This window comes from Haemaphysalis longicornis, unplaced genomic scaffold, assembly GCF_048455015.1.
Source record: "Haemaphysalis longicornis isolate Haplotype H1 unplaced genomic scaffold, Haemaphysalis longicornis Haplotype H1 scaffold_2, whole genome shotgun sequence".
Classification (NCBI taxonomy): domain Eukaryota; kingdom Metazoa; phylum Arthropoda; class Arachnida; order Ixodida; family Ixodidae; genus Haemaphysalis; species Haemaphysalis longicornis.
Window position 1 is genome coordinate 195,506,214 of NW_027526295.1, and position 105,225 is coordinate 195,611,438.

Here is a 105,225-nt window from a genome sequence, read left to right on the forward strand (position 1 = left end):
GCGAAATGGGCCTTCTGAAAAACGTGCTGTCAACATATCTGTTTTTGTTATCATCTGTGTATGTGTACGATCCTTCCTTCGCGCCCTGCCTTTTCCTAGGGAATATAAGCACATGCGTAGCCGAATAAAGTAGATAGAAGTTAGCGCCTGTCTCGTCTACTCTATTTCTTCTTCCGTGTTTTTGTTGCGCTTCAAATTATGGCAAGCCTTCTGACTTTCCATGAAATTCCTGACCACTACCACCTGTCTCGCCGGCCCTACCCTCCACCCCATTGGTCGCTTTATATCATGGAAGTACGATACCGGCGCCTTCTCCAAACCAATCCGCCCTCTTGTCGCGCCAGACTACGCGCAATTTATCCATCTATATTTCCCTCTCCCCAATGCCCCCACAGTGGAGTCCATGAAGCAGTTGCTCATATCATTTGGCAATGCCCCCACAACTCATCCCCTCTCATCGCTTTTGCGGAGCACTGGGAGGCGGCGTTAGGCCACTCGTCTCCTCGGGTCCTGCAAGGACTCGCTGAACGAGCAGCGCAGGTCACCGACGCCGTCCAAGCGCTGGTCACCACTCGTCGTTGACCCAACTGAGGCAGAATAGAATTAGTTCTCTCTCTCTCCCTGGTATACGTGGTGCACTATCGAATTGCGAGATGAAGGGATGAAGTTGCAACATTTCGCCTGGATGAACGGTCCAGCTTGAAGATGACTTTCCACGACCACTACCCCGGTAACCAGCGGGTCCACGAGCTGGCGAGCGAGGCACAACTTAACCACCGCTCCCAACCCACGGGCTCAACCCCGGGCGTCCTACAACAGAGCTCAGAAAACGAAAGGCGGCAATTGAAACAACGTCGCCGATACAACCTTCTAGCTACGATCCCCCAGCCGACGACCCGTTACCCAACGTACTGTCTCTGGAAGCCCAAGTGTTCGTCAATAAAGCCCGGTGTGGCTACGCCACGACAGATGACCTGATCGAGTTGCGGCAGTGGCGAAGGAAAAGAACCGACCGCGACAGCCCGCCATCACCACTGCCAATAAAGTGCTACGGTTGGGCAAATGAAGTGACTGCGGACGTGCGTCACCTCGTTTGGGAGTGTGAGAGTCTCAAGTCGATTCGCGACAAGAATCGGCCCGTGCTACTGGATACGGCCTTGAACTGACGCCAAAGAGACACTTAGCTCACGATGGAGTTTCGCCTGCGCGGCTTCCATAGTGAGCCACACTTAACCCCTCCCAAGGTTCCGTTCCCCCAACTAGGCCTCGCACCATCTCATTTAATATGTTATTCTACTCTGCTCTACTCTTAACAAGGACATGTGGTGCTGAGCACGAGAGACGCCACAGTGTCCGTTTTTCTGGGGAGGCAAAAAACAAAAACACCCGTGTGTCGAGCTTCGGGAGGTGTGAAAGGAGTACTGACAGAAAATTTTCGTGTTACGCTTTTTTCTCCTCTGCAATGGGTGCCTATTAGCCCACTAATGATAGAATGGCACATTAGACGGTCGATCGCACCGTAAACAGTCGTTTATGGCGTCGTTTATTCGTGTCAGTTTCGGTTTCGACAAAACGAACCCCGAGCGGCCGCCATGACAGGAGGTACCACCTGACGTCACTATTCTTGTCGCACCGCTGCCGTCCTGGACGCGCGATGCTAGCAAGCGCACGCGCTCGCCCAGACCGGCCGCGGTCTTCACCATTCCCGCGCGCCCGGGCAGCATGACGTGTACACATGGTGTAGTAGCGCCCGCCAACCGCATGCAGCGCGTCGGCTACGTCACGGGAGCCACGACGTCGGCAGTTTTGGGCAAGTAGCAGATGACGTCATGCTGGCCCGCTCAGGGATTTATTATTCGGGCAGAGATGAAAATTGGTTTAAAATATGTTATACTGAACGGCTACTGTTGAAACTTGCTTGGAGATATCTCCTGATAAAAGGGAAGCATTTTACACAGTTATATCAGCTTTGAAAGTTCGTGTCACGAACTCTTTCAATGATCTCAGGTTTTTTAGATGCGACGCATCTCTTGCTCTGAGGCATGTCCCTCCTGCGTCGTCGTCGCGCCGTTCGTCCGCATCCCTCCTCCGTTCTTCTCTCCCACAGCTGTGTGCAACACTCTCACTCCGGCTCATTAGCATACCACAGCTGGCGCGCTTGTTTGGGCGCGCTTCGCTGCGTAACGCTGCATTAACAACTGCTCCGGCGCGCACAAGTGCGCGCATGCGCGACTCTCCTCCATTGTCTCCTCTCCTTCAAGCGCTGTGAATATAAAGCGGGTATCGCTCTGCGGCGGTTCAGTCAAGCGCTCGCTCTCGCACTTGACGTGACCTTGCTTGACTACTTCGTGCTTGACTTGATTCTTCCGATGAAGACGTGATGGAAGCGACGGTCCCTTCAGTGAGTGATGTGACACAACAATTACGCCCATCGTCCCGCGTATAGGAACACCCGCATGTGATGAAAATGCATCATACGCGTTCACAACACGTTTCACGCGATTTAGAGAATCAACGTAACGGAACACCAATTGAACCCCCCGATGCGTCGCATCACACCAGGGTTCCCTCGCGGGAAGATGGGCGTAATTTTTTAACCTGATCCGTAGAGACATCCACTACGGCGCGTCTCATGGCCCATGCAGGTGTAGCTTTGAAGCGTAAAAGCCAAATTTGAAATATTGCGTACTTGTTAAAAAAAACGCGCTTTTCTTATAATATATTTCTAGTGTCATTTCCCGAAGCGCTAAACGTGATTCAGAGTTTTAAACACCTTTTGTTTCTCCAGAATACTCTAGCCAGTTTTCTTTTTTTGCTTGTGAAAAGGCAACAAATAAAGCACAGCAAGTACATCGGTTAAGTTTCCTTGTTTTCTTTTTTTTTCTGCGGAAGCGGCGAATGCATTGCTTGTAAAGAGGTAACAAATGAAGCACAACAAATGAATAAGTTAATTGCTTTGTTTTATCGCGAAATGGCTAACGCATTCTACGGTGAAAAGGTAAGAAATAAAGCGCAAGAAATGCATCGGGTCGGTTATCTTTTTTTTTTTTTTCAGGATCCGCCGAATGCTGGTTTTATCCAGTACCCTACGTATCGTTCACATGGGGAGCACACAGCTTTCCGAACCATTAACAAGTCATTAACCAGATAGGTAGGGGGAAAGTGGCACACGTGCTCCGTCACTGAAGCATTAACAATGAATACCCGCTCACATAAAAAGGTTGTGACCGTTACTAACAGAACACTAACCGTTACTTGTCAGAGTATCCACTAGGTACTTAGGGCTTTTACTAACTGGCCATGCATAACCTAGTAAACAGCTACGCGTGACAATTTGGGTCGGCTGAGCGCTCAGCACGACATAGAAACATTCAACGCGCGCATATCTCACTTAAGCAACAAATAGCAACAACTTAGCAACAACTTACGCAACTTCTCTCAATTCTCTTCAGGAAGGGCGGTAATTTTTTTGTTTGAGCACTTAAATATTCCCCAGCTGTGCTTGTTCAACCAGCGCAAAAAAAGTGTTTCCTGCTGCCTAGTTTTACGCCCTACGGTAAAAGTTCGAGCTGATTTTATTTTCTTAGTACCTATATTGACTTCGCTGACTCTTCTCCCGCCTTCAAGTGGCTTTAGATTTTCCTACTAGCGTACCAGTCAGCGAAGCGTCGCATGTGCGTTTGTGCCGCGCTTGTGTGGAGCGACCTGGACTTGGAGCTTGATACAGTGTACAAACTAACAAAGTAAAGAAAGGCATATTCTTCCATTCACGAACGTGTCGTGGCTTCGTTTCGACTGAGCGAACGAATTGCGACGACACGTCGGTGGTCGGCGATCTAAACACTGGGCCGACTGACTCTGTCGGAAAGTCGGTGAGCCGTGTAGTAGCGCAGTCAAGCCAAGACATCTCCTCCTGACGTCACACGAAAACGCCACAGAAAATGGGCGAGGATGCAGAGAGGAGGACAGGTTTTTCGAATTGATTTTTCTACTAAATAAATTCGCTTCGGCCGCTTTGCAACCCAGAGATCGAAGAGAGCACTGAAGACAGCGAGCGGAAAAGTATAGGATGAAAGTATGGCCAAAGTTTAAGGGGGAGGAAGGAATGCCGAGACCGCGCGACATATGTTCCCCGGCGGTAACGCGCTACGAAATAACGACTGAGTATAGCGCGCTGTCATGCGTTCGCTGATGACGCGATCACTTCCGGAGACGCAGCAGCTATGCGTCGTCGCCCGGGAGACTGCAGTTCCCGCTGCACTCAAATTTGGCATTAGCGAGTATCGCAGTCGTCAGCCATTTTTTTTTTGTATCTACAAGAAAACACCTGCGGGGTATGAAGTTGCGGGTTTATGAGCCAGGAGTTAAAGTAAATTAAGGCATGAACGAAATTAAATCAATACAAATAAACATGCGGTCATACAGAGTAATGCTTTCACATGTACACACATACGAAGCCGTAAGTGTCCAAACGAACCTTTTATTTCGCTTCAGTTAGTGTTGCAATCGTTAACGTACCATAGAAAACATTTGGTGGTGGATTGCAAGTTAAAGGGACTCTTCAACATTTTCTTAAACGTTTCCCTCTTTTCGTCGCTTCTGCAAGCACTGCGAAAGGTTATTGCCAGCACGGAGCGGCGTTGCGTGATTTGCTCGTCGCAGCGTATGTGCCTTCGTTTCTGCTTTGATTTTGTGACTTTCTTTTTAAAGTGGCTATCAAATGTGTTCTTTTCTGGAACTTAAGGAAAGCCGGCAAATAGCCGCTACACCACTTGAATGACATAAGGACGCAATATTAGACGTCCCTAAAGGAACAAGTTCAAGACTCGCTGCTCACGATGTGGGCTTTCGCCAATGGGGCTCACCTTGGGGAAAGGACCAAGGACGTAAAAGTCAAAATTGGGACCATGTATTACCTTCTTTCACCCTCCCTTCCCCCTGAGGCCACAGTGCCGCCCTTATGATATTTTTGTTTGGTTTATTCAATCAATGCATTCATATGCTTTAGTAGGTACTTTTCGCCGTCTGGAAATAATAATTTCGCCTGCCTCAACGGCACTATTTTTAGTACGGCTAAAACGTTGTGCCAGCCAAGTTCGCCTGCCACGTGATTCATACATGTATCCGTTGCGAAGTTGTGACTCAAACCCACACTCTCGCGATATTGCCCAATTGCGCCATATCGCGAGAGTGTCCAACTTGGCGCAACGTGGCGCAAATGCGCAACGGTGGACACGCACGCCGCAGACAGGTAATGGCTCATCATCGTTCAAAGGTTACGCAGAGCGTGTGATTACTATTTTCTTAGCGTTCACGCCCCCAACAAAATATGAAGAGAGCCGCTGCGGGTAGCGCATTGGCATCACCTAAAATTTCTTTGCCCTACACGGCATTTAGTGGTATTTCGCTGTTCTTTTTGTTCGCGTATTTTTTTCTGGTCACAGCAACCACACCTCGCGTACACACCATTGTAGTTGTGGTCGCTTGTGAGGTCATTCCGTTTCGCAAACAAGGCGGGGCGCCGACATTAACTACGGCGCCAGTTCGTCGCGGATGCAATGTATTAAGCGTGCAAAGTCTTTATCTCCTGCTACCTTCGCTGCTTTTGGCATATTGGCTCATATCCTTTCCCAATCGAGGTCATGGCCGCGGAAAGGGAAGCACCCGTCTGCGGCCACTTCGTGCCGTGCAGGACATATGAACTTGCAGACGACAGAGAGAGGAAGAAAGTCGCGACCGGTGAGGTGCTCCGCCGTTCGGCCAACCGAGGCGGCTTGCCGTGCCAGCGCCTCATGTACGTGTGACGGCGATATTATTTTTCCCTGGTACCACCTTTGTGGTGAGGTTCTTCGCGGTATACAACTCCTCAGACACGCTCCGGGGGATCAGGTGGACGTTCGTTCGGATTTATACAGGCTTCTGTTGATCCCCACGCATCCGATCGAGAGGCATCCACTCCGACGGATCGTCCGTTTGGAGCAGTCTTCGGCGCCGACGTTCAGGTAATGTTGACACCGGTTATTGATCTATAGGCGAATGGGAATTGATATTCCGCTTTCTTCTCCATCGAAGCTGTTTCGAACCTTATGCTTCTCGTAATTTTGAAGCGCGGCACTCATCACCGGAAATTGTCAACTTCCATTAGTATTTTTTTTTTTTTGCTGTAGTATGCGAATTTAAAGAGCCCGGCTTTTTTTCTGCGACTGACACTTCAGTTCGTTCGCAACGTGTTAAACGCGAGGTGCGTATGGCAGTCGTGCAATGTAATCGTACGCTTTCTACGGGCGACGATTTTGAACTCCAGACTCTAGACTGAAAACCTTCAGGGGCAATCACTGAATTTTTACGTTTAGTGCTTCAGCGCTGGGCATACCTGTCTGCTCCAACTTTTCTCCATTCTTTCCTTTATCTTTTTTGCTTATGTTCCCTTTCCCACCTGCAGGATAGCCAACTAGGCTCTAGGCAGGTTAACTTTCCTTCCTTCCGTAAACGTGCATAAAACCAAGCGCACCCACCTGCGTGTTTGCGGGTTAACGATGTTATAAGTTTCCACACGTTGCGGTGGCTTAGTGGGTAAGGCCAAGCGCTTCTGAGCCCGATGTCCCTAGTTTTTCCCCGGCTCTCACAGTTGCTTTTTTGATGGAGGCAGGTAAAAAAAAGTCAGATGTGTCGAGATTTCAGTGTATGTTAAGGATTACCAGGTGGTATAAATTAATCCATGGCCCTAAATTACGGCGCTCCTCATGGCACAGGTGTTCACCCGGCACGGGTGGGCCGCGAGTGTTATTTTTATTTTCGTTCCTGGAGATTAATTTTGAACCACATGTACAAAACGATACGCACGACAGCTTACTAAAATATTGGGACTTAAAACGCAATGCGCTGCGTCATAACAAGAATTATGGCAAGTGTTTAACCAACGCTGGTAAGCAGGTTGGAAATCATTTTGATAATGTACACGCACCCTTCAGATGAATTATCACGTCACCAAAGATCGATTTTTGGGATACCGTCTATTCAACGGGCCAGTCTAACATGCGCGTTTTCCATACTTTATGCGGGGCCAGATTAAAAATAGAGTTCACGCGCCAGACATATCGTCATTCCAAACTGCTACAAGATTTCGCATAGGATCGGCAGTCTACGAAATGTTTGTTGGCCTGTTGCTGCTGGAAGCGCGAGCGTACCGAACGGGTTCGCGAGCCGGTTCGGTACGTAATTTCGTCAAACCGTAACTGTAACAGGGTATTTCTTTCGGTTCGACACACTTATATATATATATATATATATATATATATATATATATATATATATATATATATATATATATATATATTGTAATGCAGAAGATTGGCAACGTTCACCGGAATAATCAAGACCGTCACCAATCCCCTGCGGGAGATGTGCGCCACTTTATCGTCGTCGGTAGCAGAAGCCGAATATGGAAGCCGCACCGCCATCGCCTGGAGCGACGGGGTTCTCTCTCGCTCTGCTTCCTCCAAGCGTCGACTGTGCTCGGACTGTGCTCGGCCTGTGCCCTCCTCGTCTTTCGCCTACACAGCAACCCTTGCCAATAAACCGCATTTCAAGTGGTGGAGAATGTCACGGGACATGTACGTGGACAATACCCCACATCGCCCATGAAGACGACGACGAAGAAAGTGCTGGTGGACCCTGCGTTGGCTCTTTAATGGCCGCCATGTATATACTGTACATAGATCCTTCTACCGTTTAATACACCGCTTCATCTTCAACCATGGTTCGAGTCATTTGCTCTGCTGCCTGCCACGTTACATTTGGTGGAGAGTGCGGGTTCGTCATCCCCGTCCTGGCCCCAGCTTCGCACCTCATCAGCATCGGCGGAATCATCGAGGGTGTGTGAACCGCGTCGGGCAGCCCCAGCCCCGCCGCTAGAAGCACTCGACGACATCCCCCCGCCCCGTGTCCCCAGCCCGTGACGAGCCGACCCAGACCCGCCAAGCCCCGACGACATGTGACGACACGACGATGACGTGCCCCCAGCCTTGTGGTCTGACGTGGTTCCAAGCCCTCACCGGTTCATCGTCGCTTTGCAGACGTTGCTGCTGCGGGACTTTGCTCACCAACCCTTCACTTACATCTGTATTGGCAAGAGCTTCTTCCCTGTATACTCTCATCACATCGTTCATCTTCACTGAGCTCATCGTGCTACTGCGTACTCGACCGCGGCACTCGCCTTCGAGGAGGAGGTATGTTGCGCAATCAAATACGAATAATACGACAGCGGCGTGTAGTGTCACGCGCGAGCACCTGCGACGACGACGAAGGTGGGTGGGACACGCTGCCCGACATGTGTTTTCCCAAATTGCTCATCTGCTTCACCATTATCACCGCGATGCAGCTTCGACCGGGACGGTCGCCCTCGACCGGGGGGTAATGTCACGGGACATGTACGTGGACAATACCCCACATCGCCCATGAAGACGACGACGAAGAAAGTGCTGGTGGACCCTGCGTTGGCTCTTTAATGGCCGCCATGTATATACTGTACATAGATCCTTCTACCGTTTAATACACCGCTTCATCTTCAACCATGGTTCGAGTCATTTGCTCTGCTGCCTGCCACGTTACAATATATATATATATATATATATATATATATATATATATATATATATATATATATATATATATATATATATATATATATTGCATTTCGCAGTCAAACAAATAATGGAAGACACCACGGAAATATTTTAACCACGCGACCCTGTCTCAATGCTTAATATCTTAATGAGCGGCTTAATGCTCGTGCGGCCAACGGGGCAGGGCAGCTGGTGCACTGTGGGATTCACAGACCAGGAGAGAGAGAGAAAGAGAATATTCTTTAATGATACCGGTGAGGTTAGCCTGAAAGGCGCTTAGCTTGCTACACCAGATGTCGGAAAAAAATGAAATCGATGGAGTAATGATTATGATGGCTATGATGACGATGATGCGCTCATTAATAGAGTCCCGTTTAGAGAGTCTGATCCTGTCCTGTGCTTCGCAGGAAAGACAATAAAGCTTTTGTCACTCGAGATGCTCGTTTAGAGTTAGACCAAGGGCGTAACACGTCACTTAGAGTTAAACTGGGAGTGCCCCTCGTCGGGTCGCCTCGAACCCCGATCTCCTTCGAGCCTTCTCCTCGCCTTCCTCCCATTTCTCCAGCCTTCGGCTTTGATGATGACAATGATTGTGGTGGGGATGATGATGTTTTTTTTAGCTTTTCCCGCCTGACTTCGTCTGTTTCATATTTTCGTCTTCCTCTTCAAGCCCCGCGAAATTCTTGGTTTTTACGTCCTTCAATTTTCTCTGCTCGATCACACTGCGCTTTCCCCCGTCATTCTTGACAGAAGTGTTTTAATACGCAGTTTGAAAAATACAGCTTCTTCTAACCGGGGACATATGTCGCGCGGGGCTTTGAAAGATGAAGGACAGAGATAAGGTTTAATAGTTGTAAACTCGCGTAAACTAGAAGCTGCAGCCCAGAGTCTGTGGTGCTAAGCGCCGCTTTCTGTTTCTTCTTTGTTTCTATCTATCCGTCCCTGTTTCTTATCTGTTCTCTTAGCTGCTCCCGGTTACCGCCCTTTACCTAGCGTCCTCGTGTTTTTGATGCCCGGTGGTGAAATGGCGCGATAAAAAAACTTACCCGAGAGTTCTCTTTTTTTTTTTTTGTTGGCTTGATGCTGCTGATGGCAGTGGCAATATGAAGTTCGAAGAGTACATCTTGTTGTAACTGGGGGGGAGGGGGGGGGGGGGGGAGAGGCATTTAACGAAGTCGCGCACGGACGTGTGGCGGGGTATAGGCCAATTGAACCGCCCACAACAAAGGCCTGAGGGCGTTATGCAATCTGTTGTGCTGGAGGACTGACGTTCGCATACTGTTATGCGACGGTTACTGTCTCTTTCTCGTTTTTTACGAGGTTTAACTCATTCTGTTGTTGGAAATTTTTTGGAACATGAAGTTTGCTGACGCCTTTCCTAATATTATAATGTCTTAATATCGTACAGCTTGAGTGGTATATAACTAGGATTCCAGCATTTTTCGTGTCCGTGAACAGAAACCTGCACGTGAACGCGCACATGTGCGGGACATTTCTTTTGTACTCTATTGATGTTATGGGAAGGTCACGTGTAGTTAGGACTCCCGAAGAGCGGCGTGCCTATGAACAGCGATAAAGTGAACGGAGGAGGCAATGAGATCGACCGGATACCGTCTGAGAAGCGACCAGAGAATAGAGCAACAACTGCGACACACTCCGGTGATAGTCTTCAGTGAGCGCATTGCGGATGTCCGCAAACCAGACAAAAAGTGGTTTAATTCGTTCGTTTTGGAACAATGATAATTCACATAAATTAACGAATGCACACCCCTTGTCAAAACTTTTTGGGCCAATCTTAAGACTGCTCGACCACAAAGAATTCAAAGAGTCGGCTTCACCTTTAAATGTAACAGAAATATTTTACGGCAGTAAGAAAGAAAGATGTTTTCTCTATCTTTCCTGCATAAAACGTTTCCCCCTCGCTCGGGACGTAAGCTTTTACAGTGAATTTTTCGCAGGCTGCACGTTTCCGGCTTGGCCGACAAAATGTTGACAAAGACTGTGCATAGGTGATGTATAGTGTAAACGTTCGTGAAGAAGCGTCTTTTTGAAACGCTTTGGTAACGTCTGTTATTGGAACCTTTCCTGCAGATAACTTTAACTCGTTCGCGAGTGTTCGCTAATAACAAGGTATAATCGCGAATTTTTCGCTAAGGCTCTGTTGCCTGTGTAATGGTCCGAAAGTCCCACGAAAAATATTATCATGGCTCGTACATTTCGCTGCTCCCGAAATCAGCGACTTCAGATTACGTCCTGCTATCCCTGTATACCCGTGTTCAGAGGGACATGACGCGTGTTTATACCGGGAATTTACCAGATATTTCAATGTCATATTTGTGCTAGATATACAGTAAAAGCTCGTTAATTCGAACTCGGTTAATTCGAACATCCGGTTAATTCGAACTCACGCCCTTGTCCAGACACCGCCCTGTATATTTAAATGGGGGAAAACTCCCGATAAATCGAACGTGTCGGTATCCAGAACGGTTAATTCGAACTATAATACCCTGGTTTTCGTCGCTCCTCGCAGAAGAAGTCGGCCTGAAGTGATTACAATTTGCTGCAAATCCAAAGCCAACCAAATTTACTAGCGATGCAAAACAACGAAACAGAAAAACAGCAGCATTGCGCGCGCGCTGCGCTCCTGCAACAGTTTATTTCGTTTCTACAGGGGCCGCCGAGCCACCGGCGGAAGTGCTCCGACGCATGCCATTTATATTTACGAAACATTATTTAAGAAGTCACCTGCCACAAACGTGTAGTAGCGCCTCATTCGCGATAACGAGTCGAGAGGTGGCTTCTTTGTGTTCTGCCCGCGCAGTTTGGCGCGATGTCCATTCATTCTAGTGCCCACCCGCTAATTCGAACTCCGCTTAATTCGAACAATTTTATGCTACCCTTTGATTTTCGAATTAACGAGCTTTTACTGTAGATGAAAAATACCCTATCGCAGGCCCATATCTACATATGCACACATGGCGCGTGTCTTATATGCGTACGTGATTGTTTCTCGCACTATATTAAAGGTAACAACATTACATCGTGTCGTATGGAATGTAAGGAATATCGCCCTTGGAGAATACCCACAATCGCGTCGCCACACTTATTATGCTTCCTCTATAAGTCGCTTCACTATGGGACGATCGCGTATGGATTTTTATAAGCAGGCGGCGAGCGTCTTGTACTAACTTCCCAAGACGTTCTTAGCTGGCTGTGCGGCATTTACTTTCCCTGTCTTTTTTAATGTAACACAGGTGCGTGGGGTGCTCCCTTGAAAAGGCCGGGGCCAATATTCTTCTTGCGAGTCGGATTACGTGGCGGCACGATAAAGCTGTTCGTCTTTTTAAAATACATATAGGTGAAGGGCGTTGTGCTGCTATCCATTTTATATTTTCGTTTATTTTTCTCTCGCAAACCTTTCGAACAGGGGAAACAGGTTTCGGAAAGAGGTCGATGCTCCTGGCAACCTGCTGGCGTCGCTAACACGCTGCGGCCAGATCGTATACACCGCAGAACCACATTGCGAGGACTGATAAAAACAAATATCCGTCCTGTTTAAAAAAAAACGAATTGAAACTGCGCAGCGCTGAAAATGTAGAGGGCATTCACATTTGCCTTGAGTAACGAGAGAAGGAGGAAAAGACCCAAACGAAAAAGGATGATGGACGCTTTCACGCCCATATCTTAAGCCCCACAGGATGTCCTCTGGAATCAAGCTCGCCGACGAGGCACATACGCGGAGAATATACAGTAGACCCTCGATAAACGGAAATCGCTTAAACGGAATTGCCGCTTAAATGGAACAGTAGCCTGTAATGGTTGGTTTTGTATTCAGATAACGTAAAAAAACTCTCGGTAATCGCAACTAAAATTTCCGCGTTCCCGTGTAAACGGAACCAGAAATAGAACTTCTTGTGAAATCCATTGGCATGAGCTTTTTACGGTTCCGTCTGTTTCGTTTTTTTCTTCTTTTTTCTTCCTCCGTGTTTTTAAAGCCACGTTGGCTTCTTAAGCCTCGTCTCGTTAGTGGTCAGCCGTGTTAGCTCAACGAATGCAACATCGCAGTTCTTGTTCCACTCATTCGGTCTCGATTCAAGACGCCGTGGTTATGCAGGGCGCACCTCCTTCCCCCTGGTTCGTGCCATCGTGGTGCTATTCGCGCTTCATTACCGCGTTGCCGTCTTCTAAATTCGGTGGCTCGTATGCATTGGCGAAGTTGAGGCCTCTAGCCTCCGTGAAGATGCAGTTGCAAAGACGCAAACAAAAATATTTGATGCATTTTGTAGTGCACAGCGACTCATTGTTGCCAAATAAACTGTGAATGCTCACGCTTAAATATCTTGTAGTTTTCTTGCTTTCTGAAAAAAATATCAGCTACATTCACCTTCTAGTGCTCATAGTTTCATGAAATGGTATTAAGAGTGTGTACGCACATAAATTTGCACTTTTACACATTTGTCTCAGTAAACGGAACTCCTGTTAAACGAAACTAATTTTTTGGGTCCCTTGAAGTTTTCCGTTTATCGAGAGACTACTGTATTAGAGAGCGCTTTAAAAGACGACCGAATGACCATCTGACAAATCTGGCCAATCAAGTACTAGAATGATCCACCTTAACACATCTGTGCGTGTACTCGGAATCATGTGTGCGTACTCTGAAGCCTGTACAGCTTTGCACAGTCACAGAGTACGGTCGCGGCGGTAGCTTTTCTGATCGAGGCGAAAAGCAAAAACGCCCGTGTGTACGAGATTTCGGCGCACGGTAAAGATCCCCAGGTGTTCAAAATTAATCCGGAGCCCTCCACTACGGCGCGCCTCATCGCCTCCGTTGCGTCGGCGCGTTAAACCCTACAATCAATCAATCAGTCACAGAGTAGCAGCTCACCCACAGTGCGGCATTGGACAAGGATTAACAAGCAGACATGGACGCTATTGTCGCATGATATTCCATGGTTGGCTTAGTCAAATTGTCTGTAATTTTTTGCAACTCCAACAATATATCTTTGACCCTTGAGTTGACAGAATCGGTTTTTACGGATAGATTCCCAATACGCATACGCATAAGCGGATTCCGAGGCTTTATAAATTCCGACATCAACAAGGTTAAATTGGCCTGTGGGAGCTGTTAAAAAACAGACAGACATTTTTTAGCAGCTCTCACAACATCTACCAGTCCAGCAAAGGTCCATGAGAGGCTTTTATTTTACTATCAGAAGTTCTACACATGAAACTTCTGACCGGTTATTGCGATTTCGCATCCCAGCAGTTGTAAGCCGCTCAACCACTAGAAAAAATCTGTAGCTGTAACTCCCGCGTCCAGTCGAAATCTACATATTGATGGCAATATACGGAAAAAATGGCATCATTTACCTCTCTTTCACTGACTGCTCCTATTCATCGGGTTTTTGCCAATGCTCACCGTTCCTCTGTGGCCGTCCATATACACCAGCATTTATTAAAGGAATGTAAGCATCCATCTTGATTGCAATAAAAATGTCACACAGTAGTTACTTTATTGAATAACACACGGGGTTGCCTTAAATAGTTTGTTTCTGAAGAAACTTACCATGTACTGGTCTGTTATGACCTCTTGTATTGTTATTGTGCCATAACCGTAACTTTCTTCCGAGAACCCCGCCGAGTGTAAAAGTTCTTCAGCGGCTTCCTTACAAGCAGACTAGCAAAAGCGGTAGCAAAAATATTTTTTCAATGCCTTACGACAAATTCAGGCTAGAAGAGTTTAAACATTTTCAAGACAGTTGGAACGCATTTATTTTGAGGTCAAATTAACATCCCTTGACAGAAACCTCCCTCCATTTCTCCCACAATCTTCCTTAAGAAAGCAGAATCATTCAAGGAGTTTGTCCATAGAAAAATCTGTCATACAGGCCTTTACGAACACATTTCGCAGTTTTCGAAGTTTTTCCACTAAGATGTAAATGAGCGTAACTGCAAATTAAACTCTGAAGTGGGTTTTGAAACCTCTAGATCGCCATCGAGTTCATTGCTTCTGAAGCCTTCCTTCCGGCACACGCCTGTTCAGCCCTTAGCGCCCTATGAGTAGCCCCTCGCTTAAACATAGCCGCAAGCACCAAAATCTCAGCTGACTTTGGCAGTCACTTCTTCTGTCTCAACCAACCGATTTTAAAATATTCAGGCTTAGTACGCTGTCCTGAAAGATTCCGAGGGTCACGTATACGGGATATCTCACCATTTGCCATGTACATGTCGATGCACTTGTAGGAAAGGTACGCAGATATCTAGTAGATGTTTGGGCGCACGTTAATGGTCCCCATTACCATGGCCCACGTCCCCATTAACGCACGTTAGTGGTCCCCATTAACGTGCGTTAATGGCCCCCATTAACGTGGTCCCCGTAGAGATTTGGGCGCACGTTAATGGTCCCCATGTTGTCTAAATTAATTCGTAGCGCTTTGCTACGCTGCGTCCCACAGCCACTGAGTAGCTTCGGTTTTAAAGCCACAAGTTCAAGACAGCTGGCCTCCCAAGAGCGGCTACCCTGACATAAGCCAATGCTTGGATATACATTGACACCGATGGATAAATGGCTAATGGCGCCTGGACGTATAGTGAACGCTTTGTGAACTGAGCAGCTTCGAGCTCTGCCACGGGAATGGTTTGTCCATGCAAGCTGTGTTCGGCGACAGAAAGTTCACTGCTGTTGAAGTGATAGCAGTATAGGTAACGCCGTGGCGGCACTAATTTGTCGCGAAGCATGTAGTCGAGGTCTCTGCTCCGTATAATTCGGCTCTATTGCAATCGCGATCGAACAAGCGAACTGCCACCGGAGGACGGGTATCGTACGTCGATATCGCACTTTTTTTGCGGGCCGCTTTCGACCACCTTCTGACGTTTATACCTCCCGTTCGGAGGCCAAGGAGACGCTGGCATCATTTGTGCCTATCTTGTCAATGCTGTATAAAAGCGGTGGCGTATGTTCCGTCCTGTCTTTTTTCAGGTTATAGGCGGCGTATGTGGAGGTCCTTTCTGTTAATGTGGTGGTGGCGGTTGTTGTGTGGTATTAGGCGGGGTTATCCTGGCTGGATATGCCGGCAATTGCCCCGCCAAAGCTCCTCCTAATTAGTCAATGATGGGTCCCTTCACCACTAGTTTACCAGTTCCGCCTCCTGAAGGAAGCTTAGTAGAAATTTCCGAGCCTTGACTTTTATCTGAAAAGGAAGTATGAGAGCCGGTGCGAATTTGCCCTGTGCCTTTCTCAAGGGTATTTTTGGTGTGTGTGCGTGTGTGTGCGTGTGCGTGTGCGCGTGCTTGTGCGAGGGCGCGCGTGTGGGGTGTGGGAGGGGGAAATAAACCCCAGAAAGAAAATAAACCCCATTGAGGATCGGGTGGTGGTGATCCGGAGAGCCCTAGACGAGGCTCTTTTCTTAAACGCAGAGATCTAGCGCCTGAAGGAGCTGGTCAGGAATGACGGTAGCCTGAGTAGGCCGGGTTGGACTCAAAAGGCTGCGCTGCTTTGTTTGTACCTAAACAACCCATATTACGGACATAATTCTGGAGCATTTTCGAAGCTCGTAGCTAGCATCGGGGTAGCCTTCGCAATGGTTTCAAAGTGGTGGTTAGGCTCCATGAAAGTTAAGGATGTGCCGTTTGGAAGGCGTGACGGAGCCTTGAGAGGGCTGCCGGAAGTTTCTCTGCCAGAGCAAACCCTTTTCAAAACTATTCACGGTGCACCACCAATAGCCACCAAGGATTGTGTCCTTTAGAGCAGGAGCGAGGAGCGAGATTCTAAGCCGAGGAGTCAAATGTTCATTAAAATGCATTATGTCCTCCAAAGACGAGCCCAGGTATGGTACCATGCTTCGAAGCTCTTCAAACAGCTGACACGTGCATCACATGATATGGACAGCCTCCGATGAAATGCTACTCGACACCATGAATACCATACCTTGTACACAGCGGCGATGAGGCATGTTCAGCTTAGAAAGCCACGTCAGTGTTCCTACCAAATTCATCCAGAATGCGGAACAGCAGTGCGGCCTCCAAATGCTTATGGTTCCAGATGACGAAGCCTAGAGGTCTGTGCTCGACCCCGGAAGTTTCGAGGAGTAATAAACATTATTTGAGCAAGAGCTTTTTGGGACGGGGTGGGGTCAGCTTCCTGCGTCCAGGAGGCCGCGAGCCTGCACCGAGTCCAGGGCTTGTTTCACCAGGACTTGCTGGTCTGCGCACTGTCCCACTGCCCAGGGGATGGTTGTTAATCGAGCTGAGGTTACGGTACAAGAGAATACGAGATGGTTCGTCGTAAGGGGTGAGTTGCAATGCGGTCAGTCAGGTGAGAAGGGGGATGGTGAGATCTTTGAGAAGATTATGTGCTTGTAAAATGTTTGTGTTTGCAGTCTACGGAGTATGTATGCTTGGTCGTTGGATAGCGAGGTGTGTGGAGGAGGATATGCTCTTCTCATGTGTGTGTAGTGTGAGAGTATTGTGTTTTAAGTGGGGTCAATAGGTGCTGGACTGTTGGTTGAGTGTTCCGTGCGACTCTAGGTGTCCTGCCCAGAAGTTGGAATGCTCGGATGTGAATGTCGCGGTCGGTAGCTTGTGCGGCCACGTTCCCAGCAAAACCTGAGTGGCCTTGGGCCCAGACAATGGTTATTTTTATGTTGTCCAGAGGCTTTTGTAGATACTTTGGTGGGAATAGTCCGGCTTGCTATAGGCGATAGGCGTGTTGAAAGTCTTTTATTATTGTGAGGTATGGTTATTCGCGGTGGCATGAGCAACGTCCAGTGCCTCTGCGGCGCCAAAGGATAGGTGGCGGGGTATGAGGCCGTGTTTATGGCACGTTTTGGGATGAGCGCCAGAGGAGTTGTTCTTGGCGTTTTATTAGTCTGGGCGATGTCGGTTTACCTTGTGTGTTAATCCTCCCGTCGCAAGTGTTCGACACCTCATTTGAATTTCTAAGAAAAAAACCACTCTGTTTCGCATATTTGCTGGGTAGCACATGCCGACAACGGATACAAGGGCACTGACATTCTGCCTAAAAGTTCGAACTGTACATTGGGAAGCTGCGACTGCAAATGTTGACGTGCATGAAGTGCCTCACGGATGCTTGTTTAAATGCAAGAAGCGCGCGGCTGTTTCTTTTTTGTTTTTGTTTGCAGGCAGTGTGGTCGCTGAATGTTCCGCATAATGAGCCCGCCTTGAGTTAGGTTCGGCTACGCAAAAAACGTAAACGAATCAAATTGGTCACCCTTGAGATGTTCCGTAAGAGGAGGGTGTAGTACTTTTTACCCCGCTGTTATGTCTTTGCCGTGCGCATCCTGTAGTGTAGACCACCATTTTTGCATTCGCCTTCAGTTACACCACTGTGAATGGGCCTTGAAAAAAATCTGAAATTTGAATTGACTTCGGTTATTGTGTTCGCAAGGCGCAATATTTATAGGCAAGGGTCATTCAAGAAATAAACCGGCAGCGCCCTACGAAGACGTTTTATTACCGAATACACCTTCATTAAATCCTTCCCCAATTACATTTGGGCACAAAGATTCAAGAGGGGTTGGTGGACGCATTTCTCTACGCCTCAAATCAGTTGGGCGTCTATTCTGGTTCACTTGCCGCATGAGTAATTGGTTTCGGCTGCACTGTTGTGGTGATGTTTTAGGATGCGAATAAATACATCGAAATATGATCCTATCAAAATGCATTTTTTAACATCTTTGGAACATTTTTTGGTATTGAATATTTATAGTTCAAATATTTATCGTATAGTCTTTCCATTACTTATTGTAACTAAGAAATCTACCACCGAGAAATACGCAAAGTGGAGTCGTAACTGTGAGTTCGTAGAAGAATTAACGTGGCTCCTGAGGAAACTAAGAGATAATTCACGTTCAACCAATCAATGTGAAATCTGTAATGCGAAACAACACTTATTTGCATAAATTAAAATCCTAACCCCGACCTGAGTGCAGCAAAATGCCACCCGGAAACTGGCTCGGCTTATCATGTCTTTCGCAGCTTGAGGAAAATTCTTTGGTAATGAAAACGCAATATTTACGACTTCTCAGACAAGACTAAAAGAGTTTTCCTCCCGGCATACCCTGACCTTAAAAGATAACGAGCTCAACTCGTGACATGAGCACAAACCTACGCGATTCTTACTCAAGCGCGACCCTACCCAATAGATATGTGCACCGATCCCCTACCCGCGCGCCCCGCGACGAGTATTCACATCACGTTAGCAAATCTGATAAGCACGATTGCAGCATTTTTCATAAGGAAGCAGAAGCGTTGCGTGTTGCGTATGCGATGCTGACTGCAAGAATGAGATACCACCTTTTAAACCTCACGTGTTTTATATAGGAGAAAAAATAGACTGGAGAACACTAGCTGGAAATTTAATTTGCATACTGATTAGTGCCAGCAATGAGGCGTTAGCAAGAACAGCCACGTGCACACCATAGACAGAATACCCCCAATTCATGTTGCAAACCAGCTTCAATGTCTACGCGCAGCCCTCGGAGGGCAGGTAGACTCTAGAAGGCATTAATTACTAGTCCAAGCCTTGCCCCGACCCACCCATGGCCACAGGAACGTCTAGAGATCTTAGGGGAACTCAGCTGACTACTATAGGACATGGAGAAAACCTGAGAGTTGCGCCTTTGCATGGAAACATTGACCCTCAAAAAACGATGAGAGGAGTATGCAAAGAGCAAGCTCCCATAGGAAGTGATGTGAGCGAGCAGACCTTACAAAGGCAACGCTAGTGTGGGAGACAACAGGCAGTGAATCGTCGAGAACGCTATACTGGGCGCTTAAGCATCGTCGAAACCCAGTCATGCAGTATGCTAGTTTTTTATAATGATCTAGCCACCAGGTTAGTCTCGCACAAACCAGTTTTTCCATCAACTTCGCCACACAAGATGTGAGGTAAACAAGCCGGTATGAAGACACCGCCGCTAGGTCCTTTCCAGGTTTAAGAACCGGCACCACCCAGGCGAGTTTCCAGGAAGAAGAAATGGCACCAGTCTCCCAAATGTGGTTGAAGTACCGGAGAAGATCGTTTTTCGCGTTCTGCAGGCACATTAACCAGCATTTGATCGGTGATTTTGTCAGGCCCTGGTAAAAATCGCCTGCGTAAGGAACTTATCGCTCTGTCGAACTCACGAAGAGTGAATGGGACATCCAACGCTGAGGAAGACATGGAGGCTAACGGGAAAGGAAGTCCCGCATACATAGTATAAGTGTACGCGTCCGCAAATTTCTCCGCCAGTTGGGAGATCATCACATCCTTCCCTAATGCCAAGGCCACAAATGACCTTATCGAACGTGACTGTACAGACAACGAGTTCACGATGCTCCAAATTCGAGGCACTGGTGTGAATAGGCTTAAGGAAGCGCAAAATGCAGCCCATTTGGAGCGCCTTAATCTGATTGTATAGCGCCGGATAGCGGAGTTTAGTCTGTTTAAGGTGGTCTTCAGTGTTGGACGTCTTTATGAGCCATGTCGAACATAACCGAGTGAAAGAACTTTCAACTATAGCTCTTTTTTTAACGTTTTGAAGGGTTATGACTGTGTCTTGAGACAAGCAATACATGCAACGGGGGTGCCAGGAAACCTGCTTCGTTTCTTTCATGGCTTTCTCACAGATCGGTACGTGCAAGTACGGTTGGGGAGTGTGCTAAGCGAAAAAAGAAGCGTCTCGAGGGGAGTTCCGCAGGGTAGTGTTTTGTCCCCTATTCTTTTTAATGTGGCTATGGCTGGGCTACCTGCAGCACTAAAATAAGTTCGACAACGAGCTCAAGTATCCGTGTACGCTGACGAGGTTTGCATCTGGTTGTCCGTATATCAACCTAAGCGACTGGCAGTGATGGCTCAACGGAGTGTTCACACCATGCAGAAATATTTGTCCTCTGTCGGAATGACGCTCTCGGCCGAGAAGTCCTGCTTTGTTCTTTTCCCTGGGAACCAGCGACGGTCCACCGGTGTTGTGTTAACATTAGGCAGCCTGTCTATCCGTCAAGCCACTCACGTGCGGTTCCTTGGTGTCACCCTGGACATCAGACTTCATTGGTGATGGGCAATCGACATGACTGTTTCGGCTCTACTACCCCGTGTGAACATTTTGAGGAGGATTGCTGGAGCTAAGTGGGGGAATCACCCGGCGTCCATAATTAAGCTGCACTGAGCTCTGATTGTTTGTCGCATTCTTTACCACTTGCCTCTTATCTCCCCTTCAGAATACCAGTACTAGCGCTCCGAAGCGTTGCATAGGGAAGGGCTGAGGATAGCAATTGGAGTCTCTCAGGGAGCGGAAGCCGAGAAGGTTATACTGGAGACCCAGTCTTCTACAGTCCGCTTTATGGCGTCACAGAGGTTACTGACGCAGGTAATGCATCTAGGGGAAACCAGTGCTGGAAGAGCAATAATAAGGCGGCTTCAAACAAGGACGGCCTCTCATGCGCACACTGTTCTTAACACTCTGAGAATATTGTGCCATCAGTGGCCGGGGAAACTTCCCATCTCAATGCCGCCATGGTCTTACGAGCGCCTTCAGTGTCAGCTACATGTTCCTCACATGAGAGCCAAGCGAAACACGCCAGTGGAAGCAGCCAGATTTTTGGTTCTTGAACGTTTGGAGAGAACTCTTATCCCAATCACCTTCAAATTTTTACAGATGGCTCAGTCAATCCGCACAGAGGGGTTAGTGCAGCGGCATATGTCATTCCTAATGCCCAGGTTGCCTGGGCAGCACGCCTGGATCATGTGGTGTCTTCCACCGAATCCGAGTCCATTGCTATCGCGGCTGCTTTGAGAAAACGTAAGTCACATAAGCCGCAGGAAGTTGTAATTCTGACTAACTCAAAAGCAGCAACACAACTTTTGCAGCATGGGATCCCCACGAAAAGGGACTGTCAGTGTTCATTACGGCTTGTGCAAGAACTCAGCCGCTAGGGTTTTCATGTGCTGTTTTAATGGATTCCATCCCATGTTGGCGTCAAGGGCAATGAGACCACTGATCAGATGACACGGAATGCGCTGCAATTTGCACCGACAGTTAAATTTCCCGCCAATCACTTGAGCGACTTCAAGCGAAAAGTCGTCGAACATTTCAAGCTCTTGGGAAATCTTTATCACCAGCCTTGCGTCACAAAGGTACTTACTGGATCAGAGGTAACATTGCTATACCGCATCCGAACGGGCTCAGCCAAGACCACAGCATGGCTATTCAAGGTGGGCCTCATGCGATCGCCTCTGTGTTCGTCTTGTGCAGTGATAGGGGATGTACACCACTACGTAATGTGTTGCCCAGAGCATGATGTCGAGCGGACTGCAATTCTCTCAGCGATTCGAAAGCTGGCAGCCCCACATAGCACTCTGGACCACATCGCTTTTCCAAGGGGACATTGGATGCTGCGCCGAGACGTGTCGGGCTTTCTCCTAAGCTTCCTGCAGGAGACGGAACCTGCAAACTTCTGGTGAAATGAAACTACCAGTGGCTAATTAGGAGGAGCTTGGGCGGAGCAATTGCCGGCATATCCAGCCAGGATAACCCCGCCTGATGCCACACAACCACCACCATCACCACCACCAGTGAAGCGCCGTATAGGCCTGAATTGGAATTTCCAGCCAGCGGTTCACCGTTAATAGGGACAGCTCCTCCACAGTAGCAGGCACGGAGGCTGAGTACATATCCAGGGCCTTCAGGTACAACAACGAGAACTCTCCACAAAATTGAAGCACACAAACGGCGCCAGGGATCTCCTATTGACCCCTTGCCATGACGAACTCTTATTGACACCTTGTCATGACGGAATGCTTGAAAATGAAAAAGCAGACTCGCTTTTTCGCGAGATCGGACTGCGGGCAGCATGCATACCACACGCGGAGGGTTACCATAGTCCGAAAATACTTGAACCTTTAAAACTGAATAGAGGAGAGTTTCCCGCCCAGCACCGCAGCCTAACTACACAACAAGGCGCGCTACAGCGTGCCTTGTTGCAGTCTCACGCAGTCTCACCTGTCCCGGTGGCTTAGTGGCTAAGGAATTCGGCTGCTGAGCCTATAAACGTGGGTTCGATCCCGGCCATGCTGTCTACTTTTTTAATGGAGACGAAAAGCGAACTTAAAACAAACAAAATATTTTTAATTGCTGGATTTCGTCTACTTCTTATTCATTCAAATTTATAGATGGCATATTCACATGTCACGTGCTATGTTCCTCACTTGCTAAACATGGTTAAGTGTGACTATGGCATTGATACCCCTGCTAAACTAGCGTCTGAATGTCATTTGAGCTAAATGTCATTTGACCCAAATGCGAAGTTGTGCTGCTCCACTGGGTTTTGAAATGCCATTTGGCTCAAATGACATTCGAGCCAAATGAGCTGCAGAGAGACATTTGAGGCTCTCAAGTGCCATTTCTATCACTCTCATGCACAGCGTTCCAAGTCAGCATAAACAAATACATTACTGGCGTAATTAAATGAAACAAAATATTCTTAATTGCTGGATTTCGTCTACTTCTTATTCATTTAAATCATGATATCAAGATGTAATAATTCCATACTCTCAGCAGCAGTGCGAGCAAGCGACAAACCAGTGTGGCTAGACAGCACAAAATGGTGTAAAAACCTTGATTGCAATCTAGAATTAATAACATGGTGTCAAAGCTGGCATTTTCTATAATTTGATATCATTTTACTGCCAAAAACTGCTGCTGAATTTGAAGTCCAAAAGGGTCATGGTTTGGGCCTGTTGGTGATGCATAATGGAAACTGAAAGCGCAAAATAGACACGGACAAAGAAAGGGGACAACAGGACGAGCGCTAACTACCAACAAAATGTATTTGGAAAAAACCACAATATATACATGCCACGCTTTCCACTTGCATACTACCACACATGCGCAGAGACACTTATAATCGCCTGAGATAACAGAGTTCTTTTTGAGAAAGGGATACAGAGGGTGTGCTCACGCAGTGAGACTGCAACCTATCTATTTTTTCAGCTTCTATAATTTCTCTTGTTAATCTGTCTTTATTCTTGCCGATTATGATACCTTTGTCGAAGAGCGGTTCGCAGTGCGGTTTGTGGTGACACGTGGAACAGTGATGCGCTAACCATCCGCCACTCCCGTTTTTGACATTGCTAGAGTGCTCGCGAAGCCGGTCATTAACACAGCGACCAGTCTGCCCAATGTAACGTTTGCCGCAAGAAAGAGGAATTTCATATACCACTTGCATTGGAATTTCATATACCACTTGCAGAGGAATTTCATATACCACTTGATTCTTGCATTATTATGTAAAAACAGAACTGACGGCAGCAGCGCCACGCAGCACTGCGAGCGATTGTTACAGCTTTAAAATGCCATCGAAATTGTAGTGGAGCAGGACGGATTGTGAATGGCATTTAAAGCCCCTCATTTGAGACAAATGATTTTCCGTTAGAATGACATTCGGACGTCAGTGTAGCAGTAGTATTGTGATTTCTCTTTACAAGTGCTTTGGACGACATGCTGATCATGCTAATCCTCACCGTGAGCTTTCGGGGCAACATGGAATGCGCTTCCACGAAGCGACGCCTTCACGGGATGCTCTTGCGGCCCAATGCATTATCGAACTTTGCGCTGCCGCGAGCTGCTTCCATGAGGAACTAAGTTGTGGTTGCCACTAGCTGCTAGATGGCTTTTGCATAAGCTTAACAACGCACTGGTTCTGTACGCTGCTTCTGTGTTTTATTTTGTGTTCGTTTTTTTGCAAACCTGCTCCAGTTATTTCACGGGCAGAAAAGTCTATTCTCGTTATATGCTCCTCTTCGACGTCTTTTTCGCCTATCGGTCACGTAAATATCAGTAGTGGGTTCATTTTTTTATTTTATTCTTTTGCCTTTCGAGTTCACCTTGCTGAGTGCTTCTTCTGCTACAGATCGCGAGCAGTGTTTAGTGCCCGCTGCTGCATATAAGTTTCATTTATAAGATCCCTGTTGTCTGCTACTTGATGAGGGCCTGACTTGTTGCACCCCTTGTGGACATAATACTTATCCCCTACCTCGGTGCTTGCAGTAGGCTGCTAATTATCATCCGACAAGCTATGCGGAGGGGGGAATCGGCTCGGAGGGGTATCGAGCCTCTCCGTTTATTACCGACACCGCGAGCGCCCCGCATCCAGGAATGGCTTCTGGTCGGAAGGCGAGAGACTCAGCTCTCCCAAATATACGCGGTTGCAAACAAGCATCCACAGTACCCGAGGTCTTTAATTCGAAGGAGCTTGCCCGACTCGCCTCCTTCACCGCAAGGACCGACCCCTTTCGCCCATAAGTAAAGATGCGCGATGTTTGTCCCGGATGTAGCAGATATACGAACAGGGCGCTAAACGGACGAAGACGAAGGAAGGCACGAAAGGCATGAACGACGCCTGGTTTTGTCTTTCTTCACGTATTCCTTCGTCTTCGTCTGTTTAGCGCCCTATTCGTCTATCTGCTACAACCATGAACGAACTATCTCATCAAGTTTTGTTATGTACCGGACACGAGCGCAACTAGCCTACGAATCGACGGCCTTCCCACCTATGCGTAGCTCTCAGTCCCCTTTTAACAGTGCCCGGACGGAAATAGATCATCCGCTGTGGCCTAGTGCCGTTGTTGTGTGTTTATGCGTGTAGCACGTGAACAACAAAGCCCCGGCTCATTTGAAAAACCCGTGCCTGTACCCTCTGGCCCCAGCCGGCCGTCCGAACTACTCCGCGCTCGACGGGTTGGGGTCACAGCTGTCACTGCCAGGTGTGAGCTGCGCGGAAGCGGGCCGACGACAGCGAGCCGGCGTATACTCCTCAGTTAGGGACAAGTAAGTGGCCCCCCAATAACTTTCAGAAGGCGCGTGGGGCCAACGTCATTCATTAAATAATGGTCGCAATCCCGCTCTGCGAAAGTTGATGTCCAGTGAAGCTGTTGTAAACCACCACAAATGCTAATGGGGAAGGCTATGAAATGTGGCTTGCCGTCTCGGCGGGCTTGTCGCTTGCGCTCGGCTTCTCTGGCGGCACATGCTTGGTCCTGCCTAGCCTGATGCATGCGATCAGTGTCTTGGGTGAGAACATCTTTAGTTAGTGACACTATACTCGGTGACAACTTAAGAACGGCACCGGAAGTTGCCGCTGTGCCTTATCAGCGTAGCCGGAAGTTTCTCCGCGCGGCGCAAGTAGGGCGTTACTGGGAATATTTTGAAGATGGCGTGAGCTGTTCCCGTGATTTTTTGGACTTAATATGCTTATAAACGACTCCAGTGACGACAAACAAACTGCGTGAGACAAGGCAGACGATATCACGCATTCATAGCAAACCCCTTTCAAAACGCGCGCGCACTGACGTCGCGGGTCCGGCGCTTTGGCGGAGTGATACACTACATGAGGTGGTGCCGTTCTTGAGTTGTAACCGAGTATAGTCCTGCCTAGCCTTCAAACATAGACTTCCAACATAATCTTTACCGGGAACACATGGTGGGGGAGTCTCGTTGTTTACAGGCGCCTTATCACCGATAATGCGGTTTCCATGCTTGTTTTGTAGGTTTTTTTAACGAATACTGAGCTCTATGTTATACGCCTGATTAGCTTGACGCATGCGCTTGGTGTTTTAGGCGAGAACTGCTGGGTTCTGGCAGGGACTTGGTTTACGACAAGAAATTTTCAGACCAACTAGAAGCTAACAGCTTCGCTGTAAAACTTGATATTGCTTCAGTCATACCATAGGAATAATTTAAATATTCTGGTCAAGCACGTAGACCTAAATGCACGGAAATTTTTCATTGTGCTGTGCATCTAGATGTTAGAGGACTCCATTGACAGGCACCTCAAAAAAGAATTCAGCACCAGCAGGCGCGCCTCCAAATACTCGTGGAACGCCTTCGCGAACTTCACGCCCGCTCGCTTAAAAATGCACATCAAACTAGTATCGTACAGCGAAGACGCACCTTTGCACCTAGTTTTTTTAGAGACTCGTCAAGCTTGTGATCAGCATCGGCTAACAGTGAATCGCACAGAACTGGACAGGGATTGGGAATCCAGTACTCATTCTACCCTTTGTACATACTCGGCACCAATTGTGCAGGTAAATGGCTGCAGTACAACGCATCTACGAACTCAGTAGCATACAGGCCGCTTCTAACTGATAACTTTGCACAATCACAGAAAAAGGAAACTCCAAAAAGCGACCTCGAAACTCAGAAAGAAGACAAAAGAAAAAATGGGCAGCATATCAGCTCGCTTCTTCGAAAATGTCGTCCAAATACTATAGATTTTCCGGCGCTGCCACGTAGTGCCCCTATTTTTAAAAATTCAATCATCAATTTCGTGCTTGACCGACCGTCCAAGGGTTCCAATTTAGTTTCAGTTTGTTGCTTGGTCTCCATACGGTCAGCAAGAAAACTTTCTGGAACGAGCAAGTGGTTCTTTTGTATGATTGTACGGTACTGAGAGGAATGGCAAATAAACAACATAAAATTTTAAATTTGAAGCTCTGTGGGAGATATGCCCGAAATCAATTACCATTACTTGTGCCCTTCTGAGCCCTTACACCTTTTAAGGCGAACGCCTTAAATCTCTGTTTCAAGCACGCGCGTTGCGAGGTTCAGAAAATAAGGGGTCAAAAAAAAAAAAGCTGAAGTTGCGCGAGCCGGGGAGCGTGAGCCCGGCACCACACGCCAGGAAATGGAGACAGCAGTTCGGGAGGAGGACTCTGAGAAAGGGCGACGCAGCGGACACCGGCAAATGGCGATGTCTAGCAAGGCGTACAATCTTGGGGAAGGGGCTGCCCCAGATGTTGGTAAGTGATGACGGATGTGGTCGCTAAGTTCAACAAAATGTTCTACATCAGATCAAGGGAAGGCTTCAACTAGCCTTTTCTCTTCCCATTCTTTGAAACCTCTAAGGTTGCACTGCTTTTCTCACTTCTGTCCCGTTTATATGAAAGTGTTCAAGAATTCAGTTGAGCGCTTGTTAGCAGTGTGAACATGTTCCCCGGCCCACCAAACTTTGTAAAAGCTTTCCCGCGTGCCGAACTGTTCCGAAATAAAAAAATGTTGAGCTTCTCTGCACGCGTCCCTGTGAACTACTGGCGGAAAGGGGATGGCATATATGGGTCATCCTCTTTTTTCTTTTATCTATCTTTCCACGATCCCGACCTTCCGCTGCGCGCTGGTTCAGGGGTTATTTGGCACGACGGTGCAACCATGCGTCGGTTCGGCTTGAACTGTTCTACATAAGATCAAGGGAAGGTTTCAACAAGCCTTTCCCCTCCTCATTCTTAGAAGCCTCTAAGGTTGCCCCATTTGTCTCACTTCTGTCCCCTTTATAATTCAGTTCAAGTTCAAGTTCAGTTCAAGTTTGAAGAAGACCAGGCGTGAAGCCCCTGGGCTTCCTCACATCGTGTTCTCGAGAGAGAGAGAGAGAGAGAGAGAGAGAGAGAGAGAGAGAGAGAGAGAGAGAGAGAGAGAGAGAGAGAGAGAGATAGCAACACATTTATTCGACGTATTTATGCCTAGAAGGTGCTTCTCAGTCCAGAAGTCCAAACACTGTCTTCGCTCATTCTGCCCTCTCCGTCAGCGTGACCTACCTGGTTGGCGATGTGTGCCCTGGACAGCGCGGTCTCCCACTGCTCAAGGTTGGAACTAGGGAGGGTGGGGTGGTAAATTTCGGTTTGAAAGTTTAAGGTTTATTACCACAATATGTACAGGAATGACTGTACAGTTGTCGATGGGAACGGTCAAAAATGCTACAAAAGCCTGACAAGGTGGCGTCCCCTCCTCCCCCGTTTCGGCACGACTCTGCGTTAAATGGCCCGTTCTATTTTACCATACAAAATAACAGGAAATGTCCGCAATTATACGTATGTTTTTAAATATTATATGCATGTTTATATGTTCACGTTTATATGCAATGTAATTATATGTACGTTTTTGACTACATGCCCATCTAAGGGGTACAGGGAGCCTGAATTCCCGCAGGACTACCTGCACTACGGTGAATGATGGTTGGGGAACTACATCTGAAGTGGAACCGAGTGAGGAAACGTGTGGGTTTGTAGTGATCGAAGCGTGGATCCTTGATTTTTATTTAATTTTGAGTGTGGGGTTGAATAGATTCCTCCTTCTAGCCTATAATGCTGGGCAATGTCCCGGTAGGACAAAAGAGGGGTGGAATCAGGTTCTCCTCCCATGGCCTGGTTGGCGAGTGCGCAGGCCGCCGCATGGGCGAACTGGTTGCCAACGTCGTGCTGCCGGGGCCCAAAGTATCATGACCTTCTGTTTTGTAGGGTTCGCGCTCAGGAGGCGCTGCGCTGCGGGAGTCACCGTTGCCGCAGTGAATCTCCTGCAGGCCTGCGGCGAGTGGAGATTATCGTCGCTGCCGCTTCCTGACTAGTAGTTTTGGGAATGGTAGCACTGGTGCGGCATTTGTCTCTCGTCAGCACCACCGCCACCATTGCTCTTTTCTGTTTGCAGCTTTCTGCGTGCGTACAGCGTCTCGTTGTTGCCGTAAATTTTGTCTACGACTTGGCTCTGGCCTGTCGTCTTCCTGCATGCTGTTCAGGATGCAAATTCCGAGGGATGGGCCTGATTTGCATGCACTGCCTCGTATTCGACGCAAGATATTAGGGTAGCAGCTTCTCCTGGGAAGTCCACTGAAGTTCGTTCCCCCATGAGCTTTCTGCCCGCAGGTGTTAGTTAAAGCCTTAATCTGTAGCTTGAGAGACGACCTTCGATTAGTTCGGTTGTAGAGTTGTGAAGGCCTAACTTTAGCATGCTTATCGCCTGGTCTCGGCGTGGCGGAAATTACAGCTGTATTGCTGCCTTTTCACAAATCGCACTCTACCGTAGAATCCAGTGGGGCCAAGATTTGTTACCTGCGTGTTTTGTCAAATGTAGTAAAGCATAGCCTCAAACAACAAGGGGTTTCTGGGAAGGAGCTCGACCTGTGGAAGCGCTCATGGGTCTTCCCAGTGCCAGTTTACGTAAGACGACGTCGAGCTACTCTTCCGCTCACTGGTTAGAACTACGTACGGGGCCTTCTAGGTAATGCGCAAGATGACGAAGGCCTGAACCTATTTTGTGGTGTCCTGCTCTTTCAGTCCTCTCTGTCTGTTGGCCGCCCTGCGTATCATCTGAGTGACTTTTTCTGTGGTCGTCTTCGGTCTTCCAATCAGGCCGGCGTTTTCGAGTCTGCCTGAATGTTTAATCTAAGTATTCGAATTGTCTTTGTAGGCCTGATGTGATGACCTTCCAGCATTAGATGGATATTGTCCGGGACCCGCTTTTGTGCGACTGAATCGGCAACATTGTCACCTCCTGCATGACATCAAACGCAGATTCACCAACTTTTTGCAGAGAATTCCACAGACAGACAGACAGACAGACAGACAGACAGACAGACAGACAGACAGACAGACAGACAGACAGACACAAATGTACAGAGGGACGGATAGAAATGGGCGGACGGAAGTAATAAAACCGACAGACACATACACTGACACGCCATTACTGCAGCCTTTATTAAGCCCAATAAGAGCATCGCCTTTAGAGGACCGACACAATCGTTTTCCTGCGTTCTGGAGGGGGCGCGTAGTCTAAAGAAAGGCTGGTAAAAAGCGTGGAACGGAAATGGCTTTTAGTTCTAAGAAATAAAAATATGCATCTTTTGCAAATAACGAACGGTATTCCACACAGCAGTCGTCTATAAAACGCCAGGGTAGTTATGTCGTTTGTCCTTCATCGGCCATACATGCAGGCACGTTTGTGGATATAAAACTACATGAGCAAAGTAGCTACAGTAAATAGTGCAATAATTTGAGAAGCAGCTTTCACTACGACTTGCCTCAATGCCAGGGGTAGCTTAGGTGCGTTGAACCCCGCAAATAAAAAATTTGAGGAGCAACTTAGCTGCCAATTGTGCAGCTTTCGGCTGGACTGTGCAACTCGAAAACGCACTGATTTTGGTCCGTGATAATCCCGAATACGTGAAATCATAGAAGCGAGTACTACATGTTTGACGAGAAGTTCGGAACGGGCCTCCGTTCTCGTCAATAACTATCCCAGAAAAAAAAATCTCTAAGCTTCCACTTAGTCGCGCACGGCTTGAACCACAGGATTTCTTTCTACAAAAGCACTGAAGCACACGCCACCACACATTGCATTAGGTTTGGAATTGGTTATTTACATATTCCGTCGTCGGTCTTCACTGTGGTAGTAGTAGTCATCGTCCCATCCATCCATATCTTCGTCTTCCTCATGCATGACAGGTGGGCCCGGATCGTTTTGTCCGCAGGCTTTCACATTTTTCCCAAAGTGGAACGCGTCAGCACGCGCTACAACCGGCGGTTACCGGCTTCGGGAACTGGGCGTCTCTAGCGCGAGCTGTCTTGTGCTCCCCTCTTGAGGAGCGGACGCACGTGAACTGTTTCCTTTGTATTTCTTTTTGCGAGCGCTACGCGTAAGTCTGGACAACTCCGAACGCTCCTCGTAAGGCGCGTGCTCACGTGCGCGCGGTAAACGGCGGGACTAACCATGCCCCGGGGTTTACTGATGACGCCGCACACATTACGGCCAGCAACAACAGCTCCGCTTTAAAAAAATCTTGGTGCCCTGCAGTGTCAAACTACATGCATGTCAAACTACAATTTTGGCATACCAATCATGGGCTGGTTGCGCATAGCCCATCATACATACCCCATCATAGGCTTAACGCAGTACGAGATGGCTGTTTGAGTTTTACATCTGTATATTTCATAGTTATTTTTTATTTACACACATCGGGCTTGGAAACCAACGCATATTTCCCGAGTTCCGCGTAGAAAGCGGATTCCGCCTGACCAAATTGACCTGCCCTTTGCGACTCCACGCGGTCAATTTTATTTCGAACATTTCAAACTCATGGTCACGTCAGCGCATGAATGTTTCTTCGACCAGCAGCTCGTTAAATGGGAAGAAAAGAGTGGTTGATATGGCGAACAATGTTTTCGCGTTTGAAAAAACAAGCCGAAGATGAAGACCCGTCGAACTTTTTAGGCGCGAAGCTCCTCTTGCTCGGGCCCTGTCCCGTCCCTCGTTGCTGCTGTATCCGGCATATTAATGATGATTGTGGCAGGATCCCCCTAGGGATTGGCCAACCAAAGATTGGCCGAAGAGGCCAAAACGTTCAACGCGTTCGTTGCTACCCAACAAGGAGGAGAGGAAGAAGAAGAGGTTGTCGTTCGTCGCCTGCGAGCTCAAGACACATACCGGGGGTACGCGACACAAGACGGTCTGCAGAAGGCGACGGCCAAGGTGGCTAAAATGTCACACGCCGAATTCGCCAACTTACCTATGGAGATTCTCATCGTCCCAAACAGGCCCTACATAATCACCACAAACATCGAAGTCGTCGACGGGCTTGTCAACGGAGCGGTGGTAAGCTTGACGTGTCGAGTCTTTATATGATGTGCGGGCGGATGTTTCACGGTTTTAACGATAAGCATTTTAGCTTCGCCCCTCTCATCATCATTCACTTCGTGGAGATGGCGGGATTTTTTGGCAAATCTTGGCCACTTAAGAGACGTTGGCATCATCCAACATCTCCACAAATGCGTCGCTGTTGTCTCTCAGGGCCGAGTCATTATTGAGATGACCACACAGTCTGATCCAAGGGAGCTAATTATGCCCTCGAGGGATGCGAAAGGCTGCGGGGTATCGCTGCCTCATTCAGCTGCCTAGTCGGAAAAAAAAAAAACAAAGCAATTAGTTTACCCGAACTGGGCACCCTTCCGGTCGGCAAGGGCTGTAACGCGTTTTGGCCGAGCGCTCAACAAATAGGAGATATACGTAACGCAGGCGCTTCCTCTCTTTTGATTGAAGAATATTCCAACCCAACCCAATATTCCTCCCCTCTCCGGATGTGAGAAAGAAGCCCGTGTTTTTTTGCCCTCTCTCTCTCCCAAGGACGAGGAATGTTGTGAAAGCCGACACCACGGACGTGCGTTGGGGCTGCAAGCTCGCCCTTTCACCTTGCCCTCCTCTCCCTCTTGGTGGATATTCTAAACCGGTGGCCGCTTTACTTCGTTCTCGGCTCAACGCCGCTCGCGCGTTGCTGCCAGGCTGGCCGACCCGACTGCGAGAACACTGTCACACCTACCGCCAACGAAGAAACCGTGTCGGGGACTGTGCGGGAGGCGCTCACCATATTCAGTGTTCCCCTGCTCATTCCGGCGACGGCAACTCAACAGGCGACTAACGACAGCGCGTCCTGTCGCAGGTAAGAAAGAGCACGAAGAACGCGTGCCCGATGATTTGCTTTTTGTTGGAGCGCTGCCTGATACTTGGCGCAGTGCCCTTGAGCCTGTTGCGATTTTGTTGCTTTTGCATTGTATGGGACAGAACGGGCCTCGAGATGTATGGACTGACTTCCGCAGAGGAATAATTAGCAATATGAGGCCGCTGAAATGTACAATCCGTTTACGCAGTGATAACCGCGACGTACTTATAAGAATAGGAAGTGCAGGTGTCACAAAAGGCTGGAAATGAGTGTGAAAGAGGAACAGCAGAGTTTTGCCACGAGTCCCGACAAGCTTGTGCAATGTGCCCAGATCGTTGATATAAGCCGGTCGGGGAAATGTTTTTGAGAAACTGGGAACAGATGGCGCCCTGCATGCCTCTTAAAAGAAGATGTCAACCTCACGGACACAGGCTTTCTAGGCGAGATATTTCGAGCGTATACTCCCTTAGTTCCTGACGAGCACGGACCTTGGAAAGTCCCGGTGGTGCGCCGAGAATAGTTTCGAAAATGTGTTGCTTGAGAGGAACCATCACAGACACGCCTTCAAGGCTAGTTGCCCTGCTTGCTTACTACTCAACTTTGCCTCTAGCTAACTCCGTAATAGTTAAAGGGGCACTGAAGTGAATTTGTCAAGCTCCCTGTTTTGCTTGCACTGCGTAGACTGGCTCAAGTTGATAAGTCGGTAATTATTTTATCCAGCACGAAAGAAGAAAAACTATCATGCGCGGTCTGTGGCGGCCGCACCAAGTAAACGCTGTGACGACGGTAGGAGCTGCACCTTGATTGGACGATGTCAAAGGTTAGCATTCAAACAAGTTTCGGTTTCGGTTCTGTAAAACAACATGCTTGACATCCGACGGCATCGTTGGATGGGCATTCTCGATACTTCAGTAATCGTCGTATCGCGCTTCTGCTATGTTGTCGGCTGTAAAATGCCTAAGATAAGCCTCCCAGGACGGCTTGGAATCGTAGCAATCACTAGCCGAGGCCTACACAGGGGATGAACGCCCTCCGCGTCACCGCAGACGCTCAAATGTCATGCACTTTTCCCCCATATTTTGACCTTGCCTCATTCATGCCTGCATCGTAAAAAGCGTGTTCGGACCAGGCCAAGGGTCTGTTGATTCTGGCCTGCTCCCACTTCCCGCAAGCAGTCGGTGCTTACGGCAACAGCACGCCAACGAGATCTCGCTAGCGCGCCAGTGTCAGCCTGCGCGCGTTCTGTGGACTAGTAACGTGGAGCAGCGAACGTTACGGCCCAAAAATGGTGAACTCAGTATAGAAAACATCGGCCGAAAACGAAAAAGTCAAATTACAAAAAAAAAACGTACCCTTGGTGATTCGAACTTGTGACTTGCAAAATAATTTACCCAGCGCTTCAGACCACTCGGCCACTGGCCAGTGCTGCCAGCCATGGAAAAATAAGGTATGTAATGTATAACCACTTTACACTTTTATTTAGTTTGAGCATTTCAAGCAGTTTAGGTGACTATTTGTTGTATAGCGCTCGTGCAGTAAGCGTCCCCCAAATTTCCACAATCTCTCATGTCTAGCAATTACATTTTTTAGACGGAAAAGCGTTCGCAGATGTGTGGTCGTACTGCTGACCGCTGTGCTTGTTCTCCCAGCGCAAAAAAGTGCTTCGTGCTCCCTAGTTTTACGCTGTACGGTAAAAGCATCAGGTAATCGCACAAACAAGGTTTGTGACGTCATAGAAAAGTTGCGGGAAAGTAGGTAGGGAGTAGGCCTTATTGAATTATTTTTTAATATCTCGATTATTTGTTTGAAGTTGGCAATAAAATCGGTAGTGTAGTTATCGGGATTAAACAGCCTTTCAAATGAACCCAAATATTGTATTTTGTCTTCATAGCCCTTTTAGAACTTTGTCGGAAGAAGTTTAACCTGGTAGAATGTAAAATAATACATTCTTTTTACTACACGTCAGTTTATAATATTTTTTTTTAATAATGGCTCTTCCTACAGAGGCTGCGTTCCAATTCCCGGACAGTTTGGTAGACAGCTTACGAAGCAGTCTAATTAGACGTTTAGATGAATAAGAATTGGAACGGCGCGGCGGTCACGAACGCAATACCAACGCAGACGACAACCTCGTAGCAGACATGTTGAGAAATGCAAGCTCCAGATCTCCTAAATTATATTACTGTTATTATTACACACATTACGTGATTTAAAAATTAAACAAAATCATCTTTACCACCAATAAATTGTACTAAAAATTCTAATAAAAAACAAGCTAGTTTGTAACAACATTATGCCCAAAAAGTGGCGCTGGCATTTGGACAGGATGCTAGCCTTCATCTTTGCTGACTTCGATACTGTCCGTGAAGACGGCAACGAAGCAGTTTGAAGACTAAATTGGAATTCACCCATAGTTCTCAACTGCGAAGTCGGGATTTTCCTTTCTGAGTTCATAAAATGATGAATTTCTTTCGGAGTAAATTATGCGGTCACTTGGATTTCTGATTACCTCGTCGTCCCTCTGATATACCGAATATGTTATTGCTTACCGAATCGCCCATGGTATCAGTAATTCACATCTATCGACCCTAAAAGTATGAATCTGACATTCTGAAGGTGACATTCAAGTTTTCCCCGAATCATTTACCGTAATTACCCGATTCTAACGCGCCCCCGATTCTAACGCGCACCCGATTTTCCAGGCAAAAAACCGAAAAAACTTGCGCCTCCGATTGTAACGCGTGCGGAACTTTGTGAGCAAGAAAAACGAATGCGAGAGAAACGGGCGATATATTTGCCGAAGTAATCTCACGCATCTCACTCCTCGTCGCTTTCCGAGAGCTCCTTGTCGCCTTCCGCTGACCGCGACATCTCGTCCTCGGTGCCATCAAGCGCGCTCGTGATGCCACACTTCTGAACGAATGTTCAACCATGGTCGATTGGATCGTGGCCCACGCCTCGCACGCCCATCCCGCGAGCTTCTCCAGAGGTGCACGCTTCAGCGAACCGCTGGTTGTGAACGCGTGGAAGCCGCTCGTAAGCCGTGGAAGCGGCGCGCCTTCGTTGCCGCTGCTCCCATTGCTGTTATCAAGCGCGCAAGTGAAATAATTTGACGATTTGTGTGAACGCCGATAGAAAACCCTAGGCGCCTAGATCCGAAAAATTGCTGCTAAAAGCTTTGGCGCCATCTTGAAATAGCGATGGCGATGGGTGGGACAAAATTTCAGCTGTTCCTGCAGTTTCGGTTTCGTATCCGATTCTAATGCGCATGCGATATTTCGGCCTGTTTTTCCGGAAAAAAAGTGCTCGTTAGAATCGGGTAATTACGGTAACTAAAAAGTAATGGTACGTTCCGTGCCAAATTATGTTTCGCCGATTCCTCGCGATCTCTTATGTAAACCTTGCTGGTTGCTTTGTTGCAAATGATGTTGAAAAAAAATATTAATTAATTAATTAATTAATTTTATACCTTAATGGTTTCCGTAGATGAGGCATTACATGAAGGTTGGTACAAGTGGTAGTCTGATGGGCACAGAGAAGTAATTTCGGGCTGAGGTATTTTGTGGCCCCCTATCCTAAGCTCTGGATGTGTTTGTTGACTAAGATATAGAAAAAAGTTGAGAAAAGTGTTGCATGGTTCCTCAAATGGGGAAAGACAGGCAATTTTTCGTACACAGCTTCAGGGTCACTGTAGGGAGGGTACGATTGGAAGGAAAAAGCTCTACTGATAGTTAAAAATCTTCTGCGGTGAGAGGAATCCTCTTTCCGTGCAGAGCGTTGGCTGGCTCTATTCAGTGCCTTCTCGAGAAGTCTGCGCTGATCTTCCAGGGCCGAACTGGACAGCCCGCCTTCGCAGTGTTCGGTCGTTAGATTGGTGAGCACAGGTAATGTATACGTCACACGGACAGCTCCGTGTGACGTAGCGAAGGGTAGCTTTTTCTCAGCCCCACAGTGAGCATGTATCTCTCTCACACTCCCACGGCATGGTCCGGTCTGCACGAGCGACATCGAAGCTTAACGCCTTGTTTTGAGACCGATAAGCCGAATGGCTCTGTTATCGCGACTGCCACGATAATTCCCCGATTTGTGCCTCGCTCTAATGATCACCACTTGCTTTTATTGTAACAAGCGGTGTGTGCCGTGTCGTGCCCGGAAACAAACGTGTATATTTCCGAGAATTTTTCGTGTGCATCAGCTTTATCGCCGAGCTGTTCGTTGTGTCACCGTTCTCGAAATCTGCTGCGTTGTGTTACGGTCGGGAAGGCGTCCCCGAACCGGGCTCTGTCACCTCCACCATGCGTGTGGTAGCGTGGTTAACAGCGGCCAGCCAAAGTTGCTGCCTTGGTGATGACGACAAGAGGCCGAAGGCAACCTAACTGGTTTACTGCATGGCGAGAGATGAGCAGAAGCAATACAGGAACAATACCCTTACGGGCGAGGTTACAGTACAGGACTCGAACAGAGCGACAGCATGGATTCGCTGCTGCAAAACGAATGCGAACTATCCACCAAAAAAAGCGATTTTATACCCAATAGCCGTAACGGCTGCGCGGCTTTCCCAATGCTACTATGCACACGGCCAGAAAATAGAAAAGACACACACGACACTCTTTCCGTGTTCGTGAGAGGCCGGCAGTAGCGGCGCTCGTTGAGTCTGAGAGGGGAGAGAGGAGATCTCGGCTGCAGCGTCCGCTTCTCGGGTCAAGTTCCTACATAAAGATACGTTGGCAGCCGCCGAGCTTGAGTTGTCGGATATCAGGAGGGTAGGCTCTACAACAAAACACACTAGCACTGCGCTAAGCTTGCAGTACGCGCGAAAATGGTAGCGGCGCGCTGAATCGTAACATTGGGTATCGCGCGCACCATGCAGAGCGAAACGTATAAATGCGCGGATGGCTGGAATGATAGGTTTACGATTACTGCTGTTGTTCTTTTGTGCCCATGCAGAAAAAAGATACTGTCGCTTTGAAGTTGCGTTTTCAAGCTCACTAATATATTTCCCCGCACACATTGGTAACGTAAAAAAACACGACAAAATATTTTGAAAATGACCCAAAAAGTCCACGGTACTTTCTATTAAGAGCAATGACGCAGAACCCCGAATGCACAAAGATAAAACTGTACATCTTGGCTTTATCGTGAGTGAGTGAGTGAGTGAGTGAGTGAGTGAGTGAGTGAGTGAGTGAGTGAGTGAGTGAGTGAGTGAGTGAGTGAGTGAGTGAGTGAGTGAGTGAGTGAGTGAGTGAGTGAGTGAGTGAGTGAGTGCAACTTTATTGAAATGAGGAAAGGGCTTTTGGTGTAGCCCTCAGTTCAAGGCACTATTACAGCAACCAGCCGACATCGCCCTTTCGATCAGCTGCAGCTATCTGCTGGAGAAACAGCTCGCGAGTTCTCTCTCCCACTGCTCTCGCGAGGGGTTTGGGATAGGTTCGACGTCAGGGTTTTCATGAAATCCGTGAAGCTCCATACCACCGTGAATACACTTAGTCGCAATGACGGCAACTTCCTACACGTGAACGCGCGCTGCTTACGTGACATCCCAAAAAGAAACATAGCAGAACCATTTCCGCAATCGTTTTCATTGCGAACGAGGCTTTCATGGTCGGTGTCGATTTTAATTGCTATCATGTGTGTTTCCAACTAGGCGGGCTTGCGTCCAGCTCTCCACGTCAAAAAATGTGACAAAAAAAATTGATGCATGTTTGCATGGATTGACTTGTTTTTATTTCAAGCAGAAACTGCCAAAGAAAAACAGAAGAAAGCAATTACTCTGGTACTGCAAGCTTCGAAATGAAATCCTCATCATAACAATAGAGACGCTGTTCTTATCAGTTTTACCATTACATCGCTATCTAACTCCTGAAAAGGGTCAAGAGAAAAAATACCTATTTCCCCCCCGAAACTCAGAATATACTTCATTTTTTTATACAAAATTTCCACAGAGACACCTGAAAGTGACACGCCAGGCTGAATAACTTTTTGTTTTGTTGTTCTATTTGCGTTTATTTTGTAGCCCCCGGGCTTAGTGGGTAACAAGCGAGTTCGAGCTATATCCAGGAAGCTAGTTTCACAACCAATGCTCCCCTGTTTGCCGAGAAATAAATAGTTAAAACTGGCATTTATGTCAGCCTTTTCCCTTCCGTTTTTTCGTGACGTTGAAGGGAACACCACAAAGTGTCATAGAAAGCCGGGGCCCTATTTTCAGTTTCATTTGATCGTCATCTTTTACAGCATCTATTCACATTTGCTTTCACTTTCGTCGCAAAAATGGAAAAGCAATAAGAAAGGACTCTCTGACTCATGCTATCCCCGCGACTTGGGGAATTCGGTCATCAAGCCCCGCCTCCTTTTAACATGGCTTGATGACCCCGATGGAGCTTGCCAAGGAGGTGCTGCCGCATGAGAGCAGGTGATGGTGGTGGTGGTGGTGGTGAAACATTTATTCAAGTAAAAGAGGTTCGCGCTTGAAAGCGGGAGAAGCCCTCAATCCAGGCACCCTGTGGTGGCTGCGGTCCTACGTGCCCGTTCCACCAACTGTCGCTGGTTCTCAGGGTCCGAACTGCAGAGTGCGGTCTCCCACTGCTCGAGGGTGGGGGTGCGAATAATTGGGGCTGCTGGTGTGTTTTGGCAACCCCAGGGGGTGTGGTACAGTGTTGGATGTTCACTGCAGTGTGGGCATGTTGGTGGATATATATTGGGGTGTGTTGGACCTCTGGGTCCTCCAGCTGCGGCGCGATGCTCAGGAAGGGGAGCGACACGTCGGGATCCGATTAAGCTTTTAATGGAACTAGAAGAAGAAGTGGAGCGAGCCGACGCAGCCACGAGAGCATGCGGCAGCTCGTGAAAAGCAGCATGAAATGATGATGATAAGTGTCTTCTGCTAGGAGCGAGGAAGTCACAACAGTCTCCCTCGCCGACAGATGACGTTAGGTGGCTTCCAAAGGGTGGAGTAGATGTACGGGGCGCTTGACGGTAGTGCCGCAGGGCAAACGGAGATAGCAGGATCTGACAATGCCGTCTCGTCCGGCGATCAACTCTTCGATTCGCGCCAAAGTCCACAGTTGTCTTGGACGCTGTCGTTCACCTAGTAGAACAATACGGTCCTTCTTCAATAAATCTGTCCTTTTGGCTTTGTTGGATGAGAAATTCCGAAGCTCATTAAGGTACTCTTTTAACCAACGTGACCAGAAGGCTTGCAAATCTTCTTCTCTTTTGCGCCAAAGATTCTTTAGTTGATCGGTGGTCGAGTCGGTGTTGATTGTTGGATCGTACGGTGGTAATGCTGTCAGTCGCCTTCCGACGAGAAAGTCTGCTAGAGACAGAGAATATGGTTCCTGAACGTCATTGAAAACGTAAGTTAAAGGCCGCGAATTCACGACGGCCTCCACTTCTGTTAGTAGCGTGGACAACTCTGTCTCATTTACAAGCCGCCGTCCAAGCATCTTCTTTAAACAGGTTTTTACAGACCGTACGAGCCTCTTGTAAAACCCACCCCACCAGGGAGCGCTCGGGCATATGAATTTCCATTCAATTGCTGAGGATGAGAAGAAGGCAAGCACGTCGGGGTTTCTAATCGTTCTCCAAAGCTTCTGAAGTTCCTTGGAGGTCTTGACAAATGTTCGTGCATTATCACTATACACAGTTTGACAGAGACCACGTCTGGATATGAACCTCCGCAGGGCGCACAGGAAACTTTCCGTCGTCATGTCTGCCACTAATTCCAAGTGAACAGCCCTTGTTACTGCGCACGTAAAAAGGGCGACATAGGAGCGCTTCTGGCAATGCGATTTGATGTACAGGGGTCCCGCAAAGTCGACTCCGGTCACCAGAAATGGAGAAGCTTGCTTAAAGCGGTCTTTGGGCAGCGAAGGTGACACTTGCTCGACTGGTTTAGCTTGGAGGCGTTGACAGACGACACACCGTCGTATTGCCTTCTTCACCGACTGCCTCGCATTCAGAATCCAGAATCGTTCCCGCACTTGTGTCAGAGTATCTCGGACTCCTCCATGGAAGACTTTTGCATGAGCATGATGGATTATCAATTTCCCGAGGTGAGAGTCCTTCGGCAGTAGGATAGGATGTCGAGAGCAGTAAGAGTCGTCAGCATTCTCTGCTCTTCCTTGGACTCGAAGTAACCCGTCGTCGTCGAAAAACAGTCTCAACTGCCCGATGGGACTTTGTGCGGGAAACGGTTTCAAGGTAGCGACGCAATCTGCTTCAGCACTGAAGTGAGGTCTTTGCTCGATGCGAAGCAAGTAGCGCTCTGCTTGCTGAACTTCTTCCGCAGACAGGTCCCCACTTCTATCACTTTCTTTCTTTAGTTTCTTTACATATCGTAGGATCCATGCCGTCACACGTAGAAGTTTTGTGAGACTGCTGAACCGTTCACATTCAATAAGCGATGGCACCGACGGTCTGGTATTAACAGCGTAAGCATTAACTTCTGGTGGTCGCGTCTCAATTTCATCCAAGCTTGAGTCTTCGATGTCCATCTTCTCACCAAACTCCGGCCATAAATCTGAAGGACTGGCAAGCCATCTAGGTCCATGCCACCATAAATGTGACCGGCTCAGTCTGTGCGCTGACAAACCTCGTGTGAGCAAATCCGCCGGGTTCTCTTTACCAGGACAGAATCTCCACCGCGTTTTGTCCGTTAACGTGTGGATTTCTTGCGTGCGGTTTCGCACAAACGCCTTCCAGGAGGTGGGGTCTTTGCTTATCCAGCAGAGTGTAATCTGGGAATCTGACCAAAATGTTGTGTCGACAATGCCGAGGTCACAGTTCTTGACGAAGTAGTCGTACATGCGGGACGCAAGCAAAGCCGACATCAATTCCAACCTCGCTAGGGTGACCTTCTTTAACGGCGCAACTCTCGTCTTCGCGAACAGTAAGATTGTGGTGACGGCACCGCTGGCGTCGACTGTTCGGAGGTAGGCTACAGCCCCGTAAGCCGACTCACTTGCGTCCGAAAAAATGTGAAGGTCTGATTTCTGGTAAGGGCCTTCACCGCCGGCTGCTAGGAACCTGGGAATCCGAAGATCCTGAAGCATGGCGACCTCTTTGCTCCATTTCAGCCAGACAGAAGACAAGTTGGGTGGTAAGGGGTCATCCCAGTCGAGGTTTTCCTTCCATAGATCTTGTAGGAAGATTTTAGCCCGCACTAAAAAGGGCGACAAAAACCCCAAGGGATCGTAGATCCTTGCAACCGCCTGAAGCACGAACCGTTTGGTGCATTGATGCTCCTTGATGAAGTGAAGGATTCCTTCCGGTTTGAAAGAAAAGGTGTCCGACTGCTTGTTCCAATGTAGTCCCAACACTTTCAGAGTCCCAGAGGGCGAGCAAAGGGATTTTTCCGCCGAAGTCATTCCTTGTTCGAACTCTGCCGCTACAACAGGGTCGTTGCTGGCCCATTTTCGAATATTCATGGAAGCTTCACGGAAAATCTCCAATATTTCCCTATGCATCTGGATCGCGTTTTCAGTGGTATCGGCTCCAATCAGGAGGTCGTCCATGTACATCGAGTCTTGTAGGAGTCGAGCTGTCACTGGGAACCGATTCTCTACGGAGCGAAAATGGTGCTTCAATGTAGCTGCCAGTAGGAAAGGACTCGAAGTGGCTCCAAAGGGCACTCGAGTCATTCTCCAGACGTCTAATTCTGGTAGTGGTTGACCTGCTTTCGGTGATGTCCTGAACCACAAGAAGCGAAGCGCATCTCTGTCTGATTCCCGGAGGCCAATCTGGAGGAACGCCTTTTCAATCTCGGCAATCATGGCAACTTTGTACCGTCGGAAACGGAGTAATAGCCTTGCTACGTCGGGAATTAGACTCGGGCCGGCTTCTAGGTTCTCGTTCAACGACTTCGCACCCGATTCGTGAGACGACGCGTCGAACACGATGCGCACTTTTGTTGTAGTTAGGTCCTCACGTATTACAGCTCGATGCGGCATGTAATATAGTCTTTCTGAAGACTGCCCTTTTGTTGGTGGTACTCTTTCCGCAGATCCCGCCTTGAGGTATTCTCGAATAGTCGAGTCGTATCTTTCTAGGAGCTCAGGGTCTCTGTTGAGCTTGTTCATCAAACTGTGCAGACGCTTGTTTGCAACAGCGTAATTATCACACAGATCGACCCTCTCCTTCCATGGTAACGCGACTTCGTATCGCTGGCCTTTCTTCGAGATGTTGCCTTCGAAATTCGTCAGCACTGAATCATTGCTCATCGCTCGTTCTTCTTTGGCCTTGATTCCGATGCTTTCAAGGTCCCAGAACCGAGTCAAAAGTTTTGAGATCTCTTGATCTTCAACAGATGTTCGAAGAACAACAACGTTGGCACACTGAATGATGTCGGCTGCAGCAGGCAGTGGACCTTGAACAGTCCATCCTAGTTTGGTCTCTACGGCCTTCAACTTTCCATGCACAGGCCTCACTGCACCGGTCACTATCTCCAAATAATAATCTGACCCAATGAGGACCGCAATCTGTTTATCCTCCACTCCTTGTACCGAAAGAGCCTTCGTATCGATGTGCATATTATTCATCTCCCTTAGAACTCTTTCTTCTGGTACAGGGATGCTTTCGCTGCAAATCGTGTCCACTTCCAGGGCTTCGATGCTGACTGGACGTTTGTTGTCTGCAGCGAAAAGGATAACTCGCACCTTCTTCATCGTTTTCCGTGTGTGTTGACCTCCAAACACGCCAACGGTAAGCGTCTCCTCTTCAAGCGGTTCGCAACCCAGTCTCTGAGCAGCATTCGCAGTAATAAAGCTTCGCTGACTTCCTCCATCGAAGAGAACTCGGTAGCGCCCGGATGTTGTCGTGCCTGCTATTTTCGCTGTGAGAGTCTGCAGCAGCACGACTGAGCCCGCTTGCTTTGAGACCAAGTTGACAGGGGTCGAAGTAACGTTGCCATCGTCGTTCTTAGTGCTGTCTGAGGCACACACGGACGTTACATGCCTCCTCGAGCACTTGCCACATTTAGGCTGGCTTCTGCACTGTTTAGCCATGTGGCCCTTCTTGATGCAACGGAAACATCTTCCGGCTTTGGCGAGCATCTGCTTTTTGCGTGATAGGCTCAGTTCCTTGGAATCGCAGGCATCGGCAGAGTGCTTTCCAGAGTGGCAAAAAAAGCACCGCTGCGGGTCGGTCGCTGAGCCTTGCAGCGCAGAGGTTGTAGAGAGGTCACGCGGATGGTTGGCTTTACGTCCATCTTCTGGGGTGCGATGAATTTTCTGTGCGGTGTTTTCAGCAACGGCTTCCCGACACATGAGCTGATGTTGGAAGAATTCCAAGAGCAATTGAAGCTCCTGGTCGGGCTGGCCCGTTTGACCGGTCGAGTCGCCGAGTTCGTTTAACGAAGCATCAACTGTGGAACGTGACGTCTTTAGCCCCTCATGGAACCGCAGGACCATGTCTGTCGGTAGAACCCTTAGCAGGATTTCCCGAAGCATGGTGCAGTATGTCGTGGAGCTCGTGCCAAGTGCCTTGAGGCTGCGAATGTGCACCTGGACCCGATCGTAAAGTTGCCTCAGTTGTCGGACGTCGGATGACGATGACACCGGCTTCAAGTCCAGGAGGCCTCGCAGATGATCTTGCACGATGATGCGGTCATCTCCGAAGCGCTGTTTCAGGATCTCGATGGCGTCCTTGTAACAGCCATCGGTAGCTTGCAATCCGGCTATGGCTGATGCAGCTGCTCCGGTCACGAGGCTGCTCAAGTAGTTAAACTTGTCAGCCGTGCTGAGTTCGTCGTTGTTGTGGACGGCTGCCGAAAACTGTGTCCAGAATCGCTGCCACGACCTGCGGTTCCCGTCAAATTTGAGGAGCTCTAGCTGAGGAAGCTTGCATTTGCCAGTCGGTGATGGGTGGACGGTCGTCGGACGTGGCGTTGAAGACCGGGACTCTTGCAGCTTGAGACGAAGGTTCGCGGTAGCGCCTACAACCTTGTCGCGGTATTGTCCCGCGTCTGTCGTCTCGCTGTCTACTAGGTCCTCCGGTGTCTCTTCAAAGATCGCCTCGTCCAACTTCTCTATCTGGCCATAGAATGCATTAATTCGTTCGAGCAGTACACTCACCGCTCTTGCCGTCGCCTCTCTGTTTCCACTTATGTGGCCTTCCGCTTCTGTTAGAAGGCCATCAAGTTGCGCCCGTAGGCTGCGGCGTCGTCGAAGCTGTCGTTTCATTCGGTCGCACGCAGCTGGGAACTCGCCAAGATCGCAGGCGCCGCGTCTTTTTCTGGGCTTTCGTGACTCCGTGCGTCGATGGGCTTGGCGTCGTCTAGAAGTCCCGGGTTCTCGGCACCATGTGTTGGACCTCTGGGTCCTCCAGCTGCGGCGCGATGCTCAGGAAGGGGAGCGACACGTCGTGATCCGATGAAGCTTTTAATGGAACTAGAAGAAGAAGTGGAGCGAGCCGACGCAGCCACGAGAGCATGCGGCAGCTCGTGAAAAGCAGCATGAAATGATTATGATAAGTGTCTTCTGCTAGGAGCGAGGAAGTCACAACAGGGTGTATCATATGTAGGAAGCTAAGGTGTGGGCATGTGTTTGTCTGTAGTTGCCGCCAGGTTACAGCCTCCTCTCGGGTGAGCTTCTGGTGCGGCGCCCAGTGACGTCCAGTGACCTCAACGACGGCGCCCAGACGCGCTCTCGAGGCTTGGCGCAGGTTAGCGACGGTCCTGCTCAAGGTAGCCCGTGGACCAGGCGGCTCTCGGGGTAGTTCCCACGTAACCGCGCCCTGCTCCGCCGCTTGGCTTCCAGCCGTTCGCGTTCCAGCTTCCGCGATCACTCACGCACGGTCCCTTTTTTGTCATCCTCGCTGTCGTTCTGGCTGGCTCACTTGCGAGGCCAATATCACTCACGTGGCCATTCATAACACGAAGATGCCGCGGTTTTCATGATGACCGCTGTTTTCATGTATATTTGTGTTTTTCCTCTTGTGTAAGCGTATACATTTGTTTTATAAATTCATTAGGAAGCACGAATCCCGTCAAGCCTCTTCTGTTGACTTCTTGTGCGTGCTCATGGTATCTGTATTATGTCCCCTAGAAATATCTGTATTTCGATGTCGAATAAAATTGACTCGACTTGAATTGACCGATCGTTCGCAGAGCATGTGAACGAATCAGGTAGAAGTATTGCTAACGTCGATGCCATGACGACGTCACTGTCGCTCGATGAATCAGTGCTTCAGTGTGTGCTTTACTGAAATAGAAAGAGGAAAAGAAGTGGAATGGGGATATTCTGGACTCAATTGGGAGTTCACCACCATACAACCCAGTCTGGGGGACGGAGATAGGGGGCATGAATGAGATTTGTTTTTATGTTTTTCATGGCACAGTGTAACTGGGAGGCCCGCCGGGAGCACAAAAGACGCGCACAGCCGCTGAAGATCGAGTCGTCCCGTTCAAACGGTGCAAGCCGATGGGCGTAGAAAAATTGGCCGCGTATCTGCTCCCTTCGTTGCAAATGTCGTCAAAAGACGATAGTCTTTATCGACTTTTGCCAAGTAAATGCCTCCCTTCGCTTTACCACTCACCTCTCATGTTGTTCCTCTTGCGTCGCGCTCCTCCCAAGGTAAAGACACCAAAGGTTTGCTTAAATCATTTTAAATTTCCCGCGTTCCACTGCTTCAAACCGGGTGTCTCGATGCGAACGCTGCCGTACGGTGAAGACGCGCGTTAATCGAGGCGCCCTACTTCAACGTTTATAGAACCGCGTTTCCCTACTCCACGTGTGTTGCAAGCAGAACGTGGAGACTATCTAGTGGAACCTTGCGTAACTGTTGCCGGTTGATTTCTTAAAATGGCGCCAGAAGCTATAGTGGCGCTGGCGACAGCAGGCGACGGCGGAGTGAATTCTTTTTCTGCAGTTGATTAAGTATGTAATTTCTCAAAAGTCAAGCATGTTTGAATTTTTATAAAGGAACACTGCAAATATCACTTCTGTATTGATTTGTCGTCTCATATTTGCGTAATGTCTTGTTCTTCTTCAACAATGTTGACACGTATGAACATTACACCGGACCAAGACGGGTAGGTTTAGCTGTGACTATATAAGACTATTGCGCAGGCATTGTTTTGCTTTGGCCGGCTGGCTGAATCGAGTCACAGACAGACAGACGGACAGACATACAGACACACAGACATACAGACAGACCAAAATTTCTGGGTTTAAGTAGCCCAAGAAAGACTATCGTCTTTAAAAGCGAGACGAGCTACACGCGGTGTCTCCTGTGTTCCCCTTCTTTAATGCGAAGCATCACTATGCGTACTCAACCAGAAAAATTGCAGAAATTCAGAGAATTGTCTACTAATGCGTAGCATTCTTATGCCGCTTGTCTTGAGTGTACGTTCTTACTGCCGAATTTTGTATTTTTCTAAATCCTGTCCGACCAATTATCTCCATTTACGCTAATGATTTGAATAAAATCTGCATTGTCGTGGAAACGCAGGGCGTTGGATGGTTCGCCATTTTTCGTATTTTTTTTCCTATATCTTTCTTCGTGTTTCAAAATTTCTTTCCACTAATTATGTCATTTACGCTAATATAACGATTAAAGGTGGAACTTCCACAAAATCTGCATTTTTGCAGGGCGTTACATGTTTCGCCATTTTCCGTAACTTTTTCATATTTTTTTTTAATTTCGTTACACCAATTATCTCCATTTACGCTATAATAACGACTACAGGCGGAACTTTCGTAAAATCTGAATTATTGTGGAAATGCAGGGCGTTACACGGTTCGCACAGTTTCCGTAATTATTTTATATTTTTTTTTATTTTCTTAGTTTTGCAAAATTTCGTGCAAACAGTTATCTCAATTTACGCGATTATAGCGATTACAGGTGGAACCTCCACGATATCTGTATTTTTGTGGAAATGCAGGGCGTTACACGTTCCTGGCTGTGGGGGTACTAGGAAAAGAATGCTACGCATTAAAAACCTCCTGCCGTCTTGAACGCTTTATGTGTTACACTTTTGCCGCCTCAGGCAAGCTCTATTAGGGAACAGCTCACCGGCATTGAGAGCATGAGTACATCCCAGGTCTATTGCGTTTGTATGCACTCTTTTATCCCACCACAAGCTTGTTTTTGAAAGGAACGTAAAACCATTATGTACCTATCGCGTTTTCGCGGCAACCATAGCCATCAAAGCTTTGGAATCATAAGAACTATGATGACACCGTTGTTTGCGCTCCTGTAAGTGGAGCTGGTGGTAGGCGACAGAAGCGTGTGCACTAGCATAACACGTAGAGCTTGCATCACCATCCCGCAACAAAATGGGGGGGGGGATCACGTTGCGAGGAGGGGCGCAGTCACTCACTGCATACTTGCGCATGCCATTAGATGGTCACCTCACTTTGCCCCGCCACCCGCTCTGTTATACACTCCACTGCGGGGCCCCATTGACGCATCGCCCGGAATGGGTGCCGAGGCGACTGAAACTACTCATTAATGGAGAACGAAGACGCTGAAATGCTGGACGCACTGAACGTGTCGTCTTCGAAAAGGAGAACTGAATGAGGCACAAAGGGTAGCGGCTTCTGCCTAACAATTATAGAACGACAGAAAAGGAACCGCGGTGTTCTAATGCAGCCGCTACCGGGAAGCCGCAATGCAGAACAGGCAGAGTAAATACATGAGCGTGATACTGGTGATTGCTGCGACCGAAGACTCGACCAGGATGAGGACGATGCACAATCTCAAAATACCAATCGCCACAGCGAACGAGGAGCTGGGTTGGACGGCCCAGTCTAGATACGCGCCAATGACGTAGAATACCGCCTTCAACAATGTGCACACGTCAGTCATCATAAACTGCAGCAAGAGCACCATCGCCACGAGCAATTTAGAGAAAACTTCCTCGAAGACGAATTCGGAAGCTTTGACCAGTCCACCATTTCGTGTACCGTCCATCCGTCATTCTATGTGCAATCCGGAGGCCATTTTGTGTGCCATGACACCAGGTTTCCGACCTACATAATTAAGTAGTGATTTGGTATTATTTGTTATTGTTATTGCTATTCCTTATTTAGAAGGAATCCTCCGGCCGTGGCATGGCTTCCGCATCGTATTCACGGTGCGTCTGCGTTACTTCTTTCAGCCTCCAAGCCACTGTTCCCTAGTGCGTGCAGGTACGCTTCTAAGTGCCGTGACAGCTTTGCGCTCCTTACCGAAGGCCCCATTCCACTCACTTCACAGTCTTGTGGACGCTATCCGTAGCCAAGCCACTGTCATTATACGCTGTCATACGAGGCCTCTTATCACCGACAAGCCGCGGAGCACATGATCGAAAACAACACACCAACGTTCGTTCCCATCGCGTGGCCGCTGAGAGGGTTACTTCAGAGCGTTTGAATTCGTGAGTGTTTCTAGTTAGTAGCACCGATTTTCGTTCTTCCCAAAGTGGTTCTGCTTTGATTTTCTTATGTGAGTGCCCCTACGCTCGTGTCTGCGCGTTATTCTGGAGTATGTGCCACCTCCGCCACTACAGATTGTGTGCCTTAAGAGTACCTGCTAAGCAGTCCGATAGCTAGCGTTCCGGGTGTGTGGTTGTCTAGGTTCGCAGGGAGTCCTTCCAAGTAGCTATAGAAAACTCGAATTGATTGCCAGGAGTGGCACGGCAGATGTCGGTGAGTTTGAATTATCGCAACGCGCATGACTGAAGAATTAGGCCATTCTTGCGCGCAAGACGGTTGACACTGATTCGCATCCGTTCACAAGCTGACCTACTGAACAGGTGCCAAGACATGCCCCCGTTCGTGCCACACATGCTGTTTTCCCGCCAGCTCCATCAGATAGAAACTTTACCGCTTTTTTTGCTTTGTAAGTATAACACATAGAAAAAAAATGACTAAAATGCCTTAAGGTAGTGAATGCCGATATGCTATCCGCGGTAAGCACGGTTGACGTCCTTCCAATTTTTAGCATAGCAAGTCGTTCTTCACCTATATAATCCACTTAACTGAAACGAAGTTCCACGCCAGCAATGAGGCAATCTTCCTTTCTGCGAACAACTCAGTTTTTCTAACCGTTTTAATAAACGTGGTGGAGGCGTTGCCCTGATCACAAAAGACCGACACGCTTATCCCGTAGTACCTGACCACCCCATATCAAACGGTAATGTTGAAATGCTAGCGGTGGAGAACAGTCGTCTCTTTGGTTATTTATCGTTCTCGCCAGAGCTGCTTGGCTTGCTTCTTTGATAATTTTGAGCACTCGGCCTTTTTTCGTGGTTCGGATCCTTGCCTGCCTTACGTGGATGGTGATTTTAATGTATACGGGGGACTGCGACCACCGGCGGAACGTGAAGTGCCAACTATGCTACACGATTACACATCATGGTAACATGATGTGTAATCTCGCACGAATTTCCGCCGCGTATTCTGATAATCACTAACGGCGAAAGCGGTGTTTCTTCCGGGCTTGTAGACACTTTGCAAAAAGGCGGGTCACACTGAACATTCAGCGGTAGCAACACTGGTGGTTAACGCGACGAAGCCATTATAAAGGAAGCGTCGTGCAGGAACGCCGTTTCGGTTACGGGTTTTGGCCCATCACTTTATAATTCTGCAGCCCCATAAAGATATATCTTTCGTTGTTTTGTATACGCTGCTAGTGCTCTTGTTGCATTATAAGGCGCTATACCCACGCATTGCTGCGCACCTCTTTGCAAGCGGTACGTTTACGTGCCGTCATGCTGGGCGAAAGGTATGTACGACGCGCACCTTTAGCGTCCCCCGTTTTGATTTGGCAATGGCCAGGGCAATCGTCTTTTTTGTACACTACCTTGAGCGCTGCGTTTCACGTGCCGGTCCCGACTGTCACCGTTATTGACGCCGAACATTTAGGCAGCAGAGTTAAAAGCAAAAACGCCCGTGTGTACGAGATTTCGGCGCACGATAAAGATCCCCAGGTGGTCAAAATTAATCCGGAGCCCTCCACTACGGCGCGCCTCATCGCCTGCGTTGCGTCGGCGCGTTAAACCCCACAATCAATCAATTAGGCAGCAGAGTTGTTTCGGGGCAAGCGAATTCCAGCCTGCATTCGTTCTTCGCTCTGCCCGCGCTGATGGTTGTTTCGACACCTGTGAACCGCAAACGCGCTCGTCTTCCTCTTTTTTTAGAAATGTTTTGTGGTACAGTTTGACATGCTGATCATGACTTCCGAAGTTTTAGTGCGAACATTCAGGCAGGAGAGTTGTGTCGGTGCAGCCGCAAATTCGAGCCTGCAGGCGTGTGTCGCTCTGCTTGTTTTGACATTTCAACGGCAGGAGATCGGGAATACTGTCTAGGACTTTATCTTTTTTTCTTAAGATTATGCGAATCTCGTTCTCCCGTGGTGTTAACGGCGCATACTGTGCAGCGGCCACGCCGTACTCGAACTGAATCAGAATCCTGCTTTTCTGTAAATCTCGATGTAAGTACGAACCCCCTGACGCAATGCACGAATTGTACTGCTTATGTGATACAAGTTGAAGATGCATCAAATGTTTATAACTTGCATAACTTATTTTCATCTGTCCGATCAAGTGTTTCCAACTGACATACAGACGAAAAAAAAAGATGGATCGCAGCAATCGAGAGAAGAGGGGCATTTTACTGACTGCAAGGCAACGAAAGTTTGTTCGGAAAATTTTGGGGAGAGAAGGGCAATGTCTTTATGTATGCTTTCGTGCTTTCCGCAATTGGTTTAGAAAGTGAACAGTCGCAACATGGGCGCTCAGCAAAGAACGGGCCCCTCGTAGTCTGTTCATAGCGGCCAGCCGCTACTACGACGGGGCAAGCGCGCATCGAATCAACACAATTAGAACTTGACGACTGAAGGAGTAGGCAGTGGTAAGGCTCTTCGTCTTAGTAACGAATCCTGCACTCCTTTGCTGCGGTTCGTCATCCCAGACGACGGTATTCCACGCTGAAATCGTAAGGTCTGTCAGTCGACTACCTCGTCGAATAAAAGTCCAGAATATGCTGCTCTGCAAACAACGGAAGAGCATCAAGAGTATTTTCCCACATAGTTATGGGAAGAACAACTTTACCAAAAGCGCATGCCATTGTTACGCCGCGGCGGACGTTAGCTTCTCTGCGTTTGCTGCCGTTTCGCTGTTTTCGCTTCCTTTATGATGGCGGTGCACTGTGATGCAGGAATGGCTTACTGCTCCCTCGCCAGCGCACGGGCCATTTTGCAAAGGGTGTACTGCTGCTGATGTAAGGGAACATCTCCCTGTATTTGATGATGATGATTCTGATGATTATGATTGCTAGTGATATCTCGTTTGTAGCGGGATGATGACGTGCCATTTTCCCAAAGAAAACCTAATTTGCCTATGTTTTATATTCCCCGTTTAATACAAGCGCTGCTCTTAGGGCAGGCACGAAATACTTATTAGGCACAAAATACTTATTTTTTTTCGTTACAGGTGGTAGCTGTCCTCGGCAATATCCCCATCTTTGTTTTTCGTCCACCAGCATTCTAATCGTCTTTTTTGTCGCAGCCCGCCGCGGTGGCTCAATGGCAAGGCGTCGCGCTGCTGATCACGAGGTCGCGGGTTCGATTCCCGGCCGCGGCGGCCGCTTTTCTGATGGAAGTGAAAAGCAAAAACGCCGTGTGTACGAGATTTCGGCGCACGTTAAAGATCCCCAGGTGGTCAAAATTAATCCGGAGCCCTCCACTACGGCGCGCCTCATCGCCTGCGTTGCGCCGGCGCGTTAAACCCTACAATCAATCAATCAGTCTTTTTGTCGCCTCGACGGTCCTGAAGCATTGATCAAAGTTTTTGTATTGATTAAAAAGCGCCCCCCTGTGGACAACTGGCGGTAGCCCCTATCTCACTCATCGCATTCTCTCTCCGCAAATCTTATCCCACTGGGTGCCCGGGACCTTCTAAGCCAGCGGCGAAGCCTTATCAGGAAGTTCTGCGACGCTTTTCTTTATTACACGGCGACTGTTTAACCGTTCTAAACATCTAACACAAAAGAACGGGATGGAAGCATGAATGACGGTGCGCCTTCTTCGGGTTATCGGGGGGGGGGGGGGGGGGGTAAAAAAAAATAACTCGCCATTCCGGTCCTGAAAAAGTGTGTGACCGGCGAAGGTGGGTTTTAGCACATGACATAGAGGCGACAACACCTAATTTAGGTGACAGATACGAGGAAATGTTCACGGTGGTCATTCCTAAGAAAGACGCATACGTCCAGCACATGTTATTAGTTTTTTACTCTACTGATCTTGAAATTGATTGTAGGGTTTAACGCGCCGACACAACGCAGGCGATGAGGCGCGCTGTAGTGGAGGGCTCCGGATTAATTTTGACCACCTGGGGATCTTTAACATGCGCCGAAATCCCATACACACGGGCGTTTTTGCTTTTGGCCTCCATCGAAAAGCGGCCGCCGCGGCCGGGAATCGAACCCGCGTCCTCGTGCTCAGCAGCACAACGCGTGTGGTTACTGAGCCACCGTGGCGGGTTACTGATGTTGAAAATTTTGTCCTTTGTTGATAACCACTCCAAATGCACGTCCAAGTGATGATACGTATAATTTTAACGCCCAAATCATTTTTTGAACGGCGTGCTTCATCGGTGGTTGCCTAGTTCTAACACCGTACACAACGGGGCGTTCGTTTTCCAGCATTGCGCTTGGCTGTGCTATCGGGCACACTGTACGTCTCGCGCAACGTCATACAGTCCCAAAGATACCTCTGACGCGGTCGGCAATGTGCGTTTGCTTTGGCGAAAAGCTTGGTCTTTGTAAGCTGGCTTTTCAACATTGTGTTTTTCTGCTCGTTTGCGGATGCCATAAAAATCCCGGATCCGATACACCGAAGGACCGAACATGTTCCTTCTGGTTACAATAATAAAAAAACAGCTGTCGTGTATTTCACTCTCAATTTTTTTTTTTTTTTGAATTACCGCTTCCATATGGCCACACGACGGTGCCAAACATTTCTGATGCGCTAAATTTTGAAAAAATATTGCTGCAGACGATTGTTAACTCCCACTATCAGCCGCTAACTAGGCCAATTTATCTTCAACACAGTATTGTGCTCGTTTATTATCATTTTTGGATTAAAGTTTATGCAATCAATCTGTGAAAGACGTGCAAAAGAAATCGGCCTGTGTAACCTTGTTCCCCGGGATCCTTTATGCCACAAGGAGACCGCGCACTTTCGGAATGTGCCAATGCAAAACGGACGATTGGTTTCCGCCTGACAAAATAAATTCTGCCGAACTTTTCAAACGAGCGTCTTTATAATGATTTCCACATTGTGTCGATGGGCGCTCCTTAAACTCTTTGCAAAATGATGAGCACTGTATACTATACCGCAACTGTAATAGCTATGTACTCATTTGTTTTACTGTATCTACAGGGCTAACAAATGTTTTATTCTGTTTGCCGCTGTGCTGTTTTTCCTTGTGGCCACTGCCTCCAGGAAGGAGTGGCGAGACTAGTCAAGCGCTGCTCAGATTGCTTTCTGTCGGTGGTGCCCCCAGTTCTACCTTTTTGCAGAAAAAAGTGAAATGAAGATTGATTGCTTGCTTGCTTGGTTAATTAATTAATTAATTAATTGTAGGTTTTAACGCGCCGGCGCAACGCAGGCGATGAGGAGCGCCGTAGTGGAGGGCTCCGGACTAGTTTTGACCACCTGGGGATCTTTAACGTGCGCCGAAATCTCGTACACACGGGCGTTTTTGCTTTTCGCCTCCATCAGAAAAGCGGCCGCCGCGGCCGGGAATCGAACCCGCGACCTCGTGCTCAGGAGCGCAACGCCTTAGCCACTGAGCCACCGCGGCGGGTAATTAATTAACAAATTGATTGATTGATTGATTGATTGATTGATTGATTGATTGATTGATTGATTGATTGATTGATTGATTGATTGATTGGCCTGTGGGCACCATCAAACTTCTTGCTGCAGATGAAGTGAATATTGCTAGGAGAGAGAGATAGATTGATATATATATATATATATATATATATATATATATATATATATATATATATATATATATATAGATATATAGAAAGAGAGAGAAAGAGAGAGAAAGAGAGAGAGAGAACGATCTACGAGGACGAACTGGCAAACATAATGCCTTTGCAAAGAATTCTGATGAATGCACCGAAATGAGCGGCGAGACGAGAAAAACATGTAGAGTGGCGATCCTCATGCTTGACCACCACCCGAAAGCTTACCAAGGCCAATGACTTGCTTTCGTAAAAGCTAACTTGAATTGAATTGCTGTGATTGTTCAGCTTCGTTGCACAGCATCGTAATACTGCGATAAGGACGGCTCACATCAAGAAGGAAAGCGTTTTCTGGGAAGCTTTTAAAATTCGGCTTCAAATTGAGGTGGTTAAATATCTCAGTGATAGCTTTTCCCAAGACTTGGTATGTTGAGTCTTGGCAGCGATGGGCAGAAAAACTCTTGCGAGATAACCGATACCTCGGCGTCTATAAATTCTTCGCTGTCGGCCTCGCACGACCTTGTACGTTCCAGTCTCAAGGATGACGTGTATCCTGTTCGATAATTGTGCCAAACGCAACGTATAATGATGTCAAGGCTGTTAAGCGTTAGGTAGATAGTGGTTGCGATAGACTGCCCTTACGTCATCCTTTTCTATTATTCTTCTGCTTGACGGTACCGGTCTTCCGCGCGAAGTTCCTTGTTTAGTCAAGAGAAAGGATGGATTTTACTCTGCACGTTTAACTGGCGTGTTTATTTCCTTCGGGTACTGCAAGGGTTTCGGCGTACATGATCTCTACTCTCTTGCTGGGGTTAAGAATATTTAGTATTTCTTTTGTATTTTGTATCAAACAGCTTCTTCCTTCGTGATGCTGGAGCTCCTCTAAAGTACACAGACAGTTTGTTAAAATCTAAGAGTACTTGGCTGAATACAAGTATCAAATAAAATCGACGGCGTCGTGTAGACGCATGGTTTTGTGGCGCCATATTCTAGTGCCGCGTCTACTAAGCTTCGCTCGTAATCCGCGGTAGCCAAAAGGAATGCCACCGAATCGCCTACCAGTACGCATGCATGCCAAATACCTTGATAGGGGATCTTGATTGATTGATTGTAGGGTTTTAACGCGCCGACGCAACGCAGGCGATGAGGCGCGCCGTAGTGGAGGGCTCCGGATTAATTTTGACCACCTGGGGATCTTTATCGTGCGCCGAAATCTCGTACACACGGGCGTTTTTGCTTTTCGCCTCCATCAGAAAAGCGGCCGCCGCGGCCGGGAATCGAACCCGCGACCTCGTGCTCAGCAGCGCAATGCTGATAGGGGATCTGCCAACAACGTCGAATATCAATGAGATGGCACGTGTGCTCGCAGAGTGAGTGAGTGAGTGAGTGAGTGAGTGAGTGAGTGAGTGAGTGAGTGAGTGAGTGAGTGAGTGAGTGAGTGAGTGAGTGAGTGAATAGACGATTACTCTAGAAGCTAGGAAGCTAGGAATGAATATTCACGGCAATAGGGATGGGTGCTCGCATGAAATTGGCCTAGAAGAGAGTTATAATGAATGTAGGGCAGAGGTAATCTTACGCCACAGTGTACAACGTTACTAGAATAAACTCAGTTTCGGAGCTCCGCATCTCCGCCAGCGGAGGAGGGTGGGCCAAACGGCGGTCGCGAGAACTAGCGGCGCTGCAGTCAAGTCTTGCGTAGGGTGCCTTGATGTTCGCGCGCAGTCTTGCGCTACTCTCGGGGCATCGTCTGCTACTGCGGCGGCGGCGGCGTGCCGCGGTGGGCCGCCGCTGAGTTGCTCGCGGCGGCTTTCTAGTAGTGCTATGGCCAAACTTAAAACATTTATCATCCTTGCAGTCGACAAACTTCAAAATTAGTCATCCTTCCAGTTGACACCCCGCATCACATTTGCGCACTGTTTACGTAGATACGCATACGGTCGTCTGTATGCATTAACTTGCGTGCGTTGCTCATTGGTTGGCTGATTCGACGGTGGGCCTACATTTGAGCTGTGTAGATTGCGTGTAACTTCCATATACGGGAGTTTCTTAGCGAGTGAGCATTTTCAGCGTAGTTCCGATAACTACTGAGCTATCAAAATTTCTTGTACGGCAACAACATGACGGTAGTGCTTTACAATGTCGTCATCTTCAAAATGAATGTCACAGACTTTGCATTTCGCAGTTAGCTTTTTATCTTTGCGATGTAAAGCTTGCTCCCACCTTTTGAATTCCGTAGGGTCCTTTGGTGGCCCGAAGAAGTGGAGTAGCCGTTGCGGTAGCCGCTCTTGCACCCCGGCGCAAAGCAAGTCGGCATGCCGAACCGTGGATGAATCTCTTGCTCCTCCTACACTTTGTACATGACGTACGTGTGTTCGTGCAAGCTCCTTCGCATGGCCGAAAACAGTTCCAAAAATGACGGACGAGCAAAGCGTACACACTCGCTACCAACGTTACTAGTAATGTTGGTCGCTGCAAAGCACGCGCACTTGCACCGACGAGCTTAATGAAAACTTTCTGGAGTGAAGGAGGCGCCCGCTATTGACGCCGACGCTCGCCAGGAAAAACAACACGTGTTTTGCCTGGCTTCAGGCAAAACACGTGAGGGTGGTCGTTCCGGCCCGCGTGGCAGTACGAGTTTTTGTGAACCTCATCAGTGGGAGGTCCCGTTCACCAGCTAATGGTGTAGAGTTCCTGTGCTGAATTTCTATGTGCGCCGGGCTGGTCTCACCTTCCACGGCCTTTCGAATTAATTCCGGGTGAATAAAAATCATATACCCCTTTATTGCTTCCACCGAGTACCTGACTTTTGGAATGTTTCAAGCGATTACGCATTACACTCGCGAACGGCTGAATGCGTATTCGATCATATTTAATCGCGTACGGCTAATATGGAATTGCTTAAACAACTGCCTTATGCAGAAGGTAGTAGGGTTGTTGTTTTTTGACACCCCTTTCCTTTTACGAAACCAAAAAATGCTTTCAGGTGGTTTTGAGACATACCCGCCGCGGTGGCTCAGTGGCTAAGGCGTTGCGCTGCTGAGCACGAGGTCGCGGGTTCGATTCCCGGCCGCGGCGGTCGCTTTTCTGATGGAGGCGAAAAGCAAAAACGCCCGTGTGTACGAGATTTCGGCGCACGTTAAAGATCCCCAGGTGGTCAAAATTAATCCGGAGCCCTCCACTACGGCGCGCCTCATCGCCTGCGTTGCGTCGGCGCGTTAAACCATACAATCAATCGGCTTTGAGACATCTTGTGCGTGAGCAAATTCTGCAGCTTCCCTGTTTCCACAAGCCTGTCAAAAGTTGCCATGACACTGTTCATACGTATGGGGAGTCCTAAAAATACGGTTTTCTTGAGGCCCTCAATTGCTGATTTTCCTTGGGCATCCTGGAGTCCTGTTATGTATAATTCAGCCTTTAAAAAAGTCCTCTTTGAATCCTCATTCGCCTTTCGCAGAGGTGCCTTGTACGATCAGGTGGAGGGATCTCTTGAGTTCAAAACATCAAAAAGGCGGTCAAAGATCCCTATGAACTTAGGCGTAGAATCCGCACCTTTAAATTGTGGATTAAAGCTTTAACGTGATTTCGCAAAAGTTGAGTGCATCTGCGAGAGATGAACTGAGCGTCAGAACTGTAGGCGAACTTTCATCGTCGGTGATCTAATGTCTCGTATGCACCACAGCGCTGAGGCCGGAGGAGGTGAGGCGAGCCCGGCGCATACAAAAGTTGAGAATAGGAACTCTACACCGGAGGCTGGTTAACGGAACCTCGCACTGACGAGATTCACCAAAACTGTCGTGTTGCTGCACAGGCATAAAGGCACGGCTTTTACAAACGTGTTGGGTCATTTTTCGTCGAGATAAGACAGCTCAGTACTTATCGTAACTACGCTGAAAATGCTCACTCACTAAGAAACTCCCGTATATGGAAGTTAAACGCAATCTACACAGCTCAAATAAAGGCCCACCGTCGATTTTTAGCCAGCCAATGAGCAACGCATGCAAGTCAATGCGCACACAGACGATCGTATGCATATCTACTCCAACAGTGCACAAATGGGATGCGGTAACGTCGACTGGAGGGATGAAGATGTTTAAGCTTGTCGACCGGGAAGATTATATATGTCTAAGTTTAGCAATAGCAGTACTAGAAAGACGCCGCGGTACGTCGGGGCAGCGGCCCGCCACGGACGGCTGCTGCGGCGGCCCGCCGCAGTATCAGACGATGCGCCGAGAGTAGCGCAAGACTCGACTACAGCGCCACTAGTTCTCGCGCCCGCCACGCGGCCCGCCTCTCCGGCGGAGCTTTCAAACTGAGTTCATTCTAGTAACGTTGACAGTGTAAGCACGGGCAAGGAGATGGTATGAATCAAACCAGAGCACCAGTATTCGGTGTTGGACGACACGTGGCCCCTTACGAGACATTCCAACAGGTTACAAGGACTGATTTCCACCATAAGTGATGCGTCCTAGCAGGAGCCAAGCATCGAGTAGTTAGTCAATCTTTACCAGTCACTCTGCAAACTCATATATCGACAGTATTATTTCACATACACTGCGTCGAGTTCTCAGTGTAAATGGCACGAACGTACCGCACCACTGTCGTCACCCTTTCGACACAATACTGTACGACCAGAAAATGTACTCACTGTACCAATTGACTGCATATGCCTTATTACTATCAGAGTCCTTCAATGCTCTGTTACTATGTTGTTAATCTTTTGTACTTCTTTTCTAGCTCCTTGAATTACGAGCTTACAGATAGCTTCTTTTGGGCAAACTACTCTTTACCAACAATCTGCAACTTTGGTGCACTTATCTTCAGGGGGTGGTAAAGGCACGCGTAAAGATGCTTCGGCTTTGGGTTTTGTTTTAAGGTTGAGTTCATTAGCAGAATAGAAGGAAAACAGGAGTACGTATGAGCGAAATTGGAAGAGTTGATGCAGGATTCCAATAACTTACGCATAACGTGTTTAGCTTACGGATAACTTGTTTAGGGCAAACTACTTTTTATAAACAATCTGCAACTTTGCAGCACTTATCTTCAGGGGGGAGGGGGTGGCAAAGGCACGCGTTTGATTCATGCCTAAAACAGAAGATGCTTCGACTTTGGGTTTTGTTTTAAGGATGAGTTCATTAGCAGAACAAAAGGAAAAAAAAAGAAGTACATACGAGAGAAATTGGGAGGGTTGTTGCAAGCGTCCAATCACAATGCAAGCGTCCATTCGGATCGGGCAGCGAGGGAGTGTCGTGTTCACATTTAGCAGCATTCGAGGATACGCTCTGCACACAACACACACAATGACCGGGCAGGTTACAGCGCATATATAAACAATGGTGCAGTGGCATGTTCAGGACAACAGACGCACCCTCGAACGGGGCTCCACTACACCCTGGACTTCATACACCACGGACCGCTCGCGGCTTCTCTGAAAACGTTCAGAAGATCGCTACAAGTGCCGGCGGACTGGGTCCAGCCACTTCATTGATGATCCCCCCCTCTTGGCTTTCATGTTGGCTGTAGCTGCTTACCATAAAACACGGCATAGTACACATATAAAGGTATCAGGTGCAGGCGAGGGCAGTCAGGCGAAGGCTACGAATCCCGGGGATGCCTTCCGCAGGACGAGGCCCGTAACATTAGCATCTTATCGACAAAGATTTATTCTCTCTGTCTTTCTCCTGTGCCCCTTTCACTTTGAAAATTGTTATTGTAGTTAAGCAATTTTATCGGTTCACGACATGCTACGTTCTCTGAACGCCTAAGTCGAAGATATGCTGCGGACAGCCGCCTTCGTAATTGTGATCTGCCCTGTGAAATTGGCATTATACGAAGGGTTGTTCGTTTTACTCGATTTCTCCCTATTTTTACACCCCGAACATGTTTCATGAGAATCGGGCTAAACTAGATTTCTTCCCGAATGGACCTTTTCAAAGTAGCGATCCGCACAATCGCGGGCTCACCATCCGCTGTTTTCGACGAGTACTAGGTGAATGTAAGCAAGCCCCAGAAGCACAGTTTTCGAACTCATTGAGTATTGGCATGACCCTCCAGCCCGCTACCCCAGGCTGGCTGGCAAATGCTGCACTGATTTGGTTGTGATTAACTTATGGAAGCTGTAATGTCGAAAGAACTTTTTCCAGGCTGAGGTACGTTCAACGATCGGACAGGTCTCGAATGGAGACCGACATGTTGCGCATGCAGATGATAATGTATGTAAGCAACGATGCGTAAAGAATCGGTGACCAGCTCTTCGTGAATAAAATGTTTCATTTCTTAGAAGTTTTTAATGCTCTTTACTGACATTATTACTGATTGAGTTCCAAAGAAACACCAAATTTCGGAGATTTGCTAGAAAACACTTATCTCCCCGGGCCCCCGATTACCACCATGAAACCGACACCGGCTTTAACAAGTCAGAGTTAAGAAGCTCGTGATACCTACTCATGAAATAAACTGAGTGTATTACTTAGTACATCTGTATATTTAAACCAACAAAGAAACCCCTATTTACGAATGGTTTTACAAAAAAAAACCCGATTTCTCCCCGATTATCCGTTTATGAAATAGCACCCTGTTCTTACCCCTAACCCCACCCGATTAAGAAAAGAACCCGGAAACGTAAAACCCTACATGAAATGCTTAAAATCTTCTCGGTTGTAAGATTCATTGATTATTTGCGTGGAATGTTTAATTAAATTCAATGTTGATTTTCCGCGGAAAGTTTTTGGCATTCCTACAGTCGCAAAGTTCGCTTTCTCTCACGCTGATAATACCGGCTGGGATGATATTACAACATTTAATGATGAAAATTTTACAGACCTTTAAGCTTGGCGAATTCAAATTAGTGGGCTATTAAGAATACCTTTAGGCTCCCCTTGCTTGCAAACACTGCCGGGGTTTCACCATTTTGCGCAATGATCGTATGTGATGTGGTTGCCAAGACGCTCCTGATATCAGGAAAAGGGGCCGCCTGTTTTCTCTGTTTCAAAAGTGATTCTCCAGTATCGCCGCAGTCCCATTTCTTTAAACGGAATAAGGCACGCGTACCGTTCGCGCCACACGATCCTTCTCTACAATACTACCGGAGACTGTGCTTCCCCAGCCACCCTCAGCCCTCTAGGCACTGTAATTTCAGTAGCCGTGACCCTAAACAATTAATTACAATAAAAAAAGCGACCACGACAGACAATTGGCGGCTTATTTACGCTTTCAAGAGCATATGCGGCCGACTTAGCCCGTGGTGTCTCCGAAATGAGTTTGTTTGATCACTTTTCGAGGTAATAGTAGTTGCGAAGCGCTCACAAATTAACTGTGGAGGATGGGTTGGTATGAATATGCTCAATTTCTTCGTCAACCGCCCAACTGTGTGCCTAAGAAATGCAGTGTAAGGGATTTTCCCCACGACCAAGACATTTCCAGTGAGAAGATTGATTGATTGATTCTGGGGTTTAACGCGCCGACGCAACGCAGGCGATGAGGCGCGCCGTAGTGGAGGGCTCCGGATTAATTTTGACCACCTGGGGATCTTTATCGTGCGCCGAAATCTCGTACACACGGGCGTTTTTGCTTTTCGCCTCCATCAGAAAAGCGGCCACCGCGGCCGGGAATCGAACCCGCGACCTCGTGCTCAGCAGCGCAACGCCTTAGCCACTGAGCCACCGCGGCGGGTAGTGAGAAGAACCAACTATATCATTAGATTGCCGTTTGTGGTTTCTATTACATTCGTCATCTACGCGCCCAGCATCTGAATTCCAATGAACCTTACAGAATAACTCGCTATTTCTCTTTTCTTATATCTTGCAGCCCGAAGCCCAGTTTCATCTCCCGGCCGGATCTGACGTAGCGCGGTAGTGCCAGGTGTACCACAACGGCTTCACACCCCACACAAGCCGGCAACGAGAGATGGGGGAGGAGGACGAAACGACCACGTTTGGTGCGGCGGATTACGCCGTATTCGTCGTCATGCTTGTGGTGTCGGCGCTCATCGGCATCTACTACCGCTTCACGGGCAACCGGCAGCGGACAGCGCGGGAGTACCTGGTGGCCGACAAGAACATGTCGGTGGTGCCCGTGGCCTTCTCGCTCATGGCCAGCTTCATGTCAGCAGTCACCCTCCTGGGCGTGCCGTCCGAGAACTATTTCTTCGGCACCCAGTTCGTTCTCATCATAGTCGCATACCTCCTAGGCACGCCCATCGCGGCTTACCTCTTCTTGCCTGTGTTCTACGAGCTTCAGGTCATCAGCGTGTACGAGGTGGGTGGTGTTTTTTCCCCTGGGAACATGCGTAACTTTCATCGCAGAAAACAAACATATTCTTTAATGTCACTTTTACACATACAGGAGTAACGTAACAGATAACCTTTGATTTTTTTAGCACAAAATAACACGGTGGCATTGAATGTCGGTGTGCAGTCTATTGCATGGTAAAGGATTTGGTGATATGTCAAAAACCTGAAATACGAAAAGATGCAGGTATACCTATAATAGAGGTATACCGATAACAAACGGTATACCTATAACAGAAGAGGCCATCTGCCCTAGCATCAAAAATGTCTCGATATTCTAATAAAAGAAAAGTTGAGCGTTCATGCATTTATAAATAACGTGGAAAAGAATAGCGCTGGCTCAAGACTGACGGCAGCACTGCTCGCAAGGAGAGTGGATGTATATATATATATATATATATATATATATATATATATATATATATATATATATATATATATATATATATATATATATATATATATATATATATATATATATATATATATATATACAGGGTGTCCCAGCTATCATGCACCAAGATTTAAAAAAAGAGAAATTGCGTAACTCGAAGAAAACCTAGTGCATAATGTTTGCAGTACTGTGAAGAAGTGGAGAGTAATTTTTTCGTTAATGAGACTTAATTAATTAATTGTAATTAATTATCTAACTCGAGAAATACTGCCCTAATCACTAAAGTGTCAATGAGGCACTTGTAGGTAACCACGAGGGGCATCTAACTGCGGTATTTTCAGCGACGAACTAATTGCGTACTCATTTACTTGAACTGATAAAGGAAACCCGCGAAATATGAAAAATACCACGTGACGACGCTTACGCGCGCATTGTAAAGCAGCGTCCCCAAACAAAGCTGATTGAAAGCAACTGCTTCGCGTGTTATCCGCCCGAAAAGACAGCGCATCACCTTGATAATAGCATGCATGGAAGGAGCAGCAACAGCGAGATTCGCGGGACGCGTGTGCAGATAAGGAACAAACTCGGTCGCGATTTCTTCTTTCTTTGTTTTGTTTATTTCATTCTGGCTAACTCAGAGGCAGCCTGTTTGAGGGCGTTGCTTTACGGTGCGCGTGGAGGCGCCGTCACGTGGTATTTTTCATATTTCGCGGGTTTCCTTTATCAGTCATAATAAATGTGTACGCAATTAGTTTATCGCTGAAAATACCGCAGTTAGATGCCCCTCGTGGTTACCTTCAAGTGCCTCATTGACACTTTAGTGATTAGGAGAGTATTTCTCGAGTTAGATAATTAATTACAATTAGTTAATTAAGTCTCATTAAAGAAAAAAATACTGTCCGCTTCTTCACAGTACTGCAAACATTATGCACCTGGTTTCTTTCGAGTTACGCCTTTACTCTTTTTTTAAATCTTGGTGCATGATAGCTGGGACACCCTGTATATATATATCCATTCTAGAAAAGAAATAGTGGCAGATATTTGTGAATAAATGGGTCGAGAATCAGTGACAGTAGAAAAATTGCGTAGCATGCCACAGGCGGCAAAAATAACGAGAAATTCCTACATTCAACACTGCCTGTAAGATATCCTGGCTCAAAGTATGCGCCGCCAGAGGTTGGCACAAAGTCTGTCACAATTTTTCAATGCACCATTTGTTTATATCATAAAAAGAATTCAAAAGCAATATGCGAGAACTAAGTTGAGTGACTTGCCTTCATGGATCGCTGCGTCCACTTTCACCCAACTTTTCACGGTAATACGGGCTCAGAAATTTTGCATGCGAGCTAGACTGCCGAAGTCGACGACCACGAACGTCATAAGGGTTTTTTTTTTTTTTGCCGGTTTCCCGATAATCATTGCAAACGTTTTAAATCTAAAAGCAGCTGTACATACACCTTTCCATGTACTACAATATTCACCAAAGCAGCCAGAGAATATGGGACACAAAAAGAGGGAACGAAAGAAATATAATTTATGTGAACAGGAAATAAGCAACAACCGTTGCATCTCCCAAATTTGGGGTCATGCAGCGTTTGCGGTGAGGATGTAGGGGGGACGTTTAATAAAAGGTAAATAAAGAACTAGGAGGAAAGCGTGAGCATGCAAGCTGAAAAAATAGAAAAAAAGAAGTGGTGTGATATCAGTGGTGCACAGCTGTAGTAGTGGCACCATATGCGTTCACCACTGTTTTCTCGCTGACATTATAAATAACGAGGATAGTGCATTCGTTCTAGATTTGCTAGAACTTGTAAATTGATTTTTTTGTACTTTTCAGGATGTTTACACGGTGAATAAAGTCATGTAAAACAATCATGTACACGTTTCTTATTATTTTAGGGCACGATATTTTCTATCTTTTTCTACTAATAAAGACCAACGCATGCAGAACACGAAGTGACCTCATGAGGTAATAACAGACTGGAAATTTTATAATTATTTTATATCCGCTAAATGTTTTAGATGCGAAGCATCTTATGCTCGGGACTGTGTCCCTCCCTCCCTCGTTGTCGTTGTCCACCGTCCGCACTCCACTGCGCATGCGCGTCTCTTCAGCCCCGTCAGCGTTTGGGCTGACGTCAGCGCAGTCCACTATAAAAAGAAATAGTAAGGCGGCGCCCGGTTTCGATCCCACGACTCTCTGGCCGCAACGGGAGGTACGTGGCGCTCTTCCCACTGCGCTACAAACCGAGACGGGACCATGCGCTACGAAGGCGCCTTATGTCCTTCACTCATTCAAACTACGTCAATAAGCTACTGATACAACGAAGGCACGCGAAGCTGAACGTCAACGGAAACGACGAACTAAAAACTAATGGGAACTTCAGTCGACCCCATTGGCTGCTTCGCATACTACTCAGGGTTCCCCTACGGGAAGATGGTGTAATTTTTTCCAGAGATATAGCTCTATATTTCAGTGCTTTGCAATTATTTGCAATGAACAGTGTGACTATTTATGTGTGATTACTATTTAATATATTGGTTAATTTGATGATTGTTCAATGCAATTGTTAGATTCCTTCCAGTAGGTTCGCTATTCAATTATATATCAATGTTTCCGTCTCTCTACAGGGACACGTTCTTGTTCGAGTGAGAGGTAATTAAAATCTACCATTTACATATTGTGACAAAAGCACTTCCATGAACTACGGTGGCATGCACTTCTTCAGGGCCAAACTTGAAAAAGCCGTAATGCCGTCGGGCATTTTCAAGCGAAGCTTGTATTGACTCAATTGTGTCGTGGAAGCTTGTTATGGTGTCCCAAATACCCAAGCGCCTCAACAAAAAAAATGCTTCCGGTGGTATAAATCGAACCTGGGACCCTCGCGTTACGAAGCTGACGTCTATCCGATTGCGCCATTCCGGACCTGTATTCATAGGTAAAGCGTTGAATGTTATCCCCCTGCAGCGCCGTTGGCACGCACGCTGCCGTTGATAGGACACGCTGCATGCCGGGAGACGAATGGTTGATGTGAAAGTTGTCGAGAACTATGGCCTGACAGCAGACATGCCAGCGGAAGTAAATCTGCATGTTATGCGGTGATGAGGTGATTCTTTATGTGATGAAGGGTGATTCTGTACCTGGTGTGTGTGTGTGTGGAATAGTTGTCTTAAGAGCGGGTCAAGTTCAGCTCTTGGCTTTGGTGGGGTTTGGATTGGGTTGGGTCAGGGCTTAGGTCGGTGCTGATTGGCGATGGGTTTGGGTTTGGTTGGGGATGGGCTTGTGGTTTTGAGTTTTGGTTTGGTTTATACTGATTGGTGACAGGCTTCACGCTCACCCGTTTTTTTTTTCGCTGCAGTATATGCGACGCATCTTCAGGACCCTTTACTGGTTGCAGGTTTATCACACATTCCGCGAAGTAACATGGCGCAAAGTTATAATTATCGGCAGTAAGGTGTCTAACGCTCCGCAGCAGAGGCTCCGTTTGAATGATGACAGCACCTGACGGCTCTCTGTTGCGCGTGCTGATGCAATGTCTTTTGCCTTTCTTTTTTTCAGTATGTAGAACGAAGATTTGGAAGGGCCACACGTTTAGCCATGTCGGCTACGTTCATCATACAGATGGTAAGACACGTTTTCAATATTGTTGGGTACCTGTCGATGACCAAGTAATGCACGCAGCCGGGTGCGCTCACTCGGCGAGCTAGTTCGGGAGCTCGGCTTAAGGCATCAGCGACATTTCCTGTGGGCACCGAGAACAAAATACAAGTTTTCATTTAATTCAGGGTATTGGTTTTTTTAGACCAGTTTCCTTTCATCAAAGATGTAAAGAAGCTTTGCTCGGTCAAAAGTTCATGAATTTTAGCATATACATTTAGATTTAAAGCATAATTTTAAACTCTCTGTCAATACAATGCCTAGTGTTTGGCGCGACCAGCACAATGGTTGCTGAACCAGGGTACAGTTAACTAGAACCATCTAATTCGCTGTACTAAGGGTGTTCGAATGAAATAAAAGTGATCACACCTATTAGTACCATCATAAAGATAAAAAATTGTGTATTTCGTTTTCATCCCACCTATTTGAGCTATCATAATGATTAAAATATGTGTTGTCTTTTCATGCAGTGTCACTACATGAAACTCCGAAAAATGCCGGAATATTGTCAATATATCGCAGAGTCCCATATAACCTGATTAGCATTTCGGGGCGATAACCAAGAACTGTGTTTGACAAAGCTAATCAGCAAGTTTCTTGCCCATTGACATTTAGTAGCGCGAGTAGTAACAGATAGTTTTTAATTAATATATTCGATTGCACAGCCTTTGGAATCTGAATCATTAATTACTAACACTGTAAATGAGTCAATGCCTCGTGTAGTATTTATTTCAAGGGTGTATAATAGTGCCGAACCATATACGTAGAGGGTGGCGTATTTTGCACCGTAGGTATCCAGCATGCACAAGTAAATCACAAGTAAACAAATAATAAAAGAAATTCTGGGTTTTATTGCCTTGAACGCAGTCTGAAAACGGTAGGAAGTCCCACGCATCTCCTATAGGCTCACAGCTGATGCAAGTTTAGCTTTATTTTGTGCCTTATAAGCGTCGCCATTAATTCTCATAAGCTTGCTTCTACATAGGTTTGAACCTAACATATCCGCTTTCGATTCCAGGGTTGCAATTTCTCTGCGCCTCACACTGTCAGAAATTTTATTGGATGTGCTAGTCATGCGCTGCATATACATGCTCGGTTCGCAACTATTTGTTAGCGTGGTACACCTCAGGGATCAGTCATTTCCCCACTCCTCTTTAATCTTGCCCTGCTACAACTTCCGCCACTTCTACAACAATTTCCACACATACAGCACGCTCTTTATGCAGACGATCTCACTATTTGGACCACAGGGGGTTCGATTGGGGAACAACAAGACGCCCTCCAAGAAGCCATTGACACCACCGACAACTACCTTACAGCCCGCGGCCTCAATCGTGCACCAGAAAAATCTGCCCTTCTCGTCCTCCAAAAACGCACGCAAGGCCGTAAACGACAACCTCTCCCAGACCCACAATTAAGCCTACATGGCACTACCATCCTAACCACCCCTACAATTCGTGTTCTGGAACTTACTATCCAATCAGATGGCGCAGGCATTTCTACTATTCATAAATTACAAGGAACTCTATTACAAATCACGCACCTCATCAAACGCATTGCTAATCGTCGACAAGGACTGAAAAATGACGTGGTGCGCCTCATTCAAGCCCTACTAATTAGCCACATCACGTACGGAACCCCATATTTGGCTCTCAAAAATAGTGAAATCCAAAAAACTCGACATAATCATCCGGCAAGCCTATAAAATAGCACTAGGGCTACCACCGACTTCCACTGCCAAATTACTACAAATGCGACTTCATAACACCTAGGACGAACTTCGAGAGGCCCATCATGTCAACCAGATCGAACGGCTGAAGCTCACACACTGGCTGTCACCTCCTCCGTCGCCTCAGCTACCAACTACCTGTCAACCATCACACCCACCAACGCATCTCTCTGGAACTACGCGATATCATCTCCGTCGCCCCGATACCCAAGAATATGCACCCGCTTCATAACCATGGTCGCCGACAAGCACGGATTCGAATGCTTAGCAAGATGCTTCAAGTAAAGCTACGAGACACCCGCTACGTTGACGCCGCCAAATATGCCGATAAACCAGCCTTCGCAATTTCAACAGTAAGCCACCGAAGAATTGAACTGACTTCCGCAACAGTAATTGGCAACAACTCCACAACTGCAGAAGAAATCGCAATAGCCCTCGCTGCCACTACATCTCAAGGCATTATCACCATAGTCACAGATTCGCAAGCTGTCTGTCGCCATTACGCCGCCGGCCACATTGCTCCCTTAGCCCTCCGCATCCTACAGTCCATCACTAACCCCCCTTACCTCTACATTCTCTGGACCCCGGGACATGAGTCTCTGGAGGGGAATGAGGCGGCTCATGCTGCCGCCCGCGCTCATATCTATCGGGCGTTCCCCTCCAACACTCCAGCGTCACCGTCGGAAGCACACCATTCTGTACCTCAAAAATTAAAAGACATCCTCGAACACTACCACCTCGAACGCCGCATCTTTTCCCCACCCCACGACAAGTTGACTAAGGAAGAAGCCATCACCTACCGCCGCCTTCAAACCAACACCTACCCGCACGGCACCATCCTCCATGCCATCCACCCCACCTCCTACTCCGCCACCTGCAAGTACTGTACCCAACCCTGCACGCTCTACCACATGATTTGGGCGTGCTCCCACACACCATCCATCCCTCCTTCCTATTTCCTCCCCCAACCATGAGCAGTGGGAAGGCATGCTAGCCAGCCCGGACCCCGGCGATCAGTTTTGTCTGGTTGAAAGGGCCCGCCTGGCAGCGACCGCCCAGGGCATTCTGGACTGAGAAGACCCCCCATTGCCACTATCCAGAACTAATATAGAAATAAAGTTTATTCCTCCTCCTCCTCCTCTGTATTTTTTATCTAGCTGTTTTTCAAAGGCTCCAACAGCTACGTTATTTGGTTTCGTAAGATGAGGAGGTGAAGAACGTCGGGATGTAACACGGTGCGGTTTGTCATTTGCGACCGTGTATTTTTAGACGACTGTGTAATTCGGAAGACGTGCTAATCTGGTTTTTGAGTGGGCCCTGCATCGTAGTTCATAAATGCCTTCACTCTTACCTTCGTGCTTGGAAGCACCCCGAAGGACATCACTACACCAGCCCAGAGTAGACACCAAGATTTTTCCGTAGCAAACCCGTTATAGTGCGCAGCGCTTTGGCGGCCGCTGCTGTGGTTTGGCGGCGGCGACGGCGACCGCATAGTAACCGAGCGAGGGAAGACAGAAAGGAAACGGCAAAAGAAAATTCGGCGAAATTGTCAGGGGGAGGGCAGTATGCTGAGCCCGCACTAGACACTCGTCGGCGGTAACGCTTGGGGGAAAGTGCGAGGGGGGAGGGGTGGCAGTGAGACAAGCTCCTCGTGGCGTGGCTCATCCGAACCACGTGACATTTGCGCGGGAGGTTCAAACACGACTTACAACAACATGCTCGGCGGCGGCGATGCGCTGCGAGATAACGGCAGAGTACCGCACGCCGCCGTGCGTTTGCTGATCACGCGGTCACTTCGTGAGACGCAGAAGCTATGCGCCGTGACCGAGAGACTGCAGTTCGCGCTGCACACAAATTTTGTATTAGGGAGTATAGCAATCGTCAGCCATTTTTCTAATCTCTGCGTTTCCTTCGTTGCGATTCTTTTAAGTCAGGAGTGGACGCTTTTGGTGATGCAACTGAAAGTAAGGCGGCCAGTAGCGGCGATATCGCTTCTGTGACGTCCTTTGAGTGCACAAAAAAGTCTGTACCTCGAAGAACGTCGGGAACATGAGAAACACGTTTGTTCTAGCTTCGAACTTGCACGATGAGCGCACAGAAGTAGCATTTGGTTTGAATATTTCGTGAGCACGTAATTTAAGAAATGGACGCAGTTAGTAAGCTTGTTCTATAAGCGTGTCCAAGGTCAAAACAAAGTTGAAGTTTTCAGAAGCCTTTTAGAATTATTCAAAAGAACGGGCCATGTCGCAACAGGAAATTGTGTTTTGTAGTTTATTGTAGATTTCACTGTAAACTATATCTTGAAGTGTTGTTTAATGTGTAAAATTGTCTGTAATTTATTTGTGCGTGTTGGTATATATGGTTGTTTGTTGGGTGATTAAACTATGGAAAGGGTATTCATGGTAGTAATTATGCATTCTTTTGAAACCTTTGCAAGTTGTGATGACTTTTGATACCAGTCGTGGCGGGTCAGTGGCAGAGGCGTTATGCTGTTGGCGCTGTGCTGTTGCGGTGTTAGGCGTTGTGCTGTTGGGGACAAGTACGTGGGTTTAGTTTCCGCCGTGGTGGTCATATATTTTGTGGAATGGAACAAAAAAAACTCCCGTGTGTCAAGATATTGTTGCATGTTAAGGATTATTTTGTGTTTTAAATTATTCTGTAGCTCGCCACTACGGCGCCCCTTATAGCTCAGGAGAACCTTAGGCAAAAAAAAACCCAAAATTTGAGCTTTTGAACATTTAGACGTTGCTTAATTCCGGAGTATCAGGAATCCCCGGCTTTCTTGGGGTATTGAATAAGAAAATAAGTTTACTACACTCTCTTAAAAAGTTTGCGATGTGATGCAGGGGCACCGGTAAAGAAAGCGTCACCAAAGATGACTCTATGCATTCATATGTTTGTTGTCCATCCACAGGTGCTTTACATGGCAGTCGTGCTTTATGCACCGGCTGTAGCCCTGAGCGCAGTAACTGGCATTCCGAAATGGCTCTGTATCATATCTGTGGGCCTGGTCTGCACGTTTTATTGCACCATTGTGAGTACCTCCTTTTATCACCCAGAATGTTCGTTCCTTTGCCTGGATATGTGCTCACTGAACTGTTCGGAAGTGGTTCGTGGTTAACACCTACCTGTTATTGTAGAAGAATTTGCGTACTGTAGAAGACCCATGTTCATGCATATTATGAAACATACAAATATATTTGCATACATTCTTAGGCCACCCTCCCCCCTAAATCTGCCCGTATGTTGGTTTGTAACGCATTTAAAGGGGCCATGAAGACAAAAAACAAGTTTGTTTTATTCGAAAGATTTTGTGTTCAAACCCAGCTCTTGTTTGGAAGCAAACGATGCTTTATTCACTGCGAAATTAATCAATTTAAGCTAAAATTTTTATTCTCGTGCCAAAACGTGTGCTTGAACGATGTTTGCAATGACATCATAAGAGCAGGTCTTTCAGCTAAACTTGGTGTGGAGTGGCATGTCCTCCGCGATCGCGGGGGTACCTCGGAGGCCATGGGAGCGGAGACTTGCCTACTTTATATAGTCAGCCTAGATGGCGCCACCACACCGTGGCAAGCCGTTTTCTGCCTTTGGTTTGTTTGTGACCGTATTTAAACCTGGCTTGTTTTTGTTCATGGAGAAAATAATCGTTTCGTGAAACATGGTGCTCGCTCGACAAATGTGGTCACGTAAGGAACCCTCGCTTGCGTCAATCGGCCAGTGTCGTCTGAGACAACCCCAAAGCCCCGCAGTCTTGTGCATCTAAACCAAGCATAGTGTGCGCATTACCAACAGCAGTACGCATCGCTGCTTCTATGTTTAATGTGCTTTCGTCACTTCCACTGTTTGTCCCACCATTCTAACTGATATAAAAGAATGTGCTTTAAATTTAAGCGCAAATAGCTCGTTCGGCAATCTTATAAGTTCTGCCTAATTTGCATTTGCTTTTTCCGGCCTCTGCCAATTGCAGAGCTGGCTGGTATGACATCATAGGTTCTGTTGCGGGAAATGAGCAAGTGGGTCGCATGGCCATTCCCTTTTTTCCTAGTTATGCAGCTTATTTGAGCGAAGTTTACGTTAAAAGTGGTATCAGCATGATTTTAAGGAGGCAATCTTTTGAATGAACCAAACTTGTTTTAAAAGGACTGCTTTGTCCCGACAACATTCACACCAATTTTTTCGCGAACTTTAAAGAAATAATCGAAGTGTTAACGAAAACAGATGAAACAGTGGCGAAGCCCAAGCTACTTTCGGTGAAGTATTATGACGTCACAGAATCTTGTTTATGACGTCTTTATGACGTCACAGAATCCGAACCAAGTCACTGCCAAGAAACATGACTTGGGTATTGTAGTGGGGCGGCCTCTAGTGCGTTTAATCGCATCACTTGAATGCTAAGGTGCAATTATCATATTCATCACTACGTTATTAGTGCTGCCCTCTATGGCGTCACGGCTGCCCATATTCCGTCAATGATGACGTTGTGTAGGGCGAAATTGGAAAGTTTTTAATTTTTCTTGATTTTTTTTTTTGTTTCGATTAAAAGCGTCTTCCGTGGCTGGAGTAGAGCTGAAGGAGTTACCGAGGGCTAGTTCTATCAAATTGAACAAGGTTGTATTTTGTCTTCATGACCACTTGAATAAAATGTCTAATAATAGAATTCTCTACGCCCCAAGGTTTAGGGACTTCAAGGCATGGAGGTAGAAGTGTATATGCAGACATGAGACCGCGTAAAAAACACTGAAAATTCCTGACAATCCCTGACAACATTTGGAGTTTCTTCAAATTTTTCGGTAGTTCCTTACCTGCTTTCTCACACTCCGTTGTTATAACATCTAGCGTTGGTCACCAAAAGCATGCACTGGGAGAATTATAAGTCAACCTTGTATTTAGGACTCACAAATTTGACCTGGATCCAATTTTGTCAATAATTTTTACTAGAATGTGTTCATATTTGAAATGTTGAAACTGCCCCTGTTGCGAAAAAACCTCCTTACACGGAGGGTTATTGTTGGGAAACAGGTTCTGTAATAGTTTCGGCATGTTTTGTTTCGGCTCCAAGATGTGCAGGGTTGTATTAACCCTGAAACGAGGGCGGAGCTTCCGCTTGTTATTGCTGGCGACAGTGGGCGTACGACAATTATATTTGCTAGCAGAATCGTGTAATGCACTCGCCACTCGCGTGGATTATTGGGTCTCGGTCATCAAAGTTCTTCATCATATTGCACATTTCTTGTTGTGAATCGGCTTTAACATAAATGCGCACTGATCAAATGCCACTGCATTCCATTCGGCAAGTGGCAAGTGAGTGAAGTTAGACTGCTTTTGCCCAGGATGTTGGTCCCATCGCCAGTAACAAGACCAGGGCAAGGCGAATGGTTTTCAAAGCGTTCGTGACTACGCTGAAACACATGAAAAATATTACCAGCCTTCAGGGGCCCACACTTCGAGTAACTGACGTGCTTACAAGCCGCACAGCAACACATTACAGAAGGAGGCTCATATTATCAGCCGTTTGTGATGAGAAGGAACTTCTTTGTTTAATTTTTTGTTTTGTTTTACTCTTTAATTGGTGCTGCAGGTGTACCAAATGTATTATAGTGCTTTCGCGACCTCTGATTGAAAGCGTTGGATGGCGGCGTGAAAACGCGGAATTATAGGTTCGAAAAATAGCTGCGCAAATCATCTGCGCCCCTTAAAAATGACGTGAAAGTGGAACGCTATTCTTTAAAAGGCACACGCTTGATTTACAACTTCGCTTTTAAGATGTTCGCACAGTCTTCTGCCCAGTGCAGGCTGCGGTCGTTTACGTACATTTACTGGTCTTGTGGAAAAGTAATGTAGGTGATAGTTTATATGGTTCTGGTTTCGCTGCCCGAGCTGATGTTTAAAGAAGTTGTTGACTCAAATTTTAATCTCCTTAGGTGTATAACGAATTAATCGAATGGTCTAAGGTATTTGAAAATCGTCGATCTTTATTTTGGATACTGAGTCGCATTAACAGTCGTCAGTCAGTTAATTAGAATCATATTATTTTTTGATGCAATCGATATGGGTTGCTTGGAGGGCATTAAATAAAGTGTGCGTTATTCATAAAATGAGTACACTCTGAAACTTGGCCCAATGTAAGCACAGCAATTCTCTAGTCGTTTCGACGTATTTTAATTTCACATGCATGTTTCAGCACGCATGCTTTGCATGCATGTTTCATCGAGAAGGAACACATGTTTTTCTTGTCGATGCAAAAAATTGTTGACCAGCTTACCTTGATACGCTGCTTTCGTTTATGGCTTGAGAGTGAATCACAAAAATTAAAGCGGAACTAAGTTACGGGAGAAGACACCGTCCACAACTATTCGGGGCCAGCGGTAGTCTCATGTTGCACAATTAGTTTCTGCTAGGTAGAGAGTATTCAATATTTTAACGATACTTTTTGCGCAAGGTATGACTTTAACAAGGGTGCTGAATGATTGTCAAAGTTGTACTCTACCTTTAGAAGTTATGCGCAGCCTGGATCACAGATGCTATTACAGCCTCCTCAAGAGCTCGGAGACCTGTGTGCTGGCAAGTTGTGAGATCCTCCGCCGTGTTTACGGCAAAGCTTTCGGAGCTCATTCAAAAAGATAGTGAAACCTAACTTTTTCTCTGCTTGTGTCTTTTCATTAAATCTGTTTACCGCTTTTCAGGGAGGCATGAAAGCTGTCCTGTGGACAGACTTGTTTCAGTCTATACTCATGTTCGCGGCCATGTTTGCGGTGGTCGGTGTAGGCGCGCACCGGATGGGCGGCATTTCCAACGTCTGGGCAGAGGCCGAGGCTGGAGGTCGGATAGAATTTTTGAAGTAAGGTGCCTGCTTTTTTACCCGTTTTCTCCCGAGTTGGTTGCGTTGATGTAGAATGCGACTTCCCGTCTGAGTGGGAGGAAAATGTAGAGCAGGGGCGTGTGCGCCATTTTTCACAAAGAGTGCAGAAACGTGCATGTTTTTTTAGGTAATTACCTCGCTGAATGATAACTCTCTTTTCAATGTCCAGAACGGAGGCATTAATCAACGGGAAAGCGAGTCAGTTACTTTGAGTCAGTATCTGTAAGAAAGACAACATACTATCGGTTCTTTCCGATTTCACAGCTTTAGTTTAAGCTCTACGACTCCATGTACAAGCCCGCAAAAAACGCCTCATTACGATAATGCCTCGTAGCGTCAATCTGACCTTCAGGCTCAGCCGAGGTCACGCCTATGGTGCGGCTGCGCGGAGTGAAGGCGTCTAATCGCTCGTTCGTTTCAAGGGGAGGGGGGGCGTGGAGGGGGATAGAAGCACATAAAATGATGCATGGGTCACTGGCCCTATCAAAGTTCACTGAGCGTTCGCGCCTAAACTGGCGACTGCTCCGAACAGTGTGCGTTTTTTTTTTTTTTTTTTTTTGTCCTGCGGTGCAACTGTGCGCGTTCATTGTACGCTCTCCGCCCGAAAACCGGGCTGGCTATCATTCGACAAACCTGGTTTAACCGAGTTCAACTACGGCAAACATTTTCCCTTCGTTTTTGTGCGTGTGTGTGTGATGACCCCCTCATAAAAAACTGCTTCATTTGAAAGTTTTTTAGTAATGTGTCGTGCGCGAGAGTTTATAAATCATCTATTGTCGTGTCACTGCTTGCAGTTTTGACCCAGACCCGACGGTGCGCCATACTGTGTGGACGCTTGCGATTGGGAACATCTTTGTGTTCGTCTCCATCTACGGAGTCAACCAGGCTCAGGTTCAAAGGCTCATGACTGTAGGCAGCCTGAAGAAGGCGCAGATGTACGTGCGAGGAATTTTTTGCTTGCAACTTGGCTTTGACCTGGACTATTAGCGGACAACCTGCAATGGGCAGAAGTGGAACCTGTGCCGTGGCCTTAATCAAGGCATGTAATGCTTCGGGGGATTTGCCTGGCTTATTTCTTGCTTCGGTTCTTTTATGGCATGTTGCAACTTTTGCAGAATTGTGGGCCCGGGGAATCCTGCCTGTTCAGATTTCGGTTCAATTTTTCGCTGTTCAATCCCAACACTTTTTTTGGGTAGCAGAGAAAGTGTTCTTCGTAATCATACTCTGGCATTTGTATGCGAAATCGATTTTTAAAAAATTCACAGCATATCCACGGGGTGAATGATGATGAGTGGGCGAAGCTCCTGAGGGGAAATCATCGGTAAAACCGTCACTCTTCAGTGAAAGTTCGCCCACTACATCTGTGTCCGAACGTAACGTCTAGAAAGTCTCGCTTAATCCGCGCGTCGGCACCTTGGGGCTGAGCTCGCCTGATGCGTTTTGCAGACGCCTCACGAGCTCTCACTGCATAGGGGTCTGCCTGCCGATACGCGCGCTTTCTCGCCGCTTCCCGTTCTCTGACGTTTTGGAGATCCTCTTCGCGCCGCAGCCGTGCCGCTTCGCGTACGGCAGGGTCCTCGCGCCGTTGCCGTGACGCTTGGGCCTCTCGTTCTCGAACGCTGGGATCTTGGCGGCGGCGTCGCGCAGCCAGACGACACGCTTCGGCCTCCCGCTCTCGTACGGCAGGATCTTGGCGGCGGCGTCGCGCAGCTTCACGGAGCGCTTCTGCCTCGCGGGCTCGCACATCTGCAGCCTTATCCATCGGGCGACTCCGAGCGCGCGCCAACAGCGAACGGATTTTATTACAACGCTCCCCGCCATCTAGTAAACAATCCAAGAACTAAACTAGAGGTAGCCACGCCATCTAGTAAACAATCCAAGAACTAAACTAGAGGTGGCTACATACATACGTCGAGGATGGACAGACCCACGCCCTAAGGAGCTTCGCCCCTAAAATAAATTTTTCACCTCGCTGAAGAATCAGACGCAGTGTTTTGCCCCGAGAAGGAAGAAATATGGCGGACGAGTAATTGTGCAAACTTCGCTGCAATAGTACAAAGCTATTGTTTTTACCCTTTCATGAGCCTTTCGTTGCAAACAATGGATGCACAGTGCTACAGTCACTCTAGTATTACGTAAGCCAGAAGGGTGGGGCTGAAAGTAAGCAGTCGGCTGATTGCAGGTGACAGGCGTGTGCTGTGAAGCCACCAGAAAGCTTGGAAATAGTTACCAGCTACTGAATGTTTGCTTTCGAGTTGAGCCAATGTGTTATAAGTTTTTTGAAAAAAAAAACATTAGTGGAATGATAATAATTGATCTGGTGCGTGTACGCTCACTTTTAGTACGAATATATCAGCGACGATTATTTCGTTCACTCAAACAACCCTTTTATTACCTTCTAACAAAGTTGGTCATCAGAATAAACTCTGTCATAACTGGCACACGTAATTTGAATATTACTCACAGAAGCAGCGAAATAGTCTGAAAATAGCATATTTTTTTTTTTGTTTCAGGGCCCTCTATCTCAATGCGCCCGCGCTCTCAGGGTTGTGCCTCATCACCAGCCTCGCCGGCGTAGTGATGTATGCAAATTTCAGGCACTGTGACCCCCTGTTGTCTGGAAAGATCACCAAGACGGACCAGGTATTGCGGCAAACATGGTGTTTTGTACGAACCACGTTTATCGCGGAAGGATTAAACGGTCAATTGAGAAACGGCCCCTAATTTTCCATTGGCTCCGAAAGCGGGTATGTACCGGGCTGACGCTCCCATTGGCTGCGAGAGCGTAATTGGGCTGTGAACGCGGGTATGCGCCCCTGTGCCGTTAAGCTTAACGCTACGCACAACGGTGTGAGCGTTGCTAAGCGGTCAACCGAGCTGTTGACGGCGCAGCAGGAGGGAGGGACGCTGGCATCTAGGGTTGCCGCCTGACCGGTTTTGGACCGGCCCGACCGGTTTTTTAGGCAGCGGGCCGGTTGCCGGTCTGTACCTAAAACCGGCCGGCATTGGCCGGTTTTATGGCTATCATGCCGCGTTTATTTCTTTTTTGGCATTTTGTAAGCGTCAATACAGCAACTACGATGATAAATATGTGTCGGCAAGCTGTGCAAAGACACGCGAGCAGAGAAAATACGTGGCCGAGCTCGATTCCTGAGATGGAAGGGGTACAAGGGGAGGAACAATTCCCACTTCGGTCTTACAAATGCGTAGTAAGGTTACTGTGGTTCAGATATGCGGATAGAAAGTTACTCACATGCGGGAACGTAATTAAATGTCTTGCATTAGAAACCGCGTCGAAAGGAACAATACCTAGGCCTTTAATGAATGCTGATTTAATATTACAGTTTACTTAAAATACCTTACAGGCCACTTTGCAGGGAAATCAGTAAGGGGGTTACAAAAGGGAAGCGTTGCGGATCATATATACTGCAAAAATTTGCGAGTAAGAAAACACAGCAGAACAAGTAATGACCACGAGGTTCGCAATCCAAGTTTAGGTCGGAAGACGACAACCAAAAAAAAATAAAAGCCAACAGCGTAGTCACACACGAAATCTACGCACAAGAATTACAAAGTGTGCCGACCACAATTAGGGTAGTAGATAAAGGAAACAACCAAAGATAGCCAAGTATGTGGACGCGACGCACAAATCAGTTGCGGTGGTTAGAAATACGCACAAGGGAAAAACAGAGGAAATAACAAGGAGCCTAATGAGGGGCGTAAAACACATTTACACTATTAAAAATATATTCGTACACAGAGTGCGACACTATAAAGTAAAAGAAAGAACCACGCATAAATAAAAAGTAATGAGAAAACAAGAAAACACGTGCCGGTACAGCAGCGACAGATTGTTCTTCAAGCAGAAAAAAGTTAAGTACATAACAAAGATGCAAGATATGGCAGAAGTGATAAAAAAGTGGAAATAATGAAAAAAATGCGAAAACAATTAGTGGAAAAAAATGCCCAAATGCATAGTCGCAACTAAGTAGATTCCCTTTTTGAACTCAGCAAGAATTGCATCTCGATGTTGGAGTCAGACAGACGAACCCGTTTCGTCAACACTTCGTTGGTAATGTTGAAGGGCGGTCCACGGAATCACTTCAGGGTACTTACGTGTTGGTCTTGGTTCAAGTCTCCCGAAAAGTTGGTTCAGTCTCCCGAAGTTCTTCGTCTGCGACAGCGGGTAGTTATTTGGTACCAGCAGGTACCGCGACAGCTCATCCTGTGCCTCGGCTGGAAGGGTTTGCTGCCCAAAGGAAAAGATATCCACGGGCGCGGACGAGGTGGCAAATTTCGCGCTGGATGGCTCGGTCACCGCAGCCGGCTCTGCCTTTATGTCGTTGGTCGCATTGTCTCGCACACAACTGTCGGGGATCCATGATAGCTTGAACCTTGGGATTAAGCAACTGGCGACAAAGAGCTCGCGCTTTCCTTTGAGGGGTCCAAACCTAGAATCCCAAACAATTCCCGGTGACCCGGTGACCCTGCAATCCCGGTGACCCTTCGAATTACCTCACAGCGAGAGCAACTCCCTCGACAACAACGCCCCCGCGGCTCGCGCGCACTAATGCTGTAAATACCCCTGACAATATACGGTGGTTTCACAAGGTACCTGCCGCGCCGCTCGGACTTAGAAACCTTTCCCCGGCAGGGAACCATTCTATCGGCCAGACGCGCATCCTGGCCTCCCCAGACAAACGATGAAAGGTGAAAAAAATTATCGCGGCTGCGCTATTCACCCGTCGAACGCCGCGTAAGCTCAACCGGCATGGAAGCAAGCACAAGCTGCGGCCCGCTGCGTGGTACCTTCGCGGAAGCACGTTCCGCTGAAGGGCGGGAAAATTGGCCAGCTGAAGAGAAACACAGTAGTAACTTGTGGATTTTTGTACTCTAGCCTCGGCATCAAAAACAGCCAATTCCTAGCAATGTAACGTTTGCAGAAGGAACGCCGTTCCTGCCGTTCCTTCAAAAACCTAACGAGTTAGTTACAGTTACACCGACCCTTAATGTAACGGTGGCGTTCCTTCGTTCCTCCAAAAAGGAACTAGTTCCAGGAACGCAGTTCCTTGGAACGCCGTTCCGTACAACACCGGTCCCAAGCACAAGCGTCGGAGGAGTTTCTTTTTTTTTTTTTTGGCATTGTACAACCGACATATCTAAATGGCCTCTTGCCGGTATAGACGGGGACTGCAGCATCAAATGTTCGGATCTCTTTTTTGTGTGGACTTTTGGGGCTCTTTCTGTCCAGAATTTCGCAAGAAATTTCTGATGTGAAACCAGTGTTGCACAGGTTCCTTTAAAACAGGAACGAAAGCTCGTTCCTCGTTCCTTCCCAATTTTGAAACTAGTTCCCGTTACAAGTTCCTTAAAGCGATAGGAACGAGTTACACTTACACTTCGAACAATGGAACATGTCATTACGTTAACCTTACATTTAATTTTTGATTAAAATATGACGAAATACTACTTAGGCGAAGTAAACGGGGCAATTGAAAGCTCACCTCGAACCACGAATAATATATGAATATGAACAGCGCCGCCAGCAGATTATCTGGAGATAAAAAATTGGCCGCGTATCTGCTCCTTTCGTTGCAAATGTCGTCAAAAGACGATAGTCTTTGTAGACATTTGCCAAGGAAATGCCCCCCTTCGCTTTCCCGCTCGCCTCTCATGATGTTCCTGTTCCGTCGCGCTCATCCCAAGGTAAACACACTAAAGGTTTGCTCAAGGTCATTTGAATTTACCGCGTTCTACTGCTACAGGCGGGGTTCCTCGATGCCAGCGCTGCAGTACGGCAGAGACGCGCGTGATTCGAGGCGGCCGACTTCAAGGTTTAAAGAACCGCGTTGCCGTGCTCCACGTGCGTTCCAATCAGAACGTGAAACCTAGCGAGTGGAACCTTTCTTTGCTGTTGCCGCGTGATTTGTCATATGCCGCCAGGAGGTGGCGCAGGCAACAGCAGGCGGTACGCGTTGTTCTGCAGTAGATGTAGAATATCATTTGCTATCGAAAAACCAAGCATACAGGAATTATTTAATAAAGGAACACTGTAAATATCCCCTGTGTACTAATTTCCTGTCTTATATTTGTGTAATGTCTTGTTCTTGTTCAACAAAGTTGACAAGTATGAACATATAAACCGGGCTTAGACGTTTACATTTGGCTGTGAGTATATAAGACTATTGAGCAGTAAGCATTTTGCTTTGGCCGGGTGGCTGAATCGAGTTACAGACAGACATACATACAGACAGACCAAAATTTCTGGGTTTAAGTAGCCCAAGAAAGACTATCGTCTTTAAAACAATCCAAAGGAACGCTCGTAGAAGATTTTTTAAAGACGATAGTCTTTCTTGGGCTACTTAAACCCAGAAATTTTGGTCTGTCTGTATGTCTGTCTATCCGTCTGTCTGTCTGTAACTCGATTCAGCCACCCGGCCAAAGTAAACTGCTTACTGCGCAATAGTCTTATATACTCACAGCCAAATGTAAACGTCTAAGCCTTTTTTATGTGTTCATACTTGTCAACTTTGTTGAACAAGAACAAGACATTACGCAAATATAAGAGAGGAAATTAGTACACAAGGGATATTTACAGTGTTCCTTTATTTAAAAATTCATGGATGCTTGGTTTTTCGATAAAAAATGATATTCTACATCTACTGAAGAAAACCGCCGCCTCCTGGCGGCATAAGAAAAATCACGTGGCAACAGCAACGAAAGGTTCCACTAGCTAGGTTCCACGTTCTGCTTGGAACGCACCTGGAGCCTGGCCACGCGGTTCTATAAACCTTGTAGTCGGCCGCCTCCATTCACGCGCGTCTCCGCCGTACTGCAGCGCTGGCATCGAGGAACCCGGCCTGTAGCAGTGGAACGCGGTAAATTCAAATCGCCTTGCGCAAACCTTTAATGTGTTTACTTTGGGATGAGCGCGACGGTACAGAAACAGCATGAAAGGTGAACGGGAAAGCAAAGGGGGGGGGGGGGGAGGGGGCTATTCCATGGCAAATGTCTACAAAGACTATCGTCTTTTAATGACATTTGCAACAAAAGGAGCAGATACGCGGCCATTTTTTTAAGGGAGCACCTGACGTACTCCACACATGTCTAACTGCAACTTTGGTGCTTGTCTATTATAAGTGTAACCCATATGGCACTTTCCACTTCGGTTCTCCTGTGCGCGGTAAGGGTACTGAGCTTCAGATGTGCAAATGGAAAGGTACTCTCATGCACGAACATAATTAAATTTCTCGCACGAGAAACCGCATCGAACGGAGGAATACATAGGCGTTTAATGAATGCTGATTCGGTATTACAGTCTGAGTGGACAAAAAAATGTCCAAAATGCATATTGGCAACTTAGTAGAGTCCCTTGTTAGAACTCAGCAAGAGTTGTCTCTAGATGTTGGAGTCGGACAGACGAAACCGTTTTTTCGTCAACACTTCGTTGGCAATGTTGAAGAGCCGTCGCAGCAAACTTGCAAAACATCAGCAACAGGGCCGCTGAGAAGTTTACGGCGGCGCGTTCGAGCGCCAAGTCCGTGCCGTGTGGTGATAGAACGTCAGAGGTCAGATTCAGCTTGCAGCTCTCAGGGAGGATTGCTGTTGCGCATGAGATTAGCTCTCGCCTTGCTTTGGGCGGCATGCAGTGAAATATTTCAAGAATCCGAGACTTGGAACTTGGCGCCTTGTTTTTACACGCAGTAAAAGCAACTCTTGCGACCCAGGTGTTCATTGACAGACAGCACAACACTCTTGTACGACACCTGAGGCTGGCTAGGCTGCCTGTAGAAAACACAAGTGCTATGAATGTGCTGCAGTCAGTGCAGTCCACTTGTGCGAGGTGCTCATCCGAGCTGGCGTCTTCTACGAGTGTTGACGGCGCATCCACGTCTTCTCCTGCTCGGCTTTCGCGTTCCACTCTTAAAAGCGAAGCTTAAGCGTCCTCCAAGTCTCTGTGTTCATGGTTCTACAAAAGAAGAGGTCGCGGCGGAATACGAATCAGAGGGTCGCCGAAGAACCTCTCTCATTGGCATCTGCAGCCATCGTAGCGACAAGGCCGTGCGCGCCCGGGGCAGCCTGCCCTACAGGCTGCGGCCCGCTCCGTGGTTATTCGTCTGCCTTTGACCTTCGCGGCAGCATGTTCCGCTGAAGGGCGGGCAAATTGGCCAGCTGAAGAGAAACACAGTAGTAACTTGTGGATTTTTGTACTCTAGCCTCGGCATCAAAAACAACCAATTCCTATCGATGTAACGTTTGCAGAAGGAACGCCGTTCCTGCCGTTCCTTCAAAAACCTAACGAGTTACCGTTACACTTACACCTGCAACACTCTTTGAGCAGTGCAAGTAAACCTGCGCGACGTTTAGATTACACTGCCAGGAATACCTGAGCCAAATATTACAATTGCACGTGAAGCGATGAGCGCGCAAATCGATGTGAAAGACGCGGAAAAACCAACCGCTCTCTCTTCAGTTGTCCTCATTATGCAACCCCTGGCATGGCCTAAGGGACGTCACATAGGCCATGGCTTCCCGATCGGCTGTCACTGGTCAACTTCGCGGCTAGATTCTCCCATTTCCGTCGTTGTCATCGCTGTGCACGAACCTCTTCTATGCCTGAACCTGTAGGCACAGTTTTGGCGTTTCTTTTGTGTTTTGAGTGCGCGCGGAGCTTGAGTGATGAGCTCAATACTTTCCTTTCAACGGGACCACTCGACTACAAACGTTTATTGCTTCAAAAACGCCCTACCAGCCCAAGCGCGCATTTGCGAGCAGGAACCCATGCCTGCTTTTTGTGGCACCAGACCGGAAATAGGCCCCTCCGCGTTGCGGAGAAAAGGAGAAAACTACCCGGCATGTGGTATATCGAAGGCCGCCGAAGAGAACGCCGCGAGCCGCCCCCCTCTCCGGGACAGAGCGCGCAGCTTTCGTCGCGTTGTCCGCGGTCGAGTTGAGAGGGAACGATTATGCGCGATTTCTCATCGCGCGTAGTTTCGTTAATTGTGAACGGATTTTCATAATTCTTGCGGGAGGAGATTTCTGGGACAATAGACTTTATCACAAAATACATTACTAGTAGTCGATGGCAAGTGTTGCAGGGTCCCTTTAATATAACGGTGGCGTTCCTCCGTTCCTCCAAAAAGGAACTATATTATAGTTCCAGGAACGCCGTTCCTTGGAACGCCGTTCCGTACAACACTGTGTGAAACCTCATTTCAGACAGTTTTTTTACCACAATAGAAATATGATTGGATGGGACAAACTTAAACTTAATGACAACAGTAAGTGTTGTTTCTGCAAAAGTTCCGAATGTTGATGCGGAGCTAGAAGACCTGAATGTTTCCACGAGTTGTACGGAACCGCAGCGCTAGCATCAGTGCCCTCTATAGGATAATATGCAGTGCACAGTAAAAAAATGTTGGGTATATTTCTGCTTCTTATGACAGGTGCTGCCTTACTTTGTGATGCTCCACCTCGGCTTTGTCAAAGGTCTTCCCGGGCTGTTTGTGGCCGGTATCTTCAGTGGCTCTCTGAGCACAGTCTCGTCAGCTGTGAACTCTTTGGTGGCCGTCTTGCTGGAGGATTTCTTGCGGCCATTTTGCATCTCCCAGAAGACGTACGACAATCATGCACCACTCATTCTGAAGATCCTCGGTGAGCATTACTGGGAAGCTAGTCTAGCCTACTTTGCATGTCTCCACATGTCTCAAATGTTCATTTTAGGTCAATTTTATTAAAGCCTTATGCAGTTCAAACAAACAGGACAGGCTAGAAATACATGGTAGTACAGCGATAATTGGAGCACATGTCTCAAATGTTCATTCTAGGTCAATTTTATTAAAGCCTTATGCAGTTCAAACAAACAGGACAGGCTAGAAATACATGGTGGTACAGCGATAATTGGAGCACTTCAACATTTTTTCCTGGGCGAGCCGCTACTCCGTGCGCGCTGAAACTTCACACTAGGGTCGCACTTTGTGGTCTGTTTTGTTTGACGCCAGGAACGACGACGGTGCTTACCTGTTTATTGTGTAAATAAATAAAAACGATTTTCGCCTATGAAAGACTGGCGGCCGATTTGGACGTGCAGGCCGGTGCAAGCTGCTCTTGGAACGACGGCGCCACCTGAGGTTTGCAGAGCGAAACGCACGATAGGGATTCGCCGTAGAAAGGAGGCAACTGAGGTAGCAGACGACAGAAAATCTCTTTCTTTCCTTGTTTACGATAGTTGCATAACAGCTGATACCAACCGCAATAAAATATTTACGTGGTTTATCATTGCCAAAAAACGTTGCATTTGTTTCCTCTTGTGCGTCCACATTTTCTAGCGTGTGCTACCTCAATTGGGTCCTTTCTACGGTGAATCCCCATCGTGCGTTTCAACCTGCATTCCCCAGGTGGCGCCGTCGTTCCAAGAACATCTTGCACTGGCTTGCACGTCCAAATCGGTCGCCATTTTCCTATAGGCGAAAACCGATTTTTTTTTATTTATTTTCAAAATAAACAGGTAAGTACCGTCGTTGTTCCCAGTGTCAAACAAAATATACCCCAAAATTCGTCCTTCGCGTGCAGCTTGAGCACACATGGAGCAGCGGTTCGCTCAGGAAAAAATTTAAAGTGTTTCCATTATCGATGTAACACCCTGCATATTACTGGAACTTGAACCATTCTGCGCAAAGTAATGAGTGGGGCCAAGGCGAGTGGACACCGAATGGCATAGTTAACAGAACGAGTATGTCCGTCATCGGAGCAGGAAGCCCGCGATTTTAGGATATGAAGCGACGAATACCCAATGAAATCAATAATTCTGTCATTCAAGAAACATTTTGTTTGGCGACTAACAGTTGCCAAGGTAACGACTCTTTGTAACATAGAGAACGATATGATCTTCCGTTAGTGTGTCGATTTGGAATTGTGTGGTTCTGAGAAGCCACATACATACTGAATCTCGGATTTCGGTAGTGATAATTTACGCACCATTTCAAACCTACCTGATTTCATTCACGTGGCTGAAACGAGGTAGCTCACATCTTCCAACTGGCGACCGGGGATGCTATTCGGACGAGATGTTTGTTACGCTGGGAAAAGTTTGTTTCGAAATCTTAGTATTACAACTATAGCTTCAAGCGTGAAAAGTATACAAGCTTTACAAGGCGCTTTTTATGTCTGACAACTTGGAAACTCTTGATGAATTGCATGATTTTTAAGTTAATATAATGCAAAAAGAATTGGATTGCTGGTGGAGGAGTGAACTACTACATTACGTCAGCGCAGTAACAGAAGGTAGCAGTGATCAGCTTAGTTACGATTACATATGCCAGTGGGAAATAACGAAAAGAAAGGGGCTGTGATTTCAAGACGAAGTGTATGGAAAATAAGCGTATCTAACCGGATGTAAAGAAATTAAACATCCTGACGTTGAGCGATTAAAAAGATTTTTGGTGTTATGACTGGTGCCATGAGAGGAATTCAAAACTACAAAATGCTTCCTTGTAAGTTGGAGTTCGTCGACCAGGTCTTTACGAAAAGCACACCGAATGCACTAGTTAAGGTGGGTAATGAGTCAGTGGGTTTCTAAAACCTGCTTGGCTCTTATGTTTTGCTAAATTACTTGTGTGCTTGTTTACGTGAAAATGTTTATTCCCGTTTTCTCATTTCTTTTGGAAGTCTAAGTGGACTGCACATAAATATATTTTGTGTTCACGGTTAGTTTCTTATCTTCGCTACTTTTCCTGTCAGCGGGCGCGGACTTTCACTGAGGTGTTTATTGTGTTCTATGCTCTTGGTGCTTCCATTGCAGCCTTCTTATTCGGCATCCTGTGCGTTCTGCTCACGGCAGTGGTTGAGCAGTTGGGCGGAGTTCTGCACGCAGGGTTCATTATCTTCGGTGTGGTTGGCGGACCTATGCTCGGAGTCTTCACCCTGGGCCTGTTCTGTCGCAAGGCGAACCAGAAGGTTATTCGACTTCCTACTTGCAATTACTTTGTAATGCTACCCTCTCAGTTAGAGGGGCCATGAGCAAAAAAAATACAACTTTGGCTCATCAATACGACAGCTTTGTCCCGAAAACACTGGTGCTGATTTTATCGCAAACTTCAAAGAAATAATTGAGATATCAAAGCAAACAGTGGCCACTGCACGGCCGCTTTCCGGCTATTTCCCCATGACGTCACACAATCCTGTTTGTGCGATTGGCGGCCGCTGACACAGCCACCGCCAAGTAGAATGACCGGGAAATTGTGTAAGGGCCTCTGGTTTCGTTCGATCGTATTACTTGTATGCTAACCGGCTGCTAGCACACAGACAGCTGTTTTAGTGCTGGCTCATATCGCGTCACTGTAGCGAGAAATTTCAAAAAAAAATTTAACAGTCCTGGATTCTTTTGGCTTAAAGAACGTATTCCGTGGCTGGAATGCAGCTGAAGCAACTGCCAAAGGCTAGTTCTTTCTAATTAAACAAAGTTGTATTTTGTCTACATGGCTTTTATAGAGGCTGTCTAGTCGGGCGTGTCCGTAAAGTCTACATTAATTAATTCATTCATTCATGTGTGCATATTACATTAGACCGAGAGGGAAAGAGAACAATAGTAATTTTTTCAGCAACAAAGTAACCCGCAGTCATTCAAAGCTGCATTGACCATCCCACATAACATTCACACTTTGTATAAAAAAATTGGCGCCATACCTGCTTACTTCGCTGCAAATGTCGTCGACATGCGATATATATATTCTTCCGCCGCTGCCACGTAAAGGCATCTCTTCTCTTCCCTCCCCCGCCCACATCTCACGCTCCTCCTCTCCCGTTTCGCTCGTCCCACGATAAACACGGAGGAGGTTCACTCGAGTAATTTAAATTTTGTCGCGTTGAACCCGACGAAATTGAATTAAATTGAATCTAACATCTCTTTAGACTTTTCGTCTAGGCCATACAAGGACGTAATATATATATATAGATATATATATGCGAGTCCTGCACGCGGAGTTCTGGAGGACTCTACAGCGCAGAGGCCGCCTTTTGGATAACTGCATTTCTAGTGGCAAAGCTAAAAAGGACACACTCGTAGTTTGAATGGCGCACCCTCGTGGCCGCCGCGGGTGCGGCCCGCTTGGCAAAGAAAGCGGGGAGAGGACAATTACGTTTCTTGGAGCCCATGCAGAGTCGTTTTGTGAGGACTCTCCTTCCCGTTTTTTAAAGAAGATAGTCTTTATTGGGCTACTTAAACGCAGAAATTTTGGTCAGTCTGTATGTGTGTCTGTCTGTCTGTGACTCGATTCAGCCACCCGGCCAAAGCGAATCGAACCTGCGCAATAGGTTTATATACCCACAGCCAAATCTAATCGTCCAAGTCCGGTGGAAATGTTTATAATTGTCAACATTTTTTTTGAACAAGAAAAAGACATTACGCAAATATATGGCAGAAAATCAATACATAAGTGGTATTCGCAGTGCTCCTTAATTTAAAAATTTATGAATTATTGGATTTTGCAATAGCGAATGAAATACTGCGTCCACGGCTTCACTCCGTCGCCTGCTGTCGCCCGCGCCACTATAGCTACTGGCGGCATTTTTAGAAAACGAACGGCAACAGCAACGAAAGGTTCCACTAGATAGGTTGCACGTTACCCTTGGAACGCACACGGAGTAGGGCAACGGCTTCTATAAACGCGTGAGTAGGGCGCCTCGAATCAAGCGCGTCTCAGCCGTACGGCAGCGCTGGCATCGAGGCACCCGGCCTAGAGAAGTGGTACGCGGTAAATTTTAATGGACCTGAGCAAACCTCTATCATTTTATCTTGGGTGGAACGAGACGGGAGAAAAACAGCATGAGAGATGAGTGGGAAAGAGAAGGGCGGCATTTACTTGGCAGGGGCGCCAGTCGACTATCGTCTTTCGTCGACATTTGCAACGAAAGGAGCAGATACGCGGCCATTTTTTTCTTCCTAATTCGGCAGATTTCGGCGAAGAAAACCGAGCGGCTGGACAGGGTGCGAAGTCCCTGCTTCTCGCGCCGTGAAGGTGAAAGAAAGGAGGGAAAAGTGATGACGATGATGAGGATGATAAGGATTAGTGGCTCTCCTTTTGAATCGGGACGTCGGTTTTCAGCAACCGACTTGCCTGTTTTATTCTACTTACTTACCCTAATTTTAGCTAACGTAATATATTTGCCTCCCCCATCTCCCCCTCACTCCTGCTTTAAACTCCCATCGCTCCCTCCCCCTTTTTTTCTCCTCCTGCTCTAAATTCTCATCCATCTTATTAATCCCCCTACGTACCCACCTCTTACCTAATCTTCCTCCCCCTCACTCCTCACCCCAAATCCCAAAGCCTCCGCTGACGTCGTTTCCCATCGTCCCGCGGCAGTCGTATCTCTGTGCAGTCCCTGACAATATGGTCTATGGTTTCCTGATTTCTGCTACCGAATACACGTTTCATCCTGCTGCCTGTAGATAACCGTGTATGCCCGAGTTCTCAGACCCGTACTTCAAAGCAATGCAGTGCCTCCCGTATTGACATAGAAACCTTCCTTCCTGATTTCTAGTTTCTCTGTCCTATACGTCTCCGGGGTTTTTTCGCTTCCATTCTCTGTGCGCACTTCGTCATCTTCGCTGCCTTTACCTGCTTTTTTACTGTTGTGTATACCCCATTTTCCCCTACCGACTTCAGCGCTGAACCCCACGTAGTGTCAATTTTTCGAAGCGTCAGGCCGTTCCCGCAATCCTAACTGTCAATGCTCGAACCCTCTACTGGAACCTTTTGTCACTTTTGAACACACTGCCACTAGGGAGCGCCGAGAGCTTTTTTTTTTTTTTTTTTTTGTAAGGGGGGGGGCAAATATTTTTTCAAGGCGTATTTTTTTTTTGGTAACGCGAAATTCTAGCGGCCATGTATTTTTAACTTAAAGAACAATGCAAATGTCAGTTTGTATTGACGTCTTGCCTCAGATATGCCTAATATTTTATTTTTGCTCAATAATGTTGACAAGTATGAACATTGCCACCAGACTTCGTAGTTTAGAAAGCTTTGCCTATATAAACGTCTCATTCCAGAATTCTAACTTTTTGCGGGCGGGGGAATCGAGGGACGCAGGCAGACAGGCAAACAGAAGGACGGACATACATTTATACAGACCGAAATTTTCGAGTTTCAGTCACCCAAGAAAGACTATCGTCCTATAATAATCAATTGGCTCAAATAGGGGAAATCAAGTAATTGGGCGGAATCAGCCTAGCATGTTAAATTAAAAATCATATGCCGAATACTAGAACTCACGAGAAATGTTTTCGACCCGGAAAAAATTCCCTGCATGGGCCATGAATTCTGCCTCCATAGCAAAATTGTAAAGTACACGTGCGAATTGAAATTAAAGCTTCGCGCGCCCGCCAATAACAGCGGATACGGGTCGTGGCATGGAACGGCAACGTTCAGTGCGATAATACGCTGACACGCGCTCGACCGAATGACGTACTTCTTCTGTCTTTTCAATTTAAAACGCTTTTAGCAGATGCTCACTAAACTGTTGCACATAGATAATAGAGAGTTTTAGCTGACCGTTTTTGACGCTCCCCTATGCTCCCGACGGCCCGCTAAGCACAACCGCAGCGTCAGCGGCAGAAAGTCTTTTAGCTAAGCGATAACCGTATCTCCCTCGAAGGGAAATGATTCGCGTCACTGGTCGTGCCCTGTCGGGGGCAAACCAAAACGTGATCGCAAGATACCAATTGGAATTTGGCCGCTCAAGTAATGTAAAGTGCCGTTTACTGCCCACCTTTTTAAAACGATGTAGTCGCTTACATAATGGTTCTAAATTATTTTAAAGAAGCCGATAAACTTTGGAATAGCCAAGACAATGTCTTTCTCGGCGCTGCATAGAAGCAGCCCCGCGCTTCGGTCGACGTTTTTCGCTTCCGTACTAAAGCTTGTTGAGGAGTGTGGCACCTTTGCCTATTCGAAAGAGCTTTCGCGATTTCGTCTCTCGCGTTTCAACTAAAGAAATGAAGTTCGCGGGAGCGCGCTCACATCGCGGGGCAGTCATGCTGATATTCCGCACGGTAGCATAGGCGGCCGCGACGGTCCGCTAAGAGGCCCCGGTTAGCGGAGCGGGGCCCCGCTCCGGTATCGCCGCTAGCGTCTTTGCGCGCCACGCATGCGCAATGGCGCTCCCGCTAGATATCGGAGCGAAGCGGACCGTCAGAAACGGTCAGCTAAAATTCTCTAGTGTCACGCAGATTCTTCGATTTAGGGTTTTCTTTCATGCTCTAGCCGACATATTTCTAACTGAACATGTACGCGAAATGCTGTTCGCAGAAATTTTGTGTCTTCACTGAGTTCTAAGCTAACCAAAATGTAAAAATGATTTGAGCTCGGCCCCGTTACCCCAAATCATTAGAGAGTTATAGCAGATCGGAAAAACGGTCCCGGTACGGTACACGGTAGCCGCTACGGGACCGTACCGGGAAGGCTCGTTTTTAGAGTTATAGCAGACCGTAACTACCGGTCATGCTACCGTGACTGGGAGCGACTTGTGTTGTACGTCGTTTGGCAATTTTTCGTGAGTCTGTGGCGCTTCCTGTGCTGAAATATTAGTTTTCAGTTCTCAAAAGCGCTAAAGACAGTATTAGAAAAAAAAAAAAACATCCAACGCCCCTACGCAGATTCGAACTGCGACTGCGTGAACATGGAGCGGCATTTTAACTCTACGCCATTTCAATAGATGGCGCCAGTAGGTCAAGCTCAGTACATACGGCTGGCTGTTTCTAGTTTTTCGTTGTACATATTTGAGAGTCCCTCGCACTGATACCGCCTGTTCCTCACTCGCCGATTTGTAGACGGGCCCCATGTTGCTGTTAATACTAGTTAAGTAGCCGTATCGCCTTTATTTAACCTAAAAGAAGCTATCGGACATGCGTCGTTCGACGACACAAGCCACGGCAGTTGGGCCGGGACCGTGTTTCGCTTGCTGCTTGAGCTGCCAGAATCGCGTGGATTTCACTTGTTGCAACCTCATTTTTCTTAAACGATCTCATATTTACAATCCGTTCGACTAGGCGTGAGCCAATCGTACGTATCCTAAACTCTTCCAAAGCGGCCGCCCGCTTCCGAACGACGGACACGGTATGTCTCGGTACCGCGCGGCAAGTCGCTCCGGTATACGGTAGGGTTCTGCGCATGCGCGGTGGCGTCCAGACGGTAGACGTTACCGTACCGGAACCGTTTTTCCGATCTGCTATATTCCTCTTAAAATTTAACGCTTCCGATTTCATTCATTTCTTCACGTTACGTGGAACGCCCTGCGCACACAGGTACATGGGTCTGATATATGTACCTACTTACGCACACGAGCTCCGTGCACTGAACTTTTGCCGGGCCCTATGCAACAACTGCGAGCCGTCCTCGTGATGTGTAGTCAGCTGTGTGCTCCATCATAAACGCGATGCGCAAGAAATTTAAGAAACACTGTGCGGTTCCTTAGAAGTAGGGCTGGCGGTGAAGCATTACGTGTAACCGCAAGACCGGTAGCACGATACCTTTTGGGTAGCGTGGTAACTCACTTTTTTGCTTCTGCGAAATTTCTCGTAACGGATAATGCAATACCGTTATTTTTCGAGTAACGTGTAGGTTCACGTTACTCGTTAATAAGTATGTCTTTGCAGAAGACATAAATTAATGTAATAACCTGATGTAAAATGTTGTGGGACGGAACATCAAATGGAATATAAATGTATAAAGAACGCCTTTTTTATCCTCTTCCAGCATTAAAAATGAGACGTACGTGCCTTTAAATAATAGCGGTAATGGCGAGTAATTGATTGATTATGGCGTTTAATTCGCGGAATATACACCTGTGCTATGAGGCGCGCCGCAGTGGAGGGCTCCGGATTAGTCTTGACCACCTGGGGGTGTTTAACGTGCGCCAAAATTTCGACATACGGGCGTGTTTTTTTTTTTTTTTTTTCGCCTGCAAAGGCAAGCAATCACATTTATTGGAGAGCTGGTTCAGTGTGTGAAACGTGCCGCAGTAAGCAACACAGTAACCACTAAACTTGTGAAGTAGCGCCTACAACACTGCTGAAATCTCTCTTGAGCATCTCGTTTTTCTTTGCAGGGTGCCTTGTTGGGTCTTATGGCAGGCTTGGTAGTGGGTTTCTGGATTGCGATTGGAGCCACCCTGTACCAGATGCAACCAAAGCCTCTGCCCTTGCTCGTCGACGGCTGCCGAACGTCGTCCGAATACGCAAGTGCTGTGAATATAACAGATATGTTCTACGATCGTAGTGACTGCAACGTGACGACAACAGTAGCCACCATCCTTGCCGAAGGTACAATGGCCAAGAATGCAACCTCTGCAGTCGTCATCACGGACGACACGTGAGTGGTCTTCATTATCTCTGCCGGTTAATCGTGGCGTCCAGACATTGTAACGTCCAAACGTGGCGTCCAAAAGTTGGAATTTATTTCATGTTATTTTGCTCGGCAGCTCGTGTACGGGCGCGCTTTTAATTGGGGTTGGAGATGAGAAGCATACTTAAATGTACATGCTCGTTCTTTTAGAACGCTGGGTTCGGATAAATATTTCGGTATTTTTTGTTTAGTTTGAGCTGTGGGAGCAGATTTTTCTAATGTTTATGACTCTTGCTTCCCGCAGCCACAAATTATCTCTGCCAATAAGTACTTTGTTGTTTGCAACGTAGGCGTAATTTTCCCAACTCATGTTCTTCATAACGCCATTAGCAAGAATATAGAAATTTGCTTTGCCGCTGGCTCTCTTAGTGACAGTGAATGCAAGAAACTTCACCATTCCTTGTTTCTTGCACATAAGCCGGCTTTAGCTTTGCGTTCGAGATGCACCTATTCTGGTTAGGCTTTACCATTCAAACAGAGAACAGTTCTGAAAGCTAAACTCCTGTTCAAACTAACTGTCCTATCCTCGTTAAAACAGCGTATTCTATGTATTGCAAGGACAAAATAGAAACAAAAAGGACACATGCTCAGCGCAAAGTACAAGATGAAAATGATGCACCCCTCCGTTTAATGACGACAAGGGTTGAACGCGAAGCTTTCTTGTAAGGTTGTCGTCTGAGTTTGGACTTCGACTAGCAGATGGTGTAGACTTCGACTCGTTGAGCTTTGAGTTTGACTAGCAGGCATTTCGGACTTTTAATCGCAGCGACTTTGACTTCGACCCTTCGCCATTTGAGTTTTTTGCATGAAGAAAGCTTCGCGTTCAACCATCGTCGTCGTTAGACGGAGGGGTGCATGGTTTTAGATGCAAAGCATCTCTTGCTCTCGGCTCTGTCGTCCGTCGTCCATCCATCCACCGGCCCAGGAAGACACCGCCAGCACTGCCGCTCAAGGAGCCCTTTAAGGGGAAGCGTGCTCGTCTCTTGCCGGCCCAGGAAGACACCGGCAACACTGTCGCTTCAGCATCTCATGGTCGGGGCTATGTCCCTCCCTTGTTGTGGCACCGTCCACACCCCCACTGCGCACGCTCCGCTTATCTCGGGCCGGCCCAGGAAGACACCGGTAACACTGTCGCTCCAGGATCCATTAAAGGGTAAGACACCACCGGGCGTTCAGCAGGCCGAGCATGCGCAGTGGGGGTGTGGACGGCGCAACAACGACAAGGGATCGGACATAGCCCCGTCGCATCTAATAAAATTACACCATCTTCCCGTAGGGGAACCCTGAGTAGTATGCGAAACAGCCACGGGCTCAACGACGAACTGAAAACTAATGGGCACCTGAATCGACCCCATGGCTACTTTGCATACTATACTCAGGGTCCCCCTACGGGAAGATGGTGTAATTTTTTTCTGCCTGATTTCGCACGTTAATGCACCGCTCTCCAAACTGCTTTGGCCATTTCTAATTGGTGCAGTCGGGTAGACGTCGGCTTCATAACGGGAGAGACTCAGGTTCGATTCTGACCACTGGAGGCGCTTTTTTAGGCGCTTCCACAATCATCATCATCATCGTCAGACAAAACTGGCCTTGCTGCCCCGCCTTGGTGGCGCTCACGGACGAATCACTGGAGCAAAGAAAGCTTCGCTTTAATATTTGCATAAACAACTGAACTGAACAGCAGCTGTACAGACACAACTGAACTACAGCAGCAAAATTAAAAAAAAAAACATTACGCATGTAACACTCAGTTCCGCCTAAGACGCCCGAGTACACTTCTCTTGTCCAGGGCATCCGATTATTAATTGCGTCATTAGCGGACATTTATTTTAGGGAATTAAACATTGTTACCAAACAGTTGCGCGAGATACCACCGCCAGCAATTGTAACCTTGTGTGATACACATCCTGCATGTAAACATAGGGTGCAGATATTATTGAAAGTTCAGCTACCTGCGACGAGCCGAGGGTGTCCGAAAAACCCTCATTAAATATACAATTCGCATCGCAGTCATTTCCTAGTTTCCATTTTGTTCTGTACTAGTGGCTATGACTAGATTTAAGGGCAGCTTGGACATTGCGGCGGGCAGTTTGTATTCAAATTCAAATTCAGTGTTATTTCTAAACATATTACAATGGTGATGATCTCCACGGCAAAAAAAGCTGTCGCCACAGCTTCACGCGGCCAGGGATCCGAACTGGCAGCTCAACGACGATAGTACAAAGTAAAGTGCAATTTAAAATAAGAGCAAAATCTGACAGTGCATCCTATTTGACAAAATTGCATAATAATAGGCTGATAAAGGGCACCAGATATACCGGTGCCATAAGCTTGGACGAATTTGCTCCGCGTTATATAATCAATTGCAGGACAAAGGATATACCGGGCAATTGATGCATATTTACACAAACTACAAAACAAGCACAACTCAGAAACAGTCCTTTCCGACGAACATATATTGCGTAAGCAAGCACGTGTTAACGTCCCATAATTTTTGCTAAAACTCTATAGTTTATTCAACATGTTTGGAGTGTTGTATGCCAATGACTGCCAAAGATAATTGGTGTGTGGGCGTGGAACGAGCCATTGTCCCGGGACACGAGTTGTACAAGCATAGTTGTTCGTAATTCTATACCAAATAGGCGACCTAAAAGCTAGTTGAAAGCTGGTTAAAACTACGATATTAACTCTCTGAGTCATGTATATACGCAGTATGAACGAGGACTATACTGTTAGCAATTATTACATTGCCTATAATGGAATTGTCGAGGCACCGCGTACTTGAAACGTGGCACACAAGAAGGACGCGGCGCTGCGTCTGCATCCTACTTCTGTATCCCGTTTCAAGTTCGCCGTACCTTGGGATTGTCAGTATGCCAACTAGCCCCTCAATCTACGCTAGTCGACCATCATTTGGGAGGATGGCTGAACTCGAAGCTAAACCAATGAACCGCGCAATCATCGAAGGCTTTGCAAGGGGTCAGAAGACTGGTAAACATGCCAGTGAGTACAATTAAAAGGTGCTAATCAAACGTAATTGAGTAATTTGTGCCTTTTAAAATTATTTAGGCACTGGAGTCAGGTGGAAAGTTTTAATATGTTTCGCGTTATGCAAATCCTTCCAACCGAATATCAGTCAGCAGATTCGGGGAGCTGTCCGTCTGTTAAAAAAATTTCACCATCTTCCCGTAGGGGAACCCTGAGTAGTATGCGAAGCAGCCATTGGGTCGACTCAAGTTACCATTAGTTTTCAGTTCGATCGCGGCGTTGCGGGAGGAGAATGAGGGGAGCGGAGCACGCGCGCGCGTCATTTATACCGCGGAGCTACAGTGGCTCCCCCAGCGGAGTATGCAGCGGCTACAGTCGCGTCTCTAACCCTAAGCTGCTTCGCATTATCGCGCGCGAAGCCGCAGGTGTTGCCATTCATTGCGCAATCCCGGAGAGGAGAGGAGCTTCGGAGAGGAGAGGAAGAATGCCGGAGAGGAGAGGAGGAATGCCTCGCATGCTACTCAGGGTTCCTTTACGGGAAGATGACGACGGTGGTTGAACGCGAAGCTATCTCGTGATGAATTCTTTGGTTGGCCAACCCCTAGGGGCATCCTGCCACAATCATCATCAGCATTGCCTGGCCAGGCATGCGCAATGGGGGTGTGGACACCACACAACGGCGCCCACCCAACGGCGGAGGGAACAGGCTCGACCATAAGCTGCTTCGCATCTAAAAAACTACGTGTTGCCAAAAGGTTACAAAATGACTTGGAAGCATTTACAGGTTTATCAATTTCGAAAGTTACACCGCACATCCACATCAAATGTGGTAATGAGAGTTTTATACTGTAGCGCGTCGTTCCTTGCATTGTACGAACTGCTTTACAATTACAAAAACCTGGCAACCTTTCGCTGTTCTTATTTTCTTTGCGCGAGTTCCTTATAACTGCGCTACAAGGCCGTTTAAAAAGCTTTCCGAAGGCCGTTGAACCAATTGTGCATCAAGTGACCCATTGTAAATACATTGGGCGAACTTGTATGCGAGCGTTCAATTGTCAATTAAAAGTTGTCGCGTAGCACGGCCTTTACGAGGAATGGGCAGGAAAGCTGCTTCGGAGCTTTAAAACCTCGGACTTTTTGCACCGGTAAAACGTGAGAACACTGAGCCTTGCCCTCAGTTGACCGGTTCTTGGGACCGTTTCTGCAAACAACTACTGCACTGTGTCCACCAAAAAACCACTCATCTAATACCAGTTTATTTGTTGCTTGCAATGCAGATATGTGCTGCCCCTGTACCGACTGTCGTACCAATGGTACAGTGGGCTCGGCTGGCTGATTGTGGTTGTGGTCGGCTCGCTGGTCGCACTGCTCACGAGAGGCGCCGATGACGTCGATCCCAGATTGCTTAGTCCTCTGATTCGCAACACCACGGAAAGGCATAAAATCTCGCTGAGCAGGCCGGATGACCCATTGATCACAGATCCCCAGGTTTGGTTGATTTTTTTATGTCTACCTTTCGATATGTTACCTTTTTTCCATGTTGTTCGGTTAGCCCCTCATGCAGTGCAAGGAAATGTACCGTGGATCACTAATGTTCTAGTTATTTCAGGGGGCCTTTATCTCAGAGAGAGGTCAGTTATCCCGTCTGCGCGTTTGCGCTGTCAGAGCTTACTACCTGTACTTTAGGCCTCGGGAACCAAAAACAAGTCTTTGAAAAAGCATAACAGCTCATGGTGAACACAGTGCGTGATGGTGTGGCAATTGTTATAACGAATATTAGCGCGTGGCTGCATTATCCGCCCCGAGTAAGCAATGCATTCCAAAATTTTCTTTATATGCAACCAATTTTAACCAGTCAGGTTCAGCAGTTCCTGAGAGCATCCGCCTATGTGTTTCAATGCATTTTCTGCATGGCATTGAAGAGGAAGACGGGGGGAAGCTTCCCCCTCACTCGCTGCAGTAGGGATTCGCCACGCAGTATTGTTCGCGCTGTGAGAAAAAAAAACAGTGACTGCCATGTATTTTTGCTCTCTTAAAACTGCCCGAATACTACATTACTGACATATTATCCCATCGGCGCCATTACACCTTTGTCGCCAATGACGATGCCTCACCTGCCGCGCCTCCACGCAGCTACACGTACCAAGCTCTGGCGCGAACTTGCATCAGCCAGTTTTCCCCTCGAAAAACCCATTGAACCCTATGCTTTCTTTATAGACCATATTCCTTTTTCTACAAACAGCTATTATTGACGACATGTTTTTTTTACATTTTAAGAGCATGTGCGTTGAAAGCCTTAGTTGTGGCCAACCTCAGTTGTACATGGCAGAATGGTAGGTAAGGGAGACGTAAATTTGAGGCAGTAAATATAATTCAAGCATTGTATAGCATTATGCATGTTGCCGTGAGTTAGGCGATAACAAATTTATCATTGATTTGCGTTCTCGTAAAATGAACGACTTATGGCCCCGCTATCTGTGATACACGCTTGTCTAATCAGTGTGATATTTTTTTTCAGGTTCCCATGAAAGTGATCAAAAATAGCATTCCTGCATAGCGCTGCAAAGCATTCTTCGTTCCAGCAGACAAAGAAATAATGTTCTGAGGGGCCAAGCCATCATGCGAGCAAAGCCATCTTTATAAAAAGATCTTAGAAACATCATGTTCTTGTAAATAACTATTCACCTGTACCTGTATGGGTCTGACTTTGAAAGTTATCTGTTTGGTCTGTCTGAAGCCGGCCACGCAGGTTACTCTTTGCAGACAAATCAGAAGAGCAGCTAAGTATTCTCACCGACTGAGGCTGAATGGTCTTCACAAATTCCCGCTCAATTCTTATCAAGATTGCGAACAATGATGTCGGTGTCTTTTGTGATCTTTATCGTGTCATTGAAAACAGAAACCCGTTGTGAGAACAGCTTATGAATCACCGTGGAAGATCGACAACTTTGAATTATCAAGTCAGTCACCCGCAATCAAATTTTGGTTCCTGGATTTTTGCCATCATCGCCACTCAAATCAACCAAAGCATTTCAAATCTTCACATGTCCACATAACAAGATTTGTCATGGCAATGTATAGGAAAATGTTTTCCCCGCTCTCATTTTTACTTCTCCTGTTTTTATTCATCCCTTCGTTCGCTCGCAGCAGTAAAAGGCAGGAATTAATGTGCCAAGCACGATTAAAATTACACTCTTTTTTGATGGAGGCGTAAAGCGAAAACGCCCGCGTGTAGAGATTCCCTGGGTGACCAAATTAATCCAAAGCACTCCACTACGGCACCACTCATAGGCCCATGTGTAGCTTCGCCACGTTAAATCCCGCAATCAATTAATATTTTTATTAAATGCTCAAGCTTTTGTATGCGGACTCCACGAAGAAGCCCGTCTGTGCGTCTGTAATTGTTGATGTGGCACATTTTCCTCTGCATGCAAAAATGGCATTAATAAAATGCGATGAGGCTTTCATATTTTGCTATCACGTCAGACAACTTGTATCGCCCCCAAGAAGCGTGTGTAATGATTTGTGTAATGCATATATGTGTAAAAGGGCTTGGTTTATACTTCTTCGTGGGGTTTTATGAAGTATTTATATGGGGCTCCTGGACCTACATATTTTCATACAAAAACTGTCTTATTGTCTACGGAAAAAAGTCTGCAGAAATTGAGAGAATTATCCACTAATGCGTAGCATTCTTATGCCGCTTGTCTTGAGTATAAGTTTCTTCCGGCCATTTTTTGTTTTTCTAAATCCTGGCCGACCAATTATCTCCATTTACGCTATTACAACTATTAGAAGTGGAACGTTCGCGAAATCTGCGTTATTGTGGAAATGGGGGGCGTTACACAGTTCGGCATTTTCTGTAATTTTTTTAGATTTTTCTTATTTTTTAGTGTTTCAAAATTTTTTCTACTAGTTATCTTCATTTACGCTATTATAACGATTACAGGTAGAACTGCAGCAAAATCTGAATTATTGTGGAAATACAGGTTGTTATACGATTTGTCATTTCTCGAGCTTTCTATATTTTTGTTATTTTTTTCGAGATTTTGTTCGACCAATTACCCCCATTTACGCTATTATAACGACTCCAGGTGGAACTTACCCGAAATCAGCATTGTTGTGTACAGCGATGCGGTATACGTTTTGCTATTCTCCTTCATTTTTTAATATTTATCTTATTTTTTGGTTTTTCAAAATTTCGTCGGGCCAATTACCTCCATTTACATATTCTAACGATTACATTTGGAACTATTGCGAAATCTGCAATATTGTTGAAATGCAGGGCGTTATACGATTCGCTATTTTCTGTAATTATTTTATATTTTTCTTATTTTTTAGTTTTTCAAAGTTTCGTTCCACCAGTTATCTTCATTTACGCTATTATAATGATTACAGGTGGAACTTCCGCGAAATCTGCATTATTGTTGAAATGCCATGTGGTATACGTTTTGCCATACGCCATAATTTTTTAACATTTTTCTTATTTTTAGTTTTTCAGAATTTCGTCCGACGAATTATCTCCATTTATGCTACTATAACGATTACATTTGGAACTTTCGCGAAATGGGCATTATTGCGGCAATGCAGGGCATTACACCTTTCGCCATTTTCAGAAAATATTTTCTATTTTTCTTATTTTGTTAGTTTTTTCAAAATTTTGTTCCTCAAATTATCTTCATTTACACTACTATAACGATGACAGGTGGAACTGTCGCGGAATCTGCATTATTGGGGAAATGCCATGCGGCATACGTTTTGCCATTCTCCGTAATTTTTTTTATATTTTTCTTATTTCTTTAATTTCTAAATTTCGTTCTACCAATTATTTCCATTTACGTTATTATAACGATTACAGGTGGAGCTTTTGCGGATTCTCCATTATTTTGTTTGTGGTAATGCAGGGCGTTACACCTTTCGCCATTTTCAGTAATTTTGTATATATTTCTGATTTTTTAGTTTTTCAAAATTTCGTGCGACCAGTTATCTCCTTTTACGCCATTATAGTGACTACAGGTGCAGCTTCCGCGATATCTGCATTTTTTGGAAATGCAGGGCGTTACACAGTCCCGGCTGTGGGGGGTACTCGGCAAAGAATGCTACGCATTAAAATGTCTTCCGACCAATACGATCGTGCATAGCCGTGAAGCCGAATTTGAAGAAGCTCTGTTTGTTGCGTTTTCTTGGGATACGCGAGGCTTTATGGAGGCACTTAGTAAACTGCCTCGGCAAATTTAGTAAAGACCACCTTTATGATGCCTGAAAGCTAATGCCTTCTTAGACATGCTTGTTTAGTAGTGAAGTCGACTTCGAAGATTAAACAATTCTCTCTTGGGAGTCCTCTTGGGAGTCCTTTTAAACTTTTTGTGGTATGCGTTAATTTTACCTGCCATGGTGGCTCAGTGGCTGAGACGTTGCGCTGCTGAGCCCAAGGACAGTGGTTTAACACCGGTCCTGGCGGCCGCTTTTCTGATGAGGTCGTAAAACTAAAAGTCCAGCGTGTCAACATGTCGGCGCGCACGCCATAAATAGCCAGGTCGTTTAAATTAATTCGCAACCCACCACTACAGCGCACGTTGGGTATAAGTTTGGTGCATGAAACCCACAAATTTGTTTTTTTTTTCTTTCATAACCATGGCATACCTTTTCTTTTCATTTCATGAAAATATTCACTCATTTTTTCACGCTTTAAGCAAGACTGCATTTGTGTATTTTTCCAGCCTCTTTATGGCGGCTTTATGTTGCTGCAATGAGTTGTGTGGTGTCTTGTGTATACAGTTTAGGGGTACCCTAGCTCGAATCTCGCGTGCATGCAGTCGGTGATATAGACCTCAATTTGAAACGAAAGTTAGTATAGTTATATTCTGATCTACAGTGTTTCATGCAGTGATGTGTCCAAATAGTTTGCAAATCATTCATGCGAGCCAGAGAAAAGGCGTTGCTGAAATTGCGGCAAAAGTGTAGCAAAACAGTGCTTCTTTTCCGATTCTCATGTCTACTGTGAGACATATTTAACACCCAGACATTAACAGCTAGGCATCTATTACACATGACTGTTACGAATTCGTCAAGATGCACTGCAGCACTGCTCCCATGTTGTGGATCGATGTGTGCTAGCTTACGAGCCGGTCACCAATGCTGAGTGTTTTGCAAGGGCCCTTACACCTTTAGTGCATGTAATGCAGAATGAATAAATGGTCTTTGCGGTGTCTGCCTGCATTCACGAGACTTTATGTGCATGCCCATTTTTTGCAAGTGTTTACAATGTGCTACAATAACCATAGGATGTGAAGGGTTCTTTAATTTTTTATTAGCTCTTGCCGTCACGAAAACGGTATAATAATCTGAACTTTCGCGGCGTGCAGCCGGATGGGTGCAGGGGACAAAAAAATGACACCACCTTCCCGCGAGGGAACCCTTAGTTGATGCGAAGCATCTCGGAGGTTCCGAAACGTTCACGAGATTGGGTATCCAAATAACGGAAAGTGACGGAACTCCCGACGGCGCAGCGTGACTCAACCGAAGCAGCAACTGAGGGAGCGGCGCGCGGACCGGGTTTATTATATAGAGCAGATGGAGTGGAGAGGAGGACATGAGAGAGGAGACGCGCATGCGCGCTTATCGCGCAGCTGCGGTGATGAGTAGCGCTCGCGCTATCGCACAGCTGGCGTGGAGAGGGAGAGAGGAGGAGCAGCGCGCGCGCCATCGCACAGCTGGTGTGGAGAGGGGAAGAGGAGGAGAAGCGCGCGCGCTATAGCACAGCTGGTGGGGAGAGGGGGAGAGGTGCGGACAGACGACGGACGGACGACGTACGACAGAGCCGAGAGCAAGAGATGCTTTGCATACAGTTCGAATCATTTTAGTGGTTCCAAGATGACTAAGTAATGTCATGTGATGCGTCGGTTATGTTGCCACATACGTCATATCATTTTTTCTGGACATACAAGCCAAGGACCAAGATATTGCCCCTCAGTTACCAGTCCCACCAGTGCATGCATCGGGGCCGCTCTGACCAAGTTTCGCGTGAACGCGATAAGTAAGAGCATTTTAAAGCAGGTAAAAAAAAAATAGGATGGTGCCGGATATCCAATGACTCTAGTGCGCGCGGAAGGTCAAAGCTCTTGCAACGGTCTAAGCACGAAAAGGAAAAGAATCAAAAGAGCGGCGACGAAAAACCTGGCACATAAATGGCAGTCATACCGTAGAATCGCGGACTTAAGCAGCTGCTGAAGACGGCGGGAAGTCCGTGCAGGACCAAGGGGCCTCTTTTGCTCGAAAAGGGCTGAGCGGAATGTGTTTAGGCATCCAAAAGCGTGTGCAGAGAAATAAATCACCGTGTCCATTCAAAGCGCTCGGACACACACGGGAAGGGGTTAGTGACTTGCGCGTGTACAGATCGTGTACAAGCTACCTTTTGCTCATATCGCGGATATATCCAACGGCCACCACGGTCTAAAGAAAGCAAACTCACTGCGCCTGGTGCAGGCCTTCATTATTAGCCGCATCACCTACGTGGCTTCATTTCTGAATCTCAAAACTGAGAGGAACAGGCTAGACTGCATTATCCGCAAAGCCTATAAACAGGACTTAGGCATCCCTATCGCAGCTTCTACGGAACGCTTGCTAGCTATGGGTGTCTACAACTCTCTCGATGAACTTGTGGAAGCGCAACGCATTGCGCAACTTCAGCGCCTCGCCGGGAGCACAACCGGCCGCTTCATTCTGCAACAGCTAAACATCAAGTACCTCGCACAGCACGCAGACAAGGTAGCGCTAACGGACGATCAGAGTGCGCAAATGCACATACCACATTTCCCTTGAAATATGCACCCCGAGCACAACGTCGAACGCCGCCTTGCACGAGCGCAAGCCTTACAACGCCGCCTGCTCAATGAGGAACGCGTTGTCTGCGTCGATGCGACCGACTACCCGGACCGGGAAGCCACGGACATCGCAGTCGCGGACTCGAAAGGGTAACTCTGTCGTCGTTGGATCAATCGGCACAACTCACCTGGAAACTGGGGAAGAAATTGCCATTGCACTAGCGCTCTCTTCCACATCTGCCTGCCAAAATAA

At 47.2% G+C, this 105,225-nt stretch overlaps 1 protein-coding gene across 2 annotated transcripts; it reads left to right on the forward strand.

Annotated features, from left to right (window-relative positions):
• The first annotated feature begins 5,467 nt into the window (after positions 1-5,467).
• Positions 5,468-103,360, forward strand: LOC144169742 (putative sodium-dependent multivitamin transporter). Of its 2 annotated transcripts, none has more exons than XM_077699067.1 (12): positions 5,468-6,002; positions 62,639-63,088; positions 67,074-67,139; positions 71,816-71,935; positions 75,588-75,742; positions 76,558-76,698; positions 78,277-78,406; positions 85,210-85,417; positions 87,564-87,718; positions 93,866-94,128; positions 98,427-98,637; positions 99,668-103,360. In XM_077699067.1, the coding sequence occupies exons 2-12, from the start codon at positions 62,738-62,740 to the stop codon at positions 99,704-99,706; spliced, it is 1,839 nt and encodes a 612-aa protein (XP_077555193.1). In that variant the 5' UTR covers positions 5,468-6,002; positions 62,639-62,737; the 3' UTR covers positions 99,707-103,360. The 2 variants fall into 2 exon arrangements, with proteins under 2 accessions (XP_077555193.1, XP_077555192.1); XM_077699066.1 differs by lacking the exon at positions 5,468-6,002 and adding an exon at positions 32,636-32,879.
• The last annotated feature ends 1,865 nt before the right edge of the window (positions 103,361-105,225 follow it).

What these genes read in the sequence shown, in the direction of transcription:
- LOC144169742 (XM_077699067.1), top strand. Translation starts at nt 62,738, where the DNA reads ATGGGGGAGGAGGACGAAACGACCACGTTTGGTGCGGCGGATTACGCC. An exon ending in GCACGTTTTATTGCACCATT is followed by an intron (nt 71,936 to 75,587) that starts GTGAGTACCTCC and finishes ACCGCTTTTCAG; the next exon opens with GGAGGCATGAAAGCTGTCCT. An exon ending in ACTCATTCTGAAGATCCTCG is followed by an intron (nt 85,418 to 87,563) that starts GTGAGCATTACT and finishes CTTCCATTGCAG; the next exon opens with CCTTCTTATTCGGCATCCTG.